The following is a 133,765-nucleotide window of genomic DNA, read 5'->3' as shown; positions in this document are numbered from 1 at the left end:
GCTGCACTGCCGGTACTAGAGGCACAAGCATTTCGCTACACAACCTGTGACTGTTCTCTCCCTCTCCTCTCTCTGTGTCTTTCTCTTTCTGACTTAATTTGCAACAAATACAAAACGCTCTATTGTTAATTGTCTCGCTCTACTAACTCAGCTGGTTTGTTTACTGCAAGCTGGATGTCTGTCTGACAGACATTGTTGCTGTTTCACTTGTCTCACAGCAATGGTTCCCTTACAAACCCTGTCCTCATTGGCAGACAGTTTCACACTAAACAGGATATCAATTCCACAGCAGCCGGATGTAATCAGTGTTCAGTTCCAGAACTCCAGCTGCTAGAGGTGAAGGATCATGGGTAGAGAGGTCCACTCTGGGATCAAATTGCAGTGTAAACGTGTCGGAAAAGAATCTTATCAAAAGATTCTTCCTAATGAGTCGTGATGTCATTACCAATTAACCTTCTGATCGGGCTAATCTGATTAAGGAATGACATAATATGGAATTATGAAAATGCGAGATAATTATAAGTGGATAAAGCATAATTTCGCAATGATCAACAACAGTCAATTCTAAACCACAGTTTTGTTCTGTGTACCCTTGTGCCTCTTAAAAGCTGCTTCGCACACACACACACACACACACACACACACACACACACACACACACACACACACACACACACACACACACACACACACACACACTCTCTCTCTCTCTCTCTCTCTCTCTCTCTCTCTCTCTGACTGGTCGAGGTTCATGTGGTGTCACTGCCAAGTCATCTCCACCGGCGCCGAAGTCTGCTGTTAATGAGTGGGCTGGCGGGACACACAGACTCCGAGGTGACATTTGTGTGTGTTCACGTGTGTGTGTGTCATAATGACTCAATTGCAACTTACCATCCTGTATCCATTTGATGATCATTAAAGCACACTCTCTTTTCTATTTCTCTCCATCTAGACAAATGGAACTCAAGTATCTTCAGTGCGTCATCCACAGAACCCAATATTAGACTTAGCTTATACAACAATGTGATGTTTCCCCATATCCCAGGCTACCTCTGCGACTCCCGAGGTCTTGCTGTGGACGAGCTGGATGTTGTGCAATACCCTGACTCACGTCTAAAATAAGTCATCCAACAGGAAACAATCTATACGAGCTACTTCGAAGAAGTTGCACCAAAATCCACTGGCCAAGGTCTCGTTAGGTAACCATACGCGTGGGTAGAGGTCAGAATAACTCCAGTTTCAGGTGTATGAGTGGTCTGTAGAGTAGAGTGGGTCGATATTTGTCATAATCCATGGATGACATCTAAATGTATTGAAATTAGAACAAGCATTTCATCTTCCAGCTTTGAAGTGGCCATGGTGTGAAATGTAGGTGTGGGCAATGTTCCCTCTAAGCTCCCCTTTTAGTTAACAATGTCAATGTTTCGCTCTACTGTGGGAATTGTGCTGGAATCAGCACTTTCAATGTAACACACCGAAACAAACTATGCAAGACTTAGTATGCAAAACAAACTTTGCAAGAAATGTTCTTGTATGAAGAGCGCGTCGGAGTAGGATTCTATTGCATAGATAGGCACGACTCAGACTCATATTCTACACAGAGCGGTGCGTCATAACTAATCAGAGCGTGAGTAGGGCAATGCGCAAATAACCATTAACATATATGGATCTGCACCATTCACTTTGAACTGGACTGTTACACGGGGTGGAGCAGGTGAACCCAAGTGCAGACTCAGACGAGGAGACAGGGATAAGGTAGCTAAGGTATTTATTGAAAAGCAGGGGGGAGATGGGGTGCAGGCCAGGGGAAGCTCGGGCATGTAGCAGGGAACCAGGAGCTGAAGCTGGGGCAAGGGGAGTAGGGACAGGGTAAGCAGGTCTGGAGTGGAATCCAAGGAAGAAGTAGAGCGGGGGTCCAGGGCAGGGAAGCAGGACTGACGAGATGAGGGACTAGAGACAGGGACAGAGTGGACAGAACTGTAGAGAGAAAAGCAGTGTCAGGCAAGGGAAAAACAGGCACAACAGAATAAGAGGCTCTACGCAGAAACAACTGGCGAGAACCGCAGACCGACTGCACAGAGGCAACCAACTAGCAGAGTGGAAGTGGCAGGACTGAGTATTTGTAGAGGCCTTGATTATGGAACAGGTTGCACCTGGTGGGGATCTGCTCCACCTCCAGCACACCTGTCTCCACTCACACAATCACACACACACAGAGGCAGAGGGAGAGAGCAGTGGGGGAGAGGCGGCAGGTTAGGGAGACACGGGATGAGAAGTAGAGGGTGTGGCAGGGGCAAATGTGTTTACAACACGAGCGGTCGAGAGTAGATGTGGTTGTCCAGAGGTGCATCTAGCCATCTGTCTACATTTGTTCACATTCTTTGCTAGTTAGTGAGTTGTTAGCCCAGTGAGAGCTCATTTCCAGTTAACAATGTCTTTGACAAGCAAGTCAGATGAAGAGCTTTTTTTATGTTTAAAGGGGCAGTGTTTTAGACTGTCTTGAATAAGCTATGTAGCCAATAGGCAGAGGGTAGCAAAATTTGGCTGAGCTGTCATCAAGGCAAAGGGTGGCTACTTTGAAGAATCTCAAATATAAAATATATGTTTATCACCTTTTTGGCTACTACATGATTCCATATGTGTTATTTCATAGTGTTGATGTCTTTACTATTATTATACAATGCCGAAAATAGTAAAAATAAAGAAAACACCTGGAATGAGTAGGTGTGTCCAAACTTTTGACTGGTACTGCATGTGTCCTATTTAACTATTGCTGTACATATACTGTACATATACTACTCTTCAGATATACTACATAGTCCATCCACATACCGTCCATATTGTTTATACATCCCATCAGTTAGATATATACAGTACCAGTCAAAAGTTTGGACACACCTACTTATCAGTATTATGAAATAACACATATGGAATCATGTAGTAACCATAAAAGTGTTAAACAAATCAAAACATATTTGAGATTCTTCAAAATAGCCACCCTATGCCTTGATAGCAGCATTGCACACTCTTGGCATTCTCTCAACCAGCTTCATGAGGTAGTCACCTGGAATGCATTTCAATTAACAGGTGTGCCTTCTTAAAAGTTAATTTGTGGAATTTCTTTCCTTCTTAATGGGTTTGAGACAGTCAGTTGTGTTGTGACAAGGTAGGGGTGGTATACAGAAGACAGCCATATTTGGTAGACCAAGTACATATTATGGCAGGAACAGCTCAAATAAGCAAAGAGAAATGGCAGTCCATCATTACTTTAAGACATGAAAGTCAGTCAATGCAAAAAATGTCAAGAACTTGGAAAGTTTCTTCAAGTGCAGTCGCAAAAACCATCAAGCGCTATGATGAAACTGGCTCTCATGAGGACCGCCACAGGAAAGAAAGACCCAGAGTTACCTCTGCTGGATATGTTCATTAGTGTTAACTGCACCTCAGATTGCAGCCCAAATAAATGCTTCACAGAGTTCAAGTAACAGACACATTTCAACATCAACTGTTCAATGGTGACTGTGTAAAATCAGGCCTTCGTCATCGAATTGCTGCAAAGAAATGACTACTGAAGGACACCAATAAGAGGAAGAGACTTTCTTGGGCCAAGAAACACAAGCAATGGGCATTAGAACAGTGGAAATCTGTCCTTTGATCTGATGAGTCCAAATTTGAGATTTTTGGTTCCAACCACAGTACTGTATATGTACCCCAAAACATATATGGGGGATTGAAAATGATACAGACAATTACATCTGCAATATTAAAGCCCTGCAATATTAAAGCCCTGCATGTGTTCTGCTACTGTAGGCTGAATGATAGAACAGCTAATTCCATGTTAATAATATTATAATTTGTTGATGGTAGGCCAATCGGGTAGGCCTACATTATGATCAAATTGCCACAGTAGCCTACTGTTAAAACTGTAACTTAAGTGTACTGCCTCATTGTTCACAGTAAACGCACCAAATGTTGAGCCTAATTTTCATAACATTCATGTTTGCGCTCTGCAGACCTAAAATTTTCTCCGTGCAAATATTGGAAGGAACATTGGGTATGAGGATTTGATAATTAGATGCCCTACATTTAAAATCTGTAATGTGCTTTTATCTTTTATTGTTATTGCGACATTGACTGTGTATTCATCTTGAGAAGACGTTTTCAGCAGCATTCAAGCGCACGGATGCACATGTTTGTTTTACTATCCTTTTGGGCACCAGACACCAGACAACTGATTCCCATTCAAACATCTATTTTCCCTAACCACTATCCCTTAAACTAACCAGAGCTATAAGCTTAACCCTAACGTTAACCCTAAACCTTAACCGTAATTGTACCCCTAACCTTCAACCTAACTAAGCGTAAAATAATTTTTCCCTATGGGGACCACTTCCCAGAATGTTCCTTGTTTTACAATCCTTGTGAGACCCTTGGATCACCACAAGGATAGAAAAACCAAAGACACACACACACACACACACACACACACACACACACACACACACACACACTCTCTCTCTCTCCCAGAGGACATCATTCACATCTTAATTAGCAGGTAATGGGACTGAGGGTGATATACTGGATGTGTGTGTGTGTGTGTGTGTGTGTGTGTGTGTGTGTGTGTGTGTGTGTGTGTGTGTGTGTGTGTGTGTGTGTGTGTGTGTGTGTGTGTGAGTGATGTCCTAGGGGGAAGTATTCTACCTAACTGCCTTTCCACCAGCTCCCCATCCCACATACATTTTCTTCCCCAGGGGAACAGGAATATCGATTTGTGGTTCCCAGGACATCAATCTCGTTTGGAGGAGATGAACACGATTAGAGAGAGATGAGAAGCAGGGGAGGGAGGTGTTAATCTATGTGTGTGTGTGTGTGTGTGTGTGTGTGTGTGTGTGTGTGTGTGTGTGTGTGTGTGTGTGTGTTTCAAATCAAATCAAAGTTTAAGGGTCACGTATACAGTTTACCAGATTTATAGCAGGTGCAGCGAAATGCTTGTGTTACCAGCGCCTAACAGTATAGCTAACTGTCAAACAAGAACACAAATTATTATAAAAAACAAGAAATCCCGAATGTCAAAATGAATCCAACTAGCACGGTTTCAGTAATCTAAATGCAATCTATTAGCATATACACCAAAATATATACTTGGAATGATATGAGCAGTAGATAAATTAGAGTGAGCTATGTCGAGAATCCAGTGTAGAAATAAACAGTGTAACAAAATGCAATATAAAGTAGTAGATACAGTGCATTCGGAAAGTATTCAGACCCCATCATTTTTTCCACATTTTGTTACATTACAGCCTTATACTAAAATTGACACAATTACTTTTTTTTCCCTCATCAATCCACACACAATACCCCATAATGACAAATATATATATAAATACATTATTTACATAAGTATTCACTCTTTGCTATGAGACTCAAAATTGAGCTCAGGTGCATCCTGTTTCCATTGATCTTCCTTGAGCAGTTTCTACAACCAGATTGGAGTCCACCTGTGGTAAATTCAATTGAGTTGAGTTTAATTGAGTTTATTTTATTTTTACAGGGACAGTGCAAATTAATCAACGTATCAGTAAAAGTGCCGGTTTTAGCCAGCCGGCTAATTTTCAACCGCAGTCCCTGGGCAGGTTATTAATTGATTGTACATGATTTGGAAAGGGACTCACCTGTCTATATAAGGTCCCACAGTTGACAGTGCATGTCAGAGCAAAAACCAAGCCATGAGGTCGAAGGAGCTCAGAGACAGGATTGTGTCAATGCACAGGTCTGGGGAAGAGTACCAAAACATTTCTGCAGCATTGAAGGTGCCCAAGAACACAGTGGCTTCCATCATTCTTAAATGGAAGAAGTTTGGAACCACCAAGACTCTTCCTCGAGCTGGCCGCCCGGTCAAACTGAATGAGCTCCAGAGTTCCTCTGTGGAGGTGGGAGAACCTTGCAGAAGGACACCCATTTCTGCAGCACTCCACCAATCAGGCCTTTATGGTAGAGTGGCCAGGCGGAAGCCACTCCTCAGTAAAAGGCACATGACAGCCGCTTGGAGTTTGCCAAGAGGCACCTAAAGGACTCAGACCATGAGAAACAAGATTCTCTGGTCTAATGAAACCAAGATTGAACTCTTTGGCCTGAATGCCAAGCGTCACGTCTGGAGGAAACCTGGCACCATCTCTATGGTGAAGCACAGTGGTGGCAGCATCATCCTGTGGGGATGTTTTTCAGCAGTAGGGACTGGGAAACTATTCAGGATCGAGAGAAAGATGAACGGCGCAAAGTACAGAGAGATCCTTGATGAAAACCTTCTCCAGAGTACTCAGGACCTCAGACTAGGGCGAAGGTTCACCTTCCAACAGAACAAAGACCCTAAGCACACAGCCAAGACGACGCAGGAGTGGCTTCGGGGCAAGTCTCTGAATGTCTTTGAGTGGCCCAGCCAGAGCCCAGACTTGAACCCCATCAAGCATCTCTGGAGAGACCTGAAAATAGCTGTGCAGCGACATTCCCCATCCAATCTGACAGAGCTTGAGAGGATCTGCAGAGAATAATAGGAGAAACTCCCCACATCAAATCAAATCAAATGTTATTTGTCACAGGTGTCGACATTACAGCTTACAAGCCTTTAACCATCAATGCCGTTTTAATGAAAATAAGTGTTAAGTAAAAAATAGAGAAGTAAACAATTCAATTAAAATAACAAATAATTAAAGAGCAGCAGTAGAAAAGCAGTACGAGTGTGCCAAGCATACCCAAGAAGACTCAAAGCTGATATCGCTGCCGAAGGTGCTTCAACAAAGTACTGAGTGAAGGGTCTGAATACTTATGTCAATTTGACATTTCAGCGTTCCAGTGTAATGTCTCTATATACTGTACGTGGGATAGCAGAGTTCGCTGTGTGCGAGTTTTGTCTATGTACGTGTGTTTGTGAGTATAGACATATTCGTGCGTGTGAGTGTATATGGGATTACAGGTGTGTGCATGTGTATGAGGTGTGTGTGTGAGCTTACAGTATGTGTGAGTGTATCTTTGTCTCTTATTACAGTAGATTGTGCGATCGCTTGTACAACAGTTTGATGGTCTGGAAATAGAAACGTTTTTTCAGCCTTTCATTCCTTTGATGCACCTTTACTGTCTCTGTCTGCGAGATGGTAGCAGAGTGAACAGACCGTGACTCGAATGGCTGAGGTCCTTGATGATTTTTGACACCGAGTGCTGTAAATGTCCTGGAGGGCAGGCAGCATTTAGCCTCTGGAGAGCCATTCAGTTAAGGGCGGTGCAGTTACCATGCCAGGGCTTGATGCAGCCCGACAGAATGCTCTCAATGGGGCATCTGTAGAAGTTTGTGAGGGTCTTGAGGGCCATGCCGAATTTCTTCAGTGCCTGAGGTTGTAGAGGCGCTGTTGTGTGTGCTTGTGTTTGTGTGTGCATGTTTTTGTGCGTGTTTGTGTGTGTGTTAGTACCCATTGTTTGATCCACATCACCTCAACACCTCAGGTGTCAGACAGGAGTGTGTGATCAATCATACTACGCTCATAACAATGGCTATATTCTCTTAGGTTAAGTATATCTCCATAGACATTAAATGCAAACAGAGCATGTTAGTATTCTTTGACATTGTGTTTGGGTTGTTCTTCAATCCCGGAGAACTACAGGACGTGCTTTAATATCAGCCCAGCACAGTCCCCTTATTACACATTGTATTTGTAATTATTATGAATCCCCATTACCAAAGCAGCAGCTACTCTTCCTGTAGTCTGGAAGAGTAGCTGATTGATTATCAATCAATCTTGATTAGCTAAAGCAGGTGTGTTAGTGCTGGGCTGGAACTAAACCCTGCATATCCTGAAGACCTACGCGCTGGATAGATTTCTTTTCGGCTCCCTCTTGAGCCACCCACGGCCCTCCTACAAAGCAGCACAGGAGCAGAACCATCTGTGTGCGTGTGTGTGTGTGTGTGTGTGTGTGTGTGTGTGTGTGCATTTGTGCGTATGGCTGAAAGAAGTAATCCATTAAAAGCCGCAGTTACACACAATACCACAGCCAAGCAATACCACAGCCACTGTGTAACCTCATCAGTATCATAATATAAGATGGCGCCGTACTGTATGGCTGCCGTCTTGAGAGCTCCGGCCCAACTTTGCTATTTTGGGAGTATTTTGGCAGTTATCTCTACTCTTTTTGCACTACATGTATTTGCTATAATTTCTTATGAAAGACAACAATTTTAAAACATCAGACTGGCAGTTACTAACCTACATTTCAGCTGCAACTTCAACCCATATGTTTTGGGGACTCCACCGACAGCGTCGATGAGCTAACCACCTCGGGTTTCATCAGGAAAAGCGTCGCTGACTTTGTCCCCACGGTGAAGGTTCTCTGCTTCCCCAATCAAAAGCCCTGGATTAACACTGAGGTACGCGCTAAGCTAAAGGACAGACACACATAGGGCCGTTGCAGCCAACTCCGAGGCGACAGCTGCGGACACGAACACGTGCCAGAACTCTCGCTACGACCTCCGCAGATCGATCAAACAGGTAAAAGGACAGTATAGGAACAAGGTGGAATCCTATTACACAGGCTCCGACGCTTGACACGTGGAAGGGGCTACAGTCCATTGTGGATTACAAAGGTAGCCGTGATCTATCCAACAATGGCTCTCTACTAGACGAACTCAATACATTTTATGAACACTTCGACGAAAACAACACAGAGCCGTGCACGAGGGCCCTCGCCGTCTCAGAGGACTGAATAATCTCTCTCTCCGGGGCCAACGTAAGGTCAACACTCACAAGGCCACAGGGCCAGATGATATTCCAGGGGGAATTCTCAGAGCATGCAGACCAGCTAGCAGGCATCTTCACGGTCATTTTCGTGGGTGCACACCTCTTTCCACATCGACAGGGCCACAGTGGAGAGGGTCAAGAGCTTCAAGTTCCTCGGTATCCACATCACTGAAGACTTAACATGGTCCTCTCACACCCCAGAAAAGACCCCAGAAACCGAGACATGAACTATTCTCCATGCTCCCATTCGACAGGCGGTACCGGTATATCAAGGCTCAGACAAACAGACTCCCAAATAGCTTCTCTCCCCTGGCCATAAGACTGTTAAATGGCTAACAACCACTCCCTCTCCCACAGACTGTCCACAGTGAATCTATACCCATGCACAAGTCTCTACCCACTCAGACACAACCTACAATGCTGCTAAAATGATTATTGATTGCCATAACCATTAGTATATATTTATTTATCCTGCTACTGGTGACCATTACTCCTGTTTACATATAGATTTTACCATTAGTATATTACCATAAGTATTTATATATTCCAGCTACGAGTCTCTTCTCAGCCCTGTTTACATGTATATCCTACTACTAGTCAATTGTTAGTCCCCCTGCACATTAAATAAGGTACTGGCACTGGCCTGCATTCTCGTGTTCTCATCGTAGTTGTTCTCTGGTTTAATTAGTAGAATATAAACTACCGTTCAAAAGTTTGGGTTCACTTAGAAATGTCTTCATTTTTATAAGAAAATAATATTTTTTGTCCATTAAAATAACATAAAATTGATCAGAAATACAGTGTAGACATTGTTCATGTTGTAAATGACGATTGTAGCTGGAAACTACTGATTTTTAAAGGAATATCTATATAGACGTACAGAGGCCCAATATCAGCAACCATCACTCCTGTGTTCCAATGGCATGTTGTGTTAGCTAATCCAACTTTATCATTTTAAAAGGCTAATTGTTCATTAGAAAACCCTTTTTCAATTATGTTAGCACAGCTGAAAACTGTTGTCCTGATTAAAGAAGCAATACAATTGGCCTTCATTAGACTAGTTGAAACTGAAGATCTTATAACGTATAACGCTGTGCACTACTCCCTTCACAGAACAGCGCAAACTGGCTCTAACCAGAATAGAAAGTGGGAGGCCCCGGTGCACAACTGAGCAAGAGGACAAGTACATTAGAGTGTCTAGTTTGAGAAACAGACGCCTCACAAGTCCTCAACTAGCAGCTTCGTTAAATAGTACCTGCAAAACACCAGTCTCAACGTCAACAGTGAAGAAGGCGACTCCGGGATGCTGGCCTTCTAGGTAGAGTTGCAAATAAAGAGCCATATCTCAGACTGGCCAATAAAAATAAAAGATTAAGATGGGCAAAAGAACACAGACACTGGACAGAGGAACTCTCTATATTTATGTATTCATAAATATATAAATAAATACATGAAACAGAAAACAAACAGCAAACGCGGTTTCCAACTTGACCATTGTTTATCTCCTCCACACTTTTCTCTTGTTCCCATTGATTTGTTCTCTTGGCCCCTCTCTCTGCTTTGCCGGTAGTGGGTGAATGAGTGCGCGTGTGTACATGAGCATGCGTACGTGTCAGGGCCTTAACTTCTCTCCCTTGCTTGGCCAGTGGTGTATCTGCTCCAGCTTCTTCACACAGATCTGTACAGAATTATCCTCATTAAACTGGATCCCATCCACATTAAACGTATTGATCTGCCCTGCACCGTCTCCCAGCTCAAGACTTCCTCCTCCACCTCTCTCTCTCACCCCCCCCCCCCCCCCTCTCTCTCTCTCTCTCTCTCTCTCTGTGTCTCGCTCTGTGAAGCCAAGAGCCCACCTCACCTCCGCTCTGTGTTGTTTGCTCATTTATAGTCACGGTTCCCAAAATGCAATATCAACGCCCTCTACTCTGAACTGCGTGGTGCTAGCATCCCACAAGCTATAATTACGCACACACACATGCATTCAAACACACACACACACACACTAATTACCCTCCTTTCTGGTACAAATGTACTCAGACACACAGGGGGATGGGAGGCATGTTTTAGATTCCATTCAATTCCAGGAAAACATTTTAATCACAGACCTTTAATTGTGGTGATGAGTGTGATGACTGAACCAGAGGAGGGAAACACAGAACTGATTGTTGAGTGTGACAACCTCACTCTCTCTTACAGGCAAACAAACGGTGAGCGTATGGATGCGTCCCAAATGGCACCCTGTTCCCTATATAGTGCACTACTTTTGACCAGAGCCCTGGTCCCTGCATTTGGGAAGCATCCAATGAGTGGCCCCTGCGACAATCCTTCATCTGAATAACTGCAGTTATTCTAATGAAGCATAATTACAGCAGACACTGTTAATTAACAGGATCATCATGTGGGCACATTGTATCTGTTCATTAGCATTATCCACAGACAGACACAAAGTGGAGGAGACCCTCCGGAAAATTAAACTCAATCAGCAACCCTTAGAAGGTGCTTAGTTTTCTCGGAAAACCAAACAACTTTCTTGGACAACCACAGAAACATTAACACAAACAAATTACTTTAACCTCTTTCGAGGAACAACACCTTGTGACCCCTACTCTCCCTCATTATGTAGTTATAGCGAGAAAGAGAGAGAAGAGAGAAAGCAGGGAAAAGAAAAAGAAACAGAAAGAGAGAGGGTGGGAAAGGGAGAGCGAGAGAGAGAGAAAGCAGGGAAAAGAAAGAGAGAAACAGAAAGAGAGAGGGCGGGAGAGGAATAGCTAGAGAGAGAGAGAGAGAAAGAGTAGTTTGTATCATTATATCATGAGCATCAGTCTCGGGCACAGAAGGTCTGCGAGAAGGGCTTGTTGTAATGGCTGGAGCGGAATGAGTGGAATGGTATCAAAAACATCAAACACATAGTTTGATGCTATTCCATTTGTGCCGTTCCAGACATTATTATGAGCTGTCCTCCCCCAGCAGGCTCCACTGGTCCCAGAGCACCATCAGCCTTTTGCCCAAAGGCCGGCAGATGGTGATATTGAGTCTTTTAATATTACCGTCCAAATTGAATGCATGCAGTCGGCTATAAACTTGTATTCCCCGTGGACCAATTTGTACATTCAGGCTGCTCAGTGAGGGCTACCGAGTGGTTGTTATGTGGAAAGAGGAGCCGCGGTTTTAGCCTTGTTTCGATGTGCTGGCTGAGGCAGGCTGGAGTTTTCTGTCTCTGATTATTTCTGTTTCTCTCTCGCTCCTCTTGTGGGACTGCCCTCTCACTCCCTCTTTATAAACGGGTCATTTGATAGCATGATTATTATCGAAAATAGTATTATGTATGATGTGATGTAATCTCCCAGTCTCCAACCGACAGTGGAGTACCTTTCCCTCCAGCGCAGCTCTCCACATGAGTCTACATCGCCCTCTACAGCATGGTTATGGCAGCACACGTGTCACGTGTGCCTATGGCTCTTTTTAGCCCTTCATCTTTCTCCCCTCGTGTGCTTTATTTGGAATATAATTACAGTTTTTTTTCCTGAGTGCTGAAACACTAGCGGTGATTCTTGAAGCACTATCTCTGAAACCATTAACACTTGTCGCCAATGCGTTTGCCAGGTGTGCCAAACTGAATGCACGATCTCTGCTTTACACTCGGGCTGGAATTTTTAGAACTCACTTTTTTTGAAAAACTGTAAACACAACTCACTGCTTTACAGTCAGTTTGCAATTTGATAACACACTTCTAGCAAAACCGTAAACATGGGCCTCTACGTTGCTACGCTATTTCGCCACTTGCCTTTCCACATTGACACATGAAAAGACTTTCAGATAATGAGTTCACTTACAAATCAGAGCTTGAGCACTATAAATAGGCCACAGGTAAACATTTGGTTTGGACAACAATGGAGGCCAATATTGGACAGAGAGTAAGAGGGGTGAGAACTAGAGGGGGAGGATGAGGAGATGAAGAAGGAGGAGGCAGAGAAGGAAGAGGTGAAGTAGGACGGGGGTAAAGGAGAGGACGGGGAAGAGGAAGGGGAGTCAGGAACACAATAACTGATTAATTCAGAGCGACTGTGGTTGACCATGTTGTCAAGCATGGGATGAGCATGAGGGAGGCTGGGCAACGGGTTCAACCACATCTTAGCCACTATACTGTTGCAGGTATCATCCGGATATTTTGAAATGAGAACCGTAAGTAACTGTAAGTGCTGTAGTCTTACTGGTACAGTAATATGTACTGTACTTTCATAATGAGATGGATCGATCACTAAAACCATTCAAATGTTTTCACAGAACTGCAAGAAAACCTGTTGGAAGAGGTTGACTGATCACCCCAGAGCAGGAGACTCACATTGTAAATACGATCATTGCAAATAACGACTCGGAGAACTGCAGGACCACATAATGGTAGATAACACCATATTCTAAAACGTTGACAGAGTGAGTCTCTCTGCACTGTCTCATCTACTGAAACACAATAGAATTAGGATGAAGCAGCTGTACGGAGTCCCTTTAGAAAAAAAACTCAGACCGTGTAAAACAACTGAGATATGAATATGTGCAGGTAAGCTATACTATCCTATCGTTGGTACTGGATCTGGAAGTGTATGGTGCTACATCGTATTGACTGATCCCTGTCGTTTTGTACTGTGCTACATTTGTTTTGTCTTGTCTCTTTCAGAGAGTCATGGAGCTAGAAGCAGATGCAGTGCATCATGAGCTACAGTGCCTTGCGAAAGTATTCGGCCCCCTTGAACTTTGCGACCTTTTGCCACATTTCAGGCTTCAAACATAAAGATATACAACTGTCTTTTTTTGTGAAGAATCAACAACAAGTGGGACACAATCATGAAGTGGAACGACATTTATTGGATATTTCAAACTTTTTTAACAAATCCAAAACTGAAAAATTGGGCGTGCAAAATTATTCAGCCCCCTTAAGTTAATACTTTGTAGCGCCACCTTTTGCTGCGATTACAGCTGTAAGTCGCTTGGGGTATGTCTATCAGTTTTGCACATCGAGAGACTGACATTTTTTTCCCATTCCTCCTTACAAAACAGCTCGAGCTCAGTGAGGTTGGATGGAGAGCATTTGTGAACAGCAGTTTTCAGTTCTTTCCACAGATTCTCGATTGGATTCAGGTCAGGACTTTGACTTGGCCATTCTAACACCTGGATATGTTAATTTTTGAACCATTCCATTGTAGATTTTGCTTTATGTTTTGGATCGTTGTCTTGTTGGAAGACAAATCTCCGTCCCAGTCTCAGGTCTTTTGCAGACTCCATCAGGTTTTCTTCCAGAATGGTCCTGTATTTGGCTCCATCCATCTTCCCATCAATTTTAACCATCTTCCCTGTCCCTGCTGAAGAAAAGCAGGCCCAAACCATGATGCTACCACCACCATGTTTGACAGTGGGGATGGTGTGTTCAGCTGTGTTGCTTTTACGCCAAACATAACGTTTTGCATTGTTGCCAAAAAGTTCAATTTTGGTTTCATCTGACCAGAGCACCTTCTTCCACATGTTTGGTGTGTCTCCCAGGTGGCTTGTGGCAAACTTTAAACGACACTTGTTATGGATATCTTTAAGAAATGGCTTTCTTCTTGCCACTCTTCCATAAAGGCCAGATTTGTGCAATATACGACTGATTGTTGTCCTATGGACAGAGTCTCCCACCTCAGCTGTAGATCTCTGCAGTTCATCCAGAGTGATCATGGGCCTCTTGGCTGCATCTCTGATCAGTCTTCTCCTTGTATGAGCTGAAAGTTTAGAGGGACGGCCAGGTCTTGGTAGATTTGCAGTGGTCTGATACTCCTTCCATTTCAATATTATCGCTTGCACAGTGCTCCTTGGGATGTTTAAAGCTTGGGAAATCTTTTTGTATCCAAATCTGGCTTTAAACTTCTTCACAACAGTATCTCGGACCTGCCTGGTGTGTTCCTTGTTCTTCATGATGCTCTCTGCGCTTTTAACTGACCTCTGAGACTATCACAGTGCAGCTGCATTTATACGGAGACTTGATTACACACAGGTGGATTGTATTTATCATCATTAGTAATTTAGGTCAACATTGGATCATTCAGAGATCCTCACTGAACTTCTGGAGAGAGTTTGCTGCACTGAAAGTAAAGGGGCTGAATAATTTTGCACGCCCAATTTTTCAGTTTTTGATTTGTTAAAAAAGTTTGAAATATCCAATAAATGTCGTTCCACTTCATGATTGTGTCCCACTTGTTGTTGATTCTTCACAAAAAACGTGAACGTTACACCCCAAACAATTGTGGACTCTAGCGTGTATGTGGTGTGAGTGTGCACGGGCCTGTCCTTGTTCTGCATTGCTTTTATCCTGTAACCACTTTTTTTCCCTCTTTCATAAATAATAATAAAAAGAACCATAAATTGACTGTCTGTTTGTGGTTCCGGGATTCTAATGAACCTTGGTTCACACCCCCAGAGGACTAGACGTGGCTACGTTAACCAGATATTGAGTCCAAGACAACCCCAGAACAGTAATGACATCTCATTTTATATCGCTGATGTACAAACCTGTTTTCATTCTCATAATGAGCACCATGAACACTTGCTGTTCTCTTATTCTCTCCCCCCCTCCCTCCTGAGGGGGTAACACAGCCTCAGACCGGTAGGGGAGAATACAAGAGGAGAACCTGCAAAGGAATACATTAAACTAGATGAGATTCAAACTGACCTGGTCCCAGATGGCTGTCTTCTAAATTAATTACCTACAGCTGTTGGAATTGCAAGTGCATCTCTCTAAAGTTGATCTCTTATAATGTGTAAGGAGGTACAGCAGGCAACCATATTAGCAAAATGGTACAGTAGCTATTTGACACATTGCAGTGGAACTGCAGTACATTAATACTAGGCAGAGAGGAGGCAAGCAGTTCATTTACATACCGCCCACCTTATATCCCTCACACTGTGGGCACAGCTAGGGAACAGAAGGGACTGCGTACGACACACACTTGGCTGGGTGTATTGTTCCTGAAGCTTTGCTTTGTCATCAAATTAGCTGTAATTACTAGACTGTACAGTATATTCTCACAGATCTAGGCACACTGCCTGCCAATGTTAGTTTCACCTTTTTAATATGGCCACTGCTGCCTGTGGTGCTGTTTATGGGGCTTATTGTAAATACCGCACACACACACCACAACAGTCAACTTTTCATTGCCGAATTGGTTGAGAAGGTTTTCAAAAGCAAGACAAAACAGCAGCAGAGCAATAAAACTAGAATCTCATTTGGATTGGATTCCGTCAATGCCACGACCAGCTCAGTATGTGTGTGTGTATCTTCTAGTGCATTATGAAAACCTCACATTGAAGCTGTTTTGATTTGATGGCAGCCATAAAGACAGAGGCGTTATGAAACGAGGAGATAGGCGTTATGAAACGAGGAGATATGCAGCAGGGATTTGGCCCTAACTCAGTGATTTGTTAACTTGTTAATTCACCATGACTGACCGTGTTGCACCGATGTGGATTTGGTGGAATGTTAAGCTATGAAGGCAAAGATTAACAATATCAACTTCGGGCCTATGGATGATTCCTCACGGGACTAGAACAAAAAAAGGAACATTTGTGGATTTTCACAAAAAGTAATCTATAGACGGGTCCTTCGGAGGAAGGATTGTTGGAACATTGTTGACATTTTAGTCTTACCTAGACCTTTAAGACTCCATAATGTTTCATCTGTGTGTGCTCTGTAGTATTTGGAATTCGATAAAGATTTTCTTACATTAATATATTAGTATTGAAAAATATAAACATGAATATTGAAAATACTATTTTATATTTGGCTAATATTTCCATATACTGGCACAAATGTTACAACTTCAATTAATGATTTCTGAATTATGCTTTAAGACAACAATCCTTCCTCCAAAACGACCCTTCTGTGGATACAATTTTGCGGAAATAAAAAAGAATCATTGCTTCATGAGGAATCACCCGTATCTAAGGCTATAGATCCCTGTAGTAGACACTTCTCTAATTCATAAGTGTGTGTAACATGATCTCAAGTCAGTTCTTCTTTATAAAGACGGCCTACACAGGCCAAACCCAGACCACGCTGGACCAATTGTGCGACGCCCTATGGGACTCCCAATCACAGCCGGTTGAAAAACAGCCTGGATTCGAACCAGGGTGTCTGTAGTGACACCTCTAGCACTGAGATGCAGTGCCTTAGACTGCTGCACCAATTGCGGTTGGTTCGGTTTCGGTAATAATTCTGAATAGGGTCAAGGTTTCGGATAGGGTTAAAACAAAACAAAATAAAACTAGTGCCTGTCACTAGGATTCAACACAAGACCCTTGGAGCCGCCCCTGTCCACAACACACTAGCAAAACCCAAGCCTGCTTGATGGTAATAGCACTCACTGTTGCCCCTATTGGCCGGTGCTGAAAGCATCTCCCAACGTCCTGGGTACCTGAACAGACAGCAGAGTTCGAAGTGGATCTTGAGCTACCTGACTGGTGTGTGTGTGTGTCTTTGATCTGTGTGGTCTATTGCTTCCCTTTCTCAGTGGGTCATCATAACAGGAGAGAGTGAGGGTGTGAAGGATAGGAAGGGAACTTCAAGGGACACGTAACTATTCCTTTCCTCCTCCACTTCTCCACTGGGAGAATCCCAAATGGTTTTGCTCTTTTCCTTTCTCCCGTCCTCTCCTTGCCTCTTTGTGAAAAAGGTCAAAAGGTAACCGAGGAGCGGAGGCGAAGGAGAGGAAACGTAGAAATAAATACTCTCCTTCTCCGCTCGCACGTCATCAGACAAATTACGTTTGCAGGGGTTGGAATTCCCAAATAAATGTGTAAAGTGATCAAAACAAATGTAGCTAGTTGTGGCAGACAACAGCGTATGTTTTTAAACGTGTGCCTGCTCTTCTCCATTGAGAAAACAACAGCTGATTCAAAGGGGGTGTGGCGTATTTTAAAACACCTCCACGCTACCTGCCGTGAGAATAGTCTTTGCTTTGTCGAAGAAGGTAATCGGGGAGGGGATCAGACTCTCCTAGACCGCTTGACACTCTTCACTTACCGGGTAAAGGAGGAGAGAGGATGGAGGAGTCGCGGAGAGAACAGACTTTTGCCCAAATCTCCATTTGTCACATGACAGGATCAGGCAGGAACTACCTGCAGGCATATCTCATTTAGCTCTATAACACACATATTTTGGTCATTTTTCACTCGGGGTCCCCCTTCCAGCATTGGGGAACATCCAGCGCCCCCACTTGCGTGCACGTTTCTTCAACTTGATTGGAGTCCACTTGTGGTAAATGTAATTAATTGGACATGATTTGGAAAGGCACACACCTGTCTATATAAAGATCCCACAGTTGACAGTGCATGTCAGAGCAAAAACCAAGCCATGAGGTCGAAGGAATTGTCCGTAGAGCTCCGAGACAGGATTGTGTCGAGGCACAGATCTGTGGAAGGGTACCAAAACATTTTTGCAGAATTGATCGTCCGCAAGAACACAGTGGCTTCCATCATTCTTAAATGGAAAAAGTTTGGAACCACCAAGACTCTTCCTAGATTTGGCCGCCCGGGGAAACTGAGCAATCAGGGGAGAAGGGCCTTGGTCAGGGAGGTGACCAAGAACCCGATGGTCACTCTGACAGAGCTCCAGAATTCTGTGGAGATGGAAGAACCTTCCAGAAGGACAACTATCTCTGCAGCACTCCACCAATCAGGCCTTTATGGTAGAGTGGCCAGGCGGAAGCCACTCCTCAGTAAAAGGCACATGACAGACTGCTTGTAGTTTGCCATAAAGCACCTAAAGGACTCATGAAACAGGATTCTCTGGTCTGATGAAACCCAGATTGAACTCTTTGGCCTGAATGCCAAGCATCACGTCTGGAGGAAACCTGGCACCATCCCTATGGTGAAGCGTGGTGGTAGTGAGGAGTGAGGGAAAGATGAACGGAGCAAAGTACAGAAAGATCCTTGATGAAAACCTGCTCCAGAGCACTCAGGACCTCAGACTGGGGCGAAGGTTCACCTTCCAACAGGACAACAACCCTAAGCACACAACTTAGACAATGCAGGAGTGGCTTCGGGACAAGTCTCTGAATGTCCTTGAGTGGTTCAGCCAGAGCCCAGACTTGAACCTGATCTAACATCTCTGGAGAGGCCTGAAAATAGCTGTGCACCGACGCTGCCCATCCAACCTGACAGAGTTTGAGAGGATCTGCAGAGAAGAATGGGAGAAACTCCACAAATACAGATGTGTCAAGCTTGTAGCGTCATACCCAAGAAGACCCGAGGCTGTTATCTCTGCCAAGGGTGCTTCAACCAATTACTGAGTAAAGGGTCTGAATACTTATTTAAAATGTGATATTTCCGTTTTTTTTGTGTAAAAATGTCAACAAATCTGTTTTTGCTTCGTCATTATGAGTTATTGTGTGTAGATTGATGAGGGGGGGGGGGGGGAAACAATTTAATCAATTTTAAAAGCTGTAACGTAACAAAATGTGGAAAAGGTCAAGGAGTGTGAATACTTTCTGAAGGCACTGCAGATTCCATGTCACAATAAGTTGACAAATTAGGTTGAAACAACGTTGATCAATCAGTTTGTGCCCAGTGGGTCCCTGCGGTCCAAAATCGTCTCTGGTTTGATCATCAGGGCAAGACTTGGAAGTCTCCTCCACACCTGTCGCCACAAGTACCTCATCCAGGTCAGGCTCAACTTCAGAGCAATCACTACTGCCGAACGACTCCATTTTTGAAATTCTCAAAGTTCTCAAGAGAGCAATTAGATTCATAAGTAAGTTTACTTGATTTGTACTCAGGAGACAATGGTTTGTAGTTAATGCCATTGTTTCGCCATTGTGTCTTCACACTTCTCTCTCCACAATGCCTGTCAACCAGAGCTTCCTCTTCTTCTATGATATATTGACGATTGCACATTTTAATGTACTTCCTGCCACCTACTGTACGGGATGGAAACAGGATTTCCCCGAGAAACTGAACAAACTACATAAAATAATAAAATATCAAACAACTTTACTGATAAAAAAATCCCTACACAGGCTCAAGGGGAGCTTGGGAGGGTGGGCCGTTTTCCAGCGCCAGTACCCCTTGCAAGTCTTCAGATTTAAAATCAAAAACTTTTAAGCCGCAGCCCCAATTTTCAGTTTCTTAGACTTTTTTGAGACTTGAGCCGTACAGTTTATAACTGTGGCAATGAGTGCCACAAAATTCACCTTTTTAACACACAGGGTATATTTTGACTGGCAGCAAACATGTACTACAGCCTGTGGTGCTTCCACTATCATATCTTCACTAGCATCACTTGTTTTCTCAATTCTTTTAATCGCCTTCGCCTCTGACATTAGATTGGTCGCTCTAACTTTTGCCACCTCAATCTCCTTCACAGGGCACTCCAGGAACTCAGCATTGTGATCCCCACCACAATTGCAACACCGTCATCCTTCCACGCACTGTTCTTTAGTATACTCCGTCCTTCTACACGCTGTTCTTTAGTATACTCTGAGCAGACGAGCCTAAGCTTGAGCCTACACACACACACACACACACACACACACACACACACACACACACACACACACACACACAATTCGGGTTGCAACCATTTACCTACAGTTCTATTTTACTTCAGCACGCTAGGTGGCGGTATGATTCGTTTGTGGCGCGGAGACACGAAGTCAGAAACCGGAAACACGCGACCATCGTCATCTGCAGGAAAAATAACAACAAAACATTTCGTCACAGTGTAGCTTTGTTGGAGACATTTTAACAGTGTTGAGCGCTTTTAATCTTTAACTCGTGTTCTGCCCTCGCTTCATGGTAAGCTTTTAAACAGCATATTCGTTGTTCAATAACATGATACAGCTGTTACGATGAAAAATAACTGCAGCAGATAGAGATAGCCAAATTTGCTTGAGTTCTTCACTGGCTGGGTTTGTTTACCAGGCTAGCTAACTTATTTTCGCTTGGGGGAAAAAAAAACACGTTGACGGTGCCGCTTCTAAACCGTGGTCGGTGATGTTTCCTTTCTCTTTCTCTTTTGTTTCAATCAGGGTGCCTAGCCCTGGGTTTTCTTCTAAGCTATATCTACCTGGTAACATCAGCCTAACGTCACTCCTCCAACATGGCCCAACCGAGAGGAGTCAACAGTCTACAGTTCAACCAGGACCAGAGTAAGACTAGAGTAGCCTACTCTGTGAAGCCAGACAGAGATCTGTAGAGTACATTACTTGTGTCAGTCCTACTCTTGTTTCAGACAGTGTACATTGATCAGTGTACCTACCCCTCCCTCCCCAGGTTGTTTCTGTTGTGCCATGGAAACCGGTGTCAGGATCTACAATGTGGAGCCTCTTATAGAGAAGGGGCACCTTGGTGAGTGGAATTCAGACCTGTGGTACGAGCGATCTGTGTGTTCGCATACTGTGTGTGTGATCATCCTGTGCTTGTGTGTGTCAGACCATGAGCAGGTGGGTAGTGTGGCCCAGTGTTCAATGCTGCATCGCTCCAACCTGCTGGCTGTAGTAGGAGGTGGAGTCAACCCCAAGTTCTCTGAGATCTCAGGTGAGTGGATGAGCGGACCACATATTTGATTGAATTACTGATTAGACTTGATTTTCCAAACTACTAAGGGTGTTGAAGAGCGGAGATAAACTTTACACATGCGCAGATACTCCGTATGACTGTGAGAGCAAATTCCTGCACTGCGCTCATCTCAATGTCTGCAGTGCAGGTCATGGCAATGTCAAATTGCTGGGTCTCAGTTTAAATTATGGCAGTGACTGGGACTGATTGTATTTAGATTTTAGAACATGTTTGATAATGATTCCAATGTATTGTTTTCATTTCATTCAAAACCGAATGTATTTTTTAAAATCCTAGTGTTGATCTGGGATGATGCTCGGGAGGGGAGGGACCCCAAGGACAAGCTAGTGCTGGAGTTTACCTTTACCAAGCCTGTTCTGGCCGTACGCATGAGACACGACAAGTGAGTTACTATATGTTTAGTAACATTCTTCTGAACAAGCCCCAACTTTCCATAGAGCACCCTGTAGTGTGTTGTTTTACTAACCCTTTTCTCCCTCTGCTTTCTCACACTCCAACCCCTCCCCTCGCTTACTCGCTTTCTCTCTCTCTCTCTCTCTCTCTCAGGATCATCATTGTGTTAAAGAACAGGATCTATGTCTACAGTTTCCCTGACAACCCTGTGAAACTGTTTGAGTTTGACACCAGAGACAACCCTAAAGGTACAAACACACACACACACATATACGCACACGCTCCTGGTTATGTTTATCTGATAGACGTGTAGATACCCCCCTCTCCCCTCTCTCTCTCTGTCAGGACTGTGTGACCTGTGCCCCAGTCTGGAGAAACAGCTGCTGGTCTTCCCTGGACATAAGTGTGGAAGTCTACAGCTTGTGGTAATTCATCCATTTCATTTAAAAGTGTATTGCATGGTACTATACTAACTATGTTGGTTTATAAGCTGTTCATAAAGCACACCTTCACATGTCATTCCATCAACTGATGGATTCCTAGTGTTGAAGACTATCTGCCCTTTCGAAACTGCTCTGTGTGTGCTGATAATTTTTCACATTACCCATGAGGTCCCAGTCAGTCAGTGTTGAACTCTCTCCCTCTCTCCGCTCCAGGACCTTTCCAACACCAAGCCTGGCACATCGTCTGCCCCCTTTACCATCAACGCCCACCAGAGTGAGATCGCCTGCCTGGCGCTCAACCAGCCTGGCAGCGTCGCGGCCTCGGCCTCCCGCAAGGGTACCCTCATCAGACTGTTTGATACTACCACCAGAGACAAACTAGTGGAGCTGCGCAGAGGAACAGACCCTGCTACACTCTACTGGTACTGGGGTGGAGAGAGAGGAAGGGGGGGGGGGGGTGGAAGTGATGCTAAGTGTCTCATCACTTCCCTTTCTTGCGCTCTCTTACCAGCATCAACTTCAGTCATGACTCTTCGTTCCTGTGTGCCTCCAGTGACAAGGGCACTGTTCACATCTTTGCTCTCAAAGATACTAAACTCAACAGACGCTCAGCGTAAGATGCACGCATGTGTGTGTTTGAGAGAGAGTTTCATTGTCTGGTTTAGCATTCCATTTGAGCTAATATTCCAATCCTTGTACTCCGTGTCATATGCCAATGACAGATGACATGGAATACAAGAAGTGGAATTTTAGCTAAAAAGACTGGCAACCAGGCTAGTGTTTGTGCGTACCTCAATTCCAAATTTGACAATTTACTGTTCATGGCTTGTTTATGCCACTATCACCACTCTTCCCCTCTCTACAGATTGGCTCGTGTGGGGAAGGTGGGCCCAGTGATTGGTCAGTATGTGGACAGCCAGTGGTCATTGGCCAGTTTCACCGTTCCGGCAGAGTGTGCCTGTATCTGTGCGTTTGGGAAGAACACCTCTAAAAATGTCAACTCTGTCATCGGTCAGTCCTCTAAGCAACTAGACAGCAATGTTTCATATCTATCAATCAATATCGTTATTGTCCTACATGTAGTTGGAACATTCATTGTACTGTGGGTATTAACAATATATTTATTTAATTTATACAATAAAGCTGTGTCGTGTAAAATTGTAATAATAGTTTTAAATATGTTTTTTTTCCTCTGCATTCCTCCCTTTTCTAGCTATCTGTGTTGACGGGACGTTCCATAAATACGTGTTCACCCCTGATGGTAACTGTAACCGAGAAGCCTTTGACGTTTACCTGGACATCTGTGATGATGACGACTTCTAAGAGGATGGAGAGAGGGAAGAAGGAGAGCGGGAGAGAGAGAGGGGGGAGGGCAGGGGAGAAGAGAAGAGACCTGGTGATAAATGTGATAATGGTAGGTTGGATTAAGAATCAGACAGAGGTGAAGCAGATGTTGTACAGAACAAAATACAGGTGTGTGAAAAGGGTCTGTTTAACGCGATTGCCTCGTGTTCTTATTGTAACCAAGTGTATTTAAAAATGTATGAAGATTAAAAACATTTTTACGATGACTGCTGGCTTGTCTGTGGTCCCCTTTTGAGTTAATAAATCAAGCCTGTTCAAATGTGGTGTAGTCACTTCCAGGACACGCACAGATACAGGGTGCAATTCATATTATAGGAAAATAATAAACAATTGATGCGAATATTTAAAGGGCGTTCATTGGTTTCGACCTGGGGACACGTCAACCCCTCGTGACTGCCATATTGAGCAACAGCGTAACAAAAAGCGGATGTTCTTAGCTAGGACAAGATTTTATCAAGCTAGCTAACGTCAGTTGGTTAGATTTTTCCACTTTCAATTCTTGAAAAATAGTAAGTGATCCCGGAAAAACTGACTTCGAGGGACTTAAGTTGTTAAAAAAAATAATTGTCCTGGTGCCGTAACATCGTCGCTTGACTATTGAACAGGTAACGTTAACTGGTCCACAATTTGTATTTATTTATTTATATTCTTACACTAGCTAGCTCGCTAACGTTAGAACATTGTTTTCTGTGACAGTCCATATAACGTTAGCTAGCTAGTATTTCGATGATTAAAAATGAGTAATGTTAGCTAACGATTTTGTCGTATATCTGCGTACTTGGTTGGCATCAACCAACATGAGCCGTTAGCCTAGCTGTTTGACAGTTCTTGATAGTCGGAAGTGCAGCGTGACCAGTCAGCAGATGGCTAGTTCGCATACACTGCCTGCTAGCCAGAATAGATTCCGACCCTATTTTTGCTTACACTTGCACTGGGGTCTGACCGTCTTCCTGTTTGGATTAAGACACAGCGGAGCCAGTGCGAGATTAAGGCTCAGAAAATGTACCTCAATCCAGGGATGAGAAATGCATTATACTCCGAATTGTCTCATTATCCTAACCATTACAATGAGAAGATTGAACTACTCATAGTTTTCTCGGAAAACTGCCCTTGTGCTAGGTAGCAGATGCCATTTTGGAATGTCAGTGTTAGCCAATCAGCTCCTTTGTTGTTAAATGCAACGTGCCATTCCATAATGGCTGCTGTGGCTACTGCTAGTTAGCATGAGGACAAACGGAAGTTTATTAAAAACTAGCAGTCTTTCCGGTGTAACAGTTGGAATAATGGGACAATTTGAAGAAACTCATTTCTCATCCCTGGATTGAGGTAGGTTTTCCGAGCCATACATTGTGCCCACTCAGCTGTCTCTAATCAGGAAGTCTGTCTGACCCTAGCTCAATTGTGGCCTAAAAGAGGGTTACCTTAACGTAAACTCACTCACTTTTGTACATCGCCTTGGTCCGTACAACTGTCCTTATTTTAGCGCTCCAAAAACGTAATACTTCCAGGTTAACTGTAATGTCAATACCATTGTAAAGCACAACTTCTCCCCTTTCCAACGGAATCAATTACATGACCTAAACGCTGCCCGATTCAAGAAGGCAATGAGTCCCGTCGGGCGTTTTTAAAAATGGCGGGTGGGGAAGCGAAACTAATGCGTGGTAGTGAGAAGGAGAGACGTCATGTGGGAAAACGGCTTTTTTTTCACCTGATCTGTCCAACTTATCACCTTATCGCCTCTAAAATGCAAATAAAACACTATAAAGAGTTTATATAATGTGTCATTACATACCTATTTGAAGATGTGTGTCGAATTTGAATCGGATTTTAGGGCTGTGCTAAAGTGATCTTAGAAGTAAACGACGGCTTTGAGAATGATGATCGCATGCAATAATGACGCAAAAAATGACTAGGTATCCCCCCTTATGTCACTGTCCATTTCTTGTTTTTGTACTGATGAGAGAAGTGCTACACCTAGTGGAGAGAGATTGTAAGACAGAAATAGTTGCTCTATGCGTGCTGTATGTTACGACGTGGCATGTTGGAGGGTCCCTTTCAACTTTTCTCCAATACTATAGATCCATTACCATGTCGATCAACGCTTGAATAGAAACCTAGTTCACACCCCCGATTTTGAAGTCAATACAGTCGCTACAATCCCATTAGTTTTCTTTGTAGCCTCATTTGAATGCTGCGGTTGTGCACATTTGTACGGAAGGGGGTGAGTTTACTTACCTTATACTCCAAAGACCTTACAATTTCTGTTTAGAGGTGAATTGGCTTTGGCAGCCAAACACTCCATCTAAGTGTGAATTAATTCTCAAGTGCGGTACGGTTCTGGGAACATAAAACCCTCAACTTTCATATCACATCAAAATAATTTCCCAAATGCAAAATATACACTTACTGTTTTAACTGGGTTTAACACAGTTGCCACCAACAGTATTTTTCAGTGACAACACGTTTGTGGCTTCAGTCTTATATTTAAACACAGGTGTTCGGAGACGCAGATGGCTAATTAGCACAGGTATACCTCTGTCTTCAGGCTGTTTTCCATAAACAAATGCTGTAACATGGAAATATGACTGTGTAGGAACCATAACCCTATAGACGTGTTGGTTGTTTAGCAACAAAACCGACGTGTGGGGCAAACTATGGGGCAAAACAGGCGGGCTTAGATTCACAACATGTAAACTATATTTTGTCTCCAGCGTTTATTGAAAACATAAATACATTTGCACAATGAGCACTTGTTGTTTCTCAAATACCTCGTTACAGTTGTTGGTTAGCTGGCTAGTGAATTTTGCCATAATTTTTGCCATATTAGCATCTGTCAAAACGCCTCAAAACAAAACCTGGTATCCAGAACAAGATAAAACTATCTCAAACGTGCCACCTACGATTCCCCGCATGGCAGCTTCCTGCCATTTTGTTTCTCGCTGATGAGAGACATGTTTCATATATTTTTAACGTTCAGAACAAGCATTGGGGCTCCCCCAGCTAGAAGATACTATCATCAATAGGTGCTAAAGGCAAAGATTTTTTATAACTTACCCAAGATGGACCACAGCCTCTCATTTCCAATGGAAGCAAATTCATTATAGTGGGCAGAACAAGCAAGGAGGTGGACAGAGCCAAGCATGAGCAAGTGAGATCCGTTCTAGCATGCATTTGCATATTTCTGTTAGGGAATGCCAACTCTGAAGTGTGCGGGTGCAATAACTCAATTCGCCCTTGCACTCCTTCTAAACAACACAATTTTGTAAAACTTTGGCAAAGGGTAAAGTCTACAAGACTTGGTCCAGTCTGTTCGTAACAGATTCTAGTACAGAAAACAGTATTGAGATCAAATGTTTCATCAATGACAAAATTAGCAGAATGACAGCCAAAATCCACATCTTCTTCCACAGCTGGCAACTGTGCTTCCTCTCAACACTATATTTGGTGACTAGTGGTAATGCTAACCAGATGCTTCAGATTTATTCATTCGGTGAAACATCTGGCTCATTGTTCTCAGTGCTAAAGGTAGTTAGCGTCTATGAATGAGTTAATCTGACCCCAGTGCAGCTGTAAGCAAGATTAGGGTCAGAATCTATTCTGGCTATAGTGCCAGCCTGGTAACATTAAGGTCAGGTTTTTTAGTTATTAGCTACAGTTAATATGATCACAATTTTAGTTGGGCCTACTTAATTAGGTCTTGACTTGCTATTCCGTTTAACGGTTTCCAGATGGCCAGTCTATTGCATTTCAATTTAGATTTCTACATATTTAGCTAGATGGTATGCTAATTTACTAACGGTTCTTAGCAAAGGGAAGATGGGTTTTGGATTTGTGAACTTAACATGGTATTAATCATTCGTTATAATAGAGACCTGAGGGGTGCCATACCTCGTCAGTTGTCCAACTGAATGTATTCAACTGAAATGTCTTCCGCATTTAACCCAACTAACAAGTCTGTGTTCCATGTAAATAAGGATGTTATCGCAATGAACCCAAAAGCCGACTGTTTCGTGACGACTGACTTCCCAGTTCCAGATCCAGCTAGTTGACTGTTGTCCCGTCTGTCTCTTCTCAGAAGAGTCACATCCCCAGGGAAGGATGGCCTCCCGTAAGAAGGTGCTGCTGAAGGTGATCATCCTCGGAGACTCTGGGTGAGTGATCGGAAGATCGTCATGGTGTTTACACAACCAGATGTCACTCATTTTGGATATTCCCAACAGACGTGTATAGGTTCTGTAGCACCCTTGTATGCGAGTGTACAACAGCCTCTGTCAAGAAGTCAGGATCTTTCTGGCACATGTAGCTGTGCAGGTCGTCAGTGGTTTTGAAGCCCTTCTCTGGCTGTTACCCTCAATCGCTACAGTTCTATATGTGCAGCTAAGTGTGTGTGTGTTCCTTCCCAGGGTAGGGAAGACTTCTCTGATGAACCAGTATGTAAATAAGAAGTTCAGTAACCAGTACAAGGCCACTATAGGAGCGGACTTCCTCACCAAGGAGGTGATGGTGGACGACAGGCTGGTCACCATGCAGGTGCGTCTCGTGTGTGTGCTGGTATATTTAAGCAATAAGGCATGAGAGGGTGTGGTATATGTCCATATGTCCAATATACCACAGCTAAGGGCGGTTCTTATGCATGATGCAAAAGTGGAGTGCCTGGATACAGCCCTTAGCCGTGGTATATTGGTCATATACCACAAACCCCCAAGGTTCGTTATTGCTATTATAAACTGGTTAGAAAGTGTAATTACAGAAGTAAAAAGACCGGTTTTGTCATACCTGTGGTATACTGTCTGATATACCATGGCTGTCAGCCAATCAGCATCCAGGGCTCGAACCACCCAGTTTATAATGTTAGGCTAGTCATGAGTGCTTACCTCTGCTGGCTTGTCATAGTGTGTTTAAGTCAGATATTGGGCAACTCATTCTGTGACGAGTCATATGGTTTCATTCTCTCTTTCCCTCTCTTTATTACCTCTTACGCATCTCTCACCCTTTCCCTCTCCCGCTTTCCTCCCTCTCTCCCACCCCCATGTCCTGTAAAGAGTTTTTGTTGCAAGGCACATTTCTATGAAAACAGACAATTAAATGCTATTTTATCTTAATTGCTGTTTCCTCCCCTTTCTCACTCTTTCTCTTTTTCCTCCTCACTCCGATCCTCTCCCACTCTCTCTCCTTTTCTCTCCCTCTCTGTGTAATCACCTTTAAAAATGATACAACAAAATACTAAAATGCCAAAAACATGGTAATCATCATCTCTTCTCTTCTGTCAGATCTGGGACACGGCGGGGCAGGAGCGTTTCCAGTCTCTGGGCGTGGCGTTCTACCGCGGCGCTGACTGCTGTGTGCTGGTCTACGATGTCACGGCGCCCAACACCTTCAAGACACTGGACAGCTGGAGGGATGAGTTCCTGATCCAGGCCAGCCCCAGAGACCCAGACAACTTCCCCTTTGTGGTGCTAGGCAACAAGATTGACCTCGAGAACAGACAGGTTGGTATGTCGGTGTCCGTCCATTGGAGAGCCAGAACAGGCAGGTGGTGGGGCGTAGGCAATACAGAGTCAGACTTGGTCAAATGTTTGTTGTGATTTCTACATCCCTTAACGTTCTCATGCATGAGTTTCAAATATCTCTAACGGTCACCTTAGCGTGAGTTTTTAAAAATGTATTACATTTATTCAATTTTTATGGGCGTGATGTCAGAATGCACTCACTGTTCCAAAATGTGATTGTTACGCAACAGGACCGGTCCAACCAAGGCACTCTGCCTGCTTATTATCTATAGGCTATGTTTTGTTCATTTTAAAGTTATTTTCTAGCAAGTTTTATTTTCTAATAACATTTTGAATTGAGGCGTGTTCTGCCCACGCATCAATTCACACAGATGTCGGCCCTTTCACTGTATATCGCGTTGTCGTTTCTACTGTAGCACACCGTATGTATGTATGTATGTATGTATGTATGTATGTATGTATGTATGTATGTATGTATGTATGTATGTATGTATGTATGTATGGAGCATAATGTATTTAACTGTTACTCACATTTTCAAGCACTGGTGACAAATAATGCATTCCTGTTCTTGCTTAGATTATAATGGCCACTTATAATGTGTGTAGTAGAGGTCGACCGATTATGATTTGTCAACGCCGATACCGATTATTGGAGGACCAAAAAAAGCCGATACCGATTAATCGGCCGATTTAAAACTTTAAAAAAAAATGTTTTTATTTGTAATAATCACAATACTGAATGAACACTTATTTTAACTTAATATAATACATCAATAAAATAAATTTAGCCTCAAGTAAATAATGAAACATGTTCAATTTGGTTTAAATAATGCAAAAACGTTTCAGTTCCTTGCTCAGAACATGAGAACATATGAAAGCTGGTGGTTCCTTTTAACATGAGTCTTCAATATTCCCAGGTAAGAAGTTTTAGGTTGTAGTTATTATAGGAATTATAGGACTATTTCCCTCCTATCATTTGTATTTCATTAACCTTTGACTATTGGATGTTCTTATAGGCACTTTAGTATTGCCAGTGTAACAGTATAGCTTCCGTCCCTCTCCTCGCTCCTCCCTGGGCTCGAACCAGCAACACAACGACAACAGCCACCATCAAAGCAGCTTTACCCATGCAGAGCAAGGGGAACAACCACTAGAAGGCTCAGAGCGAGTGACGTTTGAAACGCTATTAGTGCGCACCCCGCTAACTAGCTAGCCATTTCACTTCGGTTACACCAGCCTCATCTCGGGAGTTGATAGGCTTGAAGTAATAAACAGCGCAATGCTTGGCGCACATCGAAGAGCTGCTGGTAAAACGCATGAAAGTGCTGTTTGAATGAATGTTTACGTGCCTGCTTCTGCCTACCACAGCTTAGTCAGATACTTGTATGCTTGTATGCTCAGTCAGATTATATGCAACGCAGGATACGCTAGATAATATCTAGTAATATCACCTTGGCTTACTGCATTCGCGTAACAGGCTCCTTGTGGAGTGCAACGAGAGAGGCAGGTCGTTATTGCGTTGGACTCGTTAACTGTAAGGTTGCAAGATTGGATCCCCCGAGCTGACAAGGTGAAAATTCTGCCCCTGAACAAGGCAGTTAACCCACCGTTCCTAGGCCGTCATTGAAAATAAGAATGTGTTCTTAACTGACTTGTCTAGTTAAATAAAGGTATAAAAATACATGTCAAATCGGTGCCCCAAAATTCCAATTGTTATGAAAACTTGAAATCGGCCCTAATTAATCGTCCATTCCGATTAATCGGTCGACCTCTAGTGTGTCGTACAACCTTCAAAAAAGTATTGATTATGGTGAGCTAATGCTAAGCTAATTGCCAGCTATATGTGGTGCCATGTTTGTTGACATGCAATGCATTCTGGTTGTCACGTAAACGTCTGTCAGACCAAAGATGTTATAATAATAATAATAATAATAATAAAATGTGGTAAAGAGATGGTTCACTCATCTTTCGAGTAAACTTCCAGAAGTGATGGTAAATGGCTCTTGTAACCTTTTTTGAAAGTGTTTTACTCAATTATTTCTATCACTGGTGAGGTTCCCCGTGGTGTGATGAATTGTAAATAGTAATTACTATTGGCTAATTCATATTACGGTTTCTGTCAGAGGAGAGTTGGTTAAATATAACTGCTTGTGTTGGGGTTACTCTTTCCTCAGTTAGCGCTACGACTAATGTAGCCAAAATGTTCCCGTTTTGGATGGGAATTGTGTTGTGCTGTCTCTACTTCTGTGAATGTCTGAGCATTGCATCCAACAAAAAAATGCTGACATTGAAGACATAATGCTGTAAAGACAAAATGCGTCAATTGTAACTAGGACGTTCTAAATAAGTGTTCTAGTTTGAGCGTACGCTGCAGGAACCACTGTAGAATGATTACACACCCGTGTGTTGGTACGTGCTAAAAGGATGACTATATGCCACAGGTTGTTCCATGTAAAATGAGGAAGTATGTATGACACAATGGCATTAATGATCTTCTGTTGTGTAGGTGACGACAAAACGTGCCCAGGCCTGGTGTGCCAGTAAGAGCAGCATCCCCTACTTTGAGACCAGCGCCAAGGAGGCCATCAACGTAGACCAAGCATTCCAGACCATTGCCCGCAATGCTCTTAAACAGGTACACACACGAAATATTGACTCAAGCAGCCACAGGTAAACCTGTAGGCAGAGTGCCACCAGCTGTTCAGAAACCCCCTTTCTCTCCCTGGCTGGGAAACACCTGTTAGACTGGTTCACTGAGGTTGCTGTGGAACTCATGACGTCATAGTCAAACACTGTGTCATCAAAGAGGAATATTGTTTTTGGGGGGGTAGAATTCTTGTACTTCTGATTTGTGCACACTTTGTGGCTGTGTGTAATCCCGTGCTTTGTGTGTCTGTAGGAGTCAGAGGTGGAGACGTATGACTTCCCAGACCAGATCAAACTGAGAGACGACCGGCCCGCCGACCCCAGCGACGGCTGCTCCTGCTGAGACCAACCAACGACGGATGGATAGAGGGGACCAGGAAGACCATGGGGTGCAGCTCAACAATTCTCCTGGTCTCTTACCTCCTCTGCACTGGTGTGAAAGACTGGGACAGGTGAGGCTAATTCGGAGGCCGTCTCCCACACAGCCTTCCTGTGTTCTCACACCAGTGCAGATGAAGATGAGTCGAGGGGAGATTGAGATGCACCCCGAGGAGAGAGCCCGGGGACACACCCCTAGTCGATGCCCCCAGTCCTCTGCCCTCAGTCAGCTACAGAAGACTCCAGATAAAAAGAGAGAAAAAAAGGAAACACTTATTTTTCTTAAGTCCCTGTCTCCAGTGGCGACCTGGCCGACAGGAAGGAGAGAAAGCCCCTGTTGCACAGCATCACTTTTTAACAAGGTAGAAGAATCATTGCTACTGTGGAAAATACAATCATGATGCTCCTATTATAATGATTTCTAATGATGTTTTCTTGTCTTTTGTTATGGTTTTAATTGTTCCTTTCTATAATACTGAGGTACAGACTGCTCATCTGTCTGTTTGTGATCCAGGTAGACATTCTCCTTAACTACAGATCTAGGATCAGATTCCTGTTTTCCACAGAACCTAACCTTCACCATTGGAGGGATTAGAAGCCTGTGTCAGTGTTAAGGAGAAATTTGTACCTACTCGACTCGCTCTGTGCCTTTCATCTCATGACAAGTATTACTGTGACAGATCTCGTATGTATGTATATGTGTTCTTTTTCTGCAGTTCTTATGTTGCCAAACTTTGTCAACCCTAGACCTTTTCTTTGACTTGTTTCTCGTTGAGCCAGTTCTCTTCAATTATTTAGTGTTTTAAATCGTTGTGTAGAGAGTGATAAGCTAACCAGATGCATTGAAAGTCAATCTGCAATTAGAATACAAAGGTGTGCACCGAAATTCGGTCAACCCAACAGCAACCCTCGGCAGTATCAGTTCTGCGTTTAGGTTCTGTTCTCCTTTTTATCTTGTATTAAGTTCTGTACATTTCTTGTTTTTGTTGCCTTATCCATACTACACACGACTATGTCCCTGTACATTGGCTGTAAATTCTTGAGTCCAAAGTCAAACCTAACCTAAAGGCCCCTAATAAATCTAAACATATCTGATTTGTGTAAGCAGTATAGTACTACAATAGTTTCTGCCATATTATTTTACACCACTTGTCAGGTCTGGGCGGCTCTCCCTCGAAGTGTCTAGGGAAAGAAATAGGGTCTAAGTGTTGATTTGGGATGTCCTCTGCCCTAACAGTAGTCCCAGGCCAGACTTTCATTCCACTGTTATCTTAAATCTGCCGATCTACACCAACTAGTGTCGCTCTATATTCATGTAACAGAAATGAACATGTTCTTAAACCAATTAACAAAAATCCTTAGTCCTATGTGATTTTAATTTTAGCACAACTCCTACTTCAACTGTCATCTTTTGTTGAATATGCTCTTTCTCCACTGTAAACAAATAAATGTTTACTTTATGGAAATATGTCAGTTGTCTTTCTTTAGTTATATTATTGGACCTGCAGGGCCCACTGCTCTAAATGTAATTCTAATCTGTGACAATGTTTGCAATGAACTACACAATGTACCAAACATTAGGAACAGCTTCCCTATTATTGAGTTGCACATTTTGCCCTCAGAACAGCCTCAATTAGTTGGGATGTGGACTCGACAAAGTGTTAAGCATTCCACGGTGTTGCTGGCCCATGTTGACTCCCACAGTTGTCAAGTTGGCTGGATGTCCTTCGGGTGGTGGACCATTCTTGATACAGATGCGTGGAAAAACCCGACAGCGTTGCAGTTCTTGACCAACTCAAACCACCTGGCACCTACTCCCCATACAAAGGCACTTATATTTAGTCTTGCCAATTCACCCTCTGAATGGCACGCATTCAAAATCCATATCTCAGTGGTCTCGAGGCTTAGAAATCCTTCTTTAACCGGTCTCCTCCCCTTCCTCTACACTGAAGTGGCTTTAACAAGTGACATCGATAAAGGATCATAGCTTTCACCTGGTTAGTCTCACGGAAAGAGCAAGTGTTCCTAATGTTTCGTGCAATCACACTGATCATTTTGAAAAATTGAAAGTTTATTCCACAATACAACCAAATGAATACATAGACAAATCTAAACAAAGAAATAGTCTATCCATATGTCACTGAAATGAGGCAATTCCCATGTGTCTAAATAAAAAGCACTTGTACTTCTGTTTTTTTTTTGTTCCAGTAGTTCCACTTATTTGAATAGAATGATGGAAATTGGGACATGGGTGTCCCTCTGTACTGGGGATCATTACAGCTCATCCTGGGTTTCTCTTCTTTCCCTCTGGTCATGTCATCGTAGAGCTGACGGTGTGCGTTTGTGTGGTCACAGAGACAGGGGGTCCAAAGGCCTCCATGGTCTCCATCACAAGGGAGAGGTGGTCCATAAACGACCCCACAGAGACACGCAGAATACGGGCCTCATCTGCTCTCCACCTCCTAATGGAAAGAGGGATGGAAGAGACAGGAGATAGATTCACATGGACGGTCAGTATGATACAACTTAACCTCGTATACAGTGGTACCACCATATACACTTCCACCATTGATTACACTTGGTGGTAGTACACGCGAACACACAACAGACACTCACACAGACAGCGTGCAGCCGGACACCGTGAGCTCCTTGCTGATGCCTCCTTTCCGGGGCTCACGGTCTGGGGAGAGGGACTGGAGCGCGATGGACGCCTCGCGACTTGATGGGAACGGGACGTCTAGTACACTGCGGGACTGTCAAGGAAGTTTTCACTGATTCATGCTAAATTATCAAAATATGCATACAATATTAAAGAGGCAATTTACGACCAAGCGTTAATGTCAATAACCGTCATATTGACGTCTTATGTGGAGTACATAGGATACAATTCCAATTTGCCTTGCTTGTGATTGTTTTCCGTGCAGGGCGCCGCCATGATGGTTTTTCTTATAAGTAAATCAAGATGTGGCGACCGCAGATTCGTCTGGATGCAACAAATATAGATTTACAATCTGATGTGGAGATTCGTCACGGTTGATGAATAAAGTTGTTTTACATATACAAAAAAACGTAACGTGAATTTGTCTACATATAAAAAAGTTGTAAAAGTTGTTAACAATCTTATTAGCAATAGACCTATTCAACATATTGAGCTTGACACATCTCAGGCAAAACATGTGAATCCAATATGTATGTTAAGGATATTATTTAAATGATGTAAACTAATCACCCATACGTTTATGTAAAAAATATATCTACATTTGTATGCCAATGGACACGCGCGCACAGCTCCGCGTATGGCTACATTGAATACTCTAGAAATTGTAATTTGAGCGATCGGCTCTTCACTCGAGCGCAACCGGCAAAGGGAGAGAATGTGTCTGGTTGGTATGTCTATCTTCATGATCTGAAGTGTCTTTATACACCTTTAAAACTTCCGTTTTTAATTAACATTCGTCGCAGTCTCATTTCGATTAGCCTGTCCTGTTTGATTTTCACATCAGCTATAAATCAATTTACACACGATGAGATTGAAGATCGGCACATAACTGTGAGTGCAGCATTAGCAGTCGGTACGCGCATCTTCTTCACTTACACCCAGACAAGCGCTTGGACAGGTAAGACAACATGTTTTACATCTTCAAATGTATTTTTACTGCATTAACGCGACATCCCCAAAGTATCAGTAAGTGGTTTATGTGTGTTAGATATTTCCGTTTTATAGTAACCTGCATGTGCATATGGTTATTGTATTTCACTGTGTTTGTGTGGATTAAGCAATAATGAATTCAGCATGTGGTGGAGTCCCCAAAACTCACTAGTGAAACTCTTTATTCCCCATTCCTGTGTGTGTGCCTCTGTCTGACTGCCTTTCCTCCTGCATGTAATGTGCATATCAGGGCTATGGGTACTTTGAGGGACTTGCAGTTTGCACTGCAGCTGAAGATCGAGGAGCTCCGCCAGAGAGACAGTCTGATAGATGAGCTGGAGTTGGAGCTGGACACCAAGGATGATCTCATCCGACAGCTGCAGACAGAACTGGACCGCCATCGCAACGCTCCTCAACACGCAGGGGCCACTGGGAGCACAGAGAACACAGGTAGGTGCTACTCGTTACACCCTTACATGACATGAACATGCACCTCTAATACAACACAGACCTAGGGGAAACGGAAAACAACACAGGGTACCAGACCAGTCATAATGCACCTGGAGGTGTTCAAGTGAATTCAAGGGTAGTTAGGCATGAACCTGTGAGCCATCACTCTCACGGCTAATGTGACAGATTGGGGTTGAACGCGGTCTCCTAACTGCCACAAGACTGTGTTAGCTCGCTGAGGTAAAGCCTGACCAAAATGGGTGTCTGTCAGGACCCGGGCTGTCCCCACCAGTGCCTGATGAGCCGCAGAGGACTAAGAGACAGGCAATATCAGCAGAACCCACAGCCCTGGACCCTGCCCAACTCGCACACGTCACACTCACCAACTACAGCAAGAGTGAAGAGTGAGTACGCGCACGTGCACACACACACACACACACACACACACACACACACACACACACACACACACACACACACACACACACACACACTGATCCTGTCTCTGTACATGTGTACAGGTCTAGAGAGCTGATCCATAGAGCTCTGTTGGAGAATGAATTCATGAAACACCTGGAGCAGGGACAGGTACTAGTATTACTACAACTGTATAGTATTACTGTGGTACTACTGCTACTCTCACTGTCTATTCTTAGATATCCAATTATTTATCCCCCCCCCTCTCTCTCACATACTCTCTCTTTCTCTCTCAATTTAATGAAACAAGTGCTATATTTTTATTAACGGGTCTCTTGCTTTGTCTCTCTCTCTTTGTCTCTTTCTCTATGTCTCTCTCACTCTCACTCTGTAGATTCAGACCATAGTTGACTGTATGCATCCCACTCGTCTGGCCCGGGGCTGCTGTGTCATACAGGAGGGAGACGACGGATCTCTGGTCTATGTGCTGGAGGGTGAGAGGCATGGAGGGAGGTGGAGGGATGGGGAGGAGGGAGGGATGAAGCGAAAGAGAGGACGGGGAAAAATAGGGCAATGACGAGGGATAGAGAGAAGGGGGAGCGAGGGTGAGCGAGAAGGCGAGAGAGGGTGACAGGTGGAGGGAGGGAGGGTGAGAGATGGAGGGAGCGAGGGTGAAAGAGAAGAGGGCGAGACTGTGAGAGAGGAAGGGGGGAGGGAAGTAGATAGGAGATAAGTTATGACAGTCTAGGCGAAAGGGGAGGCAAGGGAGGGACAGATAATACCACAATGAGACAGATATTTCACAGAATGTATAAATGTGAAGCATCCGGTTGGTGTTTCACTACCAAATATGGTAGTGAGAGGAAGCCCAGTGGCCGGCAGTGGGAGATGATGGAACAAGATGGATTTTGCCAGACATTCTGCTAATTTACTCATCAAACATTTGATCTCAATACAGTTCTCTGTTCCCAAAACTACAATTTGTTACGAACAGATTGGACTACGTTCTTTAGACTTTACCCTTTGCCAAGATTTTTAAAATAGAAGGTGTGGAAATGTGAATTGAGTTACTGCTCACGCGCACTTTAGAGTACGAGTTCCCCAAATGCTAGCAAACGCCAATAGGATCTCATTAGCTCGTTTTTGGCTCTGCCCACCTCCTTGCTTGTTCTGCCATCTATGGCTCATTGCTCCCATTTGAAACAACAGGCTGTGGTCTATCTTGGTTTAGTTATAAGAATCTTTGATTATACTATATATATCAGGTGATATCATACAGTGAGCTCACTGTAGCAGAGGCAGACAGGTCACACACACACACACACACACACACACACACACACACACACACTTCTTGCTCTCTCAGGCGCTTTGAAACATCTGTTCCTGACACCTCGACTCCTCTCCCCTGAAAAATATCTAATCTGTCCTCTCTCTTTTTACCAGAGTCTCTTTGTCTCTCTCTGTTTCTCATTCACACACACACAGACACACACAATTAGACCATGTTGATTATACAGTCCATTCACTTTGGTAAACATCCATCTAGAGAGTATGGGTGTATTACCATGAAGAGATGATTAATATTAATGCAGTCCTTTACAGTTGAAGTCAGAAGTTTACATACATCTTAGCCAAATACATTTAAACTCAGTTTTTCACAATTCCTGACATTTAATCCTAGTAAAAATTCCCAGTCTTAGGTCAGTTAGGATCACCACTTTATTTTAAGAATGTGAAATGTCAGAATAATATTAAAGAGAATGAAATAATTTCAGCTTTTATGCTTTTATTTCTTTCATTGCATTACGAGTGGCTCAGAAGTTTACATAGACTCAATTAGTATTGGTAGCATTGCCTTTAAATTATTTAATTTGGGTCAAACGTTTCGGGTAGCCTTCCACAAGCATCCCACAATAAGTTGGGTGAATTTTGGCCCCTTTGTGATGGCCACTCCAATAACTTGACTTTGTTGTCCTTAAGCCATTTTGCCACAACTTTGGAAGTATGCTTGGGGTCATTGTCCATTTGGAAGATCCATTTGCGACCAAGCTTTAACTTCCTGACTGATGTCTTGAGATCTTGCTTCAATATATCTACATAATTTTCCAGCCTCATGATGCCATAGATTTTGTGAAGCCCAGCAGTCCCTCCTACACCAAAGCACCCACACAACATGATGCTGCCACCCCCGTGCTTCACAGTTGCAATGGTGTGCTTTGGCTTGCAAGCCTCACCCTTTTTCCTCCAAACATAACAATGGTCATTAAGGCCAAACAGTTCTATTTTTGTTACCAGAGGACATTTCTCCAAAAAGTACCATCTTTGTCCCCATGTGCAGTTGCGAACTGATACTTTTGTACCTGTTTCCTCCACCATCATCACAAGGTTCTTTGCTGTTGTTCTGGGATTGATTTGCATTTTTCGCACCAAAGAACGTTAATCTCTAGGAGACAAAACGTGTCTCCTTCCTGAGCGGTATGACGGCTGCGTGGTCCCATGGTGTTTATACTTGAGTACTATTGTTTGTAAAGATGAACGTGGTACCTTCAGGCGTTTGAACATTGTTCCAAGGATGAACCAGACTGGTGGAGGTCTACAATTTTTTTTCTGAGGTCTTGGCTGATTTCTTTTCATTTTGCCATGATGTCAAGCAAAGAGGGACTGAGTTTGAAGGTAGGCCTGGAAATACATCCACAGGTGTTTCAGAAGCTTCTAAATCCGTGGCATAATTTTCTGGAATTTTCTAATCTGTTTAAAGGCACAGTCAACTTAGTGTATGTAAACATCTGACCCACTGGAATTGTGATACAGTGAATTATAGTGAAATAATCTGTCTGTTAACAATTGTTGGGAAAATTACTTGTGTCATGCACAAAGTAGATGTCCTAACTGACTTGCCTAAAGTTTGTTAACAAGAAGTTTGTGGAGTGGTTGAAAAAACGAGTTTTAATGACTCCAACCTAAATGTATGTAAACTTCCGACTTCAACTGTAAGTGTGAATGGTTGGGGAGTTCTGTTCAGTTCAGGCAGGTTTGATGATGTAATGTTGTTTATGTGCGTGCCTGAGTGTGTGCGGTTGTGTGTGTGTGTAGAGGGAAAGGTGGAGGTGACTAAAGGGGAACAAAAGCTGTGCACCATCGATCCCGGGAAGGTCTTTGGAGAACTGGCCATCCTCTACAACTGTACCAGGACTGCTACTGTTACAGGTAACACACACACACACACACACATCGCTGCTATTTTAGGTAAAACACACACACACTTATTTGATTGAGTTCAGGATTAGGAATTGTTTTTGTAATTTCTTCATCCTCCTCTCTGCCACTGACGTTTAGTCTGATGGATTGAGGTGAGATTTGGTGTCAGACGTGTGTGTGTGTGTGTATGCATGTGTTTAGGCTAAGTGATTGGGGTGAGGCGTGGTGTCAGATCTACGCTGTGCTAAAAGTATTTATTTAATTTCAGCAGAGAGATACAGTAATAATTGAAAAACACACACACACACACACACACACACTCTGTAGGCGGTGACTGTCTGATTTGGGCTGTAATATGCCAGTCCTGTCAGTAGGCTGCCTGCCTGTGTGTGTGTGTGCGCGTGAGTATGTGTCCACCTCCGCAGTTCACAAATCATCCTCTGACATCTTTTAATCTTTCTTCTTTTTTTTGTCTCTCTCTCTCTCTGAGTGGTGAAGTGTTTACTGTACAATGCTATTCAGGGTCAGGCAGTTATTGGTCTGCTGAGCGAGAGAGGGAGAGAGAGATGTGAATAGGAAAAGAAACAACTCCTCTGACTGCTTTCTCAGTCCCTCTCCTTTAGCATCTCTCCCCCATCCTTTCCCCTCCTCTGTCCTCTCCTCTTTCCACACCCGCAAGTCTTTTGATTGGACCATGTGTTTTGTCCCTTCATTCTTCCTCATGTCTCTGTCTCTCTCCATCACCGGAGTTGATTGACAGGTAGTGAACATGTGTGGTGTGGGCGGAGGGGGTGAGGACAGGGTCTGTGAGGGGCTGCAGGAGGAGGTGAAATGTGTATATATATAAATATAATCTATATAATTACCCTCTTATTAGAGGTGTGTGTGTGTGTGTGTGTGTGTGTGTGTGTGTGTGTGTGTGTGTGTGTGTGTGTGTGTGTGTGTGTGTGTGTGTGTTATAGCAGATAATTAGAGTGGGAATGTGAAGGCTCTCATCTCTAGAAGGAGAACTGTTGAGATAATGGCATTTGCTATCAACTGCTATGTGTACTGTGCTGCCGCGTGTTGTTGCACATGTGACTGCGTGTGTACTTTTGTCCGTGTATTATTGTGTGTGTATGTTTTTCATAAAGTGCGCAGTACGTGTGGTTGTAAATGTGTGTGAGAGAAAAAGAGCGAGACCTTGAAACTGTGCCCTGTTCATTCCTTTTGCAACCACACACACACACACACGCACGCAGGGCCTGCATCTCTCTGATTGTTTGTGTATGTGAGTCTTTCATTGAGATTGAGAACCACACACACACACACACGCACGCATGGCCTGCATCTCTCTGATTGTTTGTGTATGTGAGTCTTTCATTGAGATTCCCTCGACTGGCTACTTGCTAAAGAATTGATTCATATTATCGTCTTTGTGTTGAACGGGATGGAGAGTGTTCCTGTGAGCAGTAGGTGTGAATATGGAGGCTTTGAAATTCATTGAAATTGTCCTGCTCTTCTTTCACCCCTCCACTTCCTCATATCTCTCTCTGAACCCTTCTCTCTGCCTTTCTGTCCCCCTCTCTTCTCTCTCTCTCTCCCCCTCTCTTTTTCCTCTCCCTCTTTCTTCCTCTGTCTTTCTCGCTCTCCATTTCTCCCTCCAGCTCTGACGGACATTAAGCTGTGGGCGATAGACAGACAGGGTTTCCAGACCATCATGATGAGGACTGGACTCATTAAACACTCCCAGTATATGGAGTTCCTCCGCAGGTAACACACACACACACACACACACGCACAGCTAACACACACACAAACACACAAACACAGGCACGCACGCACACACACACAAACACAAACACAAACACAGGCACAGGCACGCACGCACACACGCATGCACCCACACACACACACACACACACACAAACACAGGCACACACCCACACACACACACACACAGGCACGCACGCACACATGTATGCACACACACACACACAAGCACAGGCACGCACGCACCCACACACACACACAAACACAGGCACGCACGCACGCACCCACACACACACACACAAACACAGGCACGCACGCACGCACCCACACACACACACACACAAACACAGGCACGCACGCACCCACACACACACACACACACACACACAAACACAGGCACGCATGCACACACACACACAAGCACGGTTCGCTTCTGCTTGGAACACACTCTTTATTCTGCAGCTATGCAGACTTCTGTGAGCCTAGTTGGATAGACAGATGATTAAGATTCAGTAGCCACAGAACACAGAATGTTCGCTAGCTTCTGTCTCGTCTAGGGTTGCAAAGCTACAAGTCATTTACCAAAGTTACTGGAATACTCTGTCATTTTGGTATTTAACAGGTAATCTATGGTAATTTTGGAAATGTATACTAAAATAACTATTTTTTTAAAATAAGTATTTATATTATTCATGTTTTATATCCGTGTCCTTATCGTGTGTAACTAACGTACGAGCGGATGGACAGAAGGATACACATTCCTCTCCACGATTTCATCTGAGGGACAATAAAGTGCTGAAACCCTCATATTAAATGGTATTCACTAAGTTGATGGTTTATATTTAAAATAATGTATTACAGCTTCGCCACTCTATTTTTTATTTTAAAATCATATTTTTAGATTATTTGATATATTCTATTATTCTATATTCTATATTCTAAGTCCACGCAGAGGGCCAGAGATAATTACAAACACCTGAGATAATCTGAAGTACCCCAAATGGCCACTAGATGTTTTGTAATAAATTACATGAAATTCTTGAAAGTTACCAAAATTCTAGTAGTTTACTGGTAAACTTAGAAAGTTTCAAGTAATATACCCTCCCTTTGCAACCCTAGTCACGTATTTTCAAATTATTATTATTCACACAATTGATTTTGGCAAGCATGTTGTTGTTCTCTCTCCATCGCTCTCTCTCTCCCTCTCTTTCTCTTTCTGTCAGTGTTCCCTCCTTTCAGTCGTTGCCTGAGGACGTTCTTAGTAAGGTAGCTGATGTTCTGGAGGAGGTGAGGAGTGCACACACACACACACACACACACACACACACACACACACACACACACACACACACAAGCATGGTCAGATGGAGAGCAGCTGGTGGTGACAGTCAGTGTGGATTTGTTTTAAGAGTTTGTGTGTTCGTGTGTGTGCGTGAGGGCACTTGCGTGTGTGTGTGTGTTAACTGCATACTGCCATAGTCACATGCCTTCCAGCTTTTAGAGACACGCAGACTGTTTCTCCTTTCTGTGGGAAAGTGCTTCTGTCTGAGAGCCATGCCCCTCTCTCTCTTTTCCCTTGCTGTCCTCTCTCTCCATCTCTCCCTCCCTCCATCTTTCACTCTCTCCCTTTGTCTCTCTGCCCACCTCTCTCTCTCCTATTCTGCTGTTCTTTCTCTTTCCCCCTCCCTTGTCCTCTCCTGCTCCCCACCTCTCTCTCTCTCCTCCTCTGCTGTCCTCTGTCTCTCTCCCTCTCCCTTATCCTCTCCCACTCCCTTTCCTCATCTCTCTTTCTCCCTCTCTCTATCTATCTCTCTCTCGCTCAGACTCACTATAGTGAAGGTGATTACATCATCAGGCAGGGCGCCACAGGAGACACCTTCTTCATCATCAGCGAAGGACAGGTAAGGAAGAGGAGGTGGAGGAGAGAAGTGTATAAAATCACAATCACACTGCCACCATGTGGACACAATCAGTAATGCAATTAAAACATACCAGTAATAATCATAATTTAAGTTCACAGACTTCCTCCCAATAACTTCCTCTCTCTTCCCCTCTCCTCTCCCCCCTTTTTTTCTTGTCTCTCCTGTCTGCGCTCAGGTAAAGGTCACGCAACAGAAATCATCCAATGAGGAGCCAGAGTTTCTGACCACACTCTCTAGGGGGGACTGGTTTGGAGAGCAGGCGCTAAAAGGGTGAGACAACAGCACCTCTAACAACCAAACAACAAAAAGCAGCTTTAGAGAACAACCAAACACACCTCTAACAACCAAACAACAACAAGCAGCTTTAGAGAACAACCAAACACACCTCTAACAACCAAACAACAACAAGCAGCTTTAGAGAACAACCAAACACTCCCCTCTAACAACCAAACAACAACAAGCAGCTTTAGAGAACAACCAAACACTCCCCTCTAACAACCAAACAACACCTCTAACAACCAAACAACACCTCTAACAACCAAACACACCTCTAACAACCAAACAACACCTCTAACAACCAAACAACACCTCTAACAGCCAAGCAACAACCAGCAACTTTAGAGAACAACCAAACACACCACTAACAACTAAACAACTCCTCTAACAACCAAACAACACCTCTAACAACCAAACAACAACAAGCAGCTTTAGAGAACAACCAAACACTCCCCTCTAACAACCAAACAACACCTCTAACAACCAAACAACAAGCAGCAGCTTTAGAGAACAACCAAAAAACACCTCTAACAACCAAACAACAACAAACAGCTTTAGAGAACAACCAAACACACCTCTGACAACCAAACAACACCTCTAACAACCAAACAACACCACTAACAACCAAACAACACCTCTAACAACCAAACAACACCACTAACAACCAAACACACCTCTAACAACCAAACAACACCTCTAACAACCAAACAACACCACTAACAACCAAACAACAACAAACAGCTTTAGAGAACAACCAAACACTCCCCTCTAACAACCAAACAACAACAAGCAGCTTTAGAGAACAACCAAACACTCCCCTCTAACAACCAAACACACCTTTAACAACCAAACAACACCTCTAACAACCAAACAACAACCAGCAGCTTTAGAGAACAACCAAAAAACACCTCTAACAACCAAACAACACCACTAACAACCAAAAAACAACAAACAGCTTTAGAGAACAACCAAAAAACACCTCTAACAACCAAACAACAACCAGCAGCTTTAGAGAACAACCAAACACACCAACCAATTGCCTAAGTAAACATATAGTCTCATATGATTAGAGTAGAGTTGTGTTTTGCAAAGGAAAATAATAAAGATGACTGCTTATTTATGTTTATAATGAATGAATGAATAAATATTTCTCTCTCTCCCCAGGGAGGATGTTCGTACGGCCAGTGTCACAGCAGTAGGGGGAGTGACCTGTCTGGTCGTGGACAGAGAGTGAGAGACCCTTGGGGGGAGAAAGCAAGAGTGTGTGTGTGTGTGTGTGTGTGTGTGTCCCACAGGAGGCTGCTGAGTTGAGGATGGCTCAAAATAATGGCTGGAATGGAGTAAATGAGACCGTGTCAAACACATGGAAACCACGTGTTCGATGAGTTGACCATTCCACTCCGGTCATTACTATGAGCCCGTCCTCCCCAATTAAGGCGCCACCAACCTCCTGTGGTGCGTGTGTGTGTGTAACTGAACCCTTCTTCGTTGGTAGATGCGGGGTTGTGTAACCCTAACCCCTCCCCTGTTCCAGGTCGTTCATGCAGCTGATAGGAGGGCTTGATGACGACAGCAGCAGACACAACGAGAGTGACGAGCTCAAGGCCAAGTAAGTGTCGCTACACCTCTGAATTCTCTTCTTTCGATCCTCCTTTCTCTTGTTTCACCCAAACTAAGTTTAGTACATTTGGTTTGTGATATATCCAACCACACAGACTCGCTAGTTTCAGTGAAAAGATATTGGGCAATTGATTGACCCCCCTCCGTCTCCAGGTTGGAGGCAGAGGCAGTGTTTTTCTCCAGCGTGTCTCTCAACGATTTCCACGTCATCTGCACCCTCGGAATTGGAGGCTTCAGTCGCGTCGAACTGGTGGGTGCGAGTGTGTGTATAACGTGTGTGCGCTAACAGGACTGTGTGTGTGTGCAACGCCTGTGTGTGTGTGTGTGTGTTTTAATATGTATAATGTGTGTGTGTGTGTGTGTTCAGGTGCAGTTGAAGAGTGACACCAGCAGGACGTTTGCTATGAAGGTTCTGAAGAAGCGTCACATTCTGGACACCAGCCAACAGGGCCACATCCTCTCAGAGAGACGCATCATGATGGACGCACACGGCCCCTTCACCGTCCGGTACACACACACACAAACACACACACACACCACACAGCCACTTCACTGACAATTACGCACACACACACACACACACACTGACGCTGTGTGTCCTTGTCCAGGTTGTATCGGACGTTTAGGGACTCTAAGTATCTGTACATGCTGCAGGAGGCCTGTCTGGGAGGAGAACTGTGGACTCTACTGAGTGCCAGGTGTGTGTGTAGGTCTAGAACGTCTCCAAATGAAACCTGACTGTACACAAACTGCTCAGCCAGCTATCAACTAACCCTAGCGTCATGCCCACATCCCGGTTCAACTCTAACCCTCAACCACAATCCACAACCTAACCCTAGCTTCACGTCCACCTCCCAGTTCAACCCGAACCAGAACCCTCGCCCTGGCAAATTGTTACATATCAATAGAGTCGCGGTTGATAGTCTGAGCACCCCTGGATCATCTATGGGCCTAAACATGTTTATCTGACTCTTCTAGGGGTTCGTTTGAGGACGGCACCACACGGTTCTATACAGGCTGTGTTGTAGAGGCTCTGGTCTTCCTCCATGTTCGAGGCATCATCTACAGAGACCTCAAACCTGAGAACATCATACTGGACCAACGAGGATACGCCAAACTGGTACTAGTGCACGCACAAACACCTCCGACGCGGCATTGAGTTTTCGGAATAAGCATGCAGTGTGGTTTTTCCTTCGTCTTCAGTTGATTGAATCTCGGGGCGCAGACACACAGAACAAAAAGCACCATATTTAAGTGTGCGTGTTTATCTATCAGGTGGACTTTGGCTTTGCTAAGAAGGTGGGTCTGGGTCAGAAGACGTGGACGTTCTGTGGGACTCCAGAATACGTGGCCCCAGAGATCATCCTGAACAAGGGACACGACATCTCTGCAGACTGCTGGTCCCTGGGGATACTCATCTATGAACTGCTCAGCGGCAGGTACACCGCGCGCGCGTGTGTGTGTGTGTGTGTGCGCGCGCTCAGATATGGGATCTTCTTATTGGTCTCAATGCCGGGATTGTCTTTCTCTATCTCTCTCTCCCTCCCCACCTCCTCTCCAGTCCTCCGTTCTCTGGTTCTGACCCTATGAACACCTATAACATCATCCTGAGAGGAATCGACATGGTGGAGTTCCCCAAGAAGATCTCCAAGAGTGCTGCCAACCTCATCAAACGCCTCTGCAGGTTACACGCCCACACAAACAAACACACACACCCACACACACCACGCACAAACACAGAGCATAGAGACCTCATCAAATGGTGCTTGCTGCAGAGTGTGTATATGTGACTGTGTGTGTGTGTGTGTGTGTATGTGTGTTGCCCAGGGACAACCCATCTGAGAGGGTGGGGAACCAGAAGAATGGGGTGAAGGACATCCAGAAACACAAGTAAGAGTTACCGTGGTGACGAGGACTGCTGGACCTACCAGCCAATAGGACTGCATGGAACAGAAATAGCTACATTCTCTGAAAGGACGTTTTGTTCTTCAGCTCCCATGCAGATTATTTTGCCTCAATTAGGGTGCCATTTTTGGACACAGCCACGGTCATCGTGATACAACAACGAGAGCTGAGTTTAGTTGTCCTAGCTGTGATTCTTTTTTTATTTGTCTTCAGGTGGTTTGAAGGTTTCAATTGGGAGGGCCTCCGACAGACAACTCTGGCCCCTCCTTTCACTCCTACTGTGAGTATACACGTTAATACACACACACATATACACACACACACACACACACACACACACACACACACACACACTCAGCCGTGTCTCATCTTTCCCAGGTGGAGGGTCCACTGGACACCAGAAACTTTGACTGCTTCCCCGATGACAGCGAGGCCCCGCCCCCAGACGAGGAGTCCGGCTGGGACCTGGAGTTCTAATTGGACAACATACATTATGTAGAACAGACATGCCCTTTCTGACATGTAGATTAAGGCATCGCGTCAGCTCCAATAATGGCCTTTCTGTCTGCGCCCTCCCCAATGCGAACCTGGTTGTGCTAGGTTTAACTGGTGGGTTTACCAGGTGAGTTAGGAGTATCTGACAGGTTACCAGGTAAGCTAAGTATGTCAGGTTGTGACTCTGCCAAAGTGAGCTGGGGGAGTCATAGAACCCCCAGGTAGCAGCGGCCAATCAGCTGCTGTTGTCACCGACTCCTCGTGACAGTTTTCTACAATACAATAAGAGTTTTTGGAGATTTGTTTGTGTTCATCTGTTTTGACTGGGGTGATTGTTAGTTCCCGCAGTATTTGGTCGTAAAATATATAACCAAAATAAAAAACATCTATCAAAAAACATTCAACTCTGTAGCAAATGTCTGAATAACTCGACAGAGCGGCGTCGTGCAGGAGCACCCAGAGGGAGAGAGATGTGACTGTGCATGTCAAGGGAAGAATAAGGGGTGTGAGAATGAATGAGGGGAAAGTTAATGAAAGTTAAAACATAACCATTTCCTCTCTCACATGTCACAGCTCTGAGACCCTTAACAGACATTTGAACCTCTTATGAGCGGTGACAGGTTATCAGATCCAAAATAGGTTGTCGACTGTTACTCCATGGCAACACAGGTCATCATGGAGACCCTGCCACCTCCACGAACAACCCCAACCCCCCCCCCCCCCCCCCCCCCCCCCCATAACACACACACAAACCAACACACGCATGCCTTTCTACATGACTGAACCACATGAACATGAAACATGACTGGAATTTTTAAAACAACTCATTTCAGTTTCCTAGGCCTAATTTAACTAGGGAGGTCACCTATTCTAAATCAAAACTTGAGCTAATCGTAGTCGTATTACAATGCTGAAAGGTTTCTGGTTTTGCAGACAAGTCATTTTTTCCTACAACCACACCTGAACAGCTGCTTCTCACATTAGCAGACCCATTGTAACCTCGCCCGATGCATTTTGAAATAAAATAATCACTTTAGTTTCAATTTCCACAGTGAACGTTCTTACATGAATAAATATGAACAGACGCACGGAAAGTTCCAAAGCGCTCAGTGGAAACATTTGATAAATTAGCCTAACTCACGCACCGCGACCCCCACTGGAGATGCCGGTCGCTGATTGGACAAACCCGCTGGGGGTCCAGTGGTTTGTGTAACAAACGGCTATAAAAAAACAGCTCGTCAATGTAACACTAACCAGGGAACTAACAGAGAGCTACATCCCAAGTGTTCTCCACCAAAAATCAAGCCTACCTCTTGCACCCGATGAACATCACCATATTTCAACAAGATGCTAGCTAAATTCGGCCTGTTCGCGATCTTCCTAGTCCTGGGGACCTCCGCCTTCGATGCCGAACCGGAGGAATCCTCTCCTGGCCGTGCACGCTTCTCCTCCAGTAGCCCCTGTGAGTACCGTTGGTTAGCCTAAAGTGCAAAAGACGATGCAAACTACAGTTCTTATCCTAAAAAGGCTGTATATACAGAGTGCGTTGGGTTCATGCACAAGAGTTGGGTGTGAAAGTTGCCTCCTGTAATCAAACCTTGCTAAAATAGTTGCATTACCATGAATAGAGACATAGGCACTTTCTTAAATGTATGTGAGTGTAGCCCACTATAGCCTCTGGCAATTGCTGAAGTTTGATGTACCCCCCCCCCCTCTCTCCCTCTCCCTCTCCCTCTCTCTCCAGCGGATGTGGCTGGGTGCTTGAATGGTGCTCTAGCTATGGGATGTGGAACATTTGCCTGCCTGGAGAATTCTACCTGTGACACGGATGGCATGCACGATATCTGCCAACTGTTCCTCCACACCGCAGCTACCTTCAACACACAGGTAATCTGTACACACACACACACACACACACTTTTGTGACGACCCACCGCAGTGTCTCTAACCCTGTGTGTGTGTGTGTGTGTGTGTGTGTGTGTGTGTGTGTGTGTGTGTGTGTGTGTGTGTGTGTGTGTGTGCACAGGGTAAGACATTTGTAAAGGAGAGTCTGAGGTGTATTGCCAACGGCGTCACATCTAAAGTGTTCCAGACCATCAGGCGCTGTGGAATCTTCCAGAGGATGATCTCTGAGGTCAGTCACTGGCTTTATTAGAGATTCACTCCGTGTCAGCCGTCATATCTTTCTATCGGCGCCAAAGTGATCCCAAATAACCTCTACTGTGTGGTAGGATGAAGTGCTAGTTTCTGAGAGTTAAAAGGGGTGTGTGTGTGTGTGTGTGTGTGTGTGTGTGTGTGTGTGTGTGTGTGTGTGTGTGTGTGTGTGTGTGTGTGTGTGTGTGTGTGTGTGTGTGTGTGTGTGTGTGTGTGTGTGTGTGTGTGTGTGTGTGTGTGTGTGTGTAGGTCCAGGAGGAGTGTTACAGTAGACTGGACATCTGTGGTGTGGCTCGCTCCAACCCTGAGGCCATTGGAGAGGTGGTGCAGGTACCTGCACACTTCCCCAACAGGTGAGCCAAACTGTGTGTGCGCGTGACTAACCCGGTGTATTTGTCTAATGCGACGTGTGCGTTCCAGGTACTACAGCACTCTGCTTCAGTCTCTGCTGGCCTGTGATCAGGGGACAGTGGCGGTTGTCAGGGCGGAGTTTGTTTCTAGGCTGGGGCCAGACATGGAGACACTCTTCCAGCTGCTGCAGAACAAGCCTTGTCCCCAGGAGTCTAACCAAGGTGCTAACTCCGCCCCCGCCGGCTGGCACTGGCCAATGGGGTCTCCCCCCTCCTTCAAGATCCAGCCCAGCATGAGAGGAAGAGACCCCACCCACCTGTTCGCTAGGAAACGCTCTCTGGAGGAGTCGGATAGAGAGATGGAGTAAAGAGGAGACAAACACTACCGGTCAGATGTTTTAGAACACCTGCTCATTCCATGGTTTTTCTTTATTTCTACTATTTTCTCCATTGTAGAATAATAGTGAAGACATCCAAACTAGGAAGTAACATATGGAATCATGTAGTAACCAAAAAAGTGTTATATTTTAATTTGAGATTCTTCAAAGTAGCCACCCTTTGCCTTGATGTCAGCTTTGCACACTCTTGGCTTCTCTCAACCAGATTCATGAGGTAGTCACCTTGAATGCATTTCAATTAACAGGTGTGCCTTAAATGTTAATTTGTGGAATTTCTTTCCTTAATGTGTTTGAGCCAATCTGTTGTGTTGTGACATGGGGGGATACAGAAGATAGCCCTATTTAGTAAAATACCAAGTCCATATTATGGCAAGAACAGCTCAAATAAGCAAAGAAAAACGACAGTCCATCATTACTTTAGACATGAAGGTTAGTCCATACGGAAAATGTGAAGGACTTTGAAAGTTTCTTCAAGTGCAATTGCAAGAACCATGAAGCACTATGATAGAACTGGCTCTCATGAGGACTGCACAGGAATGGAAGACCCAGAGTTAACTCTGCTGCAGAGGATACGTTCATTAGATTTACCAGCCTCAGAAATCGCTGACCAAATAAATGCTTCACAGAGTTCAAGTAACAGACACATCTCAACTTCAACTGTTCAGAGGAGACTGTGAATCAGGCCTTCATGGTTGAATTGCTGTGAAGAAACCACTACTAAAGGACACCAATAATAAGAAGAGACTTGCTTTGGGCAAGAAACACGAGCAATGGACATTAGACCCGTGGAAATTGTGAGATTTTTGGTTCCAACAGCCTTGTCTTTGTGAGACGCAGTGTGGGTGAACGGATGATGTCTCTGCATGTGTATTTCCCACCGTAAAGCGTGGAGGAGGAGGTGTTAGTGTGTGGGGGTGTTTTGCTGGTGACACTGTCTGATTTATTTAGAATTCAAGGCACACAACCAGCATGGCTACCACAGCATTCTGCAGCGATACGCCATCCCATCTGGTTTGCTCTTAGTGGGACTACCATTTGATTTTCACACCTCAACACTGTGTAAGGGCTATTTTACCAAGAAAGAGAGTGATTGAGTGCTGCATCAGATGACCTGGCGTCCACAATCCCCCAACCTCAACCAAATTGAGATGGTTTGGGATGAAGGAAAAGCAGAGTGAAGGAAAAGCAGCCAACAAGTGCTCAGCATATGTGGGAACTCCTTCAAGACTTTTGGAAAAGCATTCCAGGTGAAGCTGGTTGAGAGAATGCCAAGAGTGTGCAAAGCTGTTGTCAAAGCAAAGAGTGACTATTTGAAGAATTTTGATTTGTTTAACACTTTTGCTTACTACATGATTCCATGTGTTATTTCATAGTGTTGATGTCTTCACTATTATTCTACAATGTAGAAAATAGTAAAACAAATTAAGAAAAACCCTTGAATGAGTAGGTGTGTCCAAACTTTTGACCGGTAGTGTACATGCACACCACTCATACCTTATACACACAAACACACCACAGCTACCTTAAACACACAACTCAGACAGTCATGAATGCTTCAACTCTCCATGCATGCTGACACACACATACGTGCACATGCACGCACACACACAGGTTTCTCCTCAAATGATTAAGGCCAAATGATTACGGCTAAATGATTAAGGCCAAATGATTAAGGGAAGTTTGGAGCTGCTGTAATGTAGTAGTTGATTTGGGGAAGCGTCGATCTCTAACTGCCGTTGAAAGTGTTTCTGTGCCGGCTGACGCTTGATGAATGGGGGATGAAACTTGTTAGCTGGACGTTGAATGTGGAGGATGACATCCGCTCAGAATAGACTGAACTTAACCTAGAGAGCTGTTGAAAAGTCTGATCATTTAATGTGAACCAATTGAAACGTTTCAAAGGCTATCTAAGAAGACGAACCTTCACTTTCGTTTCCATCTGATTTCAACATGGCACAGCAGCCATAACGTCCCAGTTTTGACCAGCGATTACCAAGAGAAGCCTATTTAAAAAGACCCCTGGATATATTACCATAATATTATTATTGATATTTATTTTCTCACTAAATGTTTATTTATGATGTTGTTATACGTCTTTAGTTGTGATTGGTTTGAGTTGTCGGCAGCGGGCGGAGCTTGACATCTAGATGGGACGTCAAATTCTGATGCCGTGCTGTTATGCCGCTCTACGACGATGTCACCACCCCCTCACAGGGACATGATGTCAACGCGCTGGTCGGGGGGCTCACCACGTCCTTCTCTGTCACTGTCTGTGTTAATGTAAGATCCTATACTGTGTAAGAACACGACAATAGTATGCTGTGGAAGATGTGGTTAAATCGTGTATGATTTGAGATCCTGTGTGTGTGTGTGTGTGTGTGTGTGTGTTATAGTGTAGTCGAGTCTGGTACTCTACACTATGGGGGCTTGGGGGTAATTCTCTCTGCTACAAATAAATGTTGTGATCTGCATCATATTGACTACAGAGATTTCAAATCAAATGTTATTTGTCACATGCGCTGATTGCAACAGGTGTACAGTAGACCTTACAGTGAAATACTTACTTGCAAGCCCTTAACCAACAATGCAGTTTTTAGAAAAATACGTGTTAAAGTATTTACTAAAATAAGCAAGTTAAAAATAAATGAATAGCAAATAAGAAATAATAATTAAAGAGCAACAACAAAATAACAGCGAGACTATATACAGGGGTGGGCACAGGTTAGTTGAGGTAATTGAGGTAATATGTACATGTAGGTAGAGGTAAAGTAACTGCATAGACAATAAACAGAGAGTAGAAGCAGCGTAAAAATGTGGGGAGGGGACAATGAAAATAGTCCGCGTAGGTAAAAAAAAATGTTAACTAGGCAATTCAGTTAAGAACAAATTCTTATTTACAGTGAAGGCCTACCCAGGCCACACCCTAATCCGGACAACGCTGAGCCAATTGTGCGCCACCCTACGGGACTCTCAATCACGGCCGGTTGTGATACAGCTTGGAATCAAATCAGGGTCTCTAGTGAAGCCCCTAGCACCGCGATGCAGTGCCTTAGATCGCTGTGCCACTCGGGATCATTTTATTCGCTGTTTAGGAGTCTTATGGCTTGGGTGTAGAAGCTGTTTAGAAGCCTTTTGGACCTAGACTTGGAGCTCAGGTACCGCTTGCCGTGCGTTAGCAGAGAGAACAGTCTATGACTAGGGTGGCTGGAGTCTTTGGCAATTTTTAGGGCCTTTCTCTGATACCGCCTGGTATAGAGATCCTGGATGGCAGGAAGCTTGTTCCCAGTGATGTACTGAACCGTACGCACTACCCTCTGTAGTGCCTTGCGGTTGGAGGCCGAGCAGTTGCCATACCAGACTAGTGATTGAGCGATCCTAGTTTCACACATTGGTGATCTTTAATCGTTTGCATTGGTGTTAGATTTGGGCCCCTGAGTAGCTCAGTGGTCTAAGGAACTGCATCCTCAGTGCAAGAGGGGTCACTACAGTCCCTGGTTTGAATCCAGGCTGTATCACATCCGGCCGTGATTGGGAGTCCCATAGGGCAGCGCACAATAGGCCCAGTGTCGTCCGGGGTAGGCCATCATTGTAAATAAGAATTTGTTCTTAACTGACTTGCCTAATTTAATAAAGGTTAAATAAATAAAAAAATATAGAGTGTGAGGTTAAAGTATTTTCAAAGTTTATTCTGTAATTTCCATCCACTGGGTGGCAGTATACTCCTGTCGTTGATGGGGCTGGGCGTCTTTAGGACAGTTTATCCTCCAACGAGATTATCTCTGGTACAAATCTCCAGTCCCAGCCAAACTCCCCAAGCCTATGACTTTACCAGACCTCTGTACATACAGCCAGAACCAGCATTCTAAATCACAGGCCTGTAAGCCCTCCTACGTCCTTCTTACCACTTTCTCACAGTCAGTTTCTCTGCTTTGCAAACTCGTCTGTTAGATGACTTAGGGCTGGTTTACCAAGCGGGTCTGTATCTGGCAGACCAGCCCTAAGTGTACAGCAGTGGTTTAAAACATGCCAAATTTTTTAATTGAGGCAACGGTAATAAGTCTCCCCAATCAATCCGTGTGATCAGTTAGGAGGTTGTTGGCCCAGACAGTTTGAAACGGAGGGGAGGTGTGCCAGAGGAAAAGATCTATACTGCTAATGGCTCCCTAAGTGTTCCGTAATGACATAAATACTTTATTTCTCTCTCTCTCTCTCTCTCTCTCTGTGTCTCTCTCTCAGAGTACATGCGGTAACACTTACCTGTTTCAACTGCTTCAGAAAGAAACTGTTATACTAGAAAGTTGCATTTCTAAAATGGCGGTTTGGGTCACAGCTGATCCCATTCCCTCTAGGTCGTTATTGGGGCCAGAAACGGAAACAGTGGTGGCTGTGGTTATTGGGTGGGTCGCAGCAGGGAATTTTGGAAGGCTGTAGATGGGTCACAGTACAAAACAGACTGACTTGAGGGAAACTTGAACTCTCTGTCTGTCTCTCATGCAAGCTCACGCACGCACGCACGCGCACGCACACACACACACACACACACACAAAATAGGAAGTCTGGGGGGACAGGGGGAGCAGGTAGCTGACTTGTGGTGGCTGTTCAGTAGCCTGATGATCTGTGTGTAGAAGCTACTGACCAGTCTTTCAGGTTTTGCCACAATGCTCCTATACTTAGTGAAGGAAGTGGGGAGAACAGGGCGTGGCTCGGGTCCCCGATGATCTTGTCCTTCCTGCGACGCAGGCAGTGTGCACCCAACGGTGCATTCGGCTGAGCGTACCACCCTCTGTAGCACCGGCGGCGGTGGAGTTGCCGTACCAGGCTGTGACGCAGCCCGACAGTAGGCTCTCGATGGTGCTCCTGTAGGACACTGTGAGGGCCCTCGGGGACAGGCTGAACTTCTTCAGCATCCTGAGGTTGAAGAGTCGCTGTCGTGCCTTATGCACCATGGTGTCTGCGTGGTTTGACCATTTCAGCTCCTCTGACGTGTGTAAGCTGAGGAACTTTGCACAGTTGATAGCCACCCTGTCAATAAATCTCCAGCGTTTTTTTTTTTTACAAAAGCCTGATAACCCTGACAGCCCCTGTGGTTCCCAAGGCTGATCCTCCGCTAGCTCCGACAGGTGTCGATAACAGCACCACACTGGATGCCAGTGTCTCTGAACCATCTGTCTCAGGTGGAAACTGCAGCCCCATTATGGCTCCTCACACCCAGTAACGGCAGCTCACGGCCCATAAACCCCAATAGAGCCCACATACAGCCAGGAGAGCACTTAATGGAGAAGGGTGGCAGGGGTGGGGTGTTTGCATTAACACCTTGGTGGGGGACATTGATTGCCGTCATTGTGTGCGTTTGTGTGTGTGTGTGTGTGTGGTGGTCAACATATAGGGCAATAGGGCAGATGGCTGTGCTAACAGCCCTCATTTCCAGGAATAGGAGCAACCCTGAGAAAACACACTCCTCAACACGTTTAGACAAGCCCAGATTTACACAGTGACACAGGAAGAGCTCAGGGAATATAACCATATTCGGGGTAATCAGGTTAGAATAGGTTACTTCAAATTCTAGAGTGAATGGATTTATCCTTATGCCTCCGGAGAAGTTTCTGGAAAATTCCTATCTGAAACAATCGGGATAGGATCCGTATGAAGTGTTTTTTAATTCAACACATAGTTAGCTATGAGCTGTGGCATAGAACTCAGAAACAGCTGACATCTCAGCAGAGAGAGAGAGAGAACGCAGCCAGAAGTTTAACCGAATGTCTCCTCTCCAACAAACAGACATGCTATCCAGACCCTGGACCTCAGCCAAACAAGCTGCCAGCTATGTGTGCGCGTGCGTCTGGCAGGAAGCTGCTGTCTGTGCTGTAAGGTCCAGATCTCAGGGTGATTGATAGAACGAAGTTACTGGCCAATCCTCTCTTCCCACCATTAAATCTCACACACACACTTACCATTTTCTGGAGAGAATGCTTCCTCTGCAGTCAGCAGCAGAACCTCTCCTCCCTCTCTCCCATCACACACTCTTTCACCAGTCATTTCTTCGACCCCTGAAGTCCTGGAGCACGACAACATTTGGCAGACTGATCGCTTCAGCTCTCTCTCTCTCTCTCTCTCTCTCTCTCTCTCTCTCTCTCTCTCTCTCTCTCTCTCTCTCTCTCTCTCTCTCTCTCTCTCTCTCTCTCTCTCTCTCTCTCTCTCATTCAAAAAGACCTCTGTGAGGTTTTGTAACACTGTTGTCTTTTATTTTACAGTCCTTCAAATAAAGGCATCCTCTGTAAAGGAAGGTAGACCTCCATTGGCGATAAGTGCATTTGCCACTGTTTTAAAACCATTTACATTACCATGAACATTATCCTCAGCACACATCATCATTACCTTCAACGTAACACTGGTGTCCATAGAGTCTAGACTATAGGGTGATACGGTAACTGTAGCCCTGACTAACACTGCTGGTATGATATTAGCTTATTAAAACACATAGCATCTTACCTACTTCTTTCCTCTGATGCGAACACATAGCATCATATCCACTCCACTCTTTCATTGACAGGGATAAAAACAAGCAACCATCTAAAAAAAAAAGTAACCCTGGAAATATATTTTCAGATGACACAATTCATAATATATTGATATAAAAAGCACCCGTCCCCGCAGGAGGCCTTTTGGTAGGCCGTCATTGTAAATAAGAATTTGTTCTTAACTGACTTGCCTGGTTAAATAAAGGTTCAATAAAAAAAGAAGTGAATTAATTGTTTTCCCTTGATAAGATTTCCTTTTTAATAGCCTGTATGGGTTTACTCACGAAGCAGCAGTTTGGTGCATAATATGGCGATGAAAATCATGTTTAGCAGCCTCCTCCTCTTGCTCCTGTGTGAGTATCCCCATATTAATAGGGAGGAGAACAGAAGAGTCTATGTGAAAAGTCTTATGTCTTATGACTCTGTTATGACCCTCTGTCTGTCTATCTTTGCCATTGTCTTCATCTTTGTTAATGAGCCTCTCCCCAGAAATGCCAAGCAGGTCAAATGAACCCCGCTCCGGGGCAGACTGGAGAACAAGGGGTTAAAGCACTCAGGTAGTGTCCTCCCCTCTGGTAGGCCTCCCAGTCACCAAGCAGGGGCTGGGGGTAGAAGTCAGGGGGTGGGGGGTAGGAGGGGCTGGGGGCAGAGCTCATGGTAGGGACTGACTAAAAGGGAGGTGGATAGGTTAAGGTGTGCGGCAAGGGTTTGGTAGATCAACGTTGGCTGTGTCCCCGGGTGGTGGTGTGCCGGGTAGGTATGGTGTAGGTCAGGGTGGACGTCCGGGAGGGAATATGGTGGTCGTAGGCCAGGGTAGAGGCCCGAGAAGGGGTCCTAGGGGGGGTGTGCTGGTTGTAGAGCAGGGTGGAGGTCCGGGAAGAGTACTCTGCTCCGTGGGTCGGCTCCCTGGAGAAGACCGAGTCAGAGGAGCTGCTGGTGTCTGGACCCACTAGAGAATACTGGACCGCAGGGATGGACAGATCCAAATACTCCTAGAGAGAGAGCAGAGACAGAGAGGACATGTTCAGGGGAACAATTCAAATGATACGAAACTGACACTGTGTGTGTGTGTGTGTGTGTGTGTGTGTTTTTACCTGGTTGGCCATGAGTGAGAGCATGCGATCCAGATCCTCTACCAGTTGTTTGAAGGTTGGCCTGTGAGACTGAACAGCATGCCAGCAGTCTCTCATCACCATGTACCTGGGAACAAACACCACAGGGCCAGAACAGACAGTGCATTTGCATTGCTATACGTGCAAGGACATGTATTATACTTGTATTACTATACTTGCGAGGACATTGTACTGTCTGTGTGTGTGTTTCGGCGTGTACTCACAGCTCCTCTGTGCAGGCGGCTGGTCTGTCCATACGATGTCCCTCCTTCAACAGTTTGAACAGCTCCTCCACGGGGACACCAGGGTAGGGAGAGCCTCCTAGAGTGAAGATCTCCCACATCAACACACCAAACGACCACCTGCAACACAAACACACACACACACACACACAGAATTCAATACAGTGAACTATTACTTTATCAGGGACAGTTATTGCTGGGCTTGAAAAGAAACCTACAGGTACATAACATGATGGATCAGCGTAAAGCCACGGCGCAACAGAACGTAACGTCTATGAAATGTTAGGAGGGCGAGACTTACACGTCACTCTGGTGTGTGTAGATGCGGTCGAACAGAGCCTCCGGTGCCATCCATTTCACTGGCAGGCGACCCTGGGAGGAAAACGAGGGGTTAAACCACCTATATGTCCGTCTGTCTGTGTTTAAGTCACACCTGCTCCATTTTGACCAAGTCACTCACGTTGGTGGTCTTCTTGTAGTAGTCTATGTGATGGATGTCTCTGGCCAGCCCAAAGTCTGCGATTTTCATCACATTGTCCTCTGTCACCAACACATTCCTGGCTGCCAAGTCCCTGTGGATACACTACAAAACAAACCATTGATTGATTAATTTATTGACAGGCACAAATGTCCACACTTCAAGGAGAAAGAGAGAAGTAGAGTAACAGAAGAGAATAGATGCAGACGAAGAGAGAGTGAGAGAGAGAGAGAGACAATAACACTAGTCTCTTCTCTGACCTTCTGTGAGGCGAGGTAAGCCATGCCCCTTGCCACCTGATAGGCAGCAGACACCAGCTCCCTGACCTCCAGGGTGTCCAAGGGGGCCTGGGTAGGCCCAGACCAGTACTCCAGACCCACAGGCCTCCGACACCGCAGGTACTCTCTCAGGTTGCCCTGAGATGCATACTCTACCACCACGTGGAGAGGGCCTGGAGAGAGAAGAGGGTTATAATTAGGCTCGGGCGGTATACCGTATGTAGCGTATACAGAGGTATTCTGAAAAAGACAAGATAAATTAAGAATATTTGTAGCTACTTTTAAATACCTGCAGTCAACTCGCTCAGTAATCTAGGAGATAAAGCAGATTGCGTTCTTCATTTCACCTGTCGCGTTGTTTTACATTATGAAGCTTACCGTAGTTCCCCAGAAATGTTCAGCCAGTCATGTGTTTGTTTGTAAATAGCACAACGGGAGAATACAGGAGCTGGTTTAACTGGCTAGTTAGCTCAGTAAGTGGCTGAGTTAATAAAGAGACACGTTCTGTCATGTTTGAGAAGTCAAAGTGCTTTGGATGAGTTATCTGTAAAGCTGGCACTGCTGCCATCTTGATTTCTTTGCGCTTATTTTTTCTCCCCTCCATTCGCAGCAGAGCAGGCAGGCCCGTTACCATAGCAACTCCAAACAGACACAGCGTGGACACATACTGCTCCAGAGTCAGTACGGTTCTTCCTTCAGACAAGCATGCGTCAAAACTTTGCTCATTTTCACAACGTCTCTAGTTCACATGCGTGTGGACTTTTACAAGCGAAACAGAAATTACATTCAGTAGCTACTACCTATACTTGTATAACTGTATAAGCTGGATTGCATGTCTTTGTAATTAGTTTATTTTGTTTGCGCTCGTTAGCATATTTAGCTAACAGCCTCTATTGAAATACGCTATTAGTTTGTGCTATTTTTGTTAGCATTCTGGTAATGGATGCCCAATGGCCTTTTCAGCACTAAGACGGTACTAAGACGGTAATACCATAAATCCAGAGATGAGAGAAGGACGGTATGACGATATGAAAATCTGGATACCGCCAAACCCTACTTGTAATGTAACATTTGGGTGTTCGCCAAGGTTCAGTGCTTGGACCCCTGCTGTTATCTTTATCCCTTTGTACTGTGCCTCTTTGTACTTATGGTTTGCCATTCTGCTCATACGCATGCACACACACACACAGTCTTACCGTCCTGTGTGCAGGCTCCAAGCAGGTTGATGATATTCTTGTGTTTCCCGATCATTTTCATCATCTCCATCTCAGAGATCAGATCACTCAGGTCCTTCTCTGTGGCGTCTGCTACACAGGAAATAGGACGTGACATCACATCAATATCAACCAATGCGCACACCGTTTTCAAGGTTAGAAATGACAATACCAAAATCTACGTTTATTCTAATTTGCTCCTCAAATTTTAGGAATATATTTCAAGAAGTAGCTAGCAGTAGTCTCACAAACATTTAAGCATCTTCACTGCGACCATGGTGAGACGGGAGGGTTTTTCTCTGTCCAGACCTGCAGCCTCTGCTAGCACCACCTGACCAAAACATCCTTCACCCAGTGGCTTCCCCAGAGACAGCCTACAACACAGACACGCACGGCATATTGTTATTTATTTATTTTGCTCCTTTGCACCCCAGTATCTCTACTTGCACATTCATCTTCTGCACATCTATCACTCCAGTGTTTAATTGCTAAATTGTAATTACTTCGCCACTACGGCCTATGTATTGCCTTACCTCCCTAATCTTACCTCATTTGCACACACTGTATATAGACTTTTTCTATTGTGTTATTGACTACGTTTGTTTTTCCCATGTGTAACGCTGTGCTGTTGTTTGTGTCGCACTGCTTTGCTATATCTTGGCCAGGTCGCAGTTGTAAATGAGAACTTGTTCTCAACCGGGTTAAATAAAGGTGAAAAATAAATAAAATGAATGTCTTGTTCATGGACGTTATGAATCCCCTTGGTTAAGTTATAAACACCTTATGCAGATTATGTATGCCATATGCAGGGTTATGTATTCCCTAAACTATAGGTTGTGTATTCTCTATGCAGGGATATAAGCCTTCTAGTACCTGTCTCGTGACAGCTCCCAGAGCGGGTCCGCAGGCAGCTCATATTCTGACACGCCGGCCAGGTTGGGCGTGGCTCCGCTGGAGAGGCGGTAGGGTCTGACCAGACACACCCCAGACTGCAGAGAGGAAGAGGAGTCTACTGACACCTAGAGAAAGAGAGGGGGAGGCTGTGAGAGAGGATATGGTAAGCGGTCCGTCTGCTGAACTAAACCCAGGGATTAGTTCTCAGGGAAATGTTACGCATCATACGATCGTGGTTTACGGGCATGTGTGTATATGTGTGTATATGTGTGTATATGTGTGTATATGTGTGTATATGTGTGTATATGTGTGTGTGTGTATATGTGTGTATATGTGTGTGTGTGTATATGTGTGTATATGTGTGTATATGTGTGTATATGTGTGTATATGTGTATATGTGTGTATATGTGTGTATATGTGTGTATATGTGTGTGTATGTGTGTATATGTGTGTATATGTGTGTGTGTGTATATGTGTGTATATGTGTGTATATGTGTGTATATGTGTGTGTGTGTATGTGTGTATATGTGTGTATATGTGTGTATATGTGTGTATATGTGTGTATGTGTGTGTATGTGTGTGTATATGTGTGTATATGTGTGTATATGTGTGTATATGTGTGTATATGTGTGTATATGTGTGTATGTGTGTGTATGTGTGTGTATATGTGTGTATATGTGTGTATATGTGTGTATATGTGTGTATATGTGTGTATGTGTGTGTATATGTGTGTATATGTGTGTATATGTGTGTATATGTGTGTATATGTGTGTGTATATGTGTGTATATGTGTGTATATGTGTGTATATGTGTGTACATGTGTGTATATGTGTATATGTGTGTATGTGTGTGTATATGTGTGTATATGTGTGTGTGTGTATATGTGTGTATATGTGTGTATATGTGTGTATATGTGTGTGTATGTGTGTATATGTGTGTATATGTGTGTGTGCGCTACCTGTCTGCGTAGGGGAATGCTCTTCGCCAGTTTATGAACAGCCAGCTGGCTACTGAAGTCGCTCTTCTTCGGGGAGCAGCGTAATCGGCAGGCGGTCGCTATGGCGATTAGGAGCATGATGATGAAGAAGCCGACACAGTAGATGAAAATCTGCAGGTAGGCCTGAGACGGTACAGGGGAGGGAGGCACGTCTGCAGAGGAGGAAGTCAATGGTTTTTATTTTATTGTCATTTTTGTTTGTTTCTTCTCTTCCATTTTGAGTGCACATTTGTAAAGCACATTGGTCTGCAAAGGTTAAGAATAATCGAGTACATTTATGTGTGTGTACCTTTGATCACACTGAGCCAGGCAGAGTGGTGAGACATTCCTATTGAGTTTCCTGCCAGACAGGTGTACTCTCCCTCATCCTCCACAGACACGTTCCTCAGAGTAAACACCTCCATCTCCCTGTCTGTGGTGTTAAACCCTGCAGTCTGAGGGCGATAGAGAGATGTTTATGTGGGGGTAGCCCTCGTGGGTACAGTGTGTGTTAACCTTCAGAATTTGTACGTAGATATATGTGTGTGTGTGTGTGTGTACCTTCAGTACACGTACGTAGGGTAGTCCGTCTGTCCCCACTCTGCTGCCGTTAATGGTGATGCGTTTGAGCCACTGGATGTGGGGCTGAGGGTCGCTGAACACTCTACAGACAAACTCTACGTCACTACCCACCACTGCCGTACGATTAGCTGGCAGGCCTGCCTGGAGGATGGGCCTGTGAGGGGAACGTTCTAGAACACACAAACACACATGCAACGTGAGTGACGCAAACACACACATATACATACACATCTCTCCATGTACGCATATCAGAAGTAAACACACACACACACACATACTGACCCACTACGTCCAGCTGGTAGGTGTGTGTGAGGCTGCCATGCTTGTTCTCCACCAGACATGTGTAGTTGCCTTTATCAGACGGAACCACAGACTCCATTATTATAGTCCACATGTGGTCTCTGAGCTGAAAGAGGGAGGGGGTGAGAGAGAAAGTCAGGGAGTGAAAACATAAGAATAACCAAGAAAAATAAACATTTGGTGTGGTGTTTGTGATTGAAATTTTGTAAAGTAGAAATAAGTGACATTTGGTATTCCCCAAGGTTCAGTGCTTGGACCTCTGCTGTTATTTTTATACATTCTACCCCTTGGCACTGTAATCTAATCTTTACTTTTAAGGTATGCTATTTACCTGCTGACTTTACCGATGACTCACTATACAGACAACACACTATGCAGCAGAGGGCTGTAAAAACATACATACCTTGAAGCCTCCAATCCGCTGGTCTCTCCTGAACTCTTTTCCATTCCTGTACCACCGCAAAGTTGGAGTGGGATTACCAGTCGCCTGGCAACGGAATTTAACAGTCTTACTGGCAGGAACGGCATGGAGCCTCTTTTCCATCTTGTCTGGAGTCACCCACTGAGGAGCCACCGCTAGAGAGAGAGAGGCATTTATATTTCTAACTTTGGATTCAATATACATTTTTTGGGGCTCCTACTTTTTCATACTAATCAAGTTAGAGGGAGCGGAGGGTGAGTGACAGGCAAGGTTTGGGGGAAAGAGGTGAGAGGAAGGGGCTTACGTTGGAGCTTCTGGTTGTTGTACAGTTTATTTTCCTCTGAGGAAGACTCTTCATCATCGTCTTCATCCTCCGACGATGTAAGCATGTCAGCTATGGAGAGAGAGAGAAACACTTTCAGTATTGCTGTCGTTCTCAAACGAGTATGTAAACTATAGTTAGAAACCAGTGTGTGTGTGTGTGTGTGTGTGTGTGTGTGTGTGTGTGTGTTTAACTATTCTTGTGGGGACCAGTTGACCAACTGGAGACATTTTGTTGGTCACGACAAGATCAAATGCTATTTCTAGGAAGTTTAGGGTTAAGCTTAGAATTAGTGTTAGTATTACATTAAGGGTTAGGAGCTAGGGTAAGGTTTCAAATCAAAATCTAATTTTATTGGTCACATACACGTGTTTAGCAGATGCTATTGCAGGTGTAGTGAAATGCTTGTGTTTCTAGCTCCAGCAGTGCAGTAATATCTAACAAGTAATATCTAACCATTTCACAACATATACCCAATATACACAAATCTAAGTAAAGGAATGGAATGAAGAATATATAAATATGGATGAGCGATGTCAGAGAGACATGGACTAAGATACAGCAGGATAGAACAGAATAAAATACAGGCAGTTAACCCACTGTTCCCAGGCCGTCGTTGAAAATAAGAATTTGTTCTTAGCTGACTTGCCTAGTTAAATAAAGGTTAAATAACATTTAAAAAATAAAAATAATACATATGAGATGAGTAATGCAAAATATTTTAACATTATTAAAGTGACTAGTGTTGCATTTATTAAAGTGGCTATGTATATAGGCAGCGGGCTTGAATGTGCTAGTGATGGCAAAATAACAATACATAAATAGTACATTTAGAGTCAAAGTTAGGGTAAGAGTACGGGTTAGGTTTAGGGTTAGGTTTAGGGAAAATAGGATTTTGAATGGGACTGAATTGTGTTTCCCCACAAGGTTAGCTGTACAAGACTGTGTGTGTGTGTGTGTGTGTGTGTGTGTGTGTGTGTGTGTGTGTGTGTGTGTGCGCAAACAGGAAGGGCTGAGACAAGGTTACTCTGTGGGGGTCTGCTGAGTGGGAATGGAAACGGCATAAAGATTAACCTTTTCACCCCTTTTTAAGGTGCCTCGACTGTCGCCACAGCGCACGCACCACCGCTCCTTCAGAGTTCCCACGTAGCTCCCTAACCCCAAGCTCAGAGATAAACAAACACACTAAATCATCAGCACCTTCATCCTGACAAATGGCTGCAAACAAAAGGGCAAGGATGGGTGTGAGGGTGAGTTGAGGAAGGAGGGCTCCAGAGCTTTAATAATGGGTCCTGTTTGAATATGTTGAATAAGAAAAAAGCCCTTTTCCTTCTACCATTAGACACAGTCTGATAGGGTTCCAGTCCACAGCATTCACAGATCCAGCCACGTCAGATCAGTGATTACTATAAGCAGGGATATATTCTACCACACATCCCTTTCCATCTCCCAGCAGAATGTATATATTGATTTCTACACAATATAGAACTACTACATTACTAAGGGCATTTTCTGCCGCAGATCCCTTCCCTCCCCACATCTCAGCAGGATTGCGACCAGAGAAAGCACGACTCATCATCATATCTACTGTAATCTAGAGAGATTAGGTCCATAATCATCACCACCACAGAGTGACATAGACCATTCCAGAATCCCAGCTCCCAGCCTCACCACAGCAGGTCTGTAATCTACAGGGAGAGGTTTACAGAAACTGCATTATGGGAAGTCCTGAATACGGTCTGCTCGTGGCAGGGGGAACATTCCTAATGAAAGGTTGTCAAAGATAGACAGAGAGAGAGTTGGAGAGAGAGAATAGATACAAACAAACAAGGATAGAATAACTGAAAAGAAGAACGGAATCCACTAAACAAGAGCAGAGCAGGGGGAGGTGGTTGAAATCCAAAGACCAACAGCTTTATTTGAAAGAAGCAGCGAGACAGAGATAGAAAATTGGAAACAGCCTTCGTGTATGGCAAAATTGTTTGCAGCAGAAGTGACATTTTTGGTGTTTTTGACTGAGAGAAAAACAAGAATTTGATGCGTTTCAAAACAACAGTATCAAACACACATTTGCAAGCACGCACACACACACACACCATGGTGTTAGGGCTGGTTTAGGATGGCCGGTGGTTACACAACTCACCAATAGAGGGAAAAAAACACCTCCTTTCAGACAGCATTCATCCTTTCCTACCAAACACAGCCTTTCTGTTCCACATCCAACCAACTGTGTGCATGTGCGTGCGTGGACAGGATATGTACACCATAGCCAGCGGTGGAGAAGCTAAACCGTGGTTGCGCCATGAAAGAATCCCTGTAAACATCCTCAGTTTTTTTAACTAAATGGACAAACCTTGAAGACTGAGGTCCTTTCTAGACCAATAAAGAGCCTCCACATCCCCAAATTGAAGAGTGTGTTCTGTCCTCTGTCTCAGAATAAAGACCCACTGCTAACTGAGCAGTTCCAGACAGCGGAACAGAGTCAGTGGGATTGAACCATCATGGAAGCAGCCTGAACCCAGAACCCTCAGCCTGGCATGAAAGAGATCAAATAAGAAAGAGGGAGAGTAAGCACACGTTAAAACGCACACAAGCGAGCAAAACGGAAGTGCACGCACGCACACACAAAAGGCTAATGAGACGCAGCCCTGCCGAGAGAGAGAGAGAGAGAGGGAGAGAGAGCAAGCAAGAAAGAAAGAAAGGAGGAGAGAATTTAACATCTTTTATGTGGTCCATGTCTCTTACCTGTGTCACTGTCAGTGTCACTGAGGGAAGCAGCTGGTCTGGACTGGGTTAGGGGGGACTGGACCAGTAGAACCAGTAGAGACCAGAGTAGCAGCAGAGACCAGCGAGACAACAACATAATGGCACTGGTATAGCTTAACTGGTACAGTACTGGAATGGCAAGGGCTACTGGTACAGGGCTGGCTGTAGAGGGCGCTCCAACGGATCAACCCACAACCATCAACTCTTCAGGTGGGGAACTGTAAGAGGGGAAAAAAGAGAGGGTCAAGAGGAACAATAGTGGTTCTGTAAAAAAATAAACAATGAAAAGAAAAGGTGAGAAAAGGTCGGGTCACCACTACCCTGTCAGCCCATGCTGCCGGGAGCAGATTGGTGGAGACATGCTCTAGTGTCTCTTTTCACAGGTCTGAGATGGGAACTCAGCTTCCCACACTCCTCAGCTCTCACACTTTAGCACCTGTCCCCGAGGGGAGGTGAGAGAGGCGCACCTACCACACACACACACACACACACAGACACACACCTTTGACGCCTGTCCCCTATCAGATCACCGGTCACACCTTAAATGCCCATCGAACGTCACAGAACAAAAACGGTGTTATATCACAGTTATGCCATACATCCTCTTCGCAGGGTCTTGCCCCGTTTTTCTGGATTTTTTTGTTGTTATTCTGTCTCACTGTTCAAATAAACCTACCATTACAATTATAGACGGATCATTTCTTTGTCAGTGAGGAAACATACAAAATCAGCAGGGGATCAAATACTGTTTTTCCTCACTGTAGGTAGTGTCACGCCTGCTCCCACTCTCTGGTACTCGAGGATGCCAGACTGCCTTCACCATTGTTATGAGCATCTGAGCTTCATCACAGGTCACCATCACACGCAGCAGCGCATCATTGGACTCACCTGAACCCCACCTTTATTTGATTGCCTCCCCTTTATCTGTGTTTTCCCCGTGTCTGCATTATTGTTGTTATGTTTCCCCTGTCCAGACGCTGTCCCTGTTTGTTTCATGTTATTTATTAAATGTTCAGTCCCTATACTTGCTTCTTGTCTCCCAGCCTCTGTCCTCACAGGTAGCCTTGTTCTCACATTAACAAAGCTAACAAATCCTTAGGATATATGGTTTCCAGTTTGCATCAAATCCAGTGAAGTTCCTTGATGGTCGTCTTGGTATCTGCTTGCGGGCGGATATACACGGCTGTGACGATAACCGAGGAGTGTTTTCTTGGGAAATGTTACGGTCGGCATTTGATTGTGAGGAATTCTAGGTCAGGTGAACAAAAGGACTTGAGTTCCTGTACAGTGTTACAATTACACCATGAGTAATTAATCATGAAACATACACCCCCGCCCGTCTTCTTACCGGAGAGATGTTTATTCCTGTCGCTGCAATGGCATCCTTGCCGTCCCATCTACGGTGCCTTCAGAAACTATTTAAAACACTTGACTTTTTCCACATTTTGTTGTGTTACAGCCTGATATATATATATATAAAGTGTCACTGGCCTACATACAATACCCCTATAATGTCAAAGTGGAATTATGTTTTTAGAAATTTTGACAAACTAATTAAAAATCCAAATCTGAAATGTCTTGAGTAAATATTCAACCCCCTTGTTATGGCAAGCCTAAATAATTTAGTTCAGGAGTAACACTGTGCTTAACAGGTCTCATAATAAGTTGCATGGACTACAATAATAGTGTTCAACATGATTTCTGAATGACTACCTCGTCTCTGTACCCCACACATACATTTATCTGTAAGGTCCATCAGTCGAGCAGTGAATGTCAAACACAGATTCAAGCACAAAGACCGGGGAGGTTTTCCAATGCATAGCAAAGAAGGGAACCTATTGGTAGATGGGTAAAAGAAGCAGACACTGAATATCCATGAGCAAGGTGAAGTTATTAATTACACTTTGGATGGTGTATCAGTACACCCAGTCATTACAAAGATACAGACCTCCTTCCTAACTCAGTTGCTGGAGAGGAAGGAAACCAATGGTGACTTTAAAATAGTTAGCGTTTAATGGCTGTTGTAGGAGAAAACTGAGGAAGAATCAACAACATTGTAGGTACTTCACAATACAAACCTAATTGACGGAGGGAAAAGAAGGAAGCCTGTACAGAATACAAATATTCCAAAACATGCATCCTGTTTGCAACAAGGCACTAAATTAATGCTGGGGGGGAAATGACCAAAACAATTAACTTTATGTCGTGAATACAAAGTGTTATGTTATGGGCAAATCCAACACAACACATTACTGAGTACCACTATCCATATTTTCAAGCATAGTGGTGGTTGCATCATGTTAAGGGTATGCTTGTAATTGTTAACAACTGGGCAGTTTTTCAAGTGTGCAAAGCTCTTAGAGACTTACCCAGAGACTCACAGCTGTAATCGCTGCCAAAGAGGATTCTGACTTATATTGACTCAGGGGTGTGAATACTTACGTAAATGAGATACAGCATTTCATTTTCAATAAATACGCAAACATTTCTGAAAACGCGTTGTCACTTTGTCATTATGGGTTACAGTAACAAAATGTAACAAGGGGAAAATAGCGCAATGTAAAACACAAGGTGCAAATAAGACGTGACAAACAGTGCAGGTGCAGTGGGAATATTGTGCATAAGACATGGGGGAATAAGACCAGATCCACAAAGGCAAACCACCAGTAAATTAATGTACACCTTAACACGTGAATGATAAAACACGCAACATACCCCCAGTAAATGACCTACCAACATAACTTGTGAATTAGAAGGGAAAAAAACTATACAGAAAAAACATGTAAAACGCCAACATCTTTACAAATGTCCTGAGCACACAACTTGTTTTAGGTCACAAACACGCACAAACACAACCGTACATATTGTATCTGGTATATTGGTGTCTGTCGGACAATGTTTTACATAAACAGGAAGCCAACCCAATTGTTGGACAATCGGCGCAGTCCCATTCCTGGTCTCTTCCTCCTTTATCAGACTGTGAACATACCGGGTCCCGAATCTGTCTCCATGTCGATGCTCCCGAGTGGCGCAGCATTTTAAGACACTGTATCTCAGTGCAAGAGGTGTCACTACAGTCCCTAGTTCGAATCCAGGCTGTATCACATCTGGCTGTGATTGGTAGTTCCATAGGGCGTTCACACAATTAGCCCAGCGTCGTCCGGGTTTGGTCGGGGTAGGCTGTCTAGTTAAATAAAGAAACATTTTTTAAATGTTGTGCTATCTCCCCCCAGCTGTTGACTTTGCGTTATGGTCCGTATACAACCGCACCAAATAATTTTACAGAGGTGCTCGTATCGTCTCACCTCCTCGGACAGACGATCCTCAAAATTGGACGGAGATTTAATTTTGCATAAGGAATGTCGAAATCAAAGCAAATATGCAAGTAGAATAGCAGTAGCAGCATGTCCATTGCTTCCATGTTTATAAATACCAGAAAGCATGTGAAGTCGACACAGGGGCGGGACTTCCACTGCGAAGCTTTCTCAATACTGCCCATTAATTGTATACGTTGTGTTGCCAATTTCATGTGGCGCACTTGTTCGTAGTAGGTTTGTGCGCACAACAAGGAGCTTCCCATTTTGTGACGTAAAATGACACTGCAACACTCTGCCGGCTCCGACTGCGTACAGTGTCCTGGCCTTAACCCCTTTGTCGCTGTACATGTGCTAGTCGGAACTTGGAAACTCTTAAATGTCCGACTAGCTAACTGGTTAAAGTTATACACGCGCCGCGTTCAAAAAATCAGCGAGTCAGAAATGTCAGTTTCCTAGTTCCGACTAGCACGTGAACGCAGCATAACCCCATATCCAGAACACCTCCTGGCCAGGAAACAGAACACCATTTGCTTCCAGCCTGCCGGTCAGTGTCACAGTGTTAAAGTCTCATTGGGAAGATGGATCTTGTGTTTAGGTGTGATGAGACCGTTCCAACCCACAGACACACACCGTGAGAGACTAACAAAAAGGAGAGCTGTAAAAAAAATACTCTGTAACACATAACCTCCGTGCTTTATGGCAGAACAACCTGACGATACACTAGACCTGGACATTACTGTAGATGGCAGTGAGGAAAGGTGCGTGTGTGGACATTACTGAGGGTCCGACTCCATAATGAGATCTGTCCTTCGGAGCTGGCAGCCAGTGTGTGTGTGAGAGTGAGAGAGTGTGAGAGTGAGAGAATGGTGACCCAGAGAGGGAGGTATGTAACGGTGAAGAGTAGAGCGGGAGGTTTATGAAGACATCATTAATGCCCTTCATTAATGCCGCCCATAACTCAACCCCACACAAACATTAAAGACTCTCTTAAACGAATGAGTCTGTTTGCAGATTTATGAGTTTTATGGTGTAGCGTCTCCATCATACTGCTGGCTAGCTGACAGGAGAGCCCAGCACAGAGACACCCAAGCTGTGACAGAGTGAGGGAGTAAGAGAGAGAGATATAGAACATTCTGAGTATGCAGGCTTTTGCTCCAGCACTACCCCAAAGCATGGTAGGAGTAAAAACATGCAAATCCCCGCCATAGCGCTTCAGCAGGAGGGTTGATTAGCCCTGCCATAGAAGCTAAAAGCTAGTTAACAGCTAACACACCCAGCTCTGTAAACCTCACTGTGGTAGTTATCACACCACCACCACCACAAAATCACCAGAGACACAATTAGAACAAAAATAAGAGTGGTTTCCCCCCGCTCTAGCCATGCTGTGTGGCTTCTTTAAATTCGAAAGGAACATTTCAGCAATTTAACAGACACTCTTATACGAAGGGACTTGCTTTCAACTAGAGTAGGGAAGACAACGGCCATAAATTATGATCTTCACAAGTAAAAAATAACTTTAAGAGCAGTGATAATTATTCTGCAGATGCTGTTGAACTAAACGCCATTGGCTCAGCATGTTGGTACTGTGTATAGCTTAGCGATGGACTGTTACAATGACGGAGGTTTGATATGATTCTAAATTGATGGTCTGAGAGTAGCTACACACACTCCCAGGGTGGTGTATAGTCGCTAGGCCAGGAATAGAGCATCACACTAGAGCTCTATCGAGGAGAGGGCCTCTACCTATTGGAAACTTCTCCCCACTCCCATCTATCTCCCATACCTTCCCCACACACACACACACACACATTCGCTCTAATATCTTCCTTCCCACTTCCTCCCCCATACACCCCCCCCTCTTTCCCTCATCTGTTCTTCATCTCCTCCTCACCCCTAACCCACCCCCCACTCTCTTTCCCCTCTCATCCCTTTAGTTAGATACAGTCTAGTTCTCGTAAGAATATATTTTTATTCTCCCTCTCTTTCTAGCAGATGTGACCTCTCCAGATTTCCATTCCGGAAGCCCTCACCTACACACCACATTTTGCCTCAGATCCGGCCTGTTCCACCCGTCAACGTAACGCTGTCATAGTAACTATGTCATAGTAACACACCATTTCTCGGTAGAGGCCCACGCCACCAGCAGACTGGAAAACAGATGACGGTGTGAATGTGTAAAGGGGAGCCATGACTAAAGATATGCTACCATTATCAAATCTGTTTTATTTTCCCCAAATTCTGTTTTCTCCGTTTAGTTTTTCCAGGTTTTGTTTCTGTTTTTTTCTTCAGGTTTTCGCTCTCAAAATTACACTTTTTTATTATTATTTTTAAAAAAACTCAATTTTATGTTTTAAGGCCACAACAATGCTGAAACCACATCAAGAGACCACTTTATGTAGATGTTTAGTGTGTAGTTACTCTTTAGTTCCAGTGTACCTAGCAAGAGGCAGGTGTTTTTGTAGCGCACGTGTGGTGGTAGCATAGCAGTGGGAAGTAAGCAGTATAAAGCTCTCTCATACATTTATATGCAGATGATACGGTCTTATACTCAGCTGGCCGCCTCACCGGATTTTGTGTTAAATGCTCTACAACAAAGTGTTCTTAGTGTCCAGCAATATTTCTCTACCCCTAACCTTGTTCTGAACACCTCCAAAACAAAGGCCATGTGGTTTGGTAAGAAGAATGCCCCTCTTCCCACAGTTGTTATTACTACCTCTGAGGGTTTAGAGCTTGAGGTAGTCACCTCATACAAGTACTTGGGAGTATGGCTAGACGGTGCCCTGTCCTTCTCTCAGCACATATCAAAGCTGCAGGCTAAAGTTAAATCTAGTCTTGGTTTCCTCTATCATAATCGCTCCTCTTTCACCCCAGCTGCCAAACTAACCCCGATTCAGATGACCATCCTACCCATGTTAGATTACGGAGACAAAATGTATAGATCTGGAGGTAACGGTGCTCTCGAGCGGCTAGATGTCCTTTACCATTCGGCCATCAGATTTCCCACCAATGCTCCTTATAGGACACATCACTGCACTCTATACTCCTCTGTAAACTGGTCATCTCTGTATACCCGTCGCAAGACCCACTGGTTGATGCTTATTTATAAAACCCTCTTAGGCCTCACTCCCCCCTATCTGAGATATCCACTGCAGCCCTCATCCTCTACATTCAACACCCATTCTGCCAGTCACATTCTGTTAACTTCTTATGGCTTTGGGGCAGTACTTTGACATCTGGATGAGAAGCATGCCCAAAGTAAACTGCCTGTTACTCAGGCCCAGAAGCTAGGATATGCATATAATTGGTAGATTTTGATAGAAAATACTCTCAAGTTTCCAAAACTGTTAACATAATGTCTGTGAGTATAACAGAACTGACATGGCAGGCGAAAACGAATGGCGAAAACGAGTTTTTGGGATATAAAGAGGGACTTTATCGAGCAAAACAAACAATTATTGTGTAGCTGAGACTCTTGTGACTGCAACCATATGAAGATCTTCAAAGGTAAGTGATTAATTTTATCGCTATTTCTGATTTTTGTAATTCCTTTACTTGGTTGTAAAATGTTTGTATGCTTTTGTACGTGGGGCGCTGTCCTCAGATAATCGCATGGTATGCTTTCGCCGTAAAGCCTTTTTGAAATCTGACAAAGCGGCTGGATTAACCTCTCTGGGATATGTGGGACGATAGCGTCCCACCTCGCCAACAGCCAGTGAAATTGCAGGGCGCCAAATACAAAAAAACAGAAATCCCATAATTAAAGTTCCTCAAACATACAAGTATTTTACACCATTTTAAAGATAAACTTGCTGTAAATCCAGCCACCGTGTCCGATTTCAAAAAGGCTTTACGACGAAAGCACACCAAACGCAGTACCTAGTCGCAGAAAAACACAGCCATTTTTCCAGCCAAAGAGAGGAGTCACAAAAAGCAGAAATAAAGATAAAATTAATCACTAACCTTTGATGATCTTCATCAGCTGACACTCATAGGACTTCATGTTACACAATACATGTATGTTGAAGTCAGAAATAGCATTATAAATATTAACTTACCTTTGATGATCTTCTACATAATGCACTCCCAGGAATCCCAGTTCCACAATAAATGTTTGATTTGTTCGATAAAGTCCATCATTTATGTCCAAATACCTCCTTTTTGTTCGCGCGTTTAGTACACAATCCAAACTCACAAGGCACGGGCACGTCCAGGCGAAAGTTCAGACGAAAAGTAATGTTACAGTTCGTAGAAACATGTCAAACGAAGTATAGAATTAATCTTTAGGATGTTTTTATCATAAATCCTCAATAATGTTTCAACCGGAGAATTCCTTTGTCTGTAGAAATGTGAAGGAACGCAGCTAACGCTCACGTGAGCGCGCATGATCAGCCCATGGCACTCTGCCAGATCCCTGACTCAATCAGTTCTCATTCCCCCCTCCTTCACAGTAGAAGTCTCAAACAACATTCTAAAGACTGTTGACATCTAGTGGAAGCCTTAGGAAGTGCAATATGACCCCATAGACACTGTATATTCGATAGACAATGACTTGAAACACTACAAACCTCAGATTTCCCACTTCCTGGTTGGATTTTTTCTCAGGTTTTTGCCTGCCATATGAGTTCTGTTATACTCACAGACATCAAACAGTTTTAGAAACTTCAGAGTGTTTTCTATCCAAATCTACTAATACTATGCATATATTAGCAACTGGGCCTGAGTAGCAGGCAGTTTACTCTGGGCACCTTATTCATCCAAGCTACTCAATACTGCTCCCCAGTCCCAAAGAAGTTAACAATAAGTTAATCTTTAAGCCGATTTCTAACACTTGTATTTTTTATGGCTATTTTATTTTATTTTATTATGGCTATTTCTGTATTTTGAATTTGGCGCTCTGCAATTTCACCGGATCGAGGTGGGTCGCTACCGGAACGCCTGCGCCAGAAAGGTTAATGGTCCCCAAAGCAAACATATCCCTGAGTCGCTCCTCTTTTCAGTTCGCTGCAGCTAGCAACTGGAACGAACTGCAACAAACACTCAAACTGGACAGTTTTATCTCAATCTCTTCATTCAAAGACTCAAAAGACTCCTGGCCCAGGTTATCCAGGAAGGATATTGACCTCATCCTGTCAGTAAAGGATGCCTGGTTGTTCTTTAATAGTGCTTTTCTCATCATTTTAAATAAGCAAGCCCTGTTCAGAAAATGTAGAACTAAGAACAGATATAGCCCCTGGTTCACTCCTGACTTGACTGCCCTTGACCAGCACAAAAAGATCCTGTGGAGTTCTGAATTAGCATCGAATAGCCCCCGGGATATGCAACTTTTCAGGGAAGTCAGGAACCAATATACACAGTCAGTTAGGAAAGCAAAGGCTAGCTTTTCAAACAGAAAGTTGCATCCTGTAGCACTAATTCCAAAATGTTTTGGGACACTGTAAAGTTCATGGAGAATAAGAGCACCTCCTTCCAGCTTCCCACTGCACTGAGACTAGGAAACACTGTCAACACTGATAAATCCACGATAATCGAGAATTTCAATAAGCATTTTTCAACAGCCGTCCATACTTTCCACCTGGCTACCCCTACCCCAGCCAACATGCACCCCACGAAGCAACTTGAGCAGGTATATTCCAGCAGGTACAGTGCCTTGCGAAAGTATTCGGCCCCCTTGATCTTTGCGACCTTTTGCCACATTTCAGGCTTCAAACATAAAGATATAAAACTGTACTTTTTTGTGAAGAATCAACAACAAGTGGGACACAATAATGGAGTGGAACAACATTTATTGGATATTTCAAACTTTTTTAACAAATCAAAAACTGAAAAATTGGGCGTGCAAAATAATTCAGCCCCTTTACTTTCAGTGCAGCAAACTCTCTCCAGAAGTTCAGTGAGGATCTCTGAATGATCCAATGTTGACCTAAATGACTAATGATGATAAATACAATCCACCTGTGTGTAATCAAGTCTCCGTATAAATGCACCTGCACTGTGATAGTCTCAGAGGTCCGTCAAAAGCGCAGAGAGCATCATGAAGAACAAGGAACACACCAGGCAGGTCCGAGATACTGTTGTGAAGAAGTTTAAAGCCGGAGTTGGATACAAAAAGATTTCCCAAGCTTTAAACATCCCAAGGAGCACTGTGCAAGCGATAATATTGAAATGGAAGGAGTATCAGACCACTGCAAATCTACCAAGACCTGGCCGTCCCTCTAAACTTTCAGCTCATACAAGGAGAAGACTGATCAGAGATGCAGCCAAGAGGCCCATGATCACTCTGGATGAACTGCAGAGATCTACAGCTGAGGTGGGAGACTCTGTCCATAGGACAACAATCAGTCGTATATTGCACAAATCTGGCCTTTATGGAAGAGTGGCAAGAAGAAAGCCATTTCATAAAAATATCCATAAAAAGTGTAGTTTAAAGTTTGCCACAAGCCACCTGGGAGACACACCAAACATGTGGAAGAAGGTGCTCTGGTCAGATGAAACCAAAATTGAACTTTTTGGCAACAATGCAAAACGTTATGTTTGGCGTAAAATCAACACAGCTCATCACCCTGAACACACCATCCCCACTGTCAAACATGGTGATGGCAGCATCATGGTTTGGGCCTGCTTTTCTTCAGCAGGGACAGGGAAGATGGTTAAAATTGATGGGAAGATGGATGGAGCCAAATACAGGACCATTCTGGAAGAAAACCTGATGGAGTCTGCAAAAGACCTGAGACTGGGACGGAGATTTGTCTTCCAACAAGACAATGATCCAAAACATAAAGCAAAATCTACAATGGAATGGTTCAAAAATAAACATATCCAGGTGTTAGAATGGCCAAGTCAAAGTCCAGACCTGAATCCAATCGATAATCTGTGGAAAGAACTGAAAACTGCTGTTCACAAATGCTCTCCATCCAACCTCACTGAGCTCGAGCTGTTTTGCAAGGAGGAATGGGAAAAAATGTCAGTCTCTCGATGTGCAAAACTGATAGAGACATACCCCAAGCGACTTACAGCTGTAATCGCAGAAAAAGATGGCGCTACAATGTATTAACTTAATGGGGCTGAATAATTTTGTACGCCCAATTTTTCAGTTTTTGATTTGTTAAAAAAGTTTGAAATATCCAATAAATGTCGTTCCACTTCATGATTGTGTCCCACTTGTTGTTGATTCTTCACAAAAAAATACAGTTTTATATCTTTATGTTTGAAGCCTGAAATGTGGCAAAAGGTCGCAAAGTTCAAGGGGGCCGAATACTTTCGCAAGGCACTGTATATTTCACTGGTCATCCCCAAAGCCAACACTTCCTTTGGCCGCCTTTCCTTCCAGTTCTCTGCTGCAAATTACTGGAATGAATTGCAAAAGTCACTGAAGCTGGAGACATATCTCCCTCAATAACTAAACGCATCAGTTGTCAGAGCAGCTTACCGATCTCTGCACCTGTACACAACCCATCTGTAAATAGCCCACCCAACTACCTCATCCCCATATTATTTTTTTGTTCTTTTGCACCCCAGTATCTCTACTTGCACATCATCATCTGCACATCTATGACTCCAATGATAATGCTAAATTGTAATTATTTCGCCACTATGGCCTATTTATTGCCTTACCTCCCTAATCTTACTACATTTGTACACACTGTATATAGATTATTATATTGTGTTATTGACTATACGTTTGTTTATCCCATGTGTAACTCTGTGTTGTTGTTTTTGTCGCACTGCTTTGCATTAACTTGGCCAGGTCGCAGTTGTAAATGATAACTTGTTCTCAACTAGCCTACCCAGTTAAATAAAGGTGAACAAATAAATAAATAAAAACACATTTACACTCTTACTGACAGTTGTGGCTGCTTTGTGTGATGTATTGTTGCCTCTACCTTCTTGCCCTTTGTGCTGTTGTCTGTGCCCAATAATGTTCGTACCATGTTTTGTGCTGCTACCATGTTGTGTTGCTAACATGTTGTTGTTATGTTGTGTTGCTACCATGCTGTGTTTTCATGTGTTGCTGCCATGCTATCTTAGGTCTCTCTTTATGTAGTGTTGTCTCTCTTGTTGTGATGTGTGTTTTGTCCTATATTTATATTGTATTTGTTTTGTATTTTTAATCCCCGGCCCCCGTCCCCGCAGGAGGCCTTTTGCTAGTTAAATAAAGGTTATTTAAACATTTTTTTAAATGGATTCTACCAAATAGCTGTAGGCTTAGTTTTATCACAAGCACTTACAGCTGGGAAGGCTGCAATTTGGACAGCACGTGAGCCAAATACATATTCCATAGAAGGATTTTGGAACCTCTAACCCTGGCACTCTAACTGTTAAACTCATTAGTATACTAACAATGGCTGCCAGTCCTGACTTGAATGGGAACTGCCCATCTATGGATCATATATCTATGGTTGTTTGCAGCTGTCAGTTTGCCTTTCACAAATGTATAAAAACAATTGTGAGAAAAATGCAGGCCTACCATTTGGAAAGTAAATGCTTAATGCTGAAAAGAGTGAACTAATCTGTCTGTAGAAGCAAACTATTTTTTTCACAGCAACTTTCAGCGATTCTGAGCAAACAGCACTTGAGATATTGGCACGAGCGCATCGGACATTACTGGTGAGTGGCCTATGAATCATTTTCATCATTGGGTGAGTCAGTGTCACTGGAAAGTTTATTTTGTAGCTTAATGTAGCCTACAGTGCATTTGTAAAGTATTCAGAAACCTGGACTTTTTCCACATTTTGTTATGTTTCAGCATTATTCTAGATGTTTTCCCCCACCAATCTACACACAATACCCCATAATATCGAAGCAAAAACAGCTTTTTAGAAATTTGTGCAAATGTATAACAAATTTAAAGCTGAAATATTACGTTTACATACAGTGCCTTGCGAAAGTATTCGGCCCCCTTGAACTTTGCGACCTTTTGCCACATTTCAGGCTTCAAACATAAAGATATAAAACTGTATTTTTTTGTGAAGAATCAACAACAAGTGGGACACAATCATGAAGTGGAACGACATTTATTGGATATTTCAAACTTTTTTAACAAATCAAAAACTGGAAAATTGGGCGTGCAAAATTATTCAGCCCCCTTAAGTTAATACTTTGTAGCGCCACCTTTTGCTGCGATTACAGCTGTAAGTCGCTTGGGGTATGTCTCTATCAGTTTTGCACATCGAGAGACTGAATTTTTTTCCCATTCCTCCTTGCAAAACAGCTTGAGCTCAGTGAGGTTGGATGGAGAGCATTTGTGAACAGCAGTTTTCAGTTCTTTCCACAGATTCTCGATTGGATTCAGGTCTGGACTTTGACTTGGCCATTCTAACACCTGGATATGTTTATTTTTGAACCATTCCATTGTAGATTTTGCTTTATGTTTTGGATCATTGTCTTGTTGGAAGACAAATCTCCGTCCCAGTCTCAGGTCTTTTGCAGACTCCATCAGGTTTTCTTCCAGAATGGTCCTGTATTTGGCTCCATCCATCTTCCCATCAATTTTAACCATCTTCCCTGTCCCTGCTGAAGAAAAGCAGGCCCAAACCATGATGCTGCCACCACCATGTTTGACAGTGGGGATGGTGTGTTCAGCTGTGTTGCTTTTACGCCAAACATAACGTTTTGCATTGTTGCCAAAAAGTTCAATTTTGGTTTCATCTGACCAGAGCACCTTCTTCCACATGTTTGGTGTGTCTCCCAGGTGGCTTGTGGCAAACTTTAAACAACACTTTTTATGGATATCTTTAAGAAATGGCTTTCTTCTTGCCACTCTTCCATAAAGGCCAGATTTGTGCAATATACGACTGATTGTTGTCCTATGGACAGAGTCTCCCACCTCAGCTGTAGAATTCTGCAGTTCATCCAGAGTGATCATAGGCCTCTTGGCTGCATCTCTGATCAGTCTTCTCCTTGTATGAGCTGAAAGTTTAGAGGGACGGCCAGGTCTTGGTAGATTTGCAGTGGTCTGATACTCCTTCCATTTCAATATTATCGCTTGCACAGTGCTCCTTGGGATGTTTAAAGCTTGGGAAATCTTTTTGTATCCAAATCCGGCTTTAAACTTCTTCACAACAGTATCTCGGACCTGCCTGGTGTGTTCCTTGATCTTCATGATGCTCTCTGCGCTTTTAACGGACCTCTGAGACTATCACAGTGCAGGTGCATTTATACGGAGACTTGATTACACACAGGTGGATTGTATTTATCATCATTAGTCATTTAGGTCAACATTGGATCATTCAGAGATCCTCACTGAACTTCTGGAGAGAGTTTGCTGCACTGAAAGTAAAGGGGCTGAATAATTTTGCACGCCCAATTTTTCAGTTTTTGATTTGTTAAAAAAGTTTGAAATATCCAATAAATATTGTTCCACTTCATGATTGTGTCCCACTTGTTGTTGATTCTTCACAAAAAAATACAGTTTTATATCTTTATGTTTGAAGCCTGAAATGTGGCAAAAGGTCGCAAAGTTCAAGGGGGCCGAATACTTTCGCAAGGCACTGTATGTAAACGTAATATTTCAGCTTTAAATTTGTTATACATTTGCACAAATTTCTAAAAAGCTGTTTTTGCTTTGATATTATGGGGTATTGTGTGTAGATTGGTGGGGGAAAACATCTAGAATAATGCTGAAACATAACAAAATGTGGAAAAAGTCCAGGTTTCTGAATACTTTACAAATGCACTGTAGGCTACATTAAGCTACAAAATAAACTTTCCAGTGACACTGACTCACCCAATGATGAAAATGATTCATAGGCCACTCACCAGTAATGCCCGATGCGCTCGTGCCAATATCTCAAGTGCTGTTTGCTCAGAATCGCTGAAAGTTGCTGTGAAAAAAATAGTTTGCTTCTACAGACAGATTAGTTCACTCTTTTCAGCATTAAGCATTTACTTTCCAAATGGTAGGCCTACATTTTTCTCACAATTGTTTTTATACATTTGTGAAAGGCAAACTGACAGCTGCAAACAACCATAGATATATGATCCATAGATGGGCAGTTCCCATTCAAGTCAGGACTGGCAGCCATTGTTAGTATACTAATGAGTTTAACAGTTAGAGTGCCAGGGTTAGAGGTTCCAAAATCCTTCTATGGAATATGTATTTGGCTCACGTGCTGTCCAAATTGCAGCCTTCCCAGCTGTAAGTGCTTGTGATAAAACTAAGCCTACAGCTATTTGGTAGAATCTATTTAAAAAAAAAATGTAAATAACCTTTATTTAACTAGCAAAAGGCCTCCTGCGGGGACGGGGGCCGGGGATTAAAAATACAAAACAAATACAATATAAATATAGGACAAAACACACATCACAACAAGAGAGACAACACTACATAAAGAGAGACCTAAGATAGCATGGCAGCAACACATGAAAACACAGCATGGTAGCAACACAACATAACAACAACATGTTAGCAACACAACATGGTAGCAGCACAAAACATGGTACGAACATTATTGGGCACAGACAACAGCACAAAGGGCAAGAAGGTAGAGGCAACAATACATCACACAAAGCAGCCACAACTGTCAGTAAGAGTGTAAATGTGTTTTTATTTATTTATTTGTTCACCTTTATTTAACTGGGTAGGCTAGTTGAGAACAAGTTATCATTTACAACTGCGACCTGGCCAAGTTAATGCAAAGCAGTGCGACAAAAACAACAACACAGAGTTACACATGGGATAAACAAACGTATAGTCAATAACACAATATAATAATCTATATACAGTGTGTACAAATGTAGTAAGATTAGGGAGGTAAGGCAATAAATAGGCCATAGTGGCGAAATAATTACAATTTAGCATTAACATTGGAGTCATAGATGTGCAGATGATGATGTGCAAGTAGAGATACTGGGGTGCAAAAGAGCAAAAAAATAATATGGGGATGAGGTAGTTGGGTGGGCTATTTACAGATGGGTTGTGTACAGGTGCAGAGATCGGTAAGCTGCTCTGACAACTGATGCGTATAATTATTGAGGGGCTGAATAATTTTGCACGCCCAATTTTTCCGTTTTTGATTTGTTAAAAAAGTTTGAAATATCCAATAAATATCGTTCCACTTCATGATTGTGTCCCACTTGTTGTTGATTCTTCACAAAAAAATACAGTTTTATATCTTTATGTTTGAAGCCTGAAATGTGGCAGAAGGTCGCAAAGTTCAAGGGGGCCGAATACTTTCGCAAGGCACTGTAAGTATTCAGAACCTGTACTCAGTACTTTGTTGAAGCACCTTCGGCAGCGATTACAGCTTCGAGTCTTCTTGGGTATGACTCTACAAGCTTGATATACCTATATTTGGGGAGTTTCTCCCATTCTTCTCTGCAGATCATCTCAAGCTCTGTCAGGTTGGATGGGGAGCATCGCTGCACAGCTATTTGCAGGACTCTCCAGAGATGTTCAATCAGGTTCAAGTCTGGGCTCTGGCTGGGCCACTCAAGGACATTCAGAGATTTGCCCCGAAGCCACTCCTGCGTTGTCTTGGCTGTGTGCTTAGGGTCATTGTGTTGGAAGGTGTACGTTCGCCCCCCAGCCCTCCTGAGTGCTCTGGAGCAGGTTTTCATCAAGGACCTCTGTACATTTATCCGTTCATCTTTCCCTTGATCATGACAAGTCTCCCCCTCCCTGCTGCTGAAAAACATCACCACAGCATGATGCTGCCACCATGCTTCACCATAGGGACGGTGCCAGGTTTCCTCCAGACATGATGATTGGCATTCAGGCCAAAGAGTTCAATCTTGGTTTTATCAGAGCAGTGAATCTTGTTTCTCATGGTCTGAGAGTCTTTAGGTACCCTTTAGAAAACTTAAAGCGGGATGCCTTTTACTGAGGGGTGGCTTCCGTCTGGCCACTCTACCATAAAGTCCTGATTGGTGGAGTGCTGCAGTGATAGTTGTCCTTCTGGAAGGTTCTCACATCTCCACAGAGGAACTCTCAAGCTCTGTCAGAGTGACCATCGGGTTCTTAGTCACCTCGCTGACCAAGGCACGCCTCCCCTGATTGCTCAGTTTGGCCGGGCGGCCAGCTCTAGGAAGAGTCTTGGTGGATCCAAACATCTTCCATTTAAGAAGGAGTCACAGTTTTTGGGACCTTCAATGCTGCAGAAATGTTTTTGTACCCTTCCCCAGATCTGTGCCTCGACACAATCCTGTCTCAGAGCTCTATGGACAATTCCTTCAACCTCCCGGGTTGGTTTTTGCTTTGACATGCATTGTCAACTGTGGGGCCTTATATGGACAGGTGTATGTCTTTCCAGATCATGTCGAATCAATTGAATTTACCACAGGTGGACTCCAATCAAGTTGCAGAAACATCTCAAGGATGATCAATAGAAACAGGATGCACCTGAGCTCAATGTTAATTATCATAGCAAAAGGTCTGAATGCTTATGTAAGTAAGGTATTTCTGTTTTTTGCTAAAATTTCAACAACAACAAAAAACTTTTTTGTTTTGTCATTATAGGGTATTGATGAGGAAAAATAGAAAGGCTGTGAGAAAATGTGAAAAAGTCAAGGGGTATTTTCTGAAGGGTCTGTATATAGACGAGGATTCTGGTTGCCTCTTCAGAATGTTGCAATAAATATGAATCCCTCATGCATTCATTCATTTATGATAAACTTGGACGAATTAATGAACGTTCAAACATTTAGTTGAATCCTTGCTAAGTTAGTCCCGTGTAGCTCAGTTGGTAGAGCATGGCACTTGCAGCGCTAGGTTTTTTGTCGGTCCAATTCCCAAGGGGGACAAGTCTGAAAATGTATGGACTCAATACTGAAATCACTCTGGATAAGAGCGTCTGCTGAATGACTAAAATGTTCAACATATTGTTGAATTCCATTATAATGTCTGGAGACAGAGAAGAGGGCATGTTGAGAGTGGCACTGGATAACAGCTCACTCTTACCATACACTTCTATTTACCTCTCCACTCTCTCTCTCTATATATATTTATTTTTTTTAGATTTTTTTTATCTCTCTCTCTACTTTTCACCCATCTGTCTCTCTTTCTCTTGCTCCTCCCTGAATGAGGCATCTGATATAGAACAGCAATTACAAATTCGCTCCATTCACAAATGAGTCAGGAGGTCTAACACACACATTCACCGTCTCCCACTGTTACCCCTGTTGAATAAGATTTCCAATGTATTCATTATGCAAATACACTTGAAACTGAACTCTCACACCATGACATGATTACCATTGTCGTGTGTGTGGCTATATTACCCTATATGTGCAGATATGAACATCCAAAGTTGTCCTCTGAACATAATGGTCCGGTTTCCCAGACAGAGATTAAGCCTCGTCCTGGCCTGACAATGCTCTGACGGAGGATCTCGATTGAAAGTGCTTTTTAGTCGAGGACTAGCTTTAATCTCTGTCCAAGAAACGGATCCAATAACTTTTCAATGCCAACGGATCATGTGGCAATAGAACTAATTCAATTCCATTCTATTCGTCAGCCGGTGCCCGTTGGTTCCGCGAGTGAGTCACCGGTCAAGCGCGGTGAGTCAACAAAGATTGCACGCATCAGCCAGGTCTCATCAGACGTGACACGAGCGTCATTTACCGCACACCGACACATTTACAGCCACGTCTGTCGGACACAATGTCCCCACGTTAGCAGTGACCTGTGACTGACTGCTTGTGCTGTGTTCCTCAGAGAGAGACGCGGGTCAAGTCTTACCAACTGGACTCTACCCTCTGGTTTGTAAATGTGGTCACCTTTGTGTATATCTTATACATTATTAATGGCGCCTTCATAAGCCCTTTATAAGACATTATAAGGCTATAAAGGGTGCATGCCATAGGATACGTGGATTAATGGTTGTAAGTCATTTGAAGCGTTGTAGTTCGTGAAGGGTTCGTTCGTTTAACTGATAAATCAAGAGGAACCCCTCGGATATCCAACTCATTCCAAACAAACCCTTGGTTATTGCAGTTACATAGTTATTCAATAGGCTACCACCACATGCAGGGGCTCCTAAATTCCATAGGCAATTTTTCTTATATAGGCTATGCATTTAAAATCTATATGAACATGCTTGACTAGGTACCCTACACCTACTTAATTTAAATGTAGCATTGTTGTTATCAAAAGAGCAATGATTCTGAAAAATAATGAACCAATGTTTACAGACAACAGAATGCAAGCTGCATGCAACATTGTGTGACTACAGTCTTGATATTTATTGGATTGCATTGGTGTCTCACCTGCGTTTCCGATCCTTGTGCAGCTACCCTTGAGGAGGTAGGATAGGAATTAAATGTCCGATTCCTTTGATGCCTTCAAGTTACAACTCCCGAAAAAACATCGGTATTTTTCCGAGTTCAAATAGAGTGGCGCGGCGAAGCCACGCGTAATGGACGTTGACTGCGGAGTATGGTGCGGTCTGTCTTTCTACCTTCCAACAAGTTTTAAGACTTTCTGTTCGAATACAACAGCATTTAGTTGTTTATCCGTTTCAGTAAACCAGCAAATCTCGAAGCATTTTAGTTTAGTCTAAATGTGCCTATTCCTGCCTGGAGAAAACGTCGGAACTCCGACCGTTTTCTGTATTGTCTTGGAACAATCGGAAAAAATTGCGAAAAAAACGTTTGCACAAGCCTGCAACCTAATATTTTGCAGAAATTATATATATATATATATATATATATATATATATATATATATATATTATAATTTGTTTAAGTCAACAACGCAGAGATGTTCTGTATTTTGTGAATAGCATGTGAGGTGAAGTGGCTGGCAAATTCAATGAATATATTTCAGAGCAGCGAATTCTAACTCCCTGCAGGGCTGCGTCTGTGACCTCCCCGAAAAACTTCTCACCGCGCAGTGTGTGCGTTGTGTGCGCGTGTTTTGGAGGGTGGGGGGTTACAGATCTGGGAGATCCTGAAGGAGACCTCCCCCTTCCCTGCTTGCCTCTGTCGCCCCACCCTCCGTCTCAATTGCAGGAACTCCAAATTATTTTAGCCTACGCTGTAAACCTATAGGTCTGTCCCAAATAAAACAAAGAGTTCTCTACTGACTTGACTGACCAAAACACGGCATAATTTGGAAATAGACAGTAACCTATGTTTGTTTGTGTATTGGCTACATTCTCATAGGCATTGATTACTCATAGTTGTTGTCCACTGCATTTTTAACTATGACCTAACAGGGAAATTGCCTTCATATCTTGTTGGGAGGGAGAGCCCTGCTGTGTGAGTTGTGGGAGGAGGGGGGCTGACTGGCTAAGCAGTAATGTAACTGGGCCTGGTCTAAGTAGGTTGTACAGTTGATTAAAATAAGAGGAAAGCAATGCCGAGAGAGAAACGCACACTGTTATGTTTTGTCTGCGTCCATTTACAGGAAACCTTGGGATGGGATACTGTATGTTGGCTGGCTACAGTAGGAATGGCTGTTTTATAATTAGCAGTAAATGCTATTAGGCTGTGATGAATGGACTGTAAGGAGTGATAGAGATGTGATACAGACAGTAAACGCGGTCCTTACATTCAGTACATTAAGTATGTGTGTGCGTGTGTGTGTGTGCGCGCGCGCGTGCGTGCGTGTGATGGATGAACTGTGAAGGGTGTTACAAGCTGTACTTCCTGGTGTTGTCAATAATGTCCAAATTTGAACTACTTTCCTAGCATACATTAGAGATCCCAAAGTGGAAAATAACCCAATAACATGTATTTATGGGGTACCTCATAGAATCTATTCTATCTATCTATCTGACTGTTTATCAGTCTGTCCGATAGTGTGCAAACTCCACTGAAGACAGGTTAGTGTGGTGCTATATAAGGAATACGCGCTGTCTACAAATGCTTAATAAAATGCAAGCAAACTAATAAAAGGCCCCTAAATTCAATAAATAAGCCTGCAGTTATATTTGTATACATAGGCTATCTCAGTTGGATGGAGTGACACCATGCAGTCACAGATCGCTAACCTAGATCACATCGCTAAATACCACACATGTTGCACTACAAAGCAGCACTCCTCACATTGTTCTGGTTAATCTGCTGTTAATGCAGACACAGAGTCTGCGCCCTGAGTGTGTGACACACACACACACACACACACACACACACACACACAGACACACACACACACACACACACACACAGGGCCTGGTCCGCACTATGGCTTTCCTAAAAACACCTCATAAACCGAGAGCTTCTTTTCTCCTCTGGTGGCTGTGTGTGTGCAGAAGCAAGTGTGTATGCATGTGTGAGTTTGTGTGTGTGTCTGTGTAGGGTGGGGCATAGGCAGGGTAGGCGGGCAGCATTGCACCCAGACCACATCACATGTGTGAGCGGGGGGGCACATATGGAGCTGGTTGCTGCTGACGCCACATTGGGGGTGTATGTGGGGGAGTGGGAGGGGGGACTGGACGATGAGAAATGAGAATGAGGAGGGGAACAGGAGGTCCTAAACCAGTGGTTTATTTTTTTAAGCACAATTGTTTCTAGTTCCACCCCAGCCAGCACTGTCTCTAGCCCCGGAGACAATCAGCTTCACATACCATTAAGGAAACACTAACCCTAACACTAACACCGTGTGTTTATTCTCTGGATTAGAGAATAAACAGCTCTGATTGCCTCGTTATTGCGGAGCCCCAAACACCCCTCTACTATATTTAAAAGGTGACCAGAGATCTGCCTTACACACACACACACACACACACACACACACACACACACACACACACACACACACACACACACACACACACACACACACACACACACACACACACACACACACACACACACACACACACACACACACAAGTAGCATAGCCAGAAATGTGTTGGTGGGTGGGCCTGCGGAAATTTGGGTGGGGGGGACAGCTAACTTCTTGCAATTGTAGACATTTTGCAATGGGGTAAAGAGAAAAATGTGCCGTTTTATAGCTAATCTCATGCTATTCTACACATTTTGCCATGAGGCTGAGAGAACATTCAGCATTTTTTAAGCTAACTCAAGCACAAATATAGGTGTGTTGACTTTGATAAAGGCGCTGGATTATGACCTGTCTTGTTGGCTAAATGAACAAATGAACAAGGCAGTGGCATGGTGCATATACAGCCAGGCCATCCGCGATACAAATCAGTATTGTCCCGGTCCGAGGACGGCGGGAGACGATGTGGAAACCGGCCACTCGGGGCAACAGTGAGTGCTGTTACCTTCAAGTAGGGTTTTCGTTTTGCTAGGTCATTGGGGGTGGAGATGGCATATGGTTGTAAGCCTATGGTTGTAAGCATGTGCCTCTGGTCCAAGGTTGCATGTTTAAATCCAGCAATAGAAAGTTGTTTTTGAGATTTTATTTTTAAGCCTATCCCAAACTTTATCTCTTACCTTAACCATCAAGAGTTGATGCCTAACCTTAAGATTTTGGAGTTAATACCTAAACGTAACCTTAAACACTTTGAAATTTGATGTTTGGAAGAAATTTGACATTTGAGAAACTTGGATGAGTGTCTAATTCTGACGTGAGACTGTGAGAGCTAGTTCTGCATATAGCCTTAGAAGCACAATGACATATGCCTCAATGCGGTCATATTCGTGCAGTGGAGGCTCTGAAGGGGAGGACCATCCTCTTCAGTGAATTTCATAAAAATAGCGAAACACTTAAAAAGTAATACTTTTTTAGATAAAACTACAGTAAACATATTCACATGTCACCAAATAATGTCACCAAATAATAATACAGCAGTCTGTATGGTAGCACCATGGTGTAGCCGGAGGACAGCTAGCTTCCATCCTCCTCTGTGTACATTGACTTCAAGACAAAACCTAGGAGGCTCATGGTTCTCACCCCCTTCCATGGACTTACACAGCAATTATGACAACTTCCGGAGGATGTCCTCCAACCTATCACAGCTCTTGCAGCATGCTGAAATGTTGTCCACCCAATCAAAGGATCAGGAAATTAAATCTAGTACTGAAAGCATAAGCTACAGCTAGCTAGTACTGCAGTGCATAAAATGTGGTGAGTAGTTGACTCAAAGAGATAGAAAGACAACAGTTAAACTGTTTTGAAAAATTAATTTATTCAAAAATCAAGGAGAAGCAAGAGAGAGATGTTTTGTCATTTTTTTCACTTTCACTTACTTAGTTAGCAAATTCAGCTAGCTGGTTTAGCCTACTCAAACACCTGGCTATGACTATCCAACATAACACTGGTGTAACGGCTGTTGGAAGGAGAGGACCAAGGTGCAGCGTGGTATGTGTCCATATTTATTTAATGAACACTGAAATCACAAAAATAACAAAGCGAACGATGAAACAGTTCTGGCTGGTGCAGACACACAACACAGAAAACAACTACCCACAACTCAAGGGCGAAACCAGGCTAAGTATGGTTCTCAATCAGAGACAATGATTGACAGCTGCCTCTGATTGGGAACCATACCAGGCCAAACACATAGAAATACAAACATAGAACAAAACATAGAATGCCCACCCCAACTCATTGCTGCTATAACAGCCTCCACTCTTCTGGGAAGGCTTTCCACTAGATGTTGGACCAACCTAAAATAGAGACATAAAAAAAGGAACTAAGGTCAGGACGTGACAACTGGAATTCTTCCAAGTCAAGATAAACTTTTGATTGTACTAATTTATTGCCAACGGGGCCCGCCGGTGTAACTGCTGAACTGCTTACTGACTGTACACTGTACTGCGTGATCGTAGTGGTTTTTGTGCAAGGCGCTATTGAATGTGTCACTGTCCATGTGTCACTGTATGTCACCTCAAATGTTTCTCTCAACCTGTTTGCATCTACGTTGTAAACTTTCATTCATAGGCTAGGTTGTAGCAACCTCATGATGTGGGTATGGGGAACATTTGACTATCATGTAGTAGCATACACCCATCGATGCTGCGTGAATGGAATATGAATGACAGTCATCGAATATGCTATAATAGAAATAAGGCCATGCTCATGAAAACAAATAATCGTCCTCCCTCATTTTAAACAGCACCGACCGCCACTGTATTTGTGTCTTATTGGGGATGTGGCTTTCAGTTAGTTATTTTTGGCCACCCATCCCATGAGAGTCAATGTCATTCCAGTTCATCTGAATGTCATTCCAGTGCACTGCTTGCTATGAATACAATCTGATGGTTTTTGCATGCTTAGGTAAAAATAATAATGTCCCGTTTGGAACACTGACAAGTAGAGCAAAAAAAAAGTATTACAATAAAACACTGTTTTTGTCTGATCTGATTGGGTGGACCTCGCTCCCCAGTGGGTGGGCCCGGGCCAACCCGGCCTACACAGCTGACACACACACATACACACCAGGACACATAAGGACGTTACCAACTGTAGCAGGCTTAGTCCAGTCCAGCCCCAATCCTCTCCCCAGACCCTAACCCGGCCTTGTCAAGTCACACCAGTCCTCTCCCTCTAGCACAGTAAATACTGTGAGACCCTTGTTCTCAGCCCTGACCATGCCACTGATCTCAGGCCTGTCTAAGTCACTGTAACCCCAACACACAGATACTGTACATACGCTCAAGCACACGCAGGAGCACACAAGGACATCAAGTCATGACCACTACTGCTTAGTATGCACATTTTTTTCAGGCCTGCCAAGCTGTGTGTGTGTGTGTGCCTTCTGTCTTCTGGCCTAGCCCTGTGTGGTCAGGCTGACCTCAGAAGAGCAGTGAAATATGTGTTTGTATGTGTACGTGTGTGTGTTTGTATGTGGCTTTTATATGAGGCTGTTTTATTGGGCGTCGCCCGGGACGACCTCGGAACACAGAGGGTGACATGACATGAGGAACCAAAATGGTTGCCGAGAGAGAAAGAGGAGGGCAGAGGTAGAAAGGGGGGATGGGGGGGAAGGGAGAGGGAAGCAAAGAGAGGAGGGTGGAGAAGGAGAGGGAGGAGGATGGGGGAGACTCCAAAACCCTCGAAACCACAGTTCTTATGTGAGGCACATAACATCCTAGAACAGGATTTAAAATATGAAACATTCCCACGAACCAACAGGAACATCCTGGAAGGAGCCTTCTTAAAGACATTCATGGTCTGTAGAAACGCGTCATTACGTCTGTGTGTCGAAGGAGAGGACACTTGGTGCATTTAGCCACCTCCTCCAGTAGTCCTAGATTCGCTCCACAGGCAGGGTGAGCCAAGGTGGGCATGAGTGATGACCATGCCTGCCTCTCTGTGTCTGGTCAGGTCCCCCCACCTCTTCACTCTCACTTAAATAGGCACAGAATCAGCTAACATTAACTAAACCATACACACAGCTCAAGAAGTGAAATAAACACACAACCCTCAAGCAGTCAAACCCTAACCTCTCATTACACACACCCACTCGATCACCTCATCTTATCTTTTTCAGCTATCCTCTCCACATCTCTGCCTTCTCTCTCTCCTTCCCTCTCTTCTGTCTGTCTCCAGTGACAGTATGCCAGCTCAACTAAGGACCTGGTCCTTAGATGAGCTCATCTAAGGACCAGCTGCTGGAGGGAAAATGGTTGCTGTTGCTGAGTCACCAACTGCCCACAGGGCACACACTGGTTGAATCAATGTTGTTTCAACGTAATGTGTCAACGTATTGTGACGTGGAATCAACGTGGAAAATACATTGGATTTTAAAAAAGTAATCAACCAGTACTGTTTTCATCTCATCTTATTAACAAGCGTTTGTAAACACTGGAATTAGGGTAAAACTTCAACTTAAATACGTTGAGTTAACCTGACTAGCAAGTTGTTACATCATTCTAGTTTCAACATAATCATCAGATATATGTATACGTTGAAATTGCGTTGAGAATTCCACATATAAACTTAAAAAAAATATTTTTCATATTGGGTGGTTCAAATTATGTTGCATTTTTAGATGTGATTAAACATATTTCAGTCGACCTTGTTTCAATGTTGATATTAAAAATGGCATGTTTGAATAAACATTATTGTTTCACCATCATGCTATGGACCCTTAATAAAGAGGTTCATTGAAATAAAATGTGAAGCCAAAAAGTCCAACAATTCCTGCCTGAACAGTGACCCCTACTGGTATATGAGGGGCAATGCACTTCAGTGAGGACGAGTCTATCATCTAGATGCTTTCCTCTATGTACCCTGTTTCGCGTTGGAAACAAGATGTGCTCGTTTCAGCTGAGCTACCATGTCAACACATTCACATTGATCAGCATCCATGCTCATTTGCATAGACTACCTAAATCACATTGAACAGTTGAAAGTGACTCCAACTGTTCTTACACAAGCAGTATGTGAAAGTAAATTCGGAGGGAGGTTGGCTCTGATTTGCCCAACAAAAGACACCATCATGTAGCTAGGTATATTATCATTCTTCCATGGTTGATTGGATCTTTGCTGCTATAACAGCCTCCACTCTTCTGGGAAGGCTTTCCACTAGATGTTGGAACATTGCTGCTATAACAGCCTCCACTCTTCTGGGGAGGCTTTCCACTAGATGTTGGAACATTGCTGCTAAAACAGCCTCCACTCTTCTGGGAAGGCTTTCCACTAGATGATGGAACATTGCTGCTATAACAGCCTCCACTCTTCTGGGAAGGCTTTCCACTAGATGATGGAACATTGCTGCTATAACAGCCTCCACTCTTCTGGGGAGGCTTTCCACTAGATGTTGGAACATTGCTGTGCGGACTTGCTTTCATTAAGCCACAAGAGCATTAGTGAGGTCGGGCCATGGAAACCCATTTTATGAAGCTCCCGACGAACAGTTCTTGTGCTGACGTTGCTTCCTAGGACAGTGGTCCCGCTCAAGGCCTACCACTTCACAGCTGAGCCGTTGTGGCTCCTAGGCGTTTCCACTTCACAATAACAGCACTTACAGTTGACCTGGGCAGCTCTAGCAGGGCAGAAAGTTGATGAATTGACTTGTTGGAAAGGTTGCATCCTCTGCCGGTGCCACGTTGAAAGTCTCTGAGCTCTTCTGTAAGGCCATTCTATCGCCAATGTTTGTCTATGGAGATTGCATGGTTGTGTGCTCAATTTTATCCACCTGTCAACGATGGGTGTGTCTGAAGTTGCCGATTCCACTCATTTGAAGGGTGGTCCACATACTTTTATATATATATAGGGTAGTTACCATTAGCCCTATAAATAGGATGCCAAATTAATGATATTAACACTTTTACCTTTGGATACATTTCGACCTCAATGTATTAAGTTGAAGTTTTACCCTAATTTTAATGTTTAAATGCTGGTTGAAATGAAATGAAAACAATACTGGTTGATGACTTTTTTCAAATCCAGTTTATGTTCCACGTTGACAAATTATGTTAAAACAATTCAACCAGTGTGTGCACACTGGGTGTGTTCAGACTGGCACGCTGACCTGTGAGTGTGTGCACGCGGATGTGTGCATGTGTTTGCGTGAGAATGCACGGGGGTGTGTGTGTGTGTTTATGTCAGTCCATGTGTGTGTCTACACGCGTGTGTGTGAGTGAGTGAGTGTAAACTTGTTCGTCTTCTTGGAGCTTTACAGCTATGTCTGAGCTTAGCGGAGAGAGGAGAGTGTCTTTAGGAAGGAAGTGAGTTCTGGGCTGACTGAAAGGACATTCTCTGTTCTCCAATTAAAACTGCCTGGCCGTGTAAACGCCACGTTCCAGAGCTGGTGGTCTCTCAGTCTCTCTGAAAGGGAAGGACTGGGGACAAGACTATATTCATGCTCTTCAACCTGTTGAATAAGTATGCTTTAGAAATAAGAAATAATTGCTTCCAAAGATAGATCAAGACCTTGCTCATGCCTGCCTGCACCATAAGTGTATGTGTGTTGTCCTCCCATAAGCCTAGGAGGGGAAGAGGCCTGTGGAGTTTAGGAATGGAAACCTCTGAGATGTTAAATCTCCTAGGGGGACGTTGAGCGGTTCTGGATCGGTTCAGACTGACATGTTGGTGTACAAAGTGCTCTGTGAACCTCGTAGGGTCCTGTGCCTTATAGTCCCAGAAAGCCCCACCTGTCTGCTCTTCACTACCACTCTTTCAACGGAGCTGACTTGAAGTGTTAAGTTACCCCACGTTTATGTAGGGAGTGACGTGACATAGGGTGTGACATGACATTTCTGGCACATTTTTTGCACTTCCGCAGAGCGACAGAGACGGCATATGAAAGGTGACAGTCTAGCGAATCACACTGTTGTGGTTTCAACTCGCTGGGATATTCTCAGCCGGATTTACAGCTCTCAACAGGAAAAAAATACGAAATAATTTAATAGAATTGAAACAAGACCACTTTCTCTTGGTCATAGACGGACCAAATCACGCCGTGCTTAAAGCTGAAGTTGTCACGAGTCTGCATACGTTCGATTGGTGTCTCTGCGCCATTCAGTGGACGTTTAGGAGAAAATTCTTTGTTATATGAAATTGTCACGAAGTATGATCATAGTTATTCTACAGTTATAAGAAAGGTGACATCGTATAGTAAGTCCTTTATAATTTAATTGGTACTATATTCAGAAAGCATTCCAGTCATTTCAAGCCTTATTGACCCACTTTCATTGAATAGGTATAAAAACATACGGTATGATTTTTCATATTTTCATCAAATTTGTGCTATGTACTTGAGCTTGTGACCTCAGAAGTGAGTACACCTCAGAAATGTATAGCCATTTTTTTTTTTTACCAGAAAGGTGAGTTCCAGACCTTTCTAAAACTATACAACATTACCAGTTATGGTTTATGGCCATCTCATGAAAACGAATTATGCTTGGTATGTCTATTTAGGCGGAAATAAAACTGTTGCCCTATCATTCAAGAGGATTTACACTGAGGACTTTAGCCCACACCACAACAGGCACACCCTCTCTCGCGTTCTCTCTCTCTCACACACACACACACACACACCACGCCATTACCCACAATGCATACTAGGGGTTACCCAGCAATCCCTCCGTGAATGGCCTTGCTGACCCTCAGTTCTGCTTTGTTGGGAGAGGAGGGGCACATACGAACACTCGCGCAAATTAAGGCCACACACAGAGCTGGATCATCTGTGAGGTCATATGAATTCAAGCTTCTCCACCATACGCAAGGCTGCACTATAAATACAATGCATTACCATGCATATTATACACATCCATTTGCACACGCATGTGCAGTGAGCACACACACACACAAGTGCACACACACAAGTGCACACACACGCCGTCCAAGCCAGCACACACACAATCTAGCCCAGTATCAAGACTCTGTCGTTATTTTAGAGTTCACTGGGTCTGACAATTTGAAACTCACCAAAAGAAGTTACACAGCCCACATTCATGATCCACTGAGAGAGAGAGAGAGAGAGAGAGAGAGAGAGAGAGAGAGAGAGAGAGAGAGAGAGAGAGAGAGAGAGAGAGAGAGAGAGAGAGAGAGAGAGAGAGAGAGAGAGAGAGAGAGAGAGAGAGAGAGAGAGAGAGAGAGAGAGAGAGAAACTTTGTGTCTCTGACCCAAAAATAGATATTAAGTTGTTTTGGTATGTCTGGCTTTGTGTAAACGAGTGGGAGCCGTTTTCACTTGTACTGAAAGATAGGGAGAAAACAAATAGTAAGAGTTGATGCTCAGTAATAACATGAGAGTTCTTGCTGAAGTAAACACTCATGAACAGTCATTCTACCTGTGATGTGTACCTCATCGCCCTCTCTGATTTGACCATTGTCCACATCCCCCCCGCCTCTCCCGTGGTCCCGCCCCCACAACCTCAAACATCCAAACAAGGCCCCCTACCCACAACCCCATTTAACCACCTTCTTCGACACACACGCACGCATGCACACACGCTACCCCATCAGTTTCACCACAGCTTGTTAGTGAAAGCCACATCCATCCAATCAGCCCTGTGGTTTGTCTAAAGGAACAAGGAAAAGGAGATTGACAGTTGACTGTTTATCACCATCATTTTGGCTGCAAGGATTTTTTTTAAAGCCACGCTCATTGTGTTTTTTAAAGAGAGGTGGAGTTCTTCTCTGTCCTGGGACCCCAATGGTGGAACAAGCTTCCTCCTAAAGTCAGGACAGCGGAGTCCCTGTCTATCTTCTGAAAACGTCTGAAACCCTACCTCTTCAAAGAGTATCTTAAATAAACTCCTGTCATAATCCTGTCACTGCTAAGTGACTAAAAGGTTGGATGTAAATGTGATGGATCGTCTTTCATTCTTTCCAATGGATTTATACCTGGAAAACAGGGTCTGCAGACCAAGCTAATGAATGACCTTGATTGATCGATTATACAAAAAAGTCCGGAAAATTCCTAAAGGAAAACCCACAGTAATCACCCAGGGAAAATCACTGCACTCTTTTCAACAACTTCTGAAGGAATCCTGTATGATGTTTTTATATATATATATATATATATATATATATATGGGCAGGCATCTGACATGTGCTTAGGCTTAGCACTTGATACCAAGACTGGCCACTGGTATTGAGACACCACTACTGAGACACCACTGCCCTCATCTGGATATATAGGGAATTACAGCCAGCACCAGTAGTAGGAAACTGTTTCTCAAATTCAATCTTATTTGTCACATGCTTTGTAAACAACAGGTGTAGGATAACAGTGAAATGCTTACACTTACGGACCCTTCCCAACAATGCAGACCGGAAAAATTAAAAAGGATTATAATACGAGGAATAAACACACAATGAGTAACGATCATTTGGCTATACTGTACATACAGGGTACCAGTACCGAGTCCATGTGCAGGGGTACGAGGTAATTGAGCTAGATATATAGGTAGGTGTAAATTGACTAGAAAACAGGACAGATAATAAACAGTAACAGCAACGTATGTGATGAGTCGAAAGAGGATCAATTCAGATAGTCCGGGTAGCTACTTGGTTAACAATTTAGTAGTCTTATGGCTTGGGAGGGTAGAAGCTGATCAGGGTCCTGTTGGTTTCAGACGGTGCATCGGTACTGCTTGCCGTGCGGTAGCAGAGAGAACAGTCTATGACTTGGGTGGCTGGAGTCGTTGACAATTTTTAGGGCCTTCCTCTGACACCGCCTGGTATAAAGATCATGGATGACAGGGAGTTCGGCCCCAGTGGTGTACTGGGCTGTAGGCACTGCTCACTGTAGAGACTTGCGGTCGGATGCCAAGCAACTGCCATAGCAAGCAATGATGCAGCCAGTCAAGATGCTCTCAACAGTGCATCTGTAGAACTATTAGAGGATCTGAGGGCCCCATGCCAAGTATTTTCAGCCTCCTGAGGGGGAAGAGACATTGTCATACCTTCTTCACGACTGTGTTGGTGTGTGTGGACCATGTTAATTCCTTAGTGATGTGCCAGATTTCAAACCAAAACCCTCACAGTGTGGTACATTCCTGTTTGCGGATCACTAAGGAGGGGCCTTTGACATAACACAACTACACTGAAATATAAACGCAACATGTAAAATGTTGGTCCCATTGTTTCATGAGCTGAAATAAAAGATCCCAGAAATGTTGCATTCGCACAAAAAACGTATTTCTCGCTAATTTTGTGCACAAACTTGTTTACGTCGCTCTTAGTGCACATTTCTCCTTTGCCAAGATAATCCATCCACCTGACAGGTGTTGCATATCAAGAAGCTGAATAAACAGCATGACCATTACACAGGTGCACCTTGTACCGGTGACAATAAGAGGCCGTTTAAAATGTGCAGTTTTCACACAACACAATGCCACAAATGTCTCAAGTTGAGGGAGCGTGCAATTGGGCATGCTAACTGCAGGAATGTCCACCAGAGCTGTTGTCAGAGAATTCAATGTTAATTTCTCTACCATAATGCCGTTTTAGAGAATTTGGCTGTACATCTAACCATCCTCACAACCGCAGACCACGTGTATGGTGTCGTATGGACAAGCGGTTTGATGATGTCAACGTTGTGAACATAGTGCCCCATGGTGGCAGTGGGGTTATAATATGGGCAGGCATAAGCGCCGGACAAAGAAAATTGCATTTTATCGATGGCAATTTGAATGCAGAGAACCGAGTAGATCCTAATGAATTGATTTCAAACTAACTCAGTAGAACCGTTCAAATTGTATTTAGATGTGTTCAGTATAGATAAAAACAGGCTAGAGACTTACTGTAAATAACTACATGATAAAATAGTTATCCAGTGATGAGATAATCAGATACAGTGTAGCAGCACCATGTGATGGGAATCAAACACCAGCCATGACATGGAGAACATGGCCCGTGTAGACCTGTGTCCATTGCCACGAGCAGCAGAATGAACCGCAGATAAGATCAAGGCAAGACGGTGCACTCACAGAGAATCTGCGCATGTGAACGGGTGCATTTCATGTTGCTTCGACGCGAGAGCTGCGGGACCAAAACAGCAGAGAAGTTTAGCTTCTTGCCTCATATTCTTAGTTGTAGCAGAAGTCGGCCCTACTCGGTTGCTTACTTTGTGCACCGCTGAATCTACTTTTAAAAATACATCTAGTATTCTAAATACACGTGGGACCTTTTTTCAACATTACAAACGTGTGTACAGTAGATCCTAGATCTGATACATTCTCATGTGTCCGAGACCAACCTGGTACTCATTTCACATTCTCTGCTCATCAACCGCTGATCTCAGACCAGGGCAACCAACAGACTGTCTAGGAGGGGTAACTAAGTACAGCGTAGCTCTGACTTGGTGGGTTTGGCCAACAGGAAACGCACACACTCTTTCCTGGTTAGAGGGTAATCGGCAGGCTGGGAACTCTGGATAGGAGACAAAATGGTTCAGTGAGGACACATACAGGGATCGTGTGCACCTACAGCAGTCAAGACACAGACATACACCTTGATCAGGGTCTCCAGTTGCTCAGCCGGCTGATCGATGCCGAAGAACCGAGCCTCCTCCAGGACTGATACAGATGTGTGGGGTACCCAGTGGGTTGATGAGTTGTCTGTATCTCAGGTGTCGCGGTCGCTGGAATAATGGTCGGACCAAGGCGCAGCGTACGTAGAGTTCCACATGCTTTTAATGAATAAAGTGAAACTTAAGCAAATACAAAACAATAAATGAACAGTCACGACAATGCAGTGCTAACAGGCAACTAAACATACACAATATCCCATAACCCACAGGTGGAAAAAATGCTACTTAAGTATGACCCCCAATTAGAGAACGATAACCAGCTGCCTCTAATTGGGAATCACACAAATCACCAACATAGAAAATCAAACAGAACCCCCACATAGACAATATAAGCTAGAACAACCCCCCCAGTCATGCCCTGACCTACCATAGAAAATAAAAGCTTTCTATGGTCAGGACATGACAGTACACTCCACCCCCCAAAAGGTGTGGACTCCGACCGCAAAACCTGAAACAAAAAGGGAGGGTTGGGGGGGGGGGGGGGGTCCTAGTCTGGTGCGGGACGAAGCACCCGCTCATCCTGCGGATCCAGGCATGGACCCAGGCTGAACACCGTGCCTGGACTGGACCTAGATGCCGAGGAAGGCTCCTGCCTTGGAGCGGGACTGGACGCCGTGTCTGGACTGGGCATCGGCGCAGAGGAGGGCTCCCACCATGGAGCTGGACTGGACGCCGTGCTTAGACTGGGCACCAACACAGAAGAAGACTCCGGCCATGGAGCTGGAGGTTCCGGACCTTCGCAGGAGGTCCCGGACCGGGAACTGTCACCGGAAGCTCTGGACCGGGAACTGTCACCAGAAGCTCTGGACCGGGAACTGTCACCGGAAGCTCTGGACCGGGAACTGTCACCGGAAGCTCTGGACCGGGAACTGTCACCGGAAGCTCTGGACCGGGAACTGTCGCAGGAAGCTCTGGACCGGGAACTGTCGCAGGAATGAATGGACCGGGAACTGTCGCAGGAATGAATGGACCGGGAACTGTCGCAGGAATGAATGGACCGGGAACTGTCGCAGGAATGAATGGACCGGGAACTGTCGCAGGAATGAATGGACCGGGAACTGTCGCAGGAATGAATGGACCGGGAACTGTCGCAGGAATGAATGGACCGGGAACTGTCGCAGGAATGAATGGACCGGGAACTGTCGCAGGAATGAATGGACCGGGAACTGTCACCGGAATGAATGGACCGGGAACTGTCGCAGGAATGAATGGACCGGGAACTGTCGCAGGAATGAATGGACCGGGAACTGTCACAGGAATGAATGGACCGGGAACTGTCGCAGGAATGAATGGACCGGGAACTGTCGCAGGAATGAATGGACCGGGAACTGTCACAGGAATGAATGGACCGGGAACTGTCACAGGAATGAATGGACCAAGGCGCAGCGTACTTAGAGTTCCACATGTTCAATAAATATGAAACTCACCAAAAACAATACAGACGAAAAACATGACGTTCTGGGCTGCTCACAGGCAGCTACACAATATCAAGATCCCACAAACAACAGGTGGGAAAAGGCTGCCTAAATATGATCCCCAATCAGAGACAACGATAGACAGCTGCCTCTAATTGGGAACCATACCAGTCCAACAAAGAAATAGAAAACATAGATTGCCCACCCTAGTCACACCCTGACCTAACCAAATAGAGAATTAAAAGGATCTCTAAGGTCAGGGTGTGACATCAGGTAATTGAGGATGGGCTCAAAGTAGTCTGGACTACTGTCTATTAGATAGGCCCCCCTCCAATTCCTCATTTGTCAGTGTGCATCATGGTGTGAAGAGAGAGCAGTTGTCATGGCTACCGTGTGGTGGTGAAGCAGCAACACCCGACATTGAACATCAGCCAATCAGTGTGAGCCTGGAATCTCTCTGGACCGCCAGGGATATCCTGAGGATCTGCACACAGATATCATACAAATAGCTAGTACAGTGCCTTCAGAAAATCTTCACACCCCTTGACTCTTTCGTTGTTGTTACAGCCTGAATTTAAAATTGATTAAATTGACATTTTATTTTTACACTAGACTATACACAATACCCCATAAAGTGGACGTTTTTTAGAAATGTAATAATTAATTTTAAAAAATGAAAAGCTGAAATGTCTTGAGTCAATAAGTATTCAACTCCTTTGTTTTGGCAAGCTTAAATAAGTTCAGGAGTAAAAAAGTCACATAAGTTGCATGGACTCACTCTGTGTGCAATAATAATGTTTAATTAACATGATTTCTTATGACTTCTCATCTCTGTACCCCAGACCTACAATTATCTCACCCTCAGTCGAGCAGTGAATTTGATTTGATTTGAATTTCAAACAGACTCAACCACACAAAGACCAGAGAGGTTTTCCAATGCCTCGCAAAGAAGGGCACCTATTGGTAGATTGGTAAAAAAATAATAATGAAGAAGCAGACATATAACATCCCTTTGAGCATAGTGAAGTTATCAATTACACTTTGGATGGTATCAATACACCCAGTTACTACAAAGATACAGGAATCCTACAGGAACTCCGTTTCTGCAGAGGAAGGAAAGGGATTTTGTCTGTCATAGTTGAAGTGTACCTATGATGAAAATTACAGGCCTCTCTCATATTTTTAAGTGGGAGAACTTGCACAATTGGTGGCTGACTAAATACTTTTTTGCCCCACTGTATGTGACACGTATTAATGCCAAAATAACATGCAAAACAGGCAAGTCCCTGCCTGTAAAAATGTGGGGCTCAGATTTAGCTTATTCAGAATTAATTCATCATTAACGTTTGGTTCATGCATGTGACCGACCAATACCTCACAAGGCTTCTTCTCTCCAAGCTGAGACCTTGAAACTGAGATATCCCTTGAGTCTGGGCGTACTGCCAAATTGCTTAGACTGATAGTGAAGATTCCTCCCAGGCACGATCAATCAGTCACTTGCATGAACCCAGTCAAATTGGTTATTAGAAAAGCACAAACATAAAATGTTCCTTCAAAGTGTTGCAATAATGTCAGCGATCAATGAGTAAATGTTGTCCAATTGCAATGGAGGCAGTAACTTACATGGACTTACCGAGATGGCATTGGTCATCATTTGTTCCACTTCTTTCCTCACTTACAGTTCTACACCACTCCTACTATCAAACTTAGTGCCTCATCAGCCAGGGGTAGGAAAGGGAAAGTAGAAGTCATCCCACTTCAATAATAACAGAGAGAATGTAGTATTTAACAATCAAATCACTTTATTAGCTAATTCATTCTTACAGGCAAATAAAATAGCAAGGGTTCTACAACGTAGACCAGGGGTGTCGAACTCCTTTTACCCCGGGGGGGGGGTGTTTGGTCTTCAACGAGGTCCAAAGGGCAGCACTAAAAATGGTTTATATTTCCTTGTAGTAAAAACTTGCAAAATATTGTTCTTATATATATACTCAAACCACCCACGGGCCGGATTCGACACCCCAGGTGTAGACACGCGTGCACACACACACACACACACACACACACACACACACACACACACACACACACACACACACACACACACACACACACACACACACGATTGGGTGGATGTCTTACAATGAAATATCAGAGCATGGTTGAGTTCAGGTGATACCAATGGGAGAAAACACTTTCAAAGGAAAAAACTCACAACTGCATTTCTATTTGACAAGTTATCTGTTTGGAAACGTGACACACCTCTTAAACACACCCCTTGTCTGAGTAAAATACAACTACATTGTGCTTGATTGCAGGTTTCTCTTTGTGTGAGGTCAGGGAACAGGGAGGATTCTGGGAGGCTGTCAATCGTTTCTGCTCCAACTTATTATATCTCCGCTCTACCTCTCTGTCCCTCCTTCGCCCTCTAGGGTTAGGGGGGAGTGTTGTGTTCACTCGTTTCCACTATCCTCTGTGTCGTCCTCTCCTCCCTCACTCCGTCCCTCTCCATCCATGTCCCTCTCTCTCTCTGGGTAGTTGAGGATGTGGCGGTTGGCCTGGGTGAGGTACTGCTGCTGTTTGAAATACACCTTCAACACTCCCTTCATCACCACAAACGCTATACCACCCTACAACACAGAGGGAGAGAGAGAGAGGGAGAAAAAGAGAAGCATAAAACACCTGCCACCCCAGACATTCTGTACACCACACACACACACACACACACACACACACACACTCACCAGAACGGTGCGTTGCAGAGATGAAGGTACCCTGCTGAAGATCAGCCGTCCCACCAGGTTGGCCACGGAGGGGAAGATGAGAGCTCCACACAAAGTACGAGACACTGACAGGTGGTCCCCTCCATTACTCCCATCAGCTGGCACACGGGGCAACGGACGCCCTATACCTGTGTGGGATGGGTGTCAGGGGAGGAGAGAGACAAAAAGGAGAGTTTTTTTTTTAAATGTAGCAAGTGAATTTCATTTGCAGGAATGTACCACAGCGCCTTTGGTAAATTTTCAGACACCTTGAATTGTTCCACATTTTGTTAGGTTACAGCCTTATTCTAAAATTGATTAAATGTTTTTCTTCCCCCTCATCAATCTGCACACAATACCCCAATAATGATCAAGCAAAAACAGGTTTCTGTAGCATTGAAGGTCCCCAAGAACAAAGTGGCCTCCATCATTCTTAAATGGAAGAAGTCTGGAACAACCAAGACTCTTCCTAGAGCTGGCCGCCCGGCCAAACTAAGCAATTTGGGGAGAAGGGCCTTGGGCAGGGAGGTGACCAAGAACACGATGGTCACTCGAACAGGGCTCCAAAGTTCCTCTGCGGAGATGGGAGAACCTTCCAGAAGGACAACCATCTCTGCAGCAGTCCATAAATGACACCTTTATGGTATAGTGGCCAGACGGAAGCCACTCCTCAGTAAAAGTCACACCTGACAGCACTCTTGGAGTTTGCCAAAAGGCACCTAAAGAGTCACTGGTGTGATGAAACCAAGATTTAACTCTTTGGCCTGAATGCAAAGTGTCACGTCTGGAGGAAACCTGGCACCATCTCAATGGTAAAGCATGGTGGCAGTAGCAGCATCATCATCATGCTGTGGTGATGTTTTTCAGCGGCAGGGACTGGGAGACTAGTCAGGATCGAGGGAAAGATGAAAAGAGCAAAATAAAGCAAGATCCTTGATGAAAACCTGCTCCAGAGCGCTCAGGACCTCAGACTGGGACGAAGGTTCACCTTCCAACAGGACAAGGTCCCTAAGCACACAGCCAAGACAACGCAGGAGAGGCTTCGGGACAAGTTCTTTAGTGGCCCATCCAGAGCCCGTACTACAGTGCCTTGCGAAAGTATTCGGCCCCCTTGAACTTTGCGACCTTTTGCCACATTTCAGGCTTCAAACATAAAGATATAAAACTGTATTTTTTTGTGAAGAATCAACAACAAGTGGGACACAATCATGAAGTGGAACGACATTTATTGGATATTTCAAACTTTTTTAACAAATCAAAAACTGAAAAATTGGGCGTGCAAAATTATTCAGCCCCTTTACTTTCAGTGCAGCAAACTCTCTCCAGAAGTTCAGTGAGGATCTCTGAATGATCCAATGTTGACCTAAATGACTAATGATGATAAATACAATCCACCTGTGTGTAATCAAGTCTCCGTATAAATGCACCTGCACTGTGACAGTCTCAGAGGTCCGTTAAAAGCGCAGAGAGCATCATGAAGAACAAGGAACACACCAGGCAGGTCCGAGATACTGTTGTGAAGAAGTTTAAAGCCGGATTTGGATACAAAAAGATTTCCCAAGCTTTAAACATCCCAATGAGCACTGTGCAAGCGATAATATTGAAATGGAAGGAGTATCAGACCACTGCAAATCTACCAAGACCTGGCCGTCCCTCTAAACTTTCAGCTCATACAAGGAGAAGACTGATCAGAGATGCAGCCAAGAGGCCCATGATCACTCTGGATGAACTGCAGAGATCTACAGCTGAGGTGGGAGACTCTGTCCATAGGACAACAATCAGTCGCATATTGCACAAATCTGGCCTTTATGGAAGAGTGGCAAGAAGAAAGCCATTTCTTAAAGATTTCCATAAAAAGTGTCGTTTAAAGTTTGCCACAAGCCACCTGGGAGACACACCAAACATGTGGAAGAAGGTGCTCTGGTCAGATGAAACCAAAATGGAACTTTTTGGCAACAATGCAAAACGTTATGTTTGGCGTAAAAGCAACACAGCTGAACACACCATCCCCACTGTCAAACATGGTGGTGGCAGCATCATGGTTTGGGCCTGCTTTTCTTCAGCAGGGACAGGGAAGATGGTTAAAATTGATGGGAAGATGGATGGAGCCAAATACAGGACCATTCTGGAAGAAAACCTGATGGAGTCTGCAAAAGACCTGAGACTGGGACGGAGATTTGTCTTCCAACAAGACAATGATCCAAAACATAAAGCAAAATCTACAATGGAATGGTTCAAAAATAAACATATCCAGGTGTTAGAATGGCCAAGTCAAAGTCCAGACCTGAATCCAATCGAGAATCTGTGGAAAGAACTGAAAACTGCTGTTCACAAATGCTCTCCATCCAACCTCACTGAGCTCGAGCTGTTTTGCAAGGAGGAATGGGAAAATATTTCAGTCTCTCGATGTGCAAAACTGATAGAGACAAACCCCAAGCGACTTACAGCTGTAATCGCAGCAAAAGGTGGCGCTACAAAGTATTAACTTAAGGGGGCTGAATAATTTTGCACGCCCAATTTTTCAGTTTTTGATTTGTTAAAAAAGTTTGAAATATCCAATAAATGTCGTTCCACTTCATGATTGTGTCCCACTTGTTGTTGATTCTTCACAAAAAAATACAGTTTTATATCTTTATGTTTGAAGCCTGAAATGTGGCAAAAGGTCGCAAAGTTCAAGGGGGCCGAATACTTTCGCAAGGCACTGTATGACCCGATCGAACATCTCTGGAGAGACCTGAAAATAGCTGTGCAGCGACGCTCCCCATCCAACCTGACAGAGCTTCAGAGGATCTGCAGAGAAGAATGGGAGAAACTACCCAAATATAGGTGTGCCAATCTTGTAGAGTCATACCCAAGAAAGACGCTGTAATCGCTGCCAAAGATGCTTCAACAAAGTTATGAGTAAAGGGTCTGAATATTTTTATATATTTGCAACCATTTCTAAAAACCTGTTTTTTGCTTTTGTCATTATGAGGTATTGTGGGTAGATTGATGAGGTAAAAAACATTTGATCGATTTTAGAATAAGGCTGTAACGTAACAGAATGTGGACAAAGTCAAGGCGTCTGAATACGTTCCCGACTGCACTGTGTGTGTGTACCTGGAACTAGCAGCTGTAGTTTAGAGGAGTGTCTCTGCCACAGCCTCAGTATGTAGTCCTCCCAACGTATCATCTTGCCCAGGACCAGCATCACAGGGATGGTAGGTAGACCCATCAGGAGGAACAGAGGATCTGCTCTCTCCATCACATCCAAGCCCTTCTTATGGCCCACCACCTGGAGAAATAGGGGGGGGGGGGGGGGGGGAGAGGGAGGGAAGTAAGGAGGGAGCGAATTGTGAATCTCGTGTTCTGTGTTGCATTTGGCGTTCGCAATGGATTCACTGAACTAGTTAGTAAGTTAGTGTTAGTTATGGTCAGAGGTTATGGGGTCTAGGGCAAGGGTATAATGGTTTGAGGTTCAGGGGTCAGGAGAAGAGGGTCTTGTACCTGCATGACAGTCACAGCTCCATAGGTGACAGCTGACCAATAGACTGTCCCCACCACCACCCCAGCAGCAGCGAACGGACTGGCCCGCGACAGAGCCTTGTCCACCTGCTGGAGGAAGTAAACCAATGGCCCTGGAGGGGGGGACAGACCGACATATACACAGTCAGTAAAATACACACACCTGGACAGAAGACACTAGAGTAGAACTACCTTGTGTGTGTGTGCTGCAAGTTACCCATATTGGGAAAGACTATACTCTGTGTGTGTCAGTTACCCATGTTGGGGAAGACGATGCTGTACTCTGTGTGTGTCAGTTACCCATGTTGGGGAAGACGATGCTGTACTCTGTGCCACACTGAGGGCAGCTGACAGCTCCTCCACTGTTTCCTTTCTGCTTTTCATCGAGCCAGCGCTGCAGGCAGGCCTGGTGGATCCACTTGGTACAGCCTTTACACCTGCAGGGGCTCACCCACTCTGCCACGCGGTCCTCTCTCTCTGTCGCAAAACACACCCAGCAGTGCCTGGACATACACACACAGTGGGATACACAGGTGAATACACACAGACAAAGGACACACACACAGAGACAAAGGACACACACACAGAGACAAAGGACACACACACAGACAAAGGACACACACACACTTCTCAGGGGGCTCCTCTACACAGGCCATGTTGAGTCCGTTCAGTTCCTCTAGGTCCCTGTCTCAGCATGGGCCAGCCAGGAAGGACCTACACACAAACAGTCATTTTCACTTTCTCTACATACAGCATCTGGTTAAATTACAGACAACATTTACCAACTGTTTGTATTAGCTTCTACATTCAACTAACTCACTTTTGTTTTGGCCAAACTTATAACTAATTTAGCTGTCTCGGCCATGCCAAACTGATATGGGGCCCTAGCCTAGTGGTTAGAGCTTTGGACTAGTAACCGAAAGGTTGCAAGTTCAAACCCCCGAGCTGACAAGGTACAAATCTGTCGTCTTGCCCCTGAACAGGCAAGTTAACCCACTGTTCCTAGGCCGTCATTAAAAATAAGAATTTGTTCTTAACTGACTTGCCTAGTTAAATAAATGCCCCAGTCAGTGAACAACTGCAAGCTAACCTGCGATAACGCTAGCTGGTTTTCTGTGTTTTAGTTAGATCATAAAATGACATGTTGCCATTAAAACGTTTTAATCGCGTTGTGATTTTTGTTAAGGCCGAGATTGCGTCAAGTGTATAACGTTACCGTAAATAGAAAAATAGTTTAGTAGCTATGGAGGAATTCATTACTTCTAGTTGTTGTTGAACAATGACAGTGGTTTCTTACCTCAATAATGCCTCTATATAAATACCCCGAAGTACCTCACAGTCAGTTTTAAAATAGAGAATGACAAGAAAAGAGTTTTGATCGCTAAATAATCTTCAACTGCTTTATGTCACCACCATAAAGCAGACAAGAATAATAAAGTACTTCCGGGTTACGGATTTTTGGAATCCTTCAGAATAAGAGTTAGGTCCTGTATAGTTCATAGCTGAATTAATAATTAGAGCGAAATTGTGCAGAATTATATATATATATATATATATTATACTAGCTATCATACAAAGAATACTTTCAAGTATTTCTATAACATATATTTATTATATTATATATTATAAATATATATATATATTATAAATATTGAGCCTAAATGGTGAACAATATTTTTGGTGCATGCACAGTGCACTCCTATCATTTAGAGAACCATACACAATTTCCTGTTGGTTGTCTTGCAGTAAATGGAGATTCCATTCTACTTAGGAGCACTTCTAGTTTCCAAATCCACAGAGTTACACCCAGGGGAGCGTCACTGCTTGTTTTTCGGCCCTTCAAGAGAGTCCAATCAGCTGAAATCCAGTTGTTTTTTCATATCGGACTGAAATATTGCACTATACGTAATCTATTGTGTGTCCATAAAACCAGAGCCCTGATTACTAGAGTCCCTAATATACAAAACAGATGAGTTTCAACCAAAAGTTTGCGTAGGGCCCCTGAACACTATATGGTACAAACATAGCACTGTAAAGGAAAAACTATTGGTTGTGTTCATCAAACCAGGGTCCAGTCTACACTTTTGTACAATCAATTTAACTCTCCGCTGACTGACTAATTCAGGACGATATCTTATTTACAAAGGAACAAATAAACTACTTTAGCTTACTCTTTGTTTGCTTCCAGTGTGAAATAAAACACCAATCCATATCTTGCGCTCTTGACTTACGCTATAATGGTGGTGCCAAATTCCGACAATTAGCAGGTGATTAGGTGGGAAACGAACTGCTGAAGCGAAACAATGGAAACAGTGTGATCAATAGATGGAGTGTTAACTGACTGGCATTCCTGTAAATTACTTACTTTTTCTGATGATGATGAGCAGGCTGCAGACTTTAAATCAGACTTTAAATCATTGCAAGGCCAGCCTTTTGTAACAAAATATGCCTCAGGGTCAAGCGTTTTGGCTGGACAAATAAAAAATATTATCCTAGTAAGATCATGTGAATAGGTTAGTATCACGCCAATCATCAGATTGCTTATGTTTCTTAAAATGCCGGGGAAACCCTGTAGATTTGTGCCCAGTGTGCTGATTCTAGCGATGAGTGTTACTGTTGATGATCAATTTCTGTTGACGATCAAGTAACTTCATTGTGATATGTGTTATGAATAAAGCATGCTTAAAAAAAAAAAAATGTACTTGCATCTCTCTTGACTTTTTAATGTAGTCATTTATTATTATTCTTTGTATATTTGCCGAAGTGTCCACCAGAAGGCTTTGACTTTTACATTGTAAGCGATTTTGGTATGCAATGCGTCCTGTGGCTCAGTTTTTTATTCAAACTCACCTGTTTTGTACTTTAGGGACTCTAGTGAGTATACTGGACCCTAGGTTTATGGACACACAATCAATCAATTTTCCTGAATAGTGCTATATTTGTACCATATAATGTCCAGGGCCACATTTTAAGCTGTTTGACCACAGTAAAAGTCTAGCAACACTGCCTGACCTAAGTTTTTGTTCAAACTGACCACTTTTGTATTGTAGTGACTCTAGAATACACAAGCTGTTTGGCCATAGTAAGGGTTCTATTCAATCTGTACCGCTGAAGTTCAGCGTTACAGCGCTATTGACATTTAAAGGCAATATTCCTGTGTTAGTGAAGACTGCATTGACAGTAAACGCTGCACATATCGGCTCAATCGGAAATTATCTTTACATTTCTATTGCGCAATCTGTAACGCTTCAGCAATACAGAATGACTAGAGCACTGAAGGTTCAGAAACATTTTGTACAGGTTTTGTACAGGTACTTGTCTATGGTGCAATATCTATGTCCAATATGAAAAACCTACTGCATTTAAGCTGACTGGCCACTCTTTAAGGGCTGCAAAATAAGCAGCAAAGCTGTCATCAAGGCAAAGAGTGGCTACTTTGAAGAATCACAATATAACATGTATTTTAATTGGTTTAACACTTTTTTGGTTACTACATGATTCCATATGTGTTATTTCATAGTTTTGATGTCTTCACTGTTGTTCTACAATGTAGAAAATGGTAAAAATGAAGAAAAAAAACCTGGGATGAGTAGGTGTCCAAACTTTTCACTGATAATATATATATGTATATATACAGTGCCTTGCGAAAGTATTCGGCCCCCTTGAACTTTGCGACCTTTTGCCACATTTCAGGCTTCAAACATAAAGATATAAAACTGTATTTTTTTGTGAAGAATCAACAACAAGTGGGACACAATCATGAAGTGGAACGACATTTATTGGATATTTCAAACTTTTTTAACAAATCAAAAACTGAAAAATTGGGCGTGCAAAATTCCAGCCGACGCTTGGCATTGAGCACGGTGATCCATGGCTGCTCGGCCATGGAAACACATTTCATGACGCTCCCGACAAACAGTTATTGTGCTGACTCTGCTTCTAGAGGAAGTATGGAACTCGGTAGTGGGTATTGCAACTGAGGACAGATGATTTTTACATTTCTCCTAGACGTTTCCACTTCACAATAACAACACTTACAGTTGACTGGGGCAGCTCTAGCTCAGGGCAGAAATTTGATGAACTGACTTGTTGGAAAGGTGGACTCCTATGACGGTGTCACGGTGAAAGTCACTGAGCACTTCAGTAATGCCACTTTACAAAAAAATGTATCAATTGAGATTGCATGGCTGTGTACTTAACTTTATACACCTATCAGCAATGGGTGTGGCTGAAATAGCCAAATCCACTAATTTGAAGAGGTGTCCACATACTACTGTATATATATATATATATACAGTGTACACACAGTTGAAGTCGGAAGTTTACATAGGTTGGAGTCATTAAAACTTATTTTTCAACAACTCCACAAATTTCTTGTTAACAAACTATAGTTTTTGCAAGTTGGTTAGGACATCTACTTTGTGCATGACACAAGTAATTGTTCCAACAATTGTTTACAGACAGATTATTTCACTTATAATTCACTGCACCACAATTCCAGTGGGTCAGATGTTTACATACACTAAGTTGACTGTGGCTTTAAACAGCTTGGAAAATTCCAGAAAATTATGTCTTTATGGCTTTAAGTGGCTTCTGATAGGCTAATTGACATCATTTGAGTCAATTGGAGGTGTACCTATGGATGTATTTCAAGGCCTACCATCAAACTCACTGCCTCTTTGCTTGGCATCATGGGAAAATTAAAAGAAATCAGCCAAGACCTCAGACAAAAAATTGTAGACAAGTCTGGTTCATCCTTGGGAGCAATTTTGAAATGCCCGAAGGTACCACGTTCATCTGTACAAACAATAGTACGCAAGTATAAACATCATGGGACCAAGCAGCCGTCATACCACTCAGGAAGGAGACACGTTCTCTCCTAGAGATTAACGTACTTTGGTGGGAAAAGTGAAAATCAATCCCAGAACAACAGCAAAGGACCTTGTGAAGATGCTGGAGGAAACCGGTACAAAAGTATCTATATCCACAGTACATCGACACAACCTGAAAGGCCGCTCAGCAAGGAAGAAGCCACTGCTCCAAAACCGCCATAAAAAAGCCAGACAACGGTTTGCAACTGCACACGGGAACAAATATTGTATTTTTTTGGAGAAATGTCCTCTGGTCTGATGAAACAAAAATAGAATTGTTTGGCCATAATGACCGTCGTTATGTTTGGAGGAAAAAGGGGGAGGCTTGCAAGCCGAAGAACACCATCCCAACCGTGAAGCACGGGGGTGGCAGCATCATGTTGTTGCTTTGCTGCAGGAGAGACTGGCGCACTTCAGAAAATAGATGGCATCATGAGGAAGCAAAATTATGTGGATATATTGAAGCAACATCTCACAACATTAGTCAGTAAGTTAAACCTTGGTTGCAAATGGGTCTTCCAAATGGACCATGACCACAAGCATACTTCCAAAGTTGTGGCAATTTTGCTTAAGGACAACAAAGTCAATATATTGGAGTGGCCATTACAAAGCCCTGACCTCAATCCCATAAAAAAAATTGTGGGCAGAACTGAAAAAGCATGGAGGCCTACAAACCTGACTCCGTTACACCAGCTTTGTAAGGAGGAACGGGCCAAAATTCACCCAACTTATTGTGGAAGCTTGTGGAAGGCTACCTGAAATGTTTGATCCCAAGTCAAACAATTTAAAGGCAATTATATCAAATACTAATTGAGTGTGTGTAAAATGTCTGACCCACTGGGAATGTGATGAAAGAAATAAAAGCTGAAATAAATAATTCTCTCTACTATAATTCTGACATTTCACATTCTTAAAATAAAGTGATCCTAACTGACCTAAAACAGGGACTTTTTACTGGAATTAAATGTCAGGAATTGTGAAGAACTGAGTTTAAATGTATTTGGCTAAGGTGTATGTAAACTTCTGACTTCAACTGACTTCTGACTTTAATTTCTAGCCTTATTCATACAGTTTGGTTGAATAGAAATACATCATATTTCATATTTCATAATTTTATTATATTTTGTATTGTGTTTTTCAGCTAATTTTACTTTATTGGAGTATACAGCATTACTAGTTGTTTTTTGCCCTCTCGTGATAATTACTTTTGGGTATTATGTTGATTACATTTTCGATGACATTTAGTTTAATTTAACTGGTTAAACAAAATTGTAAGTGCTAACATTTCCTTACAAAATCTTACGAATTTTTTCCATTTGTATAATTTTTTACCATCGTCATTATAATACTATTATTTTGAAGGGAAATCGCCAAAGTCATGGCGTTATTCTTTCTAGGTCTTGCTTTTTCTTGCTTTGCTTGTCAGAGGTCTGACTGTCCTACTGACCGCCAAAAATCCATACCTCAGTGCCAAAAATACACAACAGTCCTTCTGATTTACAGATACTTTATTCTTAAAGAGAAAGAAACTGTCATTTGTTTTTTATCTAAGCATTTTTGGGTGTTCTGGAATTTACGACAGATACACTACACATAACTTATATTCAGTAATAGCTCATTACCAATGCTAATTAACCATGATTTCAAAAACATGCACATAAATATAACTTCCCTAATGCTCATCTAGTCATCTTGTCAAGGGAGCAAAGTTGATTTAGCTGAAGATAAACGTATTCATGAAGATGATGGAAAAGCCAGCCAGCCAAAGACGGTGCACCCACTGACAACCCTGAATAGAGGGTTTAACAGTGAGCACGTAAACTCCAGCTGGCAGCAATGCGATTGGCTGTTGCCTGTGTCCGTCTAGACAACCAGACACCATGTTGGGTTGTGATCAAAGCAAGCATCGGCAGCGAGTCGCATGAGCCCAGAGTGACAGGGCGTTATTTACATGATTAAAATATCCAATAGGCCACATTTTATTGAAGGAATTATTGAAACATATCTTAAACAATCAGTTCGTCATGGAGTCCTATGACATTATAGCCAACCAGCCGGTTGTGATCGATAATGTAAGTATGATGTCACTCACCCACACCCTGACTTGCCCGCTAAATGACTAGCCAGGAAGGTTAGCTAGCTTATTGTGTCGGAAGCTTTGTTAGCTGACAGTATTGAATACTGTGTACTAGCTTGCTATTCATCAATATATTCCAGTTGCACCTAGATAGTTAGCTCTTCCCATGTGCATGGCGTGTAGAATGTCTCTTTGTCGATTTAGTTTTGTTGCATTCCATAGCTTGCTAGCTAACTTGTGTGCTGTAGAACCAGCTTGCGAGTGCTAGCTATCCAGCTTACGTTGCTTGGTTTTTCATTTAAACGCTGTATAACGCTAGCTACATCTCCATCATATTTTCTGTGCTGGAAGAATAACAAGATGCATATGATCAAATTATAGTCACATCGGCTACTAGGTAACTAGCTGCAACACCGGCTAGACACATTATTTCGCCGGGAGACGAACCCCACCTTGGCTTGCTAACGGCTAGCCATCTATGCTGAGTCGTTCCATGTCATTTCAGCAAGCCATGACACCCACCATCTCCGATTGTTCTGATATTTTTTTTGCAGTAGTTAGAAACCGATAGGATTGACATTCCTGAAACATTTTTTTCATAAAATGTAATTTTGTCCTGGAGAAATTAAACTATTTGATTGCACCCAAATTGAACATTTTTTGTTAGACCATTCCTGGTGAACAAGCAAACTATTCGACTAGAGGAGTTCTAATGGTTTCAATGTTATGGTCTCTGGTGGTCTTTAATGGTGAAAGTCCCGAACACACACTGTATAGGGGTTTTGCAATTGGTGTTTTTTGTTGTTGTTGGTAAATGTCACTAATCACATACATATAGAGCTGTTTCCTGATACTAATAAAAAATGGGAAACATAAGACTGCCATGCAATTCATTATTTTATTAGGGTTGTCACAACATTTTTGCACCATTTGTGTTTTATTTTAGCCCATTTATCCATCAACATTTTGGGCTTGTCGGAAAACGTACTCATATGGGAATTGAATAGGGATAGCCCTCTCAGAGAGCTGCCACTTGTTGGACTATTCAAGGGGAGTTGGGTTGAAGTATTAGGTTGCTAAGAGATGGGCAAACTGAATTGCTTTCATGGAGGACTGGCTTGAATTGAGCTAAATCGATTGGTTTACCGTCTAAAGTTGCAAAGGAAATGTGATATATTTGATACACACAAGAGTCCAGCCAAATGGATAGTGTGGCGGTATAGCAGAAACAATGACATCTAGTGGTCAACTTGGTATAATGGTAAATATTGCAAGCGACTTCAATTACACATTCTCCGAACAGGAGGAAAAACATCACCAGATTTACAGGGAATACATGACATAGTATGGAGAAGCAATACTCCAAGTCACAGCTTCATACTACTTGTCTAACATACATAACTTATACTGTTTACCGGTTGTTGGAGTGGGATTGGCGTGGGGAGTATGTGGATTGATTTTGACAATTTGGGGGGGATTTTTAGGGAATGCTAATTGTATCTGTTAGTAGCTACATCAGTATTTTAAGAGCAATCTGAGATGGTGGGTGTCAATCCATTTTCTTATGCTTTTTGAAGTGGAACGACCCTGATGCTAGCCCTGCATTGCCAGAGAAATTTGCTAGCTAGCAGCATTAGCAAGCGCTAACTATCGCCATCAGTCACTGATCATGCGCCTTAGGGCATACCAGTCTAAAAATGAACAAAGTCAATCCAAAAAAGACCTACTTGAAAGTGCATTTTCAATTTTATTTGCTAGAATATTTATCCTGAATGAGTGTACTCGACCTTGCAGGTTGTTGTCAACGTAGTACTACTTACTACCTGTGTCATCTGTTGCCCTGATTAGCTCTGAGACCTGTCATGGGCTCTGTTTTTAAAGCTATAAAAGTAGCATACTGTTTTACTAGAATGGTACTCAAACCCTTATGAAAAGTTGAATTATAAAGAAGGGACTGTGATGCTGCCATGACCCAGCAGACAAAGGCTGCAAAGTGTAATATCTCATCCAGAGAGGGATGATGCCTTCTTCAGCTTCAGGCGGTGTCTTGTGAGACACACACATGAGGAGTGCTAATTGCATTGGGTGGGGACAGACAACACAAGCCGTTTTTAGCTCAATATGGACCCATTTCTCTCCTCTCTGTTTTAATTTCTACTCCTATTTACCTATATCGTTCTTTCTCTCCCTAGGGTTCAGGCGTTGTCAAAGCTGGCTTTGCTGGAGACCAGATCCCCAAATACTGCTTCCCCAACTAGTAAGATCTCCATTTTTACTTATCCTACACCAACACCACACCGCTGATATTCAGTCAGATAGCATCCAAGGGATTTGTGTTGTGTTTATGACTCTGTTGTGTTCCACTGTGTGTGTGATCCAGTGTGGGCCGTCCCAAGCATGTGCGTGTAATGGCAGGAGCCCTGGAGGGGGACCTCTTCATCGGACCCAAAGCAGAGGTAGGCTTCACACCATAGGCTTACACACACACACACACACACACACACACACTATGAGTGGGCCTGTCTCAACAAGCCTCTATCTAACCCTTCTCTTACCCCCTCCCCTCTCAGGAGCACAGAGGGTTGCTGTCAGTGAGGTATCCCATGGAGCACGGCATAGTGAAGGACTGGAACGACATGGAGAGGATCTGGCAGTACGTCTACTCCAAGGAACAGCTGCAGACCTTCTCAGAGGAGGTGAGCTCTCCTCTCTTCACAACCTCATTCCTTGTTTTGGTGGTCATTGCCGAACAGTCGACCACACGCTTCCTTCAGTAGCCACGGTCACTGGCTTTCGTCACAGACGATAAAACTGTCCTTCTCTCTCCTTCCCTCCAGCACCCTGTCCTGTTGACTGAAGCTCCCCTGAACCCCAGTAAGAACAGGGAGAAGGCTGCTGAGGTTTTCTTCGAGACCTTCAATGTCCCTGCCCTCTTTATCTCCATGCAGGCAGTCCTCAGTCTGTGAGTGTGTTTCACTGTGTGTTTGTGTGTGGTAGTGTCTCACTCACGCTTTTGTGTGTATGTTATACTCTCATACCTCTCTTGCTCAGCTATGCGACAGGGCGCACCACGGGAGTGGTGTTAGATGCGGGCGACGGGGTGACCCACGCGGTGCCCATCTACGAGGGCTTTGCCATCCCCCACTCCATCATGAGGGTGGACATCGCTGGCAGGGACGTGTCCCGCTACCTCCGACTGCTACTACGCAAGGAGGGCTACGACTTTCACACCTCCGCCGAGTTTGAGGTGGTTCGCACCATCAAAGAGGTACGAGACGGACTGTGTGCGTGTGTGACCCACCCACACACACACACACACACACACACACACACACACACACACACACACGTGTCACCAAACAAAAAGAAACACAGGGCTTTATAGCTGTCTATAGGAATGTGTCGATAATGTGTGTGTTTCTGTCCTCAGAGAGCCTGCTACCTGTCCCTGAACCCCCAGAAGGATGAGACTCTGGAGACCGATAAGGCCCAGTACACCCTCCCCGACGGCAGCACGCTGGATGTTAGTGTTTAACACACACACACACCTTTTTTGTTTTCTTTTGAAGGATTACAAACATTAACAACATCATAATCACCATGATGACCCTGAGCCTAATCTCTGACACCCAGTTGACCCTAACTTTGACTTTTGACCTCTGCCCCCCTGTCCAGATTGGTCCAGCCCGGTTCCGAGCACCAGAGCTGCTGTTCAGGCCAGACTTGATTGGAGACGAGAGCGAGGGGATCCACGAGGTGCTGGCCTTCGCTATCCAGAAGTCTGACATGGACCTCCGACGCACACTCTTCTCCAACATCGTACTGTCTGGAGGATCCACACTGCTCAAAGGTTACACACACACACGCACACAAACTGACTGTTCAACATCAACTAATACCAGTATGTTGTGAATGGGAAGTGGTTGTTTTCTCATGTGTTTTAAGGCTCCTTAGCTCAGCATTGTTCAGAAACACACACACCCTGTTAGCTAACATAGTCTTTTCTGCTGTAGGCTTCGGTGACAGGCTACTAAGCGAAGTGAAGAAGCTCGCTCCCAAAGATGTGAAAATCAAGGTATAGTAGCTAACAAGTTCATGCCCAGGGGCCTCTTCTTGGCCAGAGCTCAGCATGTTAGTATATACGCCCAATGTTATTTAGCATATGTTGGCAGGATGTTGTCACATCAGCAAACCCCTGCTGACTTCCTGTCTCCCTTGCTCTGTTTTATGTCTAGATCTCCGCCCCTCAGGAGAGGTTGTACTCCACGTGGATTGGGTAAGAGATCACCACACACACACCAGGGATGCAAACTCGTTGCTTATTGGCGGTGTTCGCCGTTTTTGATCTCAGAATAGGCTGTCCATGTAGATCCGAAGAGGGGAGGAAAAAAAAAAAGTATGGAAATCATTGACTGAGCACAGAATGCATCCCTACGCATTCTAATAAGGGAATCAATAGCATGACGTCAGATCAGGATCAGTGCTCCATTCAAAATCACGTGTGTCCGCTGTGATCAGCCAGCTGCATCCTCTACCAACCATTACTCACCTGCGTCTCCCCGTCCACTCTTTCTGTGCATCTTTAAATCTAATTTAGCCGCGATGGCGAGCCGGGGTGTGCAGAAATTGACAAGTCTTCTGTTACATGTGTGTAATTATTGGAGCAGCGCGAGCAAAGTGGATACATAGTGTCTTTTCATTTTGCCTCTTTAGCACAGACCAGTCTGACTAGGCTCCGCTGTCACGCAGCCTCTGAGTGCCATAGAGGGAAAAACAGAGCACAGTGGCGGTCATGCTTGCGCTTTTAACATCGCTGAAAACCGTATGTCTCTAGCTTAAACCATTCAAAAGTTATGCTCCATTTACTGGAGCTACCTTTCTACCACGAATTCCTGCGCGTTTTATATAATTTTATGAACCATGGCGCGGGCTGTTTTTAAAGGGTTTTAGAAACATGAAATCGTATTAAAATCTGTTCATATTTTTACATTTTCTGACAAGCGACAACTTGAAAATTACCATATCTTAAGTGTTCATACTTTCATAGAATGCTTGGGAATGACGTAGAGTGAGGCATTTGTGAAAATTCTATAGCAATATAGAGTGGGAAAGCGGCCGTGCGTTTGGAAAATTGATAGACACCAAGGTAAATTAAAACCTAATAAAAACATCTGTCTTGTCCAGGACCGGACTCTACACAGACCGGTGCGCCATAGCCAATCAGAGCTACAGTAGTCCAATTTGCAAATAAGCCATATGCAACACAGGCCTGCCGTCATTCACTTTGAACTGGACTGTGTGTTTACAGGCAGTTGGAACAGCGTGACATTAGATCATTAGAACGCATTCACCAAAAGCCACAAAATACACCTGAAAATATGTAAACACCACAGGAGTCCTCTTACTTTTGGGAACTTTACAGTCTTTTTGCTCAAACAACCATGAAAAGTTAGGCTCTCTCTCCCTCAGTTTCCTATCCACATCAACAAGATGAACAACTAATGTTAGCCAGAGCGAGATGAGCTAAAATCTAACGAGTGAACAGTAGATAAACCCTCTCAAACTTTTTCCGCTCGAGGTTGGCCGTTAAAATAGCACTGATAAACGATGGGGAATGGTAGCCTGCTCGCCATTCTGCAGCTTGCCTGCCAACGCATGCTTGTCACCCAATGCATGCTGGTCCCAACCCACATTTTGAATAACTGAATGGGAACATGCCTGCCTCCCTGCCCATTTTGATCGATGCCAAATATATTGGATGGACAACTAAGACATATGCTAACTGCGGATAACAGTCGTTCGAGTTCAGCATCGCTAGCTAGCAAAGTGCTTCATATGTCTTGCTAGCTAACCATATGACACCTGCATCTCTAGCTGTAGCCGCAGAAAAACGACATGGGGGTGAAAAAGTCTGTGTTTGTAGCTCGCTAAATAAATGGCCACACAAATAGATAACCTAGCCTATTAGTCACGTTATGACTCATTTGTGATCATTGCCCTTGCTAGTTTAAATGTGTTGACGTTTTGTCCGTGTTTGTCCAAAATATTGAGTCATTGAAACTGAATCCCTAATGGCTGGAGGCAGCAAGCAATGTTCCAGGCCAGCTGTGATTTACGACCTGATGGCACTCACTCACCTCTCATCCCTCTTGTGTTCTGTGTAGTGGCTCCATCCTGGCGTCGTTGGACACCTTTAAGAAGATGTGGGTCAGTAAGAAGGAGTATGAGGAGGACAGAGCACGGGCCATCCACAGGAAGACCTTCTAACACTGCGGCCCTTAAACTGCTCTCGTTAGCTATCTGTCCCCAACCTTCCCTCACACTACCATCCAATGCTCCTGTATCAGCCCTCAGTTGCTCCACATTACCAATTTGCCCCAGATAATTCCAACTTCCCCCATATTGCCCTCCATTACCACGCCATACAGCTCAGTGTCTGCCCCACCCCCTGCTGGCTCCCCGCCCCTTTGCTCCCCCCATCCTCTGGCCAGGGGAGTTTCTATATACAACCTCTCTCAGTTCAGCATGCCTTTTGTTGCCACCCATCGCACCCATAGGTGTAGGGAGAAAGCAGGGTGCCCCTTCAGGTAAACCTGTGACTCCATCACCTCCACACACACACACACCCCTCAAACCCTAAAGATAACCCTCACACACACACACACACACCCGGGGCTGTGTGGGCATCTGTCAATACTGTGGAGTATCTGTTTTTCTGTTCTTAAGGGGGCAATGCTTTACTCTACCCAACCCTGAAGTATTTATATGACTTTCCTATCTACCCTGCCCTGTACGATACCTAGCATCATATCATTCAGTGACAATGAAGGTGAATGGTTTTTTTCTTTTTCGATACTGTAAGAATTTCATTCCAAACCCGAAGAGATTAACTTTTGTTTTTTACAATTATTTTTTAAATATTTCGGTCATCACGGTTACAAATCACCATGTTGAAGTCACCGTTGTTTTAGTTTCCATTTGTTGAATTAGTTCGTATTGGAATAGGTCATGCTGCTCTGTGTGGTCTGGGGTAAAGAATACCACTGTGTTTGACATGGGCTCATAAAACATTAAAGGAACTTCTCTCTCCGCCATCCCTCCTACAGGTGTTTAACAACAATGACTACTGGACATGTTTAGACGGCAGCGATGTTTAACGCTTCCTTATATTGATGTGGTAAAATATAAAGTATCTCCATTCAGTTCGCTGTGTTTGTGAAATGGTTTGACAACAGAGGAGTGATGAGATGTGCCCTCCTCACTCAGTACAAAACCCAATATGGGGATTTAGACATTGTGACCATTACTATTTCTAATTGACCGTTTAAAGATATGAAAGCTAAACTTGAATGCCTTATAAAAAATGTGTCTGACAAAGTGCTGTCTGAAAAAGTTTGCATTTAGGCCAACATCAGATGTGTTCCAGTTATTAGTGCTCTGTGTTGGACAGAGAGACTGGTCTGAGAGCTGTGTACCTGGACAGGTTACATTTTGAGGTCTTAATTCTCCCCTAACCACTGAAGCAGGGTCAGATGTATTCATCACCCAACTGGTTAACCTTCAGATTGTTTGATTGTTTATCTGATCCTAAACCTGGGTTGAACTCTAATCTCAGTGTTAGCGGTCAAGGGAAGGCCACTGAGATCCTCCTCCGACAAAACATTTTAGTTCTTCATCTCCAAAGGCTCTATTTAAACCATGGTGGGGATTAACTGTTAAAATAACAGTTGCATATTTAAGTGTATGTATGGGATAGAAACATTGAGCGATGTTTAGTTGCTATAGACTGTAGTAAGACCATAATAAGCATGTAGAAGCACAAGATGGCAGAGTATTATCAGTTCGTTTCTACCATCTATTCCCCCTCATGTACCAGTAGAAGTCTGGGCGTTATTATGGGTAAACTGGGTTCCCTGCATCTCATTGGCAGTAAAGAGGTTGTGTCCGAACCTGTGTCCGCCTTCCTTCCGTGCCCCGACACCGGGAAAGTCCACTTTATCTTCTGGGTGTTTTTAAAAAGGTTCTAAACTTCATCAGCCTTGTGTACAGTGGAACACTTTTCAAAAGAAGATCATTAAATACAGGAATAAAAATGTACAATACTGTTTATTCAAGTCTTTTACTTTTCATTTTGTAAATTCAGTATAATAAATAAGTTAATGACTGCTGTTGGAGGTGTCTGTGTTTTATATAGAATTAATTAGAACCATAACCAACAGGCTGCTATGAAGTCTTTTCGACATTGTGACCCAGTTCAGTTACACTTGTAACTTGGGTCACATTTTATGAAACAAACAGACATAAAAAGGCTTTTAAATTCGTAAGCTCTACACAAATGCTTTACAAAGTCATACCACACTTATAAGCGTCCTATTAAACGAAGTGCTCTCTGGATCTTTTCTCACTTACTAAAAGGTCATCCATGGAGAACAGAAGGAGGTTGCAGTGGGTTTATCGGTTCGAGATAAGTGCTTTGGAAGTGCGGTACACTACAGTACATGCTTCTGAACATCTAAACGATAACGTCTGTTTCCTTGTACAGCACACTTCTACCTTCTCATGCACAGTAGTTAGGATTAATAGACAATATTAATTCTGAATATGAACTAGTTATAATGCATATTACAATCACGCTTGGCTTGATGTCCCGAAGCATTTGATTCTCATTAGTAATACATGTGATGAACGCTCATGCCCCTCTGATGCATATTACATCTCACTGGCATTTAATTGAATGACGTGCCAGATAGTGATTTGAAGGTAGTGAGTGATAACTCAACTATTTTGTTTTAAATGATAATTATCATTATTCATGACTCTCCGTGGTAGATAATGGATGATCAGGAGGGATATTGGGTGGGTAAATACTTATGTCTGTTTTGTACCAATGACACTAATACTATAAAGAAGTAGAGGCGTTGTGAACAGCAGTGTGTTTTCAAGGCTCAAAGTATATCCGCTTGCTTACATTTAACAATATGCTCCCCAAACGCTCTCGGAGTAGGTTGCATTATCGTGCGTTTGTCTTTCAACTGCCGGCTCATTGACAGACAAGCAAAACCATCAGTAAATGTGAATTACATTTGTCAAGACTTTGTACTAAAGTGCACAGAACTTGAAACATATAGTGAATTCGGGAGGTAGCCCCGACCGGGACTCAAGCCCAGATCTAGTGACTGTGAAGCCAACACCTTACCCGTTATGCCAAGAGGTCCAAATCTCTTGACGAGGTCACTAGGTGTTGGCTTAATATACTGTAACTACTATATGTTATTGTTGAGGACAAATATTGCATTTTTTTAAATGTATGTTTTCCTGTAGCTAGTGCAAGCACGACGATGCCAACGTTATTGCAGTTAGCATTCCCATAGAGATGGCATGGATGTTTAGCTTGCTAGCGCATTTTGACTGTATCTAATGGTCGTTATCCACACAGGCTATTTCCCTTGTTGCAATGCTAGATATGTTCACCTTATGTATCGCGACAAGGGCATATTTATTGCAATTGTTTTTTAACTTCCGGCACATTGACAAACAGGGAGATGTCCTGAAAAGAAACTACATTTATCAAAAATATGAAATCAAATGCACATAATCTGAAAGATAATGTTTATTCTCTGTTGAGGAAAAATTCTTAGATGATGTCTAATGTTGACACCAAATAAGATCCAACATTATTTAACAACCGTCTTAAATGGGTCTCTGATGAGTCAATATGTTGACCAGTGTCCTGTGGTATGTTGCAGTGGGAGAAGTGACCCCAAACCTCCACTGAAGAGAAGAAAGAGCATGTAGGGACCTCCACTTAGTGAATTATGTTGGGCTGGGTCAGGAGAAACTCATCAAGTTGGCTTCTTCACAATCTGATAGGATTCACCATCACAGTCCATGTGTAGAACCAGATCAGATCTGCTGTCCACTGAACTGTGGTGTGTGTCATGGTGAACATGGGGAATACCGGTCAGCGTCTGGTCCTGTCTACTGGGTCTAGAGAAGGAGGGGGAGGGACGTCTGTAAAGGTCTTGATGAAATTTATAACACAATTCCAAACCAAGGTAGATTAGTGACCTTGCCCTGCACACTTTTAGGATGGATAGGCTTGTTAGGGGTGTTGTGTCAGGTAGGCTGGACGACCTGGGAGAGTCAGAGACGGAGAACTCTAAAGATGAGTGAGACTTTTACTCAAGTGTTGGAGAAGGTTTACTATTGGCAGAGAGAGAACGACACTGTATTTACCCCACAATATTGATATGTTTTAATCAATCCAAGTGCACAGACTGTATGTTTCCTGTTTAAACTCATCTCTACAGTGAAGGAATGATGAGTGAATGCATGTGTTTATTGTTAAGTGCTTGTTACTTGAACAGTACTTATGAAGTTAGTAAAACGTACTGTATATCAATAAATTCATGTGAAATAAAAACAAAAAAAGGCTATTACTTTTCCTGTGCACACCCATCTCTTATCTACAGGGAGTGGCACTAGGGGGTGGTGGTAACATCAGTTTGAGTTGGTGATTTTGTCATTGTCACTGATCTTTGGAACCAGAATGTTCAGAGCCAAGCCTCAGGAACCAATCAGACTTTATTATCTGATGGCAATAAACTGGACTGAATGTTGCTGATTATCTCACGCTTTTCCTACACATATCTTTGACAACAATACGTACATAATTATGTGAACGACGTGTGTTTTAAAGTGGTCCAACCCTAAAACCACAACCTTAAACTCAGCTTTTCACGATTTCTAACATTTAATCCAAGTAAAAACTCCCTGTCTTCAGTCAGTTAGGATCACCACTTTATTTTAAGAATATGAAATGTCAGAATAATAGTAGAGAGAATTATTTATTTCAGATTTTATTTCATTCAGTACATTCCCAGTGGGCCTGAAGTTTACATACACTCAATTAGTATTGTGTAGCGTTGCCTTTAAATTATTTAACTTGGGTCAAACGTTTTGGGTAGCTTTCCACAAGCTTCACACAGTAAGTTGGGGGGAGTTTTGGCCCATTCCCCCTGACAGAGCTGCTGTAACTGAGTCAGGTTTGTAGGCCTCCTTGCTCGCACATGCTCTTTCAGTTCTGTCCACACATTTTCTATAGGATTAAGGTCAGGGCTTTGTGATGGCCACTCCAATACCTTGACTTTGTTGTCCTTAAGCCATTTTGCCACAACTTTGGAAGTATGCTTGTGGTCATTGTCCATTTGGAAGACCCGTTTGCGACCAAGCTTTAACTTCCTGACTGATGTCCTGAGATGTTGCTTCAATATATCCACATAATTTTCTTCCTCATGATGCCATCTATTTTGTGAAGTGCTCCAGTCCCTCCGGCAGCAAAGCACCCACACAACATGATGCTGCCACCCCCGTGCTTCACGGTTGGGATGGTGTTCTTCGACTTGCAAGACCCTTTTCATCCAAACATAACGATGGTAATTATGGTCAAACAGTTCTATTTCCGTTTCATCAGACCAGAGGACATTTCTCCAAAAAGTACAATCTTTGTCCTCATTTGCAGTTGCAAACCGTAGTCTGGCTTTTTTATGGTGGTTTTGGAGCAGTAGCTTTTTCCTTGCTGAGCGGCCTTTCAGGTTATGTCGATATAGGACTTGTTTTTCTGTGGATATAGATACTTTTGTACCTGTTTCCTCCAGCACCTTCACAAGGTCCTTTGCTGTTGTTCTGGGATTGATTTGAACTTTTCCCACCAAAGTACGTGAATCTCTAGGAGACAGAACGCGTCTCCTTCCTGAGAGGTATGACGGCTACTTGGTCCCATGGTGTTTATACTTGCGTACTATTGTTTGTACAGATGAACGTGGTACCTTCAGGCGTTTGGAAATTGCAACCCAAGGATGAACCAGACTTGTGGAGGTCAATAATTTTTTTTCTGAGATCTTGGCTGATTTTTTTCATTTTCCCATGATGTCAAGCAAAGAGGCACTGAGTTTGAAAGTAGGCCTTGAAATACATCCACAGATACACCTCCAATTGACTAAAATTATGTCAATTAGCCTATCAGAAGCTTCTAAAACCATTACATAATTTTCTGGTTTAAAGGCACAGCCAACTCAGTGTATGTAAACTTCTGACCCACTGGAATTGTGATTCAGTGAATGATAAGGGAAATAATCTGTCTGTAAACAATTGTTGTAAAAATTACTTGTGCCATGCAACCTAGGTGTATGTAAACTTCCGACTTCAACTGTACATATTACCTCAATCTCCTTGACTAACTGGTGCCCCCGCACATTGACTCTGTGCCGGTAACCCATGTATATAGTCTCACTATTGTTATTTTACTGCTGCGCTTCAACTACTTGTTTCTTTAATTTCTTATTTTTATTCATATTTTTTCAACTGCATTATTGCTTGTAAGTAAGTATTTCACTGTAAGGTCTACCTGTTGTATTCAGCATTTCACTGTAAGGTCTACCTGTTGTATTCAGCATTTCACTGTAAGGTCTACCTGTTGTATTCAGCATTTCACTGTAAGGTCTACCTGTTGTATTCGGCGCATGTGGCTAATAACATTTGATTTGATCACTGGGGCCAAGCTTCCTGCAATCTAGGACCTATATAATAGGCGGTGTCAGAGGAAAGCCCATAAAATTGTCAGAAACTCCAGTCACCCAAGTCATAGACTGTTTTCTCTGCTACCCCACGGCGAGCGATGCTGGAGCGCCAAGTCTAGGACCAAAAGGCTCCTTAACAGCTTCTAACCCCAAGCCATAAGACTGCTGAACAATTAATCAAATGGCCACCGGACAATTACATTGACCCCCCTCCAATTGTTTTGTACATTGCTGCTACTCGCTGTTTATTATCTATGCACTTCACCCCTACCTACATGTACAAATTACCCTCAACTAACCTGTACCCCCTCACACTGACTCAGTATATAGCTGTACCCCCTGTATATAGCCTCATTATTGTTATGTTATTGTGTTACTTTACATTTTTTTATATATTTTTTAGTTTAGATGAATTGTTAAATATTTTCTTAACTCTTTTTGAACTGCACTGTTGGTTAAAGGGCTTGTAAGTACGCATTTCACAGTAAGATCTATACTTCTTGTATTCGGCGCATGTGACAAATAAAGTTTGATTTGAATTATTGTTAACGCTGTCTTTGGTGTGCTTTGGTGTGCTCATCAATGCACAAGCACCTTTTTCTCACTCGATCCTTCTGGAACAGCTTGTTTTGTTGTGGGCCATAGACATACTGTATAACCCATTGAAGGGTTTTGGTACCTCCAACCCTGGCAATTTGACTGTTATTAAACTCATGGGTACACTACCAAAGGCTACCAGTCTTGACTTGAATGGAAACTGCCATCTATGGATTATGTGCCTATGGTTGGTATGCGGCTGTGAGTTTGCCTTTCACAACAATCAAAATACAATCACGCTAAAAACATACAGTTTAGGGAAGCAAACGCTGTCCTAACTAAATGTGTATTGTGATAGATATTTTAACATGATCATTTTTTGATTAATCAAATATTGAATCACTTGTTTTCCTCAAACGAAGGGGATGATGACACAATCTTTTCCGAGAGGGAGGGTGTTTGATTTCATTATAGTCCTCAACTCGTGGCTCAGACACTTTATTCAGGATAAATGGAGTTAGGACTTAAGCTTGCCTGCCCTGGAGCAAGTTAGTTCTGAAGAATTTGTTGCCATACAAATTTACCTGGCTACAAGGTGAGCCACTTTCATGGTACCGGTTATCCCAAGTTGTTCTTTAGAAACTCCAGGGAAGTTGCATTCACTGTGCAATCTGAGTTCACACATTGTTCAGAATAACTGCTGCCGACTGTGAGAAAAAGCCCCTTTAGGAGAAATGAAACAAGCAGATTGTAGAGCTGCCTTTATTCACAATTGTTCGCAATTTACTTTGATAATGAGTTCCTGATTCTCAGAGATGGATTGCATACTGAGAGAGAAATACAGAGAGAAAGGGAGGGAGGAAGTAGAAAGAGAGACAGGGAGGGAGAGAGGGACACAAAGATCCCAGCTAACAACTAACGTTCTGAAAGCTTGAGAGAATGCTCTGAATATGTTTGTTTCCAACATAAGGTCCATTTTCCTCAAGAAGTTAATTAAGTTTGCTTTGTGTTTTGTTTCCTTGCCATGACTCTAACAAGTATCTTGATACTGGTATCGTCCCGGCTCTAACGCTTATACGCGAGTGAAGTGAGTTTGGAAAAACTGAAAGTCGGCCTATGTATCTTACAAGCGTTATATGTCCGAATTCAGAATCCAATAGCCTTCCCCAAAACAACATGGTCGCTGTGGTAGAAAGTTTATTTGTGAATTTATCAAAATCCCATCAGGTAGCCTGATTACAGATGTGTCATGTAAACAAGATTATTAGGGAAATCGTTCTTCTTGCACAGCATGGTAAATGTTTATATCAAACTATTATATTAATATAACTTCACAATGATCTCATTATTGTGCGCATACTCAGTGCTGATCGTGTTCCTATTGGTCAGTCACCGGGATCGGCTTGTAACACCAGCCACGCTACACACTACACGATAAAGGGCAAAAAATTCTGACACTACCAGAACTTTGTCTGAGCCTACGACCACACATAGTGGTACTTAATCGGCAGGCCTAGACCCTACCACACTGAGGAGCAAATATGTCTGACAATCGTTTACGACCTAAGATTTTTCCCACAACTTAAATGTTGTCTGGGACGGCAAAATCGTGGCATAAAGACGGCTAAAATCGTACAGGCTGCTAAGGCCTTAAATGGACAATTCTATGAACTGTCTTCTTCAAGCTTTACATTTACACAATACCTGCTAACAAAGGTGTTAGCTAGGTATGACATGCAAGAGCTGTTGAAGGAATTTAATTCCTCTGTTTTAATTCCCAATTAAAATTAAACACTCTGTAAATTCATAAGAATTTGTAAGACCCTTATTTTATAGGAATGGACAGAGCCCTGGTCTTAAAGTCAAGTAACAGCCTTTATTCAAGAGAGTACTGAGTACACACACATTTTACCACAGGTTATAAACTGAAAATGACTTCAGCGTTTTCTAAATGTTCCGTCTCTTCTTGACACTGGTAGAAAGGCCCTATAGCTCTCAAGCCTTCCCTCCTCGCCTAGAGCCAAGGTCAGTCAGTATAGATAAGCACATTCACACACACATTATCTTAAGTACTGGGATCAAGAAAGAAAACTCATACATATATAGTATTCTGATTAGTACATATACAGTAGCACACTAGTATTCTGATTAGTCAGTCCTGATTGAAATGTATACATAATTAGTCATTATAGGTAAAAATTCCCTTAACAAGAGCTTACAAGGATTTGTAGTCTTGCATGATGTTTCCTTTGATGCTAATTATTATTTAATAATCTGAGAGGAAATAGAGTGGAATATATGGATAAAAGTCACCTTGTCCAAGAGATATCTGCATGGTTATCAAAATGTCATGCCAGGGTGAGCCTACACGAAACACAGCCCTTATATCAAGTGTTTTTTTGGAACCACTAAGACTCTTCCAAGAGCTGGCCACCTGGCCAAACTGAGCAATCTGGGAGAACTCTTTGGCCTGAATGCCAAGCGTCACGTCTTGAGGAAACCTGGCACCATTCCTACGGTGAAGCATGGTTGTGGCAGCATCATGCTGTGGGGATGTTTTTCAGCGCCAGAGACTGGGAGACTAGTCAGGATCGAAGGTTCACCTTCCAACAGGTCAACGCTCCTAAGCATACAGCCAAGACAACAGGGGAGTGGCTTCGGGATGTCTGAATGTCCTTGAGTGGCCCAGCCAGAGACTTAAACCCGGATTGAACATCTCTGGAGAGACATCTTCCATTTAAGAATGATGGCCACTGTGTTCTTGGGGACCTTCAATGCTGCAGAAATGTTTTAGTACCCGTCCCCAGATCTGTGCCTTGTCACAATCTGGGCTCGGAGCAATACGGACAATTCCTTCGACCTCATGGCTTTTGGTTTGAATAAATGTAAAGAAATGTCTAAAAACCTGTTTTCGCTATGTCATTATAGGGTATTGTGTGTAGATTACTGAAGAGCTTTTATTTATTTAATCGATTTTAGAACAAGGCTGTAACATAACAATATGTGGACAAAGTCAAGGGGTCTGAATACTTTCCGAATGCACTGTATATGTACTGCAGCCGCCAACCACAGGAGGAATCTGGAGCCCGCTCTCAATGACTGTAGACCGCCTGCTGCTCTGCTAGTCGTCAGATGGGGCTGACATCTGAGGTGCAAATCTAGAATGATAGAGAATCATTTTGCCAATCACTCACCCTTATTGAAATGACCTCGCTGCTCAACATATCAATGAGTTCATTCTGTATTTGGCCAATGTAGCTGGTGGTGTGACTCAAGGTCTCTTTTAAGGCACGGTTAAGGTGCTCTTTCATGACTCAAATGGATCAAATGGATCAAATTGTGCCATCAGTTCAACTTCTTTGAGGAACTTTCCATTTGATGGAGTGCACAGTGTTTCTGTGTCCCCCCTTAGTGCAGGATTTCTAGTTGTCTGAGACTGCACAATAGCAGTCAGACGTGTCAACACCTCTCTCCATCTTATCCTCCATAAGTGCCATCTCATGCTTATCAATTGTTTCCCCTTTTTTGTTCCTCATTGCCAATTCTACCCTTGTTTTCATGCAGTTTGGGTGTTCTGGACTGCTGTCGTGTGAAGTCAGCAAAGACTTTGCATGTTCCCAGTCTGTCAGTCCTGAGCTAGCCAAATACAATTAGAAAAGAGTTTGGAGCAGAAGATGAAAATGCTGTTGTTTCTTTCAGAATACACCAACCAACTTCTAGGGATTTTTTTCACCACTCACCAAGGTCTTCCTGAAATACTGGTGGGTGGCAACTTCTTCCATCACTCTCATTCCTCTGGAGAACAAAGTTAGGTGGTAGCTCACTTGGTCCTCTGCAAACTAGTTGTGTCCGAATTCTGTCAGTCAGAGCTGAAGGCCAGTCAGCAGGGTCTGTAGACAGTGGTTCATCCTCAGCAGCAGGATTTGGTGGGGATGCTGCTACAGGAGTTTCTAATGGAGAGCACATGGGCATTCGTTTACACACATTATTCACAGCATTTATAGTGGTGGAACATCCCACACACCCAGTAATAATAAAATCATAATTGTTACCGACAATATGGAAAATGAAAACTTTGCAAAAGGGAAAGTATTTATTGTGTTTATGTTATGCAGGGATGCACACATAAACATATGTGCGTGTACCCCCCTCCCCCCCACACACACACACCTGAACAATTCTGCTGGGTAGAAGTGGAAGCAAATGGGTCTTTATCCTCATCCTCAGACAACATTTGTGAAGACACCTGTGTGGCTGAGGAGGTGGAGGGCTCCTCATCCTGGCCAGTGCCAGAGGGTGCTCCAAAATATTTCAGAAGTGCCCCTGAATTTGCATTGAAATACAGTATATAAATGCAACAATATGACTGTGAAACTTGTATCACTTTATTAGAAGTAAGTCATCAATGATGTCCGAAGCTTCGTTTGATCACATGCTTTTTCAAATGGTGTATTGTGTAATGCAAGATCCCACTGATTTCGCCGTGTTTTCAGAGCTTCTTCTATTCCAAACTGCTTTCAAACGGTGACCTACTGGACACAATACTTATAAACATAGTCAGGATTTTGTACAAAAGTTGATGGGGTAGTTTAGCAGGTAGAGTAGGGAACATTCAGGGACGTGGTTATGAGCAGTGGAGGAGAAAGTACTCAATTGTCATACTTGATACTAGAAAATGACCCAAGTGAAAGTCACCAAGTAAAATACTACTTGAGTAAAAGTCTAAATGTATTTGGTTTTAAATATTCTAGTATCAAAAGTAAATGGAATTGACAAATGAAGCATGTGTTTAGTGGTCGAAACCTGTTGAAGACACACTATTTAGAAAATTTGAAACCACACTTACTGCACTGTTGTTCAAATCATTAGTTTAATTTAGTTTAGTATAAGCTTCTGTCTTAACTATCCTAGAAAATGCTATAGATTCCGTTTTTGAAAAATAGTCAACTTGATGGAAGATGCAAAACCTGGTATTCCAACTGTCTACAGGCCACTAAAGCCAACGATTTAACACAGCACCACGAAGTTTTGATGAAAACACGGTAGAAAAAGACATATTTCTGATATTTACACGCTGCTACTTTATTGCTGACCACCAGATGTCACTAATTTTGCAGCTTATGAAGCTCCAAGTAACATTGTTTTTGGCACAATTTGGTGAAAGAGCCGAAGCCTAAAACGTGAATGCCACTGCATGGCCTATGTGCTGCTGATGCAGCCCTAATTGCCGCCAGCTGTGTAGTGTGCAGCAGCAGTCAATTAAGTCTCTGTAGAGAGTTACCACACCTTGCACCAGGTTTATTTAGCCACCTGATGGGGCCAAAAGCATTTTCAGATGTTTTGAAATGTATTTTTATTTCACCTTTATTTAACCAGGTAGGCTAGTTGAGAACAAGTTCTCATTTACAACTGCGACCTGGCCAAGATAAAGCAAAGCAGTGTGACACAGACAACAACACAGAGTTACACATGGAGTAAACAATAAACAAGCCAATAACACAATAAACAAGTCAATGACACAGTAGAAAAAATAAGTCTATATACAGTGTGTGCAAAAGGCATGAGGAGGTAGGCAATAAACAGGCCATAGGAGTGAAGAATTACAATTTAGCAGATTAACACTGGAGTGATAAATGAGCAGATGATGATGTGCAAGTAGAGATACTGGTGTGCAAAAGAGCAGAAAAGTAAATAAAATAAAAACAGTATGGGGATGAGGTAGGTAGATTGGGTGGGCTATTTACAGATGGACTATGTACAGCTGCAGCGATAGGTTAGCTGCTCAGATAGCTGATGTTTAAAGTTAGTGAGGGAAATAAATGTCTCCAACTTCAGCGATTTTTGCAATTCGTTCCATTCACTGGCAGCAGAGAACTGGAATGAAAGGCGGCCAAATGAGGTGTTGGCTTTGGGGATGATCAGTGAGCTGGAACTTGTGCTACGGGTGGGTGTTGTTATCGTGACCAGTGAACAAGGCGGAGCTTTACCTAGCATAGACTTATAGACGACCTGGAGCCAGTGGGTCTGGCGACGAATATGTAGCGAGGGCCAGCCGACTAGAGCATACAGGTCGCAGTGGTGGGTGGTATTAGGTGATTTGGTAACAAAACGGATGGCACTGTGATAGACTGTATCCAGTTTGCTGGGTAGAGTGTTGGAAGCCATTTTGTAGGTTGTCACACATGATTGCCAATTGTTCTTTTTCCTCACTATAACAGGAAGCAGAAGTCACACTCTGGTTGTAAACATTCGAGCTCTCTGCTTTAAATCCCGTAGGTGTTCTTTTTTGCATTTGTGAATATAAGCAATCTGTTGAAAGGAGAGTCTTGATTTTGTTTTACACTTGACTGAGTTTCCAACTAGCGTGTATTTAAAGGGAAATCAACTAAAAATGTCTCCACGTCATTGGATTTAGGTTAAAAGTTGGATGAAAAAACTCACTTTTCCAAGTTGATTCAACGTCATCAAAGATTTTGGGGGGTTGAAATTACTTCGAAACTACTTTGATTCAACCATTTTTCCCCCAGTGGGTGGTTGGTTTTATTTTAGCCCTGACTTTTCCGGCGTGTCAACTTGACACACCCTGCTCATAAAGAAGTTGTTGCTAAGTATCCCCAAAATATCTCCAATTTATCGAAACAATTTCAACGACTTTTGGAGAATTGGAGAACCACAGCAATGTTCTGGTGAGAAAATATGGAAATATGGAAAGAAATGTTTCGATGCAACATAAAACCAGGAAGGGATTTGGAGGGGAACACAAACACTATTTGTGTATTAATGAGCAGGCATGACATCACACATCACTCCAATAATCCAATCCATTTATAGTGTTTGATTGTTTGCACTTTTCAGAACCTACATCAACATAACTATGAAACTAAGTCAAACTATTATATTGTGAGGTTATTATTATATTGACCAACAGCATTCCACCCTGCATCTCACTGCTGGCTTGTGTCTGAAGTTAAGCAGGGTTGGTCCCTGAATGGGAGACCAGATGCTGCTCGATTTGGTGTTGGAGGGCCAGTAGGAGGAAAAATATTCCAATG

The 133,765-nt window shown here is 43.4% G+C and overlaps 8 protein-coding genes across 12 annotated transcripts; 5 read left to right on the top strand and 3 right to left on the bottom strand.

The window, feature by feature from the left end:
* The first annotated feature begins 20,422 nt into the window (after positions 1-20,422).
* On the top strand, positions 20,423-23,793 carry wdr45 (WD repeat domain 45). Its single transcript, XM_036968023.2, has 11 exons — positions 20,423-20,603; positions 20,837-20,956; positions 21,081-21,155; positions 21,240-21,344; positions 21,663-21,768; positions 21,933-22,027; positions 22,125-22,204; positions 22,436-22,644; positions 22,734-22,835; positions 23,088-23,233; positions 23,436-23,793. The coding sequence occupies exons 2-11, from the start codon at positions 20,908-20,910 to the stop codon at positions 23,543-23,545; spliced, it is 1,077 nt and encodes a 358-aa protein (XP_036823918.1). The 5' UTR covers positions 20,423-20,603; positions 20,837-20,907; the 3' UTR covers positions 23,546-23,793.
* Positions 23,794-23,869: 76 nt separating this feature from the next.
* zgc:100918 (Rab7 domain-containing protein) lies at positions 23,870-33,587 on the top strand. Its single transcript, XM_021590653.3, has 6 exons — positions 23,870-24,192; positions 27,663-27,738; positions 27,991-28,117; positions 28,858-29,076; positions 31,604-31,732; positions 31,997-33,587. The coding sequence occupies exons 2-6, from the start codon at positions 27,686-27,688 to the stop codon at positions 32,084-32,086; spliced, it is 618 nt and encodes a 205-aa protein (XP_021446328.1). The 5' UTR covers positions 23,870-24,192; positions 27,663-27,685; the 3' UTR covers positions 32,087-33,587.
* Positions 33,588-34,174: 587 nt separating this feature from the next.
* Positions 34,175-35,106, bottom strand: lage3 (L antigen family member 3). The gene is made up of 3 exons (XM_021590654.3): positions 35,007-35,106; positions 34,738-34,866; positions 34,175-34,583 (listed from the first exon to the last, which is right to left on the bottom strand). Exons 1-3 carry the CDS (start codon positions 35,054-35,056, stop codon positions 34,433-34,435), a joined length of 330 nt encoding a protein of 109 aa, XP_021446329.1. The 5' UTR covers positions 35,057-35,106; the 3' UTR covers positions 34,175-34,432.
* A 361-nt stretch (positions 35,107-35,467) lies between these two features.
* LOC110509641 (cGMP-dependent protein kinase 1) lies at positions 35,468-48,105 on the top strand. Its single transcript, XM_036968020.2, has 21 exons — positions 35,468-35,738; positions 36,021-36,220; positions 36,492-36,624; positions 36,742-36,808; positions 37,032-37,131; positions 39,734-39,847; positions 41,485-41,590; positions 42,814-42,877; positions 43,414-43,491; positions 43,688-43,782; positions 44,953-45,018; positions 45,323-45,397; positions 45,562-45,658; positions 45,776-45,915; positions 46,017-46,106; positions 46,387-46,528; positions 46,684-46,847; positions 46,970-47,092; positions 47,236-47,298; positions 47,527-47,593; positions 47,692-48,105. Exons 2-21 carry the CDS (start codon positions 36,025-36,027, stop codon positions 47,788-47,790), a joined length of 2,079 nt encoding a protein of 692 aa, XP_036823915.2. The 5' UTR covers positions 35,468-35,738; positions 36,021-36,024; the 3' UTR covers positions 47,791-48,105.
* An 894-nt stretch (positions 48,106-48,999) lies between these two features.
* stc1l (stanniocalcin 1, like) lies at positions 49,000-53,194 on the top strand. Its single transcript, XM_036968024.2, has 5 exons — positions 49,000-49,270; positions 49,553-49,695; positions 49,835-49,942; positions 50,212-50,315; positions 50,383-53,194. The coding sequence occupies exons 1-5, from the start codon at positions 49,156-49,158 to the stop codon at positions 50,678-50,680; spliced, it is 768 nt and encodes a 255-aa protein (XP_036823919.2). The 5' UTR covers positions 49,000-49,155; the 3' UTR covers positions 50,681-53,194.
* A 3,737-nt stretch (positions 53,195-56,931) lies between these two features.
* fgfr1b (fibroblast growth factor receptor 1b) lies at positions 56,932-85,972 on the bottom strand. 4 transcript variants are annotated; one of them, XM_021590656.3, is made up of 17 exons: positions 85,333-85,972; positions 66,794-67,032; positions 64,031-64,120; positions 63,709-63,881; positions 63,288-63,411; positions 62,985-63,175; positions 62,734-62,878; positions 62,406-62,596; positions 61,427-61,572; positions 60,806-60,927; positions 60,536-60,646; positions 59,322-59,512; positions 59,044-59,166; positions 58,885-58,955; positions 58,566-58,703; positions 58,324-58,429; positions 56,932-58,221 (listed from the first exon to the last, which is right to left on the bottom strand). In XM_021590656.3, the coding sequence occupies exons 2-17, from the start codon at positions 66,909-66,911 to the stop codon at positions 57,946-57,948; spliced, it is 2,316 nt and encodes a 771-aa protein (XP_021446331.3). In that variant the 5' UTR covers positions 66,912-67,032; positions 85,333-85,972; the 3' UTR covers positions 56,932-57,945. The 4 variants fall into 4 exon arrangements, with proteins under 4 accessions (XP_021446331.3, XP_090083226.1, XP_036823913.2 ...); XM_090227100.1 differs by having other exon boundaries at positions 60,536-60,643; XM_036968018.2 differs by having other exon boundaries at positions 63,000-63,175.
* Positions 85,973-102,166: 16,194 nt separating this feature from the next.
* Positions 102,167-108,118, bottom strand: marchf5l (membrane-associated ring finger (C3HC4) 5, like). Of its 2 annotated transcripts, none has more exons than XM_036967297.2 (7): positions 107,948-108,118; positions 107,278-107,364; positions 106,951-107,153; positions 106,633-106,763; positions 106,246-106,420; positions 103,129-103,295; positions 102,167-103,014 (listed from the first exon to the last, which is right to left on the bottom strand). In XM_036967297.2, exons 2-7 carry the CDS (start codon positions 107,304-107,306, stop codon positions 102,838-102,840), a joined length of 882 nt encoding a protein of 293 aa, XP_036823192.1. In that variant the 5' UTR covers positions 107,307-107,364; positions 107,948-108,118; the 3' UTR covers positions 102,167-102,837. The 2 variants fall into 2 exon arrangements, with proteins under 2 accessions (XP_036823192.1, XP_090083225.1); XM_090227099.1 differs by having other exon boundaries at positions 106,907-107,153; positions 107,948-108,092.
* A 5,210-nt stretch (positions 108,119-113,328) lies between these two features.
* On the top strand, positions 113,329-121,767 carry actr1b (actin related protein 1B). The gene is made up of 11 exons (XM_021590661.3): positions 113,329-113,593; positions 115,791-115,855; positions 115,979-116,054; positions 116,169-116,294; positions 116,436-116,560; positions 116,650-116,866; positions 117,029-117,121; positions 117,274-117,448; positions 117,612-117,673; positions 117,834-117,874; positions 119,763-121,767. Exons 1-11 carry the CDS (start codon positions 113,546-113,548, stop codon positions 119,863-119,865), a joined length of 1,131 nt encoding a protein of 376 aa, XP_021446336.1. The 5' UTR covers positions 113,329-113,545; the 3' UTR covers positions 119,866-121,767.
* Positions 121,768-133,765: the final 11,998 nt, after the last annotated feature.

Source organism: Oncorhynchus mykiss, chromosome 29 (genome assembly GCF_057628025.1).
Source record: "Oncorhynchus mykiss isolate SJ-2025 chromosome 29, ASM5762802v1, whole genome shotgun sequence".
Lineage (NCBI taxonomy): Eukaryota > Metazoa > Chordata > Actinopteri > Salmoniformes > Salmonidae > Oncorhynchus > Oncorhynchus mykiss.
This window is presented reverse-complemented; position numbering and strand designations above follow the sequence as displayed.

Coding starts and splice junctions, on each gene's coding strand:
- marchf5l (XM_036967297.2), bottom strand. CDS start 107,306: ATGGCCTGTGTAGAGGAGCCCCCTGAGAA. Junction 107,154..107,277: donor GTAGAGGAGCCCCCTGAGAA/GTGTGTGTGTGT, acceptor GTGTATGTCCAG/GCACTGCTGGGTGTGTTTTG. Junction 103,296..106,245: donor ACTACAGCTGCTAGTTCCAG/GTACACACACAC, acceptor CATCCCACACAG/GTATAGGGCGTCCGTTGCCC.
- LOC110509641 (XM_036968020.2), top strand. CDS start 36,025: ATGGGTACTTTGAGGGACTTGCAGTTTGCACTGCAGCTGAAGATCGAG. Junction 46,848..46,969: donor TATGAACTGCTCAGCGGCAG/GTACACCGCGCG, acceptor CCTCCTCTCCAG/TCCTCCGTTCTCTGGTTCTG. Junction 47,093..47,235: donor CTCATCAAACGCCTCTGCAG/GTTACACGCCCA, acceptor TGTGTTGCCCAG/GGACAACCCATCTGAGAGGG.
- zgc:100918 (XM_021590653.3), top strand. CDS start 27,686: ATGGCCTCCCGTAAGAAGGTGCTGCTGAAGGTGATCATCCTCGGAGAC. Junction 27,739..27,990: donor ATCATCCTCGGAGACTCTGG/GTGAGTGATCGG, acceptor GTTCCTTCCCAG/GGTAGGGAAGACTTCTCTGA. Junction 31,733..31,996: donor CCCGCAATGCTCTTAAACAG/GTACACACACGA, acceptor GTGTGTCTGTAG/GAGTCAGAGGTGGAGACGTA.
- wdr45 (XM_036968023.2), top strand. CDS start 20,908: ATGGCCCAACCGAGAGGAGTCAACAGTCTACAGTTCAACCAGGACCAG. Junction 20,957..21,080: donor ACAGTTCAACCAGGACCAGA/GTAAGACTAGAG, acceptor CTCCCTCCCCAG/GTTGTTTCTGTTGTGCCATG. Junction 23,234..23,435: donor AAATGTCAACTCTGTCATCG/GTCAGTCCTCTA, acceptor TCCCTTTTCTAG/CTATCTGTGTTGACGGGACG.
- lage3 (XM_021590654.3), bottom strand. CDS start 35,056: ATGGCGGCGCCCTGCACGGAAAACAATCACAAGCAAGGCAAATTGGAA. Junction 34,867..35,006: donor AAGCAAGGCAAATTGGAATT/GTATCCTATGTA, acceptor ACAGTCCCGCAG/TGTACTAGACGTCCCGTTCC. Junction 34,584..34,737: donor TCCGGCTGCACGCTGTCTGT/GTGAGTGTCTGT, acceptor TCTTTCCATTAG/GAGGTGGAGAGCAGATGAGG.
- stc1l (XM_036968024.2), top strand. CDS start 49,156: ATGCTAGCTAAATTCGGCCTGTTCGCGATCTTCCTAGTCCTGGGGACC. Junction 49,271..49,552: donor CTTCTCCTCCAGTAGCCCCT/GTGAGTACCGTT, acceptor CTCTCTCTCCAG/CGGATGTGGCTGGGTGCTTG. Junction 50,316..50,382: donor CCTGCACACTTCCCCAACAG/GTGAGCCAAACT, acceptor TGTGCGTTCCAG/GTACTACAGCACTCTGCTTC.
- actr1b (XM_021590661.3), top strand. CDS start 113,546: ATGGAGTCCTATGACATTATAGCCAACCAGCCGGTTGTGATCGATAAT. Junction 116,295..116,435: donor TGCAGACCTTCTCAGAGGAG/GTGAGCTCTCCT, acceptor CCTTCCCTCCAG/CACCCTGTCCTGTTGACTGA. Junction 117,875..119,762: donor TTGTACTCCACGTGGATTGG/GTAAGAGATCAC, acceptor TGTTCTGTGTAG/TGGCTCCATCCTGGCGTCGT.
- fgfr1b (XM_021590656.3), bottom strand. CDS start 66,911: ATGTTGTTGTCTCGCTGGTCTCTGCTGCTACTCTGGTCTCTACTGGTT. Junction 61,573..62,405: donor GCATTCCCCTACGCAGACAG/GTAGCGCACACA, acceptor CTCTTTCTCTAG/GTGTCAGTAGACTCCTCTTC. Junction 58,956..59,043: donor ACTACAAGAAGACCACCAAC/GTGAGTGACTTG, acceptor TTTTCCTCCCAG/GGTCGCCTGCCAGTGAAATG.